The following is a 120650-nucleotide window of genomic DNA, read 5'->3' on the forward strand; positions in this document are numbered from 1 at the left end:
ATTCATTGGTTGCTTCTTATATGTGCTCTGACAGGGGATTGAACCCACAACCCTGGAACATCTGGAGGCTGCTCCAACCAACTAAACTACCCTGCCAGAGCCTAATATTGACACTCATACTGGATGTAAAAGCAGGAAGAATGGAAAGTTGTTAAGAACAAGAGGCCTGAGGGTAAAAATGCCTGGGTTTAATTAAAACTGGTCTCCACCACTTCCCAACTATAAGACCAGTCAATTTACTTCATATCATTAAGGCTGAATTTTCTCATCTGAAAAGGCGGACAAGAATATTATAATATGTATACAGTTCTTTGCACAATATCTTCCATATATTAAGAGTGCAATAAATTTAGCTATTAATTATTAATCATAATAATCTTAGCTATTGCAATAGCTCTTCAAGCTTAAATATAAAAGTGCTAATTACTGAAATGGCATCTTCTTTGACAAGGTGAGATGTAAGGTTTAAATAAAACACAATTAAACTGCAAAAAGATACTAGATTTGAAGTAACTTGGAGGGTATTTTGCTAAAATGGTCATTATGCTAAAAAAGTATTATGTACTCTGTGCCATAAACATTTGATAAAAATCATAATTTACTATTTAGCTCATTGATGGCACTCTTCATGCATAATAATAAACAAAATTATTATATTTAATAATAATCTTCATATTCACAAATAATTTATTTTTAAATCTTAAAAAATTGTTTATCCTACCTAGAATACCAGTCAATTCATACAAAATATAGGAAATTTATAAATATATGAATTTGTATTATAATAGTCAAATAATTTATCTTTAGAAATCCCATTACAATAAATTACATTATGAAACACTTTTAAGATTAGAAATGAGATCTCTAAATATTAAAACATTTGGGCCTGCAAAGGAGAAATTAACTAGGAAATTCTATAATTGTAAGTAACAGCTGCACAGTCAATATTTAATCACTATATTGTGAGACAGTTCAGTAGTGGAAGACAGGATTAACATATTGCTTTAAAACATTCCATTACTTTCTGCATCTGTTTACTGATAATAAAAGACACAGCTGTTCTAAACGAAACACACTAACAGGTGTAAAGTGCCAATTTGGCATTTTACATAAAAGTTACTCTCTTCATTTCCTTTTGGAATACTCTAAAATTATACCCTTAGCACAGCTACCAATAACTTTGAAAACTTTTTATACTAATTTGGATTATTCTAGTCATTCAGAAAAAGATATTCTCTAAGAATTCAAGATTATTTTTAAACAGTACACATCCTGAACTAATTATAATTACCCCAGATGTTTTCCATAAAAATGGTCACACATTTAAACAGGGTTTCTTTAGCAACTGTTCTATATCAAATTTACTGCAAAGAGCACCAAAATTATGAAGTAACACTATATCAGATTCACTGTTTAAACTACAAATGATAATGAAGCTTGAGCTTATAATTTATTTTGACAAATACTCCAGCTACTCATAGCCATATGTATTTAATCCAAGGCCATGCAGAAAGTCAGTATTTTAATAATGAGTTCTCAATCAATCACCTAAAGCATGTCAAAGTAATCAAAATTTGTGAATGCCATAAACAAACTTTATAAATTTGTTTTTTTTTAAATATAACATACCACAATCAACTTAAAATGTTCTGAATAAAAAAGCTGGCCCTATTCTAGTAATCTAATAAGATGAATAATTTTTAAATTTTATACATTATAACACTGACATGCTAAGGCAATTACAAAATGATTGTTTTCTTCAAGGACACAGAACAAAATCTATAAAAGAAACTTCTAATATATTTGACTACAGAAAACCCAAAAACACCTATGTGGCAAAATATACTACCACCAAGGTAAATACCATAATAAACCAGTACGTTTTTTTTACTATATCAAACAAAGTTTCACTCTCTTCAATATAGTTCTTACAAATAATAAGGCTATTGGCATCTGAATAGAAAGAAAATAGTGAAGGACAGAACATGGCATTCACAAGAGAAACAGAATGACCAATGAACACATGATAATATTTTCATACTCACTAGTAATCAGTGAAATGTACATTAATGTAATAGTGAGGTACTTCACTTGCCTGATGAGCAAAGACAGCTGGTGTTTGCAGAGGTGTGGTAAAATCTCCACTGACAATTATTGCTGATGTGAGAGTTAACAACTACCATCTTCTTTGGGGGTAAATGTGCTGACGTATAAAACATCTACTTAAAAATCATATTCTTAGATCCCAATATTTCACATATTATATGTTTATTCTTATCAAATAAACAAATAGTCATACATTTTTGTAACAGTATGTTTATGGAATGCATTGTTAAAATGAGGAAAAATAACTAGAAGCAAATTTGTAAACTGCAACAATTAATGCTGTTTAAATAAGTCCTAGCAAATCTATATGATATACTATACTACGATTAAAGTCATGATTCAAATCTATATTTACTGTTCTGGCTAGGGAGCTCAGTTGGTTAGAGTGTTGTCCCAATACCCCAAATTTGCAGGTTTGATCCCCAGTCAGAGCACATACCAGAATGAACCAATGAATGCATAAATAAGTGGAACAACAAATTGATGTTTCTCTCTCTCTCTCTCTCTCTAAAAAACTATAAATAAAAAGTCTATATTTACTGACATAAAAATACACACAATAATTTATACAAAAAGCAAGATATAGATCAGCATGGGTTAATACAATAATAATTTTATAAATAATGTATATGTGCACAGAAAATACCCTGAAAAGATAGAAACTTAGTCTGCATGGACGTTAGACATTTTTACTTTAAAAATATTTTCCTTACCTTTTGTAAAATACATAGCTAACTTATACAATTCACAAATTAATCTACAAAACTAAACAGGAGGTAAAAAAAGTAAAGAAGGAGATACAGATAATACTTTTAGGATAACAGGTTTAAGGAAGAGGAGAGAAAGATCATAACCAAAGGGAAGGAAAATATATGAAGAGGTAGCAGGCCCATACATAACAAGGATGAGAAAGGACAAAGGTCAAACAAAGGAAAACACACAAACACACATCAGAATGCAGAAAAAAGATTTCAAAATTATTATAGAAACAAGTTTGAATCCATGGTAAAAGATCATCAAAGAGACTATAAATCAAAAAAGAGTGGAGTCTAAAAACCATTTGTTATCCCATTTCGAATAATACAGCCACCAATGACCTCAACGAAAATAATGTTTTCGCGGTTTAGGAAACATGGTTAATATTTTCCAAGAATCTATATGAAGTACAGAAAAATCACATAAAAATGAACATAAAACAGAATGGATTAAGCTGATACATATGAAAGTACTTTGTAAACTGCTCAGAGCCACAACAACTATATTACTAATGTATAAAAATCGAGTCATGGAAGTTAGCTCAGAATGAGAACTGACTTATAAAAAATACTTGAGACAATGTAAGAAACTTTTTAGATATGTTTAGAGCAAGAAGATAAACAAGAGGCCTATTCGTTTAAAATGAGATGCAACTCTCAGGAAGTTGATAGAGACAAATTAATACATTTCAGCTTCTACTTGCTTCCTTTTTCTTGCTATATATTAGAATATTCACATTGGAAAAGGTAAAATAAACATGCAAAAATGACACTGCAGGTATGATGTAGAGACGTTACAAAATTCTTTAAATTCTTTGAATTAGAAGTCTCCAAGTGAAGCCAAGATCATTCTGACATAAAATATATGTGATAATAAAACACTGGCAGCTCAGCCTGATATTTAAACCTCCAGAGGTAAGGTTGATATCTGATAAACCCCAGTTTGCTACAAAGAAAAGGCAATAAATGGTATCACCTAGAGCCACTGTAGGTCTCCGCTTTACAAGTACTTGCACACACCGAATCAGGGAATAATTGAGAAGAATATCCAAATTTCTTGGAACCATACAAGATTAACTTCTAAAAGGAAGGCTCCATTCCTCACATCTAGAGGTAGTTAAAAGGGACTCTAAAGAAACTGGAAAGACAGGAAGAAAATGAGAGAAAGAAGCTGAAATCTGTCTTTCTTCTACTAGCAGTTAAATGTTTCCAACGTAAAAACACTGTAAGATGTACAACATTCTGCAATTAAGCAAAGCTAAGGTATCTACTTGACCTTGGATAGAAAGTGGTCCTTAATACTCCTTTCCCACCACCAGCCCCTATCTTTATTTCCTATCCTGTTGGAGCCCAGCTTGTATTGTATTAATGGTTCTCTCTGTCCTGCACCCTCATCTACTCTTCTCTATGCCTCTTTCCTAATAGATAAACATGTTTAAAGGTTTTTTTTCAAGTTTAAAACAGAAATCTCACTAGGCTTCATATTCCACTTTAGCTAACACTCCATCCTCATGTATGCTTCATGTATCCTCTCCTCTCTTTTCTCATTAACTTTCCAATCCACTATAGTACAGTAACTGTTCTTCCTACTCTACTGAAGAGTAGGAAGCCTCTTCCTCTCCTGCTAAGGTTATCAATGATCTCTAAACTCCTAAAAAGAAAAGATATTTGGCAGTCCTTATTTACTTGACCTCTCAAGAATTTAATACTGTCTTCTCCTTCCTTCCTAAAATTGTCAATTCCCTTGGGTTCTGAGACCACTGTTTCTTTCTTTCCCCTGCCTCTGCATCATATCTTTGGCTGCCCTTTTCCCAGTAATCTTTATGGGCTGATCCTATTCCTTAAAATATGTGTGTTGGCTAGGGTTCCATTATTTATTTTCTAAATAAATTTCTTTTCTTAAAAAATTGTTGCTCAAATACAGTTATCCCCACTTTCTCCCCTCACACCCCACCCATCCTTCACCTCTCCCCCTGTACCTACACCCTTTGGCTTTGTCCATGTGTCCTTTATATATGTTCTTTGATGGCCCTTCCCCTATTTTCCCCCATTATCCCTCTCCCCGCCTCGCCTCTGGTTACTGTCAAATTTATACTCTAATTTTTCTCCCTCTCTATGTATTCTTTAAATAACTTATATACACCCAAAGCCTCACCTATAACAACTGCTATTTCAAGCCTGCATTTTCAGCTCTATCCTCTGTTCCAAGCCATAGATAAATATGGCTTACAAAGACATCTAAGTAAGGATGGTCCCTAGGTACTTTAGGGGGGAAACACCAACAGAGAAACAGAGTATGGCTTTCAAATTAGTACAAAACAAAAACAAACAAATAACAAAACTTTTCCAAAGCTGAACAAGGGAAAAAAGCCCAAAATACTTCAATTAATCCACATGGTCACAGAGAGAGAGAAAAAAAACACAGGAAAAAGGCAGGACCAATAGGAGGCACAAAAATAATATGGGAAAAATAATATGCTCTATAATTTAAATACATTGATAATTACTACAAGTAATAATGGACAAAGCTTTCTGATTAAAAGAAGATTATCAGACTTAACAACAACAAAAATCCAGCTGTACATCTAAACTCTCGAGACATAAAATGGTTGAAAAAAAGATGAAAATCTCCCACAAATGTTAACAAAACCAAACAGAAAGCTGATATGGCTTCACTAATATCAAATAGATCTAAAGACAAAATTTGTTTCTAGTTATAAAGTTATTACATAAGACACTAATCAGCAAGATAAAACAATTCTAAACTTGTATGCAACTAATAACATAGCCTCAACATACATACAGCAAAAATTGACAAAATCAGAAGGAAAAACATCCACAATCACAGTGGAAGATTTTAAATTAGCATCCTCCTTCAATAACATTAATACTCAATAACCGATACAAAATCCATGCATGTATGTGTTAACAATACAATTAAACAAGCTTGCAAGTGTTTGTGTATGTATAACTTGGCACTCAACAACTCTTTTCAAGCACATTTGGAACTGATTTATTTTATAAAGCTATAATAATTAAAAACTGTGTACTAATCCTGAGATAGACAAACAGACCAGTGAAACAAAATAGGAAATTCAGGAATCAGTGGATGGACCTTTGTAACAATAAATGTCATTAACTGAAAACTGACTATCCATACATTAAAAAGAGAATTATTTGAATATATACAAAATAAATTCTAGACCAAATCAATTCTTAAAATGTAATTTTACTTGAGCCCTGTGTCCCCTGACAAGAGTAATTGTTGAGAAATCTATCCACCCTTTTATGCTCCCAGAACTGACTAAATACAAAAGGTCACCCTGGTCTCATATTCCTCTACATGACCTACTCCACCATTCCTCAATGATTATGACTCCGGATTTACCTGCCTTTATAAAACCTCAGACCCCTTCTTTTATTTTGATATGTTGCCAATTAAAGAATGTTGTTCTATTACAATAGCCTGAATAAAATAATCTTTTTAATTGTCTGGTGCCTTGGATAAATATGAAAGCCGAAGTGGTAAAACTGTTAAAAAATGTGAGAGAAAACCTTGGTAATACCGAGACAAGTCAAGATTTCTGGACTAAGATACCAAAACATGCATAAAACTCAAAAACACTGTTCAGTGAAAAAAGATGCAACCCCCACTGCATTTACATAAAGTTTATAAATAGTTTGTGGACATGTATGTATAATTAGGGACACAAACCTCTGGGATAAGAATATGGACAGGAAGGATGTATAAAAATGTTAAGGTAGATATTACTTGTTGTGAGGGAGAGAAGTGAATAGGATGGGAGAGGGCTAACAGGTCGGTCCAGAAAAAGTCCAGCCATTGTTAATATAACAAGAACAGTTTGTGTGACATCAAGGTAACCTGGCAGCCAAGAAGAGTGGACTTGCTTGAACAAGAGAAGCTACATATTTGAACAATGACAATTTCACTGTACTAGTCAGTGAGGGTGGTAGATGCCACTGAGTGAGCATGTGTACTGGGTGGCTGTCACATTCAAAATGACTAAGCAAGGATCCAAGATGGTGGAGGAGTAAGTGGAAGCTATACTATGTCATCCCAGGACCTATCTGGAATTACAACTAAATTGTAGAGAAATCATCCAGAATAAACAACTGAACACTAGCTGGAGAGAAGCCTTACAAGCAAGGACAGACAGAAAACACTTCACCATGAGACGGGTAGGGATTGTGGAGGGGGCATGAAAGAGCTTGCTAGGCTCCCATGGGTACTAGCTGAAGTTTTGGAGGAATTTCCAGCAGCCAGGGGGTTCCCCCTGATACCTGTGGGGACTAACCCCTAAGCTGGGTTCCCCAGACTATAACACCAGAGCTGGAAAGGAACCCAAATAACATCCAACTCTGAAAGCAGTACGATTTCTGTCTGCTACAGAGAGATGGCTTGAGATGCAGAGAACCTCTTAAAGGACCAATGTACAAAATTTTGTTTGCAGTCACTTACCCTGGGCTCCAACATAGGGAGGGAAGAGTGGACTAGAGATGCTTGAGGAGAGTGGGATAAGTGGCTCTAGGGGGAGAAATGAAGGAACAGCCAGTTGCCTGGACTGCTGTGCTGAGGCATCCCCCTACTGCAGAAGCCATCTTTCTCAGGCAGAGCATTCTTCTCCAAGTGGCATCAGCCTGAGGGGGAGCAATAGCCCTACACACAGGAATTACTGCACCCCACCCTATGGGGCTTAAGCCTGGCTGCTGATTATAGTTTAAGGCTATATTATTGATTAGTTTAACAACTAAGGTAGAAAATTCAAAGAAGCAGTTGGAATGGGAAGACAAAGAAACAGATAGCAAATGAAAGAACAAGATAATTAAGCAGAAGAACTAGGTTAAATGGAGGCAAACAATTTATCAGATAGATAATGATTATAAAAATACACAAAGCATGAAAAAAGATATAGAAACCATGAAAAAGGACCAGTCAGAAAAAAATCAATACTGAAATAAGTAATACACTAGAAGGAATAAATAGTAGGTTAGGTGAAACAAAGGATCCAATCAGTGACTTAGAAGACAAAGTAGAAAAAACACCCAGGAAGAGCAGCAAAAAGAAAAAAGAATTTAGAAAAATGAAGAACCAGAATAGAGAGGAAGTCAAAAAATAATTAATTATCATCTGAAACTACTAGAACTGATAAATGAATTCAGCAAAGTAGCAGGATACAAAATTAATATTCAGAAATCAGTTGCATTTTTATATGCCAATAATGACCTAACAGAAAAGGAAATTAAGAAAACAATTCCATTCACAATTACTTAAAAAAAAATACGTAGGAATAAACCTAGCCAAGGATGTAAAAGACCTGTATTTGGAAAATTATAAGACACTGAAGAAAGAAATCGAAGAAGATACAAGTAAGTGGAAGTATATACTGTGTTCATGGATAGGAAGAATTAATATGATTAAAATGTTCATACTACCCAAAGCAATCTATAGATTAAACACAATTCCTATCAAGATTCCAATGACATATTCTAATCACAGAACTACAACAAGTATTTGAAACATTTATATGGAATCACAAAACGTCTCACATAGCAACAGCGATCCTGAGAAAGAAGAACAAAGTTGGAGGAATCCAATACCTAATATCTACAGATTGCTATAGATTGATTAACAGAAATAAACCCACACTTTCATAGTCAATTAAAATTGCTTGCTTCCAACAGAGGAAGCAAGCAAAAACAACGGGCTAAAGACAGTTTATTCAATAAATGGTGTTGGGAAAATAGGACAGATATGTGCAGGAAAATAAAACTAGGCCTCCTCCTTACATGACACACAAGAATAAAGTCAAAATGGACAAAGATTTAAATGTTAGACCTAAAACCATGAAAATTGTAGAAGGAACAGGCAGCAGAATCTCAGACATTGCTTGTAGCAATATTTTACTGGACATATCTCCCCAGGCACCAGAAAGAAAAGAAAAAATAAACAAATGAGACTACATCAAACTAAAAACTTTTTGCACACCAAAGGTAATCATCAACAAAATAAAAAAAAACAACACACAGAATGGGAAAAACGTATTTGCTAATACACCTGATAAGGGGTTAATATCCAAAGTTTATAAAGAACTTATCAAAACTCAACACCAAAACCCCCAAAAAAACAATTAAAAAATGGGCACAGGACACGAATAGACACTTCTCCAAGGAGGACATACAGATGGCCAACAGAAATATGAAAGGATGCTCAATGTCACTGATCATCAGAGCAATGCAAATTAAAATCACAATGAGGTACCACCTCACACCTGTCAGAATGGCCATCATCAATAAATCAACAAACAAGTGCTGGCAAAGATGTGGAGAAAGGGAAACCCTTTTGCACTATTGGTAGGAATGCAAACTGGGGCAGCTATTATGGAAAGCAGTATGGAGATACCTCAGAAAATTAAATATGAATCTGCTTTTTGAACCAGCGATCCCACTTCTGTGAATATATTTGAAATAAGCCAAAATACTAAATCAAAAGAACATAAGCACCCCTATGTTCATTGGAGCATTATTTACAATTGCCAAGATATGGAAGCAGCCCAAGTGTCCATCAGTAGATGAGTGAATAAAACTATGAGACCTTTACAGAATGGAATACTACTCAGCCATAAAAAGAAAATTTTACCCTTTGCCACAGTATGGATGGACCTGGAGAACATTATTATGCTAAGCGAAATAAGGCAATCAGAGGCAAATACCATATGATTTCACTCATACGTGGAATCTAATTAACAAACCGAACTAACAAGGAAATGAGGCCAGACTCATAGATGGAGAGCAGGATGACAGCAAGTGTGGGGTATCTGAGACGATGGAGAGACTGAGCAAAATGGAAAAAGAACTCATGGACATGGACAACAGTATGGTGATTGCTGGGGGCAGAGGGCTATCAGGGAACTAAATGGTAATGAAAAAAATATAATAACGATTAAACAAATATTAAATAAAAATAAATAAAATTAAATAAGTGAAATAAAAAAACTGAGTAGAGCAATGCATCTGCATCAAATTTTGCATTAGGCTTGGACACTCCCCCATGGAAACTACTTGGATGACTGAGAAGGCTTTCATAGACAATGATAATTGGCAGCTTCACAGCATAATGTGTCCACTCATGCATCACATATCATGCAGAGTTCTTTTGCAAAACATCGTTTCAGCCAGGTGACTCAGCCCTGCTACAGCCCAGATTTGGTGCCCTGAAACTTCTGGCTTCTCCCAAAACTAAAGTTACCTTTGAAAGGGAAGAGATTTCAGACCATTGATGAGATTCAGGAAAATATGACAGGGAAGCAGATGGCGACTGGGAGAACTGTGTGAAGTCCCAAGCTGCCTACTTTGAAGGGGACTGTGGAGTCATTGTCGTGTGTACAATGTTTCTTGTATCTTGTGTCTTCATCAATAAATGTCTCTATTTTTCATATACATGGCTGGGTATCTTCTAGACAGACTTCATGTATGTTTCTCTTAAAAATATTTATAGGAAAGTTTCAAGTATCCTAAGAATTTTATTAAAATGCAGATTTGAATTCAATAGGATTGGGGATGGGAAGGTGCTGAAATTCTGCATTTCTAGTAAGTTTCCAGGCTATGCTAAAACTGCTGGGCCATGGACCATACTTTAGATGTTTGGATCTAAAGAAAATATGGGACTTCTGGCAAAGACAGAGGCATAGGTAGACACATTTTGCCTCCTTGCACAACTGTAAGGACAACAACAAATTTAAAAACAAAAAATAATCAGAACTGCCAGAAAATTGAACTGTATGGAATTCTGACCACTAAGGAGTTAAAGAAGAAACACTCATCCAGACTGGTAGGAGGGGTGGAGATGGGCAGCCAGGTGGAGAGGGCTTGCAAGATGGTGGTGGCTGGCAGATCAGGTTTACTCTCACATTTGCATGAGAATAAACTGGGAGGAACAACTGGGGAGTAAGACAGACCATGCAACCAAGGGTTGCAGTGTGGGGAAATAAAGCCTCAAAACCTCTGACTGAAAAAACTGTGGGGACTGAGGCAGCAGGAGAAACTCCCAGCCTCACAGGAGAGTTCATTGGAGAGACCTACAGGGTCCTAGAATGTACACAAAACCATCTGCCTGGGAATCAGCACCTGAAGGGCCCAATTTGCTTGTGGGTAGCGAAGGAAGTGACTGAAAACCCACTGAGCACTGAGCAGGCAGCACTGTTCCCTCTTGGATCCCTCAGCCACATACAGTGCCACAATGCAGTGATGTGGGTTCCCCCACCCTGGTGAATACTTAAGACTCCACCCCTTCCTGTGTAACAGGTGCACTAAGACAAAGAAACATGGCCCAAATAAAAAAACAAACAAACAGATCAAAGCTCCAGGAAAAATACAACTAAGTGATGAAGAGATAGCCAACTTATCATAGCCACAGTTCAAAACATGGGTAATCGGGATGCTCACAGAAATGGTTGAGTATGGTTACAAAACAGAGGGAAAAGTGAGGGCTATGCAAAGTGAAACAAAGGAAAATGTACAGGGAACCAACAGTGAAGGGAAGGAAATTGGGACTCAAATCAACAGTTAGGACCAGTAGGAAGAAATAAATATTCAACCCAAACAGAATGAAGAAACAAGAATTCAAAAAATGAGGAGAGGCTTAGGAACCTCTAGGACAACTTTAAACATTACATATCTGAATCATAGGGGTGCCAGAAGGAGAAGAGGAACAGCAAGATATTGAAAACTTATTTGAAACCATAATGAAGGAGAAATTCCCCAATCTGGCAAAGGAAAGACTTCCAGGAAGTCTGGGAAGCTGAGAAGTCCCAAAAAAGTTAGACCCAAGCAAGCACACACCAAGGCACATCATAATTAAGTAACCTGAAATTAAAGATGAGGAGAGAATCTTAAAAGCAGCAAGAGCAAAGGAGATAGTTACCTACAAAGGAGTTCTCATAAGACTATCAGCTGATTTCTCAAAAGAAACCTTACAGGCCAGAAGGGGCTGGTAAGAAATATTCACAGTCATGAAGCATCACTGGTTCAATTCCCAGTCAGGGCACACGCCTGGGTTGCGGGCCAGGTCCCCAGTAGTGGGGCGTGAGAGGCAACCACACATTGATGTTTCATTCTCTCTCTTCCTCCCTCCTTTCCCTTCTCTCTAAAAATAAATAAAATCTTTAAAAAAAAAAAAGAAACAGTCACAGTCATGAAAGGCAAGGACCTATATCCAAGATTACTCTATCCAACAAAGCTATCATTTAGAATGGAAAGGCAGATAAAGTGCTTCCCAGATAAGGTCAAGCTGAACAAATTCATCATCATCAAGCCCTTATTATATGAAATGTTAAAGGGACTTATCTAAGAAAAAGAAGATCAAAGCTATGAAGGGTAAAATGACAACAAACTCACAACTATCAACAAACAAACCTAAAAAACAAAACCAAAAGCTAAGCAATTAGAACAGGAACAGAATCACAGAAATGGAGATCCCATGAAGGATTATCAGTGGGGTGGGGGAGGGGCAGAATGGGGGAAAAGGTAGAGGGAATAAGAAGCATAATTGGTAGGTATAAAATAGACAGGGGAGGTTAAGAACAGTACAGGAAATGGAGAAGCCAAAGAACTTATATGTACAACCCATGGACATAAACTAAGGGTGGGAGGGGTGGTGCTGGAGGATGGGGGAGTGTAGGGTGGAGGGGGATAAAGGGAAGAAAAAAATTGGGACAACTGTAATAGCATAATCAATAAAATATGCTTAAAAAAGAAAGTTAACTGTAAATTGATGCTATCTAATTATTGTCATTATCTAATCATTAAGATGGTATCTAACTCTTAATATATTGTCATAACGAGTAATTTACCAAAATGATATACAGTACATTTGTTATACTTAGGTGCACTCACAAACTAAGCATTTTTAAAATGCTTTGCTTTTTAACCATACAATTCCCTTGAGCAACAGGTGAAAAGGGGTGAGAGACATGAACTCATATTTGTTAAATATCACTGTGTCCTCCAGGGCTGTCAAACTCATTTTCACCGGCGGCCACATCAGCCTCACTGTTGCCTTCAAAGAGCTGAATATAATTTTAGGACTGTAAAAATGTAACCACTCTGTAACAGTTAAGTGAGAGCTCGGTGCTGCTGCTGGGTAGAAACAAGATGGAGGGCTGGATTTGGCCCGAGGGCCTTGTGTTTGCCACCTATGTCCTAGGCATTGTATTTGTTGCTTTATATTTCCTCTTACTTAGTCTTCCCAAATCTGACAAAGTAAATACTATACACAGAGAACATAAGAGAAGGCACATGAAATTTAAATAATTTATGCTAACAGCTAATAATGGATAGAGCTGGAATTCAATACTGAATCTAACTCCAGGGCCCACAATCTTACATTACTCTATTATTGATTCTATTTTTTAAGGTTTTATTTATTTATTATTAGAGAGAGGGGAAGGGAAGAGAAGGGGAAAGAGAAGGAAAGAACCACTAATGTGAGAAACATTGATCGGTTGCCTCTTGCATGTGCCCCAGTGGGGGACCAAACCTGTAACCCAGGCATGTGCCCTGACCAGGCATTGAACCAGCGATCTGTCACTTTGTGGGATGATGCCCAACCCACTGAACCATACCCATCAGGGCAAATGTACATCTTGATTCTTAAATATAGGCAATATATGACTTAAATTTGAATAAAAGTTTTAAATTTAAAAGACATTTGTATATTTCACTGATATATCCTGTTTCTTTTAAACTACTATCTTGACTTACACATTGTTTCTTCCTCCTTCGAGAAAAAGAAAAATGTAATATAAGAATCAATCTTAACATTTTTATGAGTACATATTTTCCCCTAAAATACATATCCCTAAATTGTCGGAAATTCAATCAATCACAGAGTAAGTCAATGCAAACTGATTCCTTAAATCCTTAAAAATCCAAATATCCCAGTCATTCACATATAGTTTTCCCCCTTTTATGATTGAATGTGTATTTATATCATTAACAATGATATAAATTCCTTTCAATCTAATTCCTTTTGCTTTAACACTTAGCCAAAATTAATTAAACTAAGGAAAAAGGAGGTATAATTGGTGGCTGGGAAAGAGAAAATAAAGAACAGATTATTTGGATATATTTAGGCCCATGTGGAATGTGGGAGAAAGTGCAGGGACAGAAGCACAAGGACTCTACACTCAGTATCTGGCACCTGAACTAGTATGGCTGAATAACTGGGAACCAACCAGCAAACATCTCTTTGTCCACATGGCCTCTTCACCTAGCTATTTTGTACTTCCCTATAGAATGGGAGACTTTGGGTAAATTGACTTATCAGGTAACTGACTTACTCAGAGAAACAGTTTCAAGATAGAAAAGCTGCAAAGCTTCTATGACTTTGCCTTGAAGGGCACATAGAATCCCTTCTGTTATAATCTAATAGTCAAAGTAATCATAAACTAGCCCAGATTCAAGAGAGGGAAGGAACAGACTCCATCTCTTAATGAAGAAATAAATGTGTGTGCATAAGAAGGTAACAACTGATGGTGGCCATTGTGGAGCCAGCTACCTCAATAACATTGAGGCTACGTAAAACAAATTTCTTTTTAAAAAATGAGAAAACCCCCTGGCTGGCGTAGCTCAGTGGATTGAGTGTGGGCTGGGAACCAAAGTGTCCCAGGTTCGACTCCCAGCCAGGGTACATTCCTGGGTTGCAGGTCATAACCCCAGCAACCGCACATTGATATCCCTCTCCCTCTCTCCCCCCGCCCCCAAAAGTAAAAATAAATAAAATCTTTAAAAAAAAATAAAAAAATAAAAAAATGAGAAAACTCATAAAAAACCTAAATCTCATTTCCCAAAGGGAGAACCAGTCAGACTCATATTCTGATTATTTAATTTTTAGAATATGTTTGGGTTAAATATGTATCTGTATTATATCTCATTTAGCCAAAGTGTTGTGTGCGCTCTTGTTAACCAAAATGTTCTTCCTAAATCAGTAGCATAAGCATCACCTGAGAACTTGTTAGAAACACAAAATATTGGACCCTAACCCAGACCTACTGAATTAGATATATATTTTTACCAGATGACCAGGAGATTCATATGCCTAGTAAAGTTTGAGAAGTGCTGCTGACTTAGGCCATACCCATATACCAGTTTACACAGAATATCCTCAAAGTTGTCATCTGAAGAAACCTAGAAAACATGAAGTACTCTTCTTCTAACCTCGGGAGCAGAGAAGAATTGCACATTTTATTTTGGATTGTTGTTTTTTATAAATATTTATTTTTATTGTTCAAGTACAGTTGTCTCCATTTCCGCCCCCCCCCCCCCACTACTCCTCCCTTTCCCACCCCTCCCCACCTCCCACCCTCAATCCTACCCTCCTTTGGCCTTTATTCTGGTTTTAAGTGTGAAAATAGCTAAAACTTGATTGGTCCTATAAGATCTTTGACAAGTTGGAAAATGCATGTGTGGAGGAGAAATCTTGTTTTTATCTGGAACACTAAGGATCATCACTATGTATGTGGGAAAATGTAGGGTCTGTAACAGATTTTTATATCACTAGAGAAGGAGAAAAGACCAAAAACACTGCAAACTTCCAAATAAGTACTAATACCTTATATTACATTTAGCTAATTACATGTAAAGACACATAGAAATGTTTTTGGCTGTTATTATTAGTGAGTTACTTATAATACATAGATGTTCCTCAACATTCAGTGGGGTTGTATTCAGATAAACCCATCATAAGGTGAAAATAGGATTCCTAAGTCAAAAATGCATTTAATATACCTAACCTAATGCATATCACAGCTTAGCCTTGTCTGCCTTAAATGTGTAGAACACATTTTCCAAAAATGGTGGCAACAGAGTACACTGTAAAGTATCAGTTGTTTACCCTCATGATCTTGTGCCTGAGTGGGAGCTGTGGATTGCTGCTGCTGCCCAACATCGTGACAGAGTATCATAGAGCATATCACATATCACTAGCTCAGGAAAAAATCAACATTCAAAATTTGGAAGTACAGTTTCTCTGGAATTTGTACTGCTCTTGCACCATCATAAACAGAAAAAAACATAAGTCAAACCATTATAAGCTGGGGACCTCCTATATTTTGGGGTAGAATAGCATCACTGTTTTACAAGTTAATTTGCTGTAGTTTATCAATGTATTTAGATAAGATGAAAGCAAATTTAAAAATAAAAATGTCCTTTAAAATATTAGTAAGTTAGCTTTAGAAAACATACCATTTTCTTCCAAAAATATGTTCAATCCATTCATAATTTCTTGCCTGTTTCTTGTCATTCATTTCTATGATCTAAATTATAGAACATAATTAAAATGCCTATGAGCAAGTTCTTAAAAATAAAGTAAGTTCAACATTGAAGATAATTCTAAATCTTTCAACCATTAGCTTGTTTTGTTAAGATTCTGAACATAAATGCTGCCTGGAAAACTATATTTGAATATGTAAGTCCTTTATAAGTAAATATACAGGGTCCAGCACAAATAATGCCCTTTTTAAATACAAAATCTTTTATTACAAAATCATAAGCATGTAATTCGGTAACAATATCACACTCAGGCACAGCATATGACATTTTAAGCAAAATGTTCAAATTAAAACTATAAATTATCACACCCATATTACCCTACCAACCACACTCACACAGCCCTTTTTTCTGTTGGACCCTGTATTTCATTTAAGGAACAACTAGAAACTGTAGGTTGGTTTCCAAATGGCCCCAGATACAAGTCTAGGTTAAAATTTAAACACCAGATTTAATCAACTTTTGAAAAGATACTGATTTTTCTAGTCTGTAAGGAACTCAGGGCTGGCTAAAATCAAAGGAAAGGCAAATGACCCTCCATTCTCCCAGTAATCTATTACTACCATGAATTAGCAAAATGGGGAGACATATTATTTCCACTTTACTTCTATTTTGGTGTCATCCCAGAGACTTTAAAGTGAAAACTTATGCAAGGTTATGAGGACCTCAATGTCAGGCAGACTTTGTTACCACAGAGTCTTTCTCTCTGTTCGGATCACTCATGTTTGAATTCTCAAGTAGACTACTCACTTGGCTAAGTGTGTCTTATTGTGTCCTTTCCTGCTTAAAAATTTTAATGGTTTCTATGTTCCTTAGGAGAATATTTCCCAAATCCTTAGAGGCTACTGAGAACCTTTATGATCAAGATACTGCCTATCATTCTAATCCAATCTTCATTTACTCAAAATCTATTGGTATATTGATAGAATTCCTTGCACTTACCAATGCACTGCCACATGCTGTCCTCTCTACCTGTAAGACCCTCCCTTTCTTTGTTCTAGTTTCTTCCCTAGGTTTCTCTAAAGTGGGAGTGGGTACCCCTCTGTTTCCACAAAGATATGTGGTGGTACATGCTACCTACATAATACCCTGCAAGTTTCTGTCCTCTAGAGGGCAAGGGATGTCTTCTCTCTATATTGTGTTCAGCACTAAGTATAACATTCAATAAATGTCATTGAATAAACAAAGGAATAAATATACTTGTACAACTAAACTGGAGATGGAATTTTTTATAGTGATTTCAAGTTCAATTTGAGTAGGGTAGAAGAAATTGACCTTTTCCTCAATTTGTTTAAAAGATTTTACGGAAAAAGTGAGCTAGTCAGAGGCATTTAAATATGGTCAATAGTAATGTAGTGGGTCATTAATGAAAAGAGGTAATTTCATTCCTGCTAAAAAATATTCAAGAGAGAATAGGAAAAAACAAAATTACAGCACCTGAGAAATGATTGTATACCTGGGGGTCAAATTCAACATCTTTATTTCAGAGATGAAGAAATAAATGTCTAGAAGCACAATCAGGGTGAGGGCTTCTAAGTTTTAGTTTTTTTGTTGTTGTTTACTGAGATAACAGATTTTAGTAATAAAAAAATATGGGCTAAAAGAATTGGACTTGAGATTGTCAGGGAAACTCTGACATACAATATGACAATGGTTCTCTAAGTATGCCTCAAATTTTATAACCACTGGGACAGGACTTAAAAAACTAAAGGGATCTTTACATTAATTTGTAGTGGTTTGAGGAGGAATAAAAAGTGATAAAAATAGGCAAGCAGAGAAATGTCAAGGTAGCAGTGGTGAGAGGCCAACTGTGTGTTGCTTCAAACAATGGTTTTGAAGATGAAAAATTTAAAGTTTAGGTTAGATCAACCCAAAGATCTAGAAAAAGGTAACCAAATGATTACTGATGCTTATAAAGGGAAGCAGTTCACAATCTCAACATTTTAAAATTTGTCTTTACAGACACATTTTTCTTTCAGTACTTACCTTCCTTTTAGTTTATGGTAATATCACAATTTAAAGTGGAACTAGTAGAGTACCAACCAGCTGTGGGGAATCAGCTGTGGGCAAATCATTGAATAATTCTGGGTTCTCCTTTCTTGTCTGTAAAATGGTTGGATTAGGTCACCTCACATTCTCTTTAGCAACGATGAATCCATGAACACGAGTTTGTCTGACTCAATCTAGAATGTGCCAATCCAAAGAACAAGTCTAGTTCACTTAAATACTTTAATATAATTAATGGAATTTTAATTTGCTTAGCAACTTTGGGTGCCCAATAGGTCATACTCATATTTTTATGTAAGAAATGTAGACTGTGGTGGGGCAGATTACAATTCCTGCTATTTCAGTCACAAAACTTGGATAAGATCGCAGAGACTCAAATAGCCAATAAAAATCACAAAAACCTGTCCATCTGAATGTGGATCTAACATTTTTCAGTGTGTGAAATATCTAAAACACCATAGGCATCGCTGGACCATATACAGATACTCTCAATGCAAAAGGCCCAGGCAAAAGGGGCGGTCTCACCTCCACACGGTTCGGTGCCAACCCTGTCCTACAGCCTGGGCTAAAATCCCAAGCAAAGCCCTTGGGTCTTAAGAGCACTTTGGTGTATTCACACCTTAAGTCTTCCCTCTCCCCAGCGAAGCCCCCACCTAATGAGGAAAATTGGCAGTTGTTGTGAGGCCGCCTTTCTCCTCCATATATTCCTGCGTCACCTTTACGACCCAGAGCCATTCCTCCAACCTACAGCGGCCATTACCTCCATCCTGTGCCGCAGGCTTTCGCCTTCACTACCGCTCACTCATCTGGTCCCATAGTGCAGGGGATACCGCAAGGGCTTGTGGGAGATGGGGAGGCTCACAGGGGCGGGGCTTCGGCCTTCACCCCAGTGGGAACCCGGAAGAACTGGTCCTGAGCACACCCATCTCGGCTACCCCCGACTCCTGATAGGAAAAAAACCCCCCAGCAGCCTAAAGTTGATCAAGCATTCCTGAATGGCGTCAGGGAATGTTTTATACTTTTCATATTTCCCCCCAAATACTTACATTGTCCCTAAAGGCTCCTCAGGGCCTATACTTCACTGCAGTCAGCATAAAGGTCAAGAACGTGAGTTCTGGGATCTCTCAATAGTACCTATAATCCTGTTGTGAAGATCAAATGAGATCATACAAGTGCAGTGTAACCAGCAAATAGATGGTAAATACCTGCTGTCATTACTACTAACTTGATTTGGCAGAATCCAGAACTGGAAAGAAAAAGGAACACGTTTAAGAGGCCATTTTAGGATCTCTTATTAAACGGTAACAGTATCAGCTGGAAAATGACTCCAAAATTTTGCTTAGGGCTGGTACAAGCGTACGATGCAAATTTCGTCACCCTCTGTATCTCCGTGAGCTTCTCTTTCCTCAATTTACCCAGTAAATTAAAAAGACCTTTCCCAGAAAGGTCTGAGAAGGGCCTCCAATTTTTAAAGGGGTTAATGAGGAAGAAATAGTATTCAGGTTATGGAAAAAACGACAATGTTTATAGAAGAAAGGCCTGGCCACAGGCAGAACTTCCAGGAATCACAACTTGCACCTCCTATATTACAAGGATCTTAAGAACTAAAATATGAAGGTGGTGTGAGCGTGGACACTGTATCCAGTATATTTTACTTTATACAACAAATACGTTTTTTGAAATCATATTTCAATGTTTTTTGTATCTTGATGTACTGTGGGACCTGGTTTTTCAAAGGACATATGAAGAATCAATAATCTTAACCTAAATTTTCTGTTAAACAGAAAATGTAGATCTTCCTAAGCTCTCTGATGAATTTTAACCCCAAAGCCCAATAATTTCCATATGAGACAGCAACTTCTAAACTACTACCCTCCCCAATAAAGGTAAATGGCGGAATTCTTGAAGTTGTTTTTTTCTCCATTTTCTTACTTTCTCCCACTTCCTGTCTCACCATCCTACTCTGAATAAGGATTGGCAACTTCTGTAAAATGTCAGCTGAGTCTGCATGATTTCTACTTGCACGAGACTGACCCAGTATATTAACTCATACTACCATAAAAAATACTAGACTAGTGCTTAAACTACATATATTTTTCTGAGTTCTAGAGGCTAAAAATCCATGATCAAGGTTGGCTCCTGAAGGTCATCTTCTTCCCACATCCTCACATGGGGCAGGGGGAGAACAGAGCAAGCAAACTTTCTGGTGGCTCTTCCTATACGGGCACTAATGCCACCATTATGGCCTCACCCTTATGACTTAATCTAAAACGAATTACCTCCAAAGGTAATTCGTTTTACCATCTTCAAATACCATCACATTGGGGGTTAGGGATTCAACATGAATTTTGGGGACACAATTCAGTCCATAGCACCTAGGACATCAATGACCCAAAAATACTATGTATTTTCCATTTTGGTGTTTACAACCAATTATAATAAAGGCTGGGTCTTCAAAATGAAATGAAGAGTCTATGTTAGTTTTTATTTCAGTTTAAAACTTTTTTTTTTCAATATAGATACAAGCCAGTGAACCCTCATTTATAAAATAACCATTTAATACAGTATAGACATGGTTTAAAAACTAATTCGTATTTATGACCAAATCAATTTCAACAGTAATTTTCTCAAATATGTTTAATCATGTATCTTCTGGAAGATGGGTTAAATGATGAAAAAATGGGCGACCATGAACACACCCTTTAATTTCATTTTGAAATTGGTGCTTCATTCTGCAGACGATGTCTTGGACGTCCTCCTTTGATAAGTACATGGGTAACTGTCTAGATAGGCGGACTGCTTCTCCCTATGAAGAGAAAGCCATACATTTTACCATGATATACCCTGAAGAAGAAATATGTTATTCCTGGTAGGAAGGAAGACAGAAAATTGATTATATTCTTTTTATTATTCATTCACTCAATATTTATTAAGCACAAATTATGTGATAGAGGCTATTGTAGATTCTAGAATACATCAGAGAACAAGACGAATGAGTTCTTGCTCTTGTGAAATTTACATTTTATTCAAAGAAACAGAAAACACAAAAAGACAAAGAAATTTCAGTAAGTAATATGTATAAAATTAAACTGAGCAACATGATGGAAAGTAATTGTGTGGTTAGGAAAGTTCCTGGAGGTGACATTTAAGCTTTAATTTAAATAAGGAACCAGGATGCAAAGATCATGGGTAAAGAAAAGCATTTAGGCAGAAGGAACAGAAAAAATCAAATGATCATGTAAGTGCAGCACAGTTACTAAAGGGAAGAAAGGGAAGAAAGGGACAAGAAAGGTAGTGAAGCAGGAAGCAGATCACCCTTTAAGAGGGGGTAAACAATCTGGATTTTAATCTGAATGCACAGGGTAGTAACCAGGGGATTTTTAAGCAAGAGCCTGACTTGGACTTCACAATTTATATCTGGCTGTTGTATTAAGCATGGTTTGAGACAATCACTGTAGTCCTAGTAAGTGTTTTTGACTAGCATGATAGTGGTGGAGATGGAGGGAGGTGTAAAGACTCCTGATGTGAGTCGGAGGTAGTCAAGACTTGCTGGTAAACTGGTTATGAGGGATGCAGAATCACGGATCGTGTCTCCATTTTTGGTACGGTAGTGCTCTTTTCTGAGATAAAACTAGTTTGAGGGTAAAATAGTATTATTAAAGCTGGCTTCTTTTAAGATTTATTTTTTAAAAATTTGGGGGCTTTGAAGATCTTGAATTCTAACATTCTCTCTACCATACATCCTCTCCCATTAAATTCCCCACCCTCCTACTCTTAGATTTCAACTAGCCTATTCTCTTTCTTCAATTTGACCTTTAATCTCCACAATCCCTCCTTATTCTCCTGGACCACTAGCACCCTTCTGTCATCTTTCTCTACTTAAGATATGAATAATGAGTAAGAAATAAAGGATACTATCTCTAGCTTCTTGCATTCCTTCTACTCCTATTAAAACCTTTATATCCTTCCCACAACTGAAATAGTTCCTTGTATATATAATGTGTTCAAATTTCTTCACGCACCCTTTTGTTCTTCCACCAGTCATGTTGCTATGCACAACCATTGGGTAAATTTACCACTGTTGGGGAATGACAAAACTCCTGGCTGGATCCAACACCAATGTTAGCTCTTAGGAGCCCTCAATGTTAGCTTTTAGGAGCATGTGAAAATCTTATTCTTCTCTAATCAACTTCTCTTAGAGTGCTGACAGCTCTTATTTTCGAATCTTTTCTACTACACCCAAATCCCCAATGTCTCTGCAGCCCCTTCACTCTCAGTAGATAATTGTTCTGGTTCTTTAGCACATGAATCACATGACTTCTGTCAAGTTTACCTCAAAATATTTTTACATTCACTTTCCCTCTCCTCTTTGCCCTTTGATTCAAAGAACAATTTCTTCTTTCTAAAACTTAGATCCCATCTTCCTTCCTGTCATCTTCCTTCCGGTCTCTTTGCAACATCTGCTCTCCAATCTTTTATAGTCAATCTTTTCTACCAAATTCAATACACACATGCTAATACCTCTTTTCTTCCTTTCACTATCATATGACTTGCTGCACCATCATATCACTTTTTTTTACCATGTACCACTCCTTGACCATTGGCAAATAAAAGCCTTTCATCTCTACTGTTTTTCCATTATATGTGTCTTCAAGGTTATTGCTGCCACTTAAGCAGTCACACCTATGGTCTTCTAGCAACTACTACCCTAGAAAAAAATGTGATACTACTTAATTATATTTAAATTTGTTTCCTCCTTGACTTTTTATATCCACCCCTTTCTTGGTTCTCTTTTTAGTCTTTTATCTTTCTCAGTTTCATCTAATTTGACTTGACCTTAAATGAAGCATTCCTGTGGTTCTGACAGTTCTCATTTTTCCTAGACTACCCTCTTTAAGAAGTACATCTATTATTACCTCAACATAATAAGAGGTATATTAGCAAAATATTTATATCTAATTCCAACATCTTGTTTCTGTTATTTCTGAAAACTTACTTCTTCTCAAAGGGTTCTTCAGTACACAAACCACTATACACAACTCCTTCAATCTTTATTTAAATGAATATTAACTTTCACAAAACAAACATTTACTTCTCCAACTCTAGAAACTAGCTATGTTGACCTGCCTCATATAGGCTGGGAGGTTCCACAAGACAAAGCTTCTGAAGGACTCACAAAATGCTACTGAATCCCATCTTCAGAAATGGAAAAAAGTGGACTTCCCTGTTGAGGAAGTCTGACCCTCAGAATGCAATGGGCAGACTACAACTGTAGTCTAAAATGAAAATAGCTCATTTTTTAAAAGGGAGAAAACAAATTTTATTAAAGATCAGGTTTATTTTAAAAATAATACCTTGAGGGATAAAACCTCAAATATGAAGACAATTACTATTGTTTTCTCACCACTATCTTATATTTGGACATTTAAAAGTTTACAATCATCCTCCATCTCTATTACCTTTGAATTAATTTTTTTAACCGACTGGTACATTCCTCATCTGTGGTAGACACTGCTAGAAAACTAAAATTTCCATTTATTTAATAATCTGTATCAGGGGTGTCAAACTCATTCTCACCAGGGGCCACATCAGCCTTGCGGTTGCCTTCAAAGGGCCAAATGTAATTTTAGGACTGTATAAATGTAACTATTCCTTAATAGTTAAGTGAGAGCTCGGCCCTGCTGCTGGGTAGAAACAAGGCGCTGGGTGGGATAAAACAAGGTGGAGGGCTGGATTCAGCTTGTGGGCCTTGTGGTTGCCACCTGTGATCTACATCTTTCATTTTCCCTCTTCTCTTTTGCTCTTGAAAAGATCATGGCTTAAAATCTCATTACAGTTCTTTTTAAACAAGTATTTGGTATAAAGGTGGGGCAATTTCGAATCCCTTCCAAAAATCAAAAACCAGACAACAAAAAGAACTTCACTACAAAATGTCTCACGTGTAAGGCTTTTCCTCAATATGTACTTAAGGGATAATGTTACGGTAAGGATCCACAATAGAGTTTACCATAACCAGTCAGTCTTAAAGGAGTTTTCTTTTTTTAATAGTACTTGCTTCTTGTAAACAATAATAAACCTTATAGGAAATTTACTATTTTGAAACCACTTATTATTTTATTAAGGAACAGGTAAGTATCCCAAAACCTAAGCCAACCTACATAATGGAATAATACATACCTCTAAATAACTTATCACTTTGCGAGGTCTACATTCAAAAACTTCTTTTGCATTTTTGTTGAATATAGAATTAAGAATTTCTTTTAAATCCATCACTCCATAGAATGGAAGACAATTAGCCATCCCTTCTATTTCCAAGTAATTTTCAGCAATGGAAACTCCTAAAAGATAAAAAAACCAAACATATATATATATATATAATGCATATATATATATCATTAGTTTAGTTGTGTTTAAATTACATTCCAGAAAATACCTATTAAAATCAAAACCACTGTTTTATTTAGTGAACCTTCGTTAGAATGTAAGATAGTCAAGACAAAGTTTAGTTTCTTTTTGGGAGGAAAAATAATAGTTTCCCATAGGATTTCATATTCACATTAAGTCATAAGTGTTTGTAGATACCACATGAGCTTTATATCATTGAATCTCAGTGACTGCTGTTCTGTTCCCTACATTTGTTTAGAAGACTTCTTTCTTTGGCGAGAAAATGAAGTCCCATGACATTTATTAAAATAAAACTGCTGTAAGTGTTTTAACAACTGTTGCTGTTCAAATTCCATCCTACTGGTTTAATATCTAACTTAAAGACGTGGATTACTTGAACTTATAAATCATTATAAAAATACTCATACAGGAACTTCTTTCCAGCTTTACTGAGATATAACCAACATTGTGAGTTTCAGATGTACAACGTGGTGATTTGATAGACATATATTGTAAAACTATTACCACCACAGTGAGTTAATTATTAATATATTAGTAATTTGAGGAAATGAAATACTACTGTTTACTAAAAAATATTTTACTAGGACAGTGTTTAAAACTGACATGGTATCTATTATTTAACCTACTCTAAATAAGTTAATGATGAAAATAAAACTAAAAACTAGCTATAGGATTGAATATATAATTAGGTAAAATATTTATAATAGCACACATTCCAAAGCATCAAATTGGGTGCTAGAATGCCTTCTGATTTTGGAAAATAGCAAAGACTTGTTTTCTTTGGCTATATATGTATATATACTGTTCTTAATATTGAAGTCTCTACAATATTACCTTGAAGTTAAGAAAATGAGATAGCCCAATGTTGGAAAGTGGTGTAAATTGTAGGTATAAATGGAGGAATTAAAAAAAAAAGGATTGATGCAGCTTGAAGAGTTTCAGATCCTGGTATGTCAATGATCCTATCCCTAATCTATTTTCAGTTACAGACTCATTCCTTTATGTGATGGTAGATGCAATAGTAGTATACTAAACAGCACAGGCATCCTAATGTTTTTCCCAGAAGGCAATTGGAGACTAGTATAAGTAGATATATAACCACTCATTAAGTGATAAAATATAGAGTTCAGTGAACGGAGACAAAATGAGAGTTTGAGCAAGCAGTGGAACTTGAATGGGGCTTGAAACAAGGTTTAGATAGGCAAAGAGGAAGTAGCAGAATATTCTAGTTCACATCTTTTTACATATGTATCTATATCTATATAGATAGATATGGAAATTTACAAAATACCAATCAAGAACTTGCCACTATTGCTGGTTCTATACCTTATATAACATGATTTGATTGAAAAGTCTAAAACTGACTACATTTGCCCTGGAAAATTGTACACATTTCAAAGAATTACTTGTGAATATGGGTAAAAAGTATTTGGCAACAGATGAGGAAACTGAGCAATATTTTAATTTCTGTCTTGCAAAATTCAGATATGGAAAATTTAAGAGACATTTGGAACCATGTAACAATAAACTTCCAAGAAGTTTCTAAAAAATTCTGTGAAATGCTTCCCAATATTCAGGGAAAATACTTCAATTTAGTAAGTGGTTTGACAAGTTTTCATTTCCTAAAATACAGAACTCTTATTGATGCAGAACAAAAAGCTATGTCCATTAATAAACAAAGTTTTTAGAGTCATAGTCAGAATCTTCTCCTTCAAAGCCAGATGTATTCTTCTTGTCTTTCGTATGTCTTTATCTGTATCCAAAGATGTTTTGTGAAAACTAGCAAAATGTTGACCCAAAGTTAAGTCCAATACAACAAAACTCTCACTAAAAGAGAAAGGGGCTTTAAGAAACATGGCATAAAAATTAATAAAGGAAAAATGACAAAAAAATTAAGAAAGAAAACATGAATGTTTTTCATATGACCTGCTGTTAACAAGAGAAATAATGCTGATGATAATCTAAGTTAAATGCAAACAAACCAAGTAAGTTTGCAGATGACTGTCTTACTCATTTTTACATCTTTGGTACCATGCAAGGTACTGGCATTCAATAAGATTTTAAAAACACTATCTATAAGCTAAGAGCTGAAAGCATCTGTCAGACTGATACTTACTCAAAAAAACAAAACAAAACATGCTCTTGGAATAGATAGTTATCCAAACTTCAAAAAAATCACTGTGATGACATCTTTTAAGAAAAAATGGCACCAGCCACCAACACCAAAGAGTTAATTAGAAAAAAAATATATCTTGCTACACAACACATAACACACACCTTGTTTCACACTGTGAATAAATTTAAAAGATGCTAGCGGCCCCAAAGAAGAAAACTTTCTATGAGGACTAAAAGAAATGATGACAAGTCAGTTTAGATCAGAAGGAAGTGCTGGAAGATGGGAAGAATAATATCTAAATACCTAACATTTTTGAAGACCTATTATTGCTACATGCTATGCTAACTGACTGATATAAACATTTTTTTGTGTAGTTGCCCACTACTTCATGAAATAAGTATCTCAGTTTTAATAGGGAAGCAATATAACCCATTTGTTAACAGCTAGGCTCAAAAGGCAGATTGTGTGGGTTCAAATCCTGGTTTTACAATTAACTGTGCCCCCTTAAGCAAACTTAACTTTCTGTGCCTTGATTTTTCCACGTATAAAATGGGGATGACAACAGCACCTACTTCCTAGGGCTATTAGGAAGATTAATGAATTAATACATTAACATTAAGAACGGTGTCCTATACATAATAATTATTGAATAATTACTAGTTATTGCTGAGGAAACATTTAGGCTAACTCACTTTCCCATAAACACAGTTCTTAAGTGGCAGAGTTGAGATTAAGACGCTCTTTATTCCAAATCTAAATATCCAAGATTGAGGCAGGGGGTAAGACGTTTAGAGTAGGTACCCTTAAAACTGTAAAAGTCAAGTAAAATTAAAGTTGAGAATATCAAAGTATTTTTAGTATATATTTAAATTTCATGGTTTTGTACATCATTATTTATTTTTACTTATTTTCTTTTCTGGTCTCAGTAAAACATTCCTTTAAAAGTCTTTTGGTTAGACTTTGTTTTTATACACTTTGGTAATGACAAGTTTTGAAATGGCTGGGAAGGGGGAAGAGTAGTATCACTCTTCATGGTGCCTTTGTACCCCTTGACACCAATGGAGAAAGCTAAGGCAGAAGGCAGAATGGAAACTATGAAAGAACAGAGAAAGAGCCACCCGGGAAAACTGAGGTCTCCTAACCAGGATTCTTTTTTCTTCACACCCAGTGAATTTCCATAGCAAACATAGTGTTATCACGTAGTCTTTTCAGCAAAGCCATGGAATCAAATCATCCACTCTCCAAATAGTAAGAGTATTGATGTTACACATTTAATTGACAAAACAACTACATGATTTAAAAAAAAGAAGGATGTGTCCTGACTGGTGTGGCTCAGTTGGTTGAGCACTGTCCCTGCAAAGAAAAAGATGTGGCTTAGATTCCTGGTCAGGGCACAAGCCTGGGTTGTGGGTTTGATTCCTGGTTGGGGCATTGTAGGAGAGGCAACTGATTGATTTTCTCTCACATTGATGTCTCTCCCCCTAATTTCCCCTCTCTTTAAAAATAGATAAGTAAAAATTGTAAAAAAAAAAAAAGACGCCCATTTTTGTTAGGTCATTTCAGTAAGCTGCATATTTACTTCTGCTTCATCGTCCAAAGGGATACTAAATAACTTAGCTAAACAAAGGCAGTGTGAATATTGTGACAAAGAATGGCAAAAATTACAATGAAGCTACTTGATTAGTTATGAAAGTGAAAATGCCTTTGCAAAGACAAAAATACACCATGATATCTCTAAATTATGAAACCAAAATGTGTATCTAGGAACATGATTTATTTTTCCAAGTCAGGAAATATTAAACTATATCATCATACCTGGTATTAATTTTATCTTGAAACCATTTGCTGTAAGACGAGGATCAGACAGGTAAGTTGATCCACTGGATCTTTGGTCATCTGCTGTCATTTTATATAAAATCTCTAAATAATGAGATCCACTAAAAAGACTGAAAAAGAAATAATGGCCCTTTAACTTATTAAATATGAAAAGAAAATAAAAAATTTATGAAAAATGTTAATTCAAGGTCCTTTTAAAAATTACTATTACTAACCAAAATACAAAGGTATAAATAGCTGTGTAAGGAACTTTATTTTTTTACATTTTTGTTAATATTTTACAGACCTATTACACACAATTTACGTAAGGAGGAAGAATAGATATGAGAAATCTTTTATCTTCTAGAATGTTACAAATGAGATGTAAAGTAAAAAAATGTGCTCTAATACAAACGAACAGTTTATTTATAAATAATGCCATGTATACCTTTAAACAGACACAATAATACATTGTCAAGTTACTGAAGTGGTTGACCCTACATAATTTTCAATTGTTAGTCAAGGTTTCTTCAATAATAAAAAGATAAACATATTATCTTTTTCTCCCAGGTATTTATAAATTTAGTAATTCAGAGCTTGGGAGAGCTTCCTTTAGTCTATTGTAGATATGGCATGTGTGCCAAAGGTGGCATATGAAATGGTTCTGTGTAGTACAGGCTTTAACCAAAATTCTGAGATAGCCAAAGATTATCTATGGCACAAATTAGCCTTTCATGTTGGTTTTAGGCTTGGTCATAGTGCTCAAACAGGTTTTTACAATCAAGTATCTGTTGGGGTTGACATGTGAGTGGTTACCATTTTCCCATTTAGTCAATGAATATTTGAGTGTCTACCAAGTGATAGATACCGTCTTAGGTATACGAGGTACTGTTCTATGTTCCAGTACAAGATTATAAATTGCTGGCTATTTCTTCATTACAATCCTGTACCCTTGAAAAAGTAAATGCACAGATGTTTTTGCTTATCATCTTTGAAAGGTAGAGGACGCCATGGGCTGTGGGAGCAGACTGTCACAGAAAGGAAAGCTTTGGCTACAGATCATATGTGCTCTTGCTGGTCTAACCAATATTCAGAAAATCAACTTGAGATTCAGTGGTGATGATGATGATATAGTGTAGCAACAAATGGTACAGGCTCTACAGTTGCTGTCTAGATTGGACAACTGAATCCAACTATTCAATAGCTGTGTGAACCTAAGTTACTTAACAGTCCTGTGTTTCAGTTTCCTCATCTGTAAAACAGGGATAATGGTTGTATCTCTCTCATAAGGTGTAAAGATTTCATGATCATGAGAGGTGTAAAGAGCTTAGTAAAGTTCCCATCATAAGTCTCGATAAACATTAACCATTGTTATTATTTTATAAATATCTAAATTATGCTCTTCACATACAAGCTACATAATCCTTATTAGAATTCTAGTGAGAAAACTGAGCTGATTCCATAATTACCGTCTATAGCTCAGTTCCACAAAAGCTTAATATTAAGTGTGATGGGGATGTCACATTTCAGAAAATTCCAGACACACCCTAGTTCTTTTTAAGGGAATAAGGGAAAAGTATCAGCTATTTGGACTGTTTTAATACAGCCCAAGGCTGCATTAATTCTTTCTCTGATTCATTCTTTGAGTGTCCTAAGCCAATCTATAATACAAAAGATGATGAATTTTAATGATTAATGTTGCCTTAATTATAAAGATAACTTCAACAAATGTTTTTCTGTGCTTTGGTCCCCTTTTTTCCCTTTCTTGACAGGGTCTTTAACATGAAGGTTTTAATATATTTTATAAATAATTTTTGATTTATTCTTGGAAGTCTGAAACATAATTATTTAGTGATGTGTCCTGGAGAATAAATTCTAATTATCTTTTTAATTTCAGGTTTTTATCTCCTTTGTTGTTCATGATTCTCTTCTATCTGTGTCAGACTAAAAAAGAAATAGTGAGTATAAGAAAGGGGAATATTAACATTATCAGTTATTCATTTTTACAGACAATAATATTTGCATGGGATATGAAAATGAAATTCCCTATTTTATAATCTATAATAAAATTAGTTCAAGAAATAATAATAAAGGATAAAACCATTAAATGGAAAGGCTGACAGGAAATTGAAGGTGGAGGATCAGGCTATCAGCAGCTGAATCCAGTGATAAGTACCTTTTGATGTGATGAAACATAAAGCACATAGTACCATCTATTAATCAGTTTTACCAGAAAGTAGAACCTAAATCTATTCAATCCTCCTGAGCTAACTTTCATTTAAATACAGGAGAGGGAAAAACAAGTTGACCACCATCACAAGACAGCAAAGAGACAAACTGAGACAAGACATCCCAATGAACAAATATCAGAATCAACAAAAAATTGATGGTGTGGTATTAAAAGAGATTTGTGAGCATTACAAAATGTAGTGATTGACTTTGTTTACATCCGAATTAAAAATTTAAAACCTATAGAATAGACATTTTGAGATAATGAGGAACAATTCCAAGGAATTATTGCATAATTATGACAAAGGCATTGAGGTTAGGTAACAAAATAGCCATTTTTGAGAGATGTACACTGAAAGATGGGTCGAAGTTTTTCTAAAATACTTTAGTGAAGGAAAGAAAATAAGCATACACATACACAAGGGCAGACAAAGTAAATGTGGTATAATTTCGAACATTATTGATAAAGGTATTCACTGTTTAATTCTATTTTGGTGTATTTTTAAATGTTAAAAGATCACCCTATGAAAAAGATTTATGACATCCTAACTTCAAAATTATCCTAGGGAAGCCACTAATATACAGGAGGAGAACTGAACTTCATATTTATGAACTATAAAACTATGTAGAATATTTTCTAATTATTTAAAATAAATTAATTCCACTGAAAATTAGAAATAAAGTTTTTAAAAGGTTTAAGTGAGTTTCACTTTACTAAAAAACACCTTTGACTTTTCAAAAATTCTTATGTATTGATTTGAGAGAGACAGACAGATAGTAACTTTGTTGTTCTGTTCATCCACGCATTTGTTGGTTGATTGTTGTTATGTGCCCTGACCAGGGATTAAACCCGCAACCTTGGTGAATCAGAACAATGTTCTAACCAACGCAGAAACCTAGCCAGAGCAACACTTTTTTGGCTTTTTACCTTCAATTTCTAATCTAGTAATGGATTCACATCTTTAGAGTTAAAAAGATTATATTACTTTACCATACCTCTCTGTTAATATAATTGGTTTTTCCAGTGGTTCTGCAGGAAGTTTATGATTCTCAAGAAGTCTTTTAAATAGCAGGGCTTCTTCCACTCTATATGGATTTAATAACATTACCTCTGTTTTGGATGTAACTAGCCATGCATCAGGAAACTTGAGATGGTGGATCAAGCAAAGTTCGTCATTTTCTTCTAATTCAAAGTTCTTGTGTTTCTCAAAATTTTTTTTAAAGTTTTCCATAGAAAAGGGAATTTGAACTATTTTAATGTTTTGGTTCTTTTTTTTTTCAATTTGGGACTGAAAAAGCTCATCAAGTTTTGGCTGATTAGATAACGACGGTTTCAACTTGTGTTTCTGTGCCAAATTCCATGAGCTGGAGGGTTTTAGCTTTTTCCTGCTATCTTGTAATGGTATTTGTGACTCCTGTTCAGCGGCTCTCTTGATTTGCCTATTGTATCGTTCTAAGTCTTTAGCAGCCCTCTCTTCATATCTACGAATAGAGATAAAAAAGAGTAATGAGGCCATAATCAGAACTATATTAACCATATGAAATAACTTTTATAAAAAATATAGTTGTCATTCCAGGTCTGGTAATGATGAAAGCTTATATTGGACTACCCCTCCCATACATACCATATATATAAAACCCTCCCATATATGAACAAAATATAGTTATCAACCTTTTAAAATAGGCACCAAAGAGTACCCAAAAGCAGGCATAAATTGGAATGGGTTCAACTCTTAAAGAGAACGACATTTATACAGCCTTGGTTCACAGAGCAGTGCTTAGCATTAAGGGAGAATGGCAAGAACTCAATCAGAAAGCTGCACTCTTACTCGCTTGAGTCAGCAGAACACAGAGCTCTTTGCTTCTGAAACAACTGACAACTGAGGGAGAAAATCCCATGTATGGAAATCAAGAGGAAAACAATTGCTAGAAAGCTAAGTGAGCTAAGCTGAGATTTCAATGGCTACTAACTGCAGGAAAAAAAGAGTCTGGAGTTTGAATTCCACAGAATTACATGGTGTAGTAAACACTTTAGACTTTCAATTAAAACTGAAGGAGGACCACATCTTAAGAGTAAGAAAAAAAACCTGTACTAAAACTATGAAAGCTATCCTAGGGCTAAAGGCAAAATTTAGTCTTTCCAACAAGTATAAAACAAAGCCTTCACAAGCTCAAGGTGATCTCTCAATAATTTAAGTGACTGGTAGAACAAAATACAACACGTTTCAGAAGAAAACAGAATCCAGAGTTTCCACAACATATCAGTCACGATGTTGATTATACACAAAGCTATCACTCCAGGAATAAAACAGGAAAATAAGAGTCACGGTCAAAAGAAAAAGTGGTCAGTAGAAATCAACCTGAAGATGACTCAATGTTAAAATTTGCAAAGAAAAAAAAATTAAAAATAGGTTTTTATAAATATTTAAGGACTTAAAGAAAAAGATTATAATGAGAGAATACAAGGGGGAATCTCAACAAAGAAGGGAAATTATTAAAAGGGCCAAATGAAAACTAAAATTTTAGAACTGGAAACACAGTATCCGAAATGAAGAATTCACTGGGTAAGCTTCACAGAAGATCAGAGATGGCAAAACAAAACAAAAAAAAAGGTCAGTGAAATAGAATATAGATCAATAAAAATTATTCAATCTAAACAACAGAGAAAAGTGATTGAAGACAACTGAAAAAACACCTTAGTGACCTATGGCACAACCAGCAACCCAGCATATATGTAACTGAAGTTCCAGATAAAAATAAAAGTGAGGGGGAAAAACATCTGAAGGAATTATGGCTGACACTTAACTATATCTGGAGACATATTTTACACAACCAAGGTCAGTAAACCCCAAGCAGGATAAATGCAAAGAAATCCACAGCTAGGTATATTATAATCCAACTGCTGAAAAACAAAAATAAAATCCTGAAATCAAAGAAAAAAAAGAGATATAACATGCTGCTGAAAACCAAAGGTAAAGATAATATCCTAAAAGCAGTCAGAGAAAAAACACATTACAAAATATAAAACCACTACAAAAATGAAAATAGACATTTTCAGATAAAATAAACCTGAGCATCTGTTTCTATCATCATTGCACATTTAAGGAATGACACCAAATGAATACTGAGAAATAATAAACACCAGAAACGGTAACTATATAGGTAAATAGAAAAAAAATGACCTTTTAAAAATTTTGCTTATTTTTAGAAGATACCTTTAAATTAAAAAACAGTATTTTAAAGTGAGGTTTATATTGTATGTAGATATAAAATATTTATAACCAACTACAGAAAGAACAAGGGTAATAAATGGAATTATACTTGCAAAGTTTTTATACAGGGTGGAGCAAAATTAGATTGACAGTTGTTCATATAAAAAATAAAATAACTCATAAATAATAATATAAAGTGTTTTGCATACTCACAATTGTAAACCTACTTTTGCTCCACCCCTGTATATATGTGAAGTCATATCCTATTAACTCTAAGTAGATAATGATAAATTAAAGTGTATAAAGTATTCCCCAAATCGAAAACTAATGCAAAGACATAAGGGAATTAAAATTAAATTGCATTCTTTTATTTTGTTAAGATAATAGATTTATTTATTTATTTTTAAAGATTTTATTTATTCATTTTTAGACAGACAGGAAGAGAGGGAAAGAAATATCAGTGTATGGTTGCCTCAAGTGCCCCATACTGGAGACCTGGCCCACAACCCAGTCATGTGCCCTGACTGGGAATTGAACTGGTGACCCTTTGGTTTGCAGCCTGTGCTCAATCCACTGAGCCCTACCAGCCAGGGCTAAATTATATTCTTTTAATTTGAAGAAGGTTGCTTCCCCCAAAAAGGAGGAAGAGAGGAACAAAACAGAGATGACATGAACAGAGAAAAAAAATGATAGACCTAAACCCAGCCATGTCAATCAATATAATATGTGCACTAAATAATCCTATTAAAAGGCAGAGACTGTCAGACTGAATTTAAAAAACAAAATCCAGCTATGTGCATCTGTAAGAATTACACTTTATAAAGGCACAGACAGTTTGAAAGTAATAGAATGGAGAAGATACACCATGCAAATGGTAAACATAAAAGAGTAACTATAGTAATGTAAAATAAAGTAAATTTCAAAACACGAAATAATACCACAGATAAAGAGGAACATTTCGTAATGACAAAAAGGACAATCACAAATGCGTGTGCACCTAATAACAGAGCTTCAAATTATATAAATTGAAACTCACAGATCTACAGATAGAAATAAATCTAGAATTACAGTTGGAGATTTTAATACCTCTTCCTCAGTTAACTGACATACTAAACCAAAGAATAAAAATCAGTAAATCTATAGAAAGTTTGAGAAGTATTATCAACTACCTTGACTTAACTGACATTTTGGAACACAACATGTAGCAACTGCAGAATTCAGATTCTCTTTAGGCATACATGTAATGAACATTCATCAAGAAAGATTGCATGCTGGGCTTAATTCTCAACAGATTTCAAAAAATTGGAATCTAACACTGCATCTTCCCTATCCATGACAAAATTATGAGAAATCAGTAACAACAATCAGTAACATTAGAATTAATTAAAACTCAAATATTTGGAAACTAAACAATGTAGCTTTATTTATAATAACCTCAAATTGGAAACAACCCAAAGGCCCATCAACTGAAGACTGAATAAAGAAATTGTGGTACAGTCAGGAGCCACATAATGATGTTTTGGTTAACAAAAGACAGCATACACAACAGTTAAAATGGAGCTGAAAAATTCCTGTGCCTTGTGATGTAGCAGTCACTGTCATGTCATAGTGGCAATGCATTACTCACATGCTTGTGGTGATGCTGGTGTCAACAAACCTACTGTGTTGCCAGTCATATAAAGTACAGCACATACAAATATGTACAGTACATAATACTTGGCAATGATAATAAATAACTGTTACTGATTTATGTATTTACTCTAGTATACCTTTTATCGTTATTTTAGAGTGTACTCTTTATACTTCCAAAAAATGTTTGCTGTAAAACAGTATGCCATGTTAATACTGTCAGCAGCCTCATACGTCTTGTATTTATGAAGTCTCCTGCATCATTTTCTTTTGCGCTTGATTTCATGTCATATTTTATAAATTTAATGTATCCTAAATGCACAGCATTTATAAAGTTTACAGTACTGTCCAGTAATGTCCTAGGCCTCCACATTCACTCATCACTCACTGACTCACCCAGATCTCTATTCATGGTAAATGCCCTAAATAGGTGTACCATTTTTAATCTTTTATACCATATTTTTACTGTATCTTCTTTATGTTTAGATATGTTTAGGAATACAAGTACTTACCATTGTGTTACAATTGCCTAGAGTATTCAGTATAGTGACATGCAATATAGGTTTGTAGCTTAGGAACAACAGGCTATACCATACAGACTAGGTGTGTAGTAGGCTATAGCAACTAGGTCTGTGACACAACAAAATCACCTAACAAATCATTTTTGAGAATACATTCCCATCCTTATCAGTGAATGACTGTATATTTATATAATTGAATATAACTAATTTATTAAAAACATGAACTATATAGATACATTCAACAAATACAATGACAATCACTAAAATATTTTGTTGTGGGAAAAATGCTAGGTATAAAAGTACATATGATTTTATGTATATGAAGTTCAAGCACTAGCAAAAGCTAATGTGATGGAAATCAAGAGAGTGTCTGCATATAGAGATTGGTTGCTAAGTGGCATAAGATAACTTTCTGGGATGATGAAAATGTTCTATATTTTGGGATGGTGGTCACATGGGTGTACACATGTGAAAATGCACTGAACTGTATATGTGGTTAAGATCTATGCACTTCACAGCAGCTATATTTTACCCAATTTTAAAAACCATTTAAGGAAGTACTGAAGGCATAGGCACTAGAAAAACAATAAAAGTCAATTCCAGATCTATAGAGTTCCTTATATTTTTGCTATTCATCAGCATGGAATAAACAATTCTCTGAGCACTACAAAAAATGTACATATATTTAGGGTTGGGAGGGTGGGCTGGATTGGGAGTAAAAGGGAGAAAACTGTACTTGAACAATGATTAAAAAAATGTACACACATTAATTAATACTCCATTTATTAATTACATACTAGTAAAATTAAAGTAAAAGTTACTTTAACATTTTACTAGTAAAAATTACTATAACAACATGCAAAATAAAAATTATGATTAAGTTTATAATAGTTTCAATTTCCAGCCAAGAGGTGTAGGTAAGTACACTTTGCCTCCTTGCACAACCAAAAGAAGGACAACAAATTTAAAAATAAAAAATAACCAGACCTGCCAGAAAATCGAACTGTATGAAAGTCCGATAACCAAGGAGTTAAAGAAGACACATTCATCCAGACTGATAGCTGGGGTGGAGACATGCAGTTGGGGTGGAGAAGACTCCTGGCAAGGTGGCAGCTGGAGGACCTGAGCAGGAGAGGCAGTGGCTGGTGGAGCAGGTGGTCCCACATTTGCATGAGAATAAACTGGGAGTAACAACTGGGGAGCAAGGCAGATCATGCAACCCAGGGTTCCAGCTTAGGAAAACAAAGCCCCCAAACCTCTGATTATAAAATCCTATGGGGGTTGAGGCAGCAGGAGAAACTCCCAGTCTCATAGGAGAGCGTGTTGGAGAAACCCATAGGGTCCCAGAATGTACACAAACCTACCCACCTGGGAATTAGCACCAAAAAGGCCCAATTTGCCTGGGGGTAGCAGGGCTAGTGACTGAAAGCCAACTGAGAGCTGAGCAAGCAGCACTGTTCCCTCTCAGATACTCCCTCACATACAGCACCACAATGCAGTGACCTGGGTTGCCCCACCCTGGCAAATACCTAAGGTTCTACCCCTTATTTCGTAACAGGCGTGTTGAGACAAAAAAAAAAATAGTGCCCAAATGAAAGAACAGATCAAAACTCTAAAAATAGAAGTAAGCTATGAAGAGATAGCCAATCTATCAGATGCACAGTTCAAAACACTAGTAATTAGGATGTTAATAAAAAATGGTTGAGTATGGTCATAAAAGAGAGGAAAAATTGAGGGCTATGCAAAGTGAAATAAAAATATACTGGGAACCAACAGTGAGAGGAAGGAAACCAGGACTCAAATCAATCATTAGGACCAGAAGGAAGAAATAAATATTCAACCAGAACAGAATGAAGAAACAAGAATTCAAAAAAATGAGGAGAGGCTTAGGAACCTCCAGGACTTTAAACATTACAACATCCGAATCACAGGGGTGCCAGAAGGAGAAGAGGAACAGCAAGATATTGAAAACTTATCTGAAAACATAATAAAGGAGAACTTCCCCAATTTGTCAAAGGAAATAGACTTCCAGAGAATCTAGGAAGCTCAGAGAGTCCTAAACAAATTGGACAGAAGCAGGAACACACCAAGACACACCAAGATTAAAAATAAGGAGAGAATCTTAAAAGCAGCAAGAGCAAAGGAGATAGTTACCTACAAAGAAGTTCCCATAAGACCATCAGCTGATTTCTCAAAAGAAACTTTACAGGCAAGAAGGGGCTGGTAAGAAATATTCACAGTCATGAAACGCAAGGACCTACATCCAAGATTACTCTATCCAACAAAGCTATCATTTAGAATGGAAGTGCAGATAAAGTGCTTCCCAGATAAGGTCAACTTAAAGGAGTGCATCATCATCAAGCCCTTATTATATGAAATATTAAAGGGACTTATCTAAGAAAAAGAAGATCAAAGCTATGAAGAGTAAAATGACAACAAACTCACAACTATCAACAAACAAACCTAAAAAACAAAAACAAACTAAGCAAACAACTAAAACGGGAAAAGAATCACGGAAATGGAGATCACATGGAGGGTTAGCAGAGGGGAGAGGGAGGAAGAGAATAGAGGAAAAGGTAGAGGGAATAAGAAGCATAAATGGTAGGTATAAAATAGACAGGGGTTCTTGAGGTTAAGAATAGTATGGGAAATGGAGAAGTCGAAGAACTTAAATATACTACCCATGGACATGAACTAAAGAGGGGGAATGGTAGTGGAAGGGGGCGTGTAGGGTGGAAGGGAGTAAAGGGAAGAAAAAAATGGGACAACTGTAATAGTATAATAGAAAATATATTTGAAAAATAAAAAATTTATAATGGTTTTACAGCTGAATGAAAAAAATTACCTAAATAAACTGAACAAATCCAAACCATGTAATTTAATTCAAAGGTACAAAGTAATGAACATTTTAAAATTATACTGAGTTCTAGCACAACTGTTATCTCAGTCCTTTTCTTAAAAATTGAGATGCCTATGCCCAATGCTGTTTCTAATGCTCCAGGCCTAGGCTGAAGTCAGGCAGTACTGGTTTTAGAGTTCCATGGCTGATTCTAATGCATATCCAGAATTGAAAACTACTATTATTGTGTTCAGCAAAGTGTAGTGGCTAAGAGCACAGACCCTCGAGACAGACTCCCTGGCCTGGCTTTGCCCTGCCACTTAACTACCTCTACAAACCTTGGCAAATCATTTAATTTTTCTGTGCCTCAGTATGGATAATCTATAGCTACTTCATAGTTTCCATGTGAAGAATAAAATGTGTTAAAATATGTCAAGTACTTAGAATAGTACTTAGCACATAGTAAATGGTAATGTTTGCTACCATTATTTTCTATCAAGAAACATATAACAAAAAGGGAACACAATCTGACTAATAGTTAATGATTATTTAAGCAATCTTGCTAAATTGTTTTTAAAAATCAGTTTTAAATTTCAGACTTGAGACTATTATCTGTTGTTTTAAGAAACTTAAGAAACTGGCTAAATTCTAAACATTTTTAAAAGAGAAATTTGAACAGATTTGTGTTAGAAATGATATTATTGGAAAAACAGTATTAAATGTTAAGTGAAACTAAAAGACAAAAGACCACAGCATGTTGTGTACTTTGTACTTACTTAGTGCATGTTTGTTTAATAAAAAAATGTTAGGGGATAAGAATGTAAAAAAGACCTTGTCTCTGTAAAACTAGATTAAAAAAATGCCTCTTTTGGTTATTCACCATGTCACATTGATAATCTCTCACACTATTTTCTCTCGTTTCTACTTAGAATCTGAACTTCTGAATTAGCTATATAAAACACATGATTAGTTTACTTTCAATATTACTACAATTAAGTATTTTTAGCTCCTGGACATTCAAATTCAAGATTTCCTGTACAGAGGAAAATGAGTTCAAGATGAAGGTCACCATTTGTAATTAATTATAAAGTGCAAATTTTCACATATGGTACTAATCTTTTGATTAACTCAAGAACTCAATGTCATTTGTTCCTTGAAAAATATAAAAAGTTATGTCCAAAGGAACATTACGTGAATGTTAAGTAAAAACAGCTGCTACCTTTGACTTAATGTCATTAAGGGATTTAGTAACTTGAATGGTAAATACTAATTCTAATTTGACAAGCAATCAATTAAAATGATATTTTTATGACTAAAGATTACATGTAATTATAAAGTTTATTTACCATTTTCAATGAATATCCCAATTAGAATTTATTCTTAGTTATTTTGAGTAGCAATATGTTCATACCTACTTCAAATTAAAGTTCAAGTTAACATTAACTGACTGATACCCCCGTGGCAGTGCACATCTTAATCTGGTTTCTAACCCACTACAGGAGAGAAAAACAAGGTTGGGGAGGGGGGGGCACCCAGAAAGGAAGAAATGAAAAATGAAGATACCCCTACTTTACAGTCTGTCCAAAGTTCTCAGCAGAAATGATTCTTTCAAACTTTTTTTCAAACTTTTTGTTATGGTTTCAGAATCCTTCCACGACCTGGCCAGCCTTCCCCATCTTCCTTTACCACACTCCCTTATATTCAGTTCCTATCATAGAGGGCATCTTTCAGTTCCTGAATATTGGCATTCTACTTCTAGTTTCTGGGACCTCTTACATACTGTTCCTTCCACCTAGAAAATTCCCTACAGCTTTCTGACCAACTTCTATTCAGGAAAGCATTTTCTGTCTCATAGGTGAGACTAAGACCAACTACTAGGTATTTTCATGATTCCCTATATACATTTTTTTTTACTTTAAAACTCATCACATTCTATTATTACTATTTTTTAATTGTCTTCCTACCTAGACTGAACCATTTATAAATAGAAAATGTTTACAGTTATTTACAACTGTATCTGAAGTGAGTAGCCAGAGTATATAGGGCCTTGTAAAAGAACGCCTTCAATATACGCTCCCTAGTTTAAGGAAGGAAAGAGAAAAGAAAAGGAGGGAAAGGACTGGTAAAGGAGGAAAGGAAGAAAGAAAAAAGAGAGGGAAGAAGGAAGGGAAAGAAACATTAAGATTATAAGATAGAAGAGAAGTGGTAGTATTATCAATGTGATATTTTTGTTTCACCATCTCACTAATTAAGATTTTGGACATAGCTGATCATGGTCTCAACACCTTTAACTCTGGAAGATTCTAACACAGTAATCTGTGATACAGAGGAAGCTCTGTGCTTTTAAGATACCTATATTTTCTTCATAGGCTTCTATTTCTGGTCTGCAGATTTTAACATTGACACAGCAAATGAAAAATAATTTCAATCACAACAGAGAAAATTTCTTTTTCACAGATTAAAAATCTGACTGACATCACTGATATCTGGCACATTCACTATGTGCCAGTCATTTATCTTGTATCATAACACAATATCTTATTTAAACCTCACAACTATGGGAGATACAGTTCACACATTTTTACAAAAAGCTAGCAGAGAGAACTGGGTTAGAATGTAAGTACAGTTTCAGAGGTCTGCTTTTGACCAATACTGGCTCTTCGTCTGCCTTATAGTAGTAAGATAGAGAAAATTTTGGATTCCAGAATATTGCCTGATGACAAACTTTCAGATGAAGCCTATTAACTATAACCCTTATACCCTAACACCTTGGGACCTACAAGGAGAAATAATGCTGACATTCCCCAAAACTAGAACAATATTTGCTATTGTGAGGCTGCATGGTAATAGCTATCTTAGGCTGTTACACTGTCTCTAGTTCCATGAAACCCAGAAATATCTATGCTTTCATTTTTGTATGCTCAGACAGCTATCAATTCACTACCCCCCACCCCCAGGCCAATGCAACTCAATGTTTGGGTTTGCTGTACAGGTTAAGTGCACTAATCTTTGAAGATAATCACTTGTGACCCTTATTTGCATCTTAATTCAAGTAGAGAAACTTTAAAAATTTTTGATATTTAAGAAATTAGAAATCTAAACACTGAATATTTGATATTAAGGAATTCCTGTTTTTAAAAGTTATGACAATTATATTATGGCTATATTTAAAAGAGAGTATATTTTTTACAGATACATGCTAAAACATTTATGAAATATGCATTATCCTAGAATTTCCTTCAAAATAATGATGGTAAAGAAGGGGAAGTGAAATGAGTGAAGGTATGGAAGCAGGACTGACTATGATATCATGGGCTCATTATGTTGTTTTGCCTACTTTAGTGTATGTTTGAGAAAAGAAAACATGACAACCATTCCCACCAAAAAAAAGTGTGAAAAGAGAAGTTAATTTATGTTAACAGAATCCCAGCTGATAGGAAGTTTGGAAGGCAAAGTGTGCAGAGGATGCTTAAAACAGGTGGTAAGGAGATTTCATAGGCCACTGGGAAGGTCCCTGGGCTGTGGGCCAGAGACAGAGGCTTCCCTGGGAGCACTGGGGGAGAGCAGGGTTAGTGAGAGACATCGGGTGGCTCCCTCCCCTCCCAGAGCAAGGAAGTCTCAGACCTGAACCAGCAGAGACCTAGATGCGTAATGTTGCTACAGGGATAAAAAGGTAGTAAGTGACACAGAGCCTGTGGTGTACCCAGCTGGGGCAGTGGTCACTGGCTGGGGATAGTATCAGAAAATGGAGAGCTGGGTGACACATGAAGCTGGGAGAAGAGATGGGCTGTGACCCAGATAGACTGGGCTGGTCAGAGAGGTGGACTGTGTGGAAAGCCCAGCACTTGTTAGGAGTGGCAGGCAGCACCTCTCAAAAAAAGAACTGAGCAGCTATGCAGGGACCTCACATGAGTGCAGTGCAGGGCCAGTGAGGAGGGAGGAGTGGGGGTGCGATTTGCTCCCACTCAGGGCACCTCCTGGACTGATTGAAGGGTTGAAAAATGAGGTGGACTATCAGCGCCGGCCTGGTGTAAATGTGCAGAGTGGACAGTGTGGGCCACACAGTGTTTTGAGAGCATTGGCTGGAAACTGGGCACCTGTGATTATTTGCAGCCCAGACTAAGCTCCAACCCTTGCGGAACCACAGGAAAGGGAAAAAACTGAGCCTAGACCCCCTCTGTCTGCAAGACCAGGGAAGCAAAACTACCTTAGTAGGTTTAAAATCAGCAGGAAGCTTTTTTTTTTTCTTTTACTAAGACCTGGAGCTGCGAGAAAACCAGAGACAGATCCAGAAAGAAGTCAGACTATGAACACCAACAGATGAGACAAATTTCACTTTGCTATCTGTCAGAACTTGCATGATTTTTCTCTCTTCTTTCTGTTTATTTAGCTTTTCTGTTTTGTTTATTTCCTCATCTTGGTTCTATTGCAATTCATAAATTCTCCTCCCTCTTACCACAAAACAACAGTTTCCCTTCTTTTAGTTATCTCATATTCCCTTTGTCAAATAATATCCACAATCTCTCTCCACCTTTATTAATTTTAGTTCAATTGCGGCTGAAACTGTTGATATGGTAGGGGGATTCTTTTTGCTGCCATAGGTTTGGTTGTCTGGTAATACTTCTTTGTTAAGCAATGCCTGTACAACAGCATACAAGACAAGGTGGGAGTTGTGAATACCAGTAAACCCACTGGAGGGGAGAACCCACTAACAAATGAGACACCAATAGGTAAAGCCCAAGTACAACAAGAAAGCCCACACAAATGGAAGACAGGGCAACCCTAGAGCATCCAGACAAGGAGATCAAAGAGACCATACCACTAAGTCCCACAGATACCCTACCCCAGAAGTTCACCCTACTGCAGAAGTTCACCCTATGAACACAGCTGGCAAAGAAGAACATTTGGAATCATGGAAACAAACAAAAAGAGTCACCTAAAATAGGGAGATGAAGAAGGAACCCATAATTGAAAGGAATGAAAGATTCCTCAGTAAAAGAGCTAAATGAAATGGAGGAAAACAAACTATCAGGTACAGAATTCAAAATGCTCAAGGAACTCACTGAAAACTAAAAGGAACTACAGTATGAATAGTTCTAGTGTGGAACTACAACAGTATGAAAAAAGAAATAGAAACTATAAACAAGAACCAGGAAGAAATGAAGAATACAATATCTGAAATAAAAAAATACACTAGAAGAAATTACAAAAAGGCTGGATGAAGCAATACCCAGGAGGAGAAAGCAATACCCAGGCATAGCAGCTGCACAAAAAAAGACTCAAAAAATATGAAGACAGCTTAAGGCAACTGCAGGACAACATGAAATATAGCAACATCCAAATCATAGGAATGCCAGAAGGAGAAGAAAAGGAGCAAGGGATAGAAAATTTGTTTGAAACAATAATGACAGAAAACTTTCCTAACCCAGAGAGGGGAAAAGCCACTTAAGTTCAGGGAGCACAGAGGGTCCAAATAAGGATAAACCCAAAGAGGCCTACTCCAGTACACATCACAATTAAAATTCCAAGTTTTAAAGACAAAGAGAGACATGCAAAGGAGTTCCAATAAGGCTAGCAGCTGATTTCTCAACAGAAACACTATAACCTAGAAGGGAATGGCAAGAAATATTCCAAGTAATGAAAAATACGGGCCTGCAACCAAGACTACTCTACCCAGCAAGGCTCTCAATTAAAATAGAAGGTGAAAGAAGGAGCTTCCTGAACAAAAGAAGGCTAAAAGAGTACCCCTCCACCAAACTAGCACTGCAAGAGATGCTAAAGGGACTGCTTTAAAAAGTGGAAGAATAAAAAAAAAAAAAGAAGTGGAAGAAAAAGGGTAAGAGAGAGAGGAACACAGGTACAAAGGAGGAAAAATGAGTAAGTACCTATCAATAATTACCTTAAATATAAATAGATTAAATGTTCCAATCAAAAGACATAGGGTAGCTGAATGGTTAAGAAAACATGATCCTCACATATGCTGCCTATAAGAGACTCATCTCAGAACAAAAGACCTACACAGACTGAAAGTGAAGGGTTGAAAAAAAATATTCCACACAAATGGACAGGAAAAAAAAGCCGAGGTAGCAATACTTATATCTGACAAAACAGACTTCAAAACAAAGGCCATAAAAAGAGACACAGAAGGATACTTCATACTACTCAAGGGAAGAATCCATCAAGAAGACATAAACATTATAAACACATATACGCCCAACATAGGAGCACCCAAATAAGTAGGGAAACTCTTGGAGAACTTCAAGAAAGACAGACAACAATACAGTTATAATGGGGGATTTCAACACCCCACTGTCAACAATGGATGGATCTTCCAAACAAAATATCAACAAGGATATTATGTCACTGAACAATGCCCTAGACCAAATGGACTTAACTAATATATAAAGAATCTTTCATCCCAAAGAAGCAAAATACACATTCTCTTCAAATGCACATGGAATATTTTCAAAGATACATACACCACATGACAGGACACAAAACAAGACTCAACAAATTCAAGAAAACTGAAATTATATCAAGCATTTTCTCAGACCACAAGGGCTTGAAATTAGAAACCAACCCCAAGAAAAAAACTCAAAAACATTCATATTTATGAAAATTGAATAGCATGTCATTAAACAATGAATAGATTAACAATGAGCTCAAGGAACGAATAAAAAAGTAAACAAATGAAAATGAACATACAACAGTTCTAAACTTATGGGACACAGCGAAGGCAGTCCCAAAAGGGAAGTTCATAGTGATACAGGCCTACCTAAAAAAGAAACATTTCAAATAAACAACTTAACCTTATATCTACAAGAACTAGAGGAACAACAACAAACAAAGCCCAGAAGGAGTAGAAGAAAGGAAATAACCAAGATCAGAGCAGAATTAAAAGATAAAGAGAATAAAAGAACAATTCAAAGGATCAATAAATCCAGGAACTGGCTCTTTGAATAGTTAAACAAAATAAACAGGCCTTTAAAGAGACTCATCAAGAAAGAGAGAGAACCCCCCAAAATAACATCAGAAATGAAAGAGGAGAGATTACAACTGATACCACAGAAATACAAAGAATTGTAAGAATTATGAACTATATGCCAAGAAATTTGGAAACCTGGATGAAATGGACAAATTTCTAGAAAAATATATTCTTCCAAAACTGAATGAAGAAGAAGCAGAAAGCCTAAACAGAGCGATGACAGCTGGTGAAACTGAGGCAAAAAACTCCTGGCACACAAAAGCCCTAGACTGGATTGTTTTACAGGAGAATTTTATAAAACATTTCAGGAAGAGCTAACCCCTATCATTCGAGGCCTATTACAAAAAATCCAAAAAGAGGAAAGACTCCCAAACTCTTTTTATGAGGCATCATCCTAATCCCCAAACCAGATAAAGATACAACAAGGAAGGAAAACTATAGGCCAATATTGCAGATGAACATAGAGGCCTAAATTCTCAACAAAATATTGGCAAACCACATCCAGCAACACATTAAAAAGAGTATACACCATGATCAAATGGGATTCATCCCAAGGATGTGAGGATGGTATAATATTCGCAAATAATAAATGTAATACATCACATAAATAAAAGGAAAGACAAAAATCACACAATCATATCAATAGATGTGGAAAAAGCATTTGATAAGGTACAACACTCATTTATAATATAAACACTCACGTCCACTCTCATCACTTTTATTCAACATAATACTGGAAGTCCTAGTGACAACGATCAGACAAGATAAAGAAATAAAAGGTGTCCAAAGTAGAAGAAGTAAATACTGTCATTGTTTGCAGATATGGTAGTGTACATGGAAAACCCTATAGACTCCACCAAAAACACTACTCAACCTAATAAGTGAATTTGGCAAAAGAGCGGGACACAAAGTCAGTATTAGGAAACCAAAGGCATTTTTGTACACCAACAATGAAATATCAGAAACAGAAATCAGGAAAAAAAATCCCATTTGCTATAGCAACAAGAAAAATAAAGTACCTAGAATAAACCTAACCAAGCAGGTAAAAGACCTATACTCAGAAAACTACACAACAATGAATAAAGAAATTAAAGAGACACCAATAAGTGGAAGCATATACCATATTCATGGACTGGGAGAATTAACATCATCATCAACTTGATGACTTCTGGCCAAGATGGAGGAGTAGGTAGACACACTTTTGCCTCCTCACACAACCAAAAGAAGGATAACAACAAATTTAAAAACAAAAAGTAACCAGAACTCCCAGAAAATTGATCTGTATGGAAGTACAACAACCAAGGAGTTAAAGAAGACACATTCATCTAGACCAATAGGAGGGGTGGACGGTTGGCCAGGGTGGAAAGGACTTGTGGCAAGGTGGTGGCTGGTGGACAAGGCAAGGCAGCGGCTGGAGGAATGGGTGTCCCCACATTTGCATGTGGATAAACCAGGAGGAAAAACTGCGGAGACAGACCATACAACCCAGGATTCCAGCACAGGGAAATAAGGCCTCAAAATCTCTAACTGTAAAAATCTGTGGGGGTTGAGGGGGGAGGAGAAACTCCCAGCCTCACAGGAGAGTTTATTGGAGAGACCCACAGGGTCCTAGAATGTACACAAAACCACCCACCCAGGAATCAGCACCAGAAGGGCCCAATTTGCTTGTGGGTAGTGGAGGAAGGCTCTTAAAGACGATGGAGAGGTGAACAAGTGGCACTGTTTCCTTTCAGACCCCTCCCCCACATAGAGTACCACAATGTAGTAATGTGGGTTGTCCCACCCTGGTGAACACCTAAGGCTCTGCCCCTTACTATGTTAACAGGTGCACCAAGACAAAAAAATATGGCCCAGATGAAAAAAACAGATCAAAGCTCCAGAAAAGATACATAAGTGATGGAGAGATAGCCAACCTATCAGATGCAGAGTTCAAAGCACTGGTAATCTGGATGGTCACAGAAATGGTTGAGTATAGTTGGAAAATAGAGGAAGAAGTGAAGGCTATGCAAACTGAAATAAAAGGAAATGTACAGGAAACCAACAGTGAAGGGGAAGAAACTGAGACTCACATTAACAATTTGTAACAAAAGGAAGAAACAAGCATCCAATTGAAGCAGAATGAAGAAACAAGAACACACACAAAAAATGAGGCGATGCTTAGGAACCTCCGGAGCAACTAAGTATTGCAACATCTGAATCATAAGGGTGCTGGAAGGAGAACAGGAAGAGCAAGATATTGAAAATTTATTTGAAAACATAATGAAGGAGAACTTCCCCAATCTGGCAAAGGAAATAGACTTCCAGGGAGTCCAGGAAGCTCAGAGAGTCCCAAAGAAACTGGATGTAAGGAGGAACACACCAAGACACACCAAAATTAAAGACAAGGAGAGAATCCTAAAAGCAGCAAGAGGAAAGGAGAGTAGCCTACAAAGGAGTTCCCATACAACTATCAGCTGATTTCTTGAAAGAAACTTTAGAGGCAAGAAGGGGCTGGAAAGAAGTAGTCAAAGTTATGAAAGGCAAGGACCTACATCCTAGACTACTCTATCCAATGAAGCTATCATTTAGAATGGAAGGGCAAATAAAGTGCTTCCCAGATAAGGTCAACTTAAAGGAGTGCATCATCACCAAGCCATTATTATATGAAATGTTCAAGGGACTTATCTAAGAAAAAGAAGAAGATAAAAAATATAACAGTAAATGGGGGAAAAGGTACAGGGAACAAGCAGCATAAATGGTAGATACAAAATAGACAGGGGAGGTTAAGAATAGTTACGGGAAATGTAGAAGCCATAGAACTGAAATCTATTACCCATGGACATGAACTATGGGGTGTAAATGATGGTGGGAGGGTGGTACAGGCAGGAGGGGAGTAAATGGGAGACAAAAATGGGACAGCTGTAATAGCATAATCAATAAAATATATTAAAAACAAAAAACTAACATCATCAAAATGTCCATGCTACCCAAAGCAATTTATAGATTCCACACAATGCTTATTAAAATACCAATGACATATTTCAGATATAAAAATACATTTCAGAAATTTATATAGAATCATACACGACTCTGAATATCTGCAGCAATTCTGAGAAAGAATAACAAACTAGGAGGAGGGATCACAATAACTGATATCAAACTGCATCACAAATCCACAGTAATCAAAACAGTCTGGTACTGGAATAAGAACACATACACAGATCGATGGAACAGAATAGAGAGCCCAGAAATAAGCCCATGTCTCCACAGTCAATTAATATTCAACAAAGGGGAGAGAAGCATAAAATGGAGTAAAAATAGCCTCTTCAACAAATGGTGTAGGGAGACCTGGAAAGCTACATGCAAACAAAATGAAACTTGACCACCAACTTACACCATACACAAAATAAACTCAAGATGGATAAAAGACTTAAATGTAAGTCGAGACACCACAAAAGTCCTAGAGAAGAACATAGGCAGGAAAATCTCAGATAGTCCAAGCGGCGATATTTTCACCAATATGTCCCCTAGAGCTAAGGACATAAAGGAAAAGAACAAACAAATGGGACTTCATCAAAATAAAAAGCTTCTGCATGGCTAAAGAAAACATCAGCAAAATGAAAAGGGAACCAACTGTTCGGAAAATATATGGGAAAACATATTTGCCAATGATACCTTGGACAAGGGTCTAACCTTCAAAATATATAAAGAACTCACACGACTCCACTCCAGGAAGACCAAGAAAAAAAACAAATGAAAAAATGGGCAAAGGACCTGAACAGACACTTCTCTGAGGAGGGCATACAGAGGGCCCAGAGATATATGAAAGGATGCATATCATGACTAGCCATCAGAGAGATGCAAATTAAAACCACAACTGGTATTAACCAAATTAACACCACAAGTGGTGAGATACCACTTCACACCAGTCAGAACGACCATCATAAACAAATCAAGTGCTGGCAAGGTTGTAGAGAAAAGGGAACCATAGTGCACTGTTGGTGGGAATGCATACTGGTGCTGCCACTGTGGAAAACAATATGGAATTTCCTCAAAAAACTAAAAATGAAACTACCTTTTGACCTGGCAATTCCACTGCTGGGATTATACTCTAAGAATCCTGAATCACCGATTCAAAAGAACCTCTGCACTCCAATGTTCATAGCAACACAATTTACAATAGCCAAGTGCTGGAAGCAACCTCTGTGCCCATCTGTAAATGAATTGATCAAAAAACTATGGTACATTTACACAATGGAATACTACACAACAGAAAGAAAGAAGGAGCTCCACCCTTTGGGACAGCATGGATGGAACTGGAGAGCAATATGGTAAGTGAAATGAGCCAGGAGGTGAGAGACAAATACCATATGATCTCACCTATAAGTGGAACCTAATCAACAAAATAATCAAGCAAGCAAAATATAGCCAGAGACAATGAAATAAATAACAAAGTAACAGTAACCAGAGGGGAGAAGGGAGGGCAATAATGGGGAAAAGGGGAATGGTTGTCAAGGAACATGTATAAAGGATCCATGGACAAACCAAAGGGGGATAGGACTGAGGGTGGGGTTGGTGTGGTAGAGGAGAGTGGTGTGGGGGGGCGGGGTGAATGGAGACAATTGTACCTAAATAATAAAAAAGAAAGAAAGAGACTTTTGAAGAGAGACTTGCTACTGAATAAGGGACAGCTTTAACAGCACTGAATTAAATCTGCAAAAATGTTGAAAATTTTAAATAAATAGTTAAGGCTTCTACCAAAACAAGAAACAAAACTAAAAACCTCTAACCAAAAAAGTGATGCCAAAACGGTACTCTGGCCAAGTCAAAAGGCATTTTCCATTCTGTTTTTCCATAAATAAGAAGTTAAAAAAGTTTTTGTTAACCCAGTAGATGGAAATATCTGAACATTCAGGTCACATGAAAACTCTGGAAACTTACTTCAGTTTTTCCTCTTCACTCAATGTCTTCCACAGTTCTTCAATTTGTCGTGTTGCATCCTCCAAACTGGTCTTAGAATTTTCTTTGAGAAACTGAACACGATGATCTTGAACAAAAAGGGCACTTGCTGACATGGGTTTCTTGATTACATGACTGCTAATTAAATCGTAAGCTGTAAGCTGTCCAGATTTGTCATCTACCACATTTGATTTTTTGTTATAGGAAACTTCACTGAGATTCTTTTGTTTAGGGCTTGGATTATTATTATTACTTTCTTTACATGCTGAGTTTTCTTGAGGCACTAAAAATTTCACAGGTTCAATGTTCTCTCCCATTGAATTTTTTATTGCATTTCCCTTGCTCCAGTCATCTGCAGAAATTTCCAAAGACTTTGCAGGAACTGGTTCTTCCTCATTTTTCCCACTCTCATTTATATGGCCGTTATTGCCAATTTCTGATTGGGCATGTTTAACAGAAGGTACAAAACAAGTTTCACTGTATTTCTTCTGGTTGTCATCACATAATAAATTATTCATTGCGATCTCCTGAGATGTATTTTTAGTATTCTTATCAATGTTAGAATTTCCACTAATAAAATGATCATCACAATGGTCACCAATGTATACATCATGATTTAAACAATTAGTGTTTTCTATAGATTCATCATTATGCATATCATTTTGGAAAGAAATGCTTGATGTATCAACATCTGAATAATTACTACCAGATGATTCCACCTTATTAAAAATCACATCTGTTTCTGCTGTGTTACTAACAACCATGTCAGCTGAGGAAACATCTGTTTTCTTATTTTCATAAGAATTTGTACTAGGTAGTGATCCGTAACAAGTCGTCATCAGATTTTCAAGAGCAATTAAAACAGATTCCTAAAAATACAGATGAAAATGTTAAGATAAATTATAAAAATAATAGACAAGATTTAAAATAATATGTAAAAATACGTATAAACAAGTAAATCTCCTTTGTCACACAAAAATTGTTATGACCGTTTAAGTTTATAAATAGCATAAATTCAAAAAATTATCTGAAACAGGTACCTTATTCTGTAACAATACTTGACTTTTATCCGGTGTTAAATTGACATCCACATTAGCTGTAGGAACATCAATTTTCAGAACAAAAATGGGATACAAGCGAGTAGATTCCTTCAGGCACTTCAGATTGTAATAATGTCGAATTAACTAGAAATACGTGTAACGAAAAAAAAAAGAAAAAACTCACATAAATATATATTGCCATCCTCAAAATACTACCAGGAGTATAGTCAACTGAGTGGATATAACTGCTTATTAGGAAAAGTAGTATCTAAATAGTAATACTCACTTAGAGGCCTTGATCCTCCATGAAAGAAGTACAAGCATTCATCAAGAAGTACAAAGTCCCATGGAACTGGCTTCATAGTTAAAGATCATAATGTCAAAGTCCTGAGTTCAAATCCTAACTCTAACTTCCTGGCTATATGGTCAAAAAAGTCACTAACATTCCAGTTTTTCATCATAAATAAGGAAAGTACTTTATCACATAGTTGAGAAGAGTTAATCAGACACCATAAGGTACCTACAACAATGCTTAATAAATGTTACTGTATTTCTTTTTCTCCTTTTCCTTATTTTAGAGCAAAGTCTTAGAAGTGATCCTTATAATACGTTAACAAACAACAGAGCTAGTTTTTATTTCTGATACAAATGGTAACTTTTTTTCTAAAACAGATTACCTTTAATATGTCTTTTTGGTGTACTGGTCGATTGTTTATAAAAATAAAACTCCTTTCTGGGGTTGAAAGACTTGTGAGAGAGTGGTCTGCATCACACTTTGGAAGAAATCCACTTAGGTGAATCTGTAATTGTAATTACAGAATTAATATGCATTGACAACAATAAATGTGGTTCAATGGGTCTAGCTATATACAGTATGATAAAAGTTATTAAAAAATAAAAAAATAGATTTTCATCTTATGGCCTAAAGAGCCATATACTCTCTGATAACCATGCCTTAAGAATTAACCTTAAATAAAATATTGAAGTATGTTACATTCATGTTTTCTGCCTCTAACTCTTCCTTTCTGCAATTCTACTTTAAGGAAAAATTGGCATTCATATAAGCTTCATGAATGGGCATACAGCTTACTGCCACAAGACATAAATACTGCCCTCTGCTCAACTTTAAATTCTGTCTTGTAAATTTTTCTTTCCTCATATTGTGACTTTCCTCTGGCTATTTTTCCTTTTCTTTTTAGCCACCTTTTCTTGTAAAGAAGCGGCTGTTCTTATAGTTATTCTGAGTATGTTGTGAAGCCAATCTTATTGGGTTTTCATTTCTGAGTTAAAAATCTCTTGCTCTTTGACACTGATTGTAGTGTTGTACTTTACCTTATTTTTTTGTTTAGAGAACTTTTCTACAAACAAGCCAATTATTTTTATGCATTCTTTCTTTTTACAAATGTATGAAGAGAAGGAAAAAAATGGAAAGAAGATCCCAGAAACAAATACCAAAGGAGAGACATTGAGGGAACAGGAGACAAGGAAAATGCTCCTACTTTTACCTTTAAAGATAATGTAATCATTAAGAATACAGTTTAGAGCCAGGGTGACATGATTTAAATCCTGGCTCCATTACCAGCTATGTGATCTTGGTCAATTTATTTAAAATACAGGCCTATAGTGGGCTGGGCTGGCTCAGAAAAACCACGGAGAGGCTGTGGACCATGCAGACGAGGCCAGCTCAGAAAAACTGAGGCGAGGCAGCGGACCATGGGTGCAGGGATGGCTGAAAGTGAAACTGAGACTCAGAGCTTACCATGGACTATAGTGGGGGTTGCCACAGTGGGAGGAACTCCCAGACTCACACAGGGGTTTGTTGGGAAAGTGGGCTAGAGATGAGTGGGCAAGCTGCATTGTTCCTTCTCTGGACCCTCCCCAAAAGACAGTGTGCAACACAGCAAGGAGGGTTGCTCTGCCCAGGTAAATACCTAAGGCCCTGCTCCCTTACAACTTAACAGGTGCTCCAAGACAAAGAAATATGGCCCAAATGAGAGAACAGAGCAAAACTTCAAAAAGAGAGCTAAGCAACGAGGAGATAGCCAACCTATCTGATGGAGAATTTAAAGCCCTGATAATCAAAATGCTCACAGAGCTGACTGAGCTTGGTTGAAAAATGAAAAAAAGAAATGAAAGATACCCAAAAGGAAATTAACCAAAATATTCAGGGAACCAACAGTGACAGGAAGGAAACCAGGAGTCAAAGCAACGATTTAGAACAAAAGGGAAAAATAAACATCCAATCAGAACGGAATGAAAAAACAAGAATTCAAAAAAGTGAAGACAGACTTACCTTTGGAACAACCTGAAATGTTCCAATATCCAAATTATAGGGGTGCCAGAAGGAGAACAATAGTGAGAAATTGAAAACTTATTTGAACAAATAATGAAGGAGAACTCCCCCAATCTGGCAAAGGAAATAGACTTCCAGGAAGTCCAGGAAGCTCAAAGAGTCCCAAAGAGGAACACACCAAGGCACATAATAATTACATTAGTCAAGATTAAAGACAAGGAGAGAATCTTAAAAGCAGCAAGAGAAAAGGAGAGTAACCTACAAAGGAGTTCCCAAAAGGCTATAAGCTGATTTCTCAAAAGAAACCTTGTAGGGAAGAAGGGGCTTGAAAGAAGTATTCAAAGTTATGAAAGGCAAGGACCTACATCCAAGATTACTCCATCCAGCCAAGCTATCATTTAGAATGGAAGGGCAGATAAAGTGCTTCCCAGATAAGGACAAGTTAAAGGAGTACATCATCACCAAGCCATTATTATATGAAATGTTAAAGTGACTTACCTAAGAAAAGAAGATAAAAATATGAACAATAAAATGACAACAAATTTACAACTATCAACAAACGAACCTAAAATAAAAGAAAAACAACAAAATTAAAAACTAAGCAAACAATTAGAACAGGAACAGAATCAGAGAAACGGACATCACATGGAGGGATTTCATTGGGGAGGGGGAAGGGAGGACTGGGGGAAAAGGTACAGGGAAGATGAAGCATAATTGGTAGGCATAAAATAGAGAGAGGTCAAGAGTGGTATAGAAAACAGAATTCAAAGAACTTATATGTACAACCCATGGACATGAACTAAGGGTGGGGAATGCTGGAAGGTTAGTGGGGCGGGGCAGAGGGAGGATAAAGGGGGGAAAATTGGAAAAACTAATAGCATAATCAATTAAAAATACTTAAAAATATAAAAGAAACCTTACAGGCAAGAAGGGGGTAGGGAAAAAAGTAAAAGTAAAATACAGGCCTATAATTTCTTGCCTGAAACAAGTGGAACCAGATGTGCTATTAATCTGTGAGAAAACTAATAGTAAAGTTTCAGCTTTGGTTCAGAAAAGTAGAGAATCAATGGGGCGCTATTTTTAGTTAAGCAGAAACCATAAGGCTCCTTAACACAGCCTGTAGGCTGCCACCTATGTCTACAGCTATTACTGGGCTTGGAAATAAGTGTTTAAGGAAGACATAGTACCAATTTTAGAACGCTAAGTGCATTATTGTCACAGTGCCAAATTGTGTCAATCTTAAAAAGTAAATAAAGCTGGATAATCCATTACAAAATGATACTACTTAATTAACTGTAAAACTTCACAGCACTTATAAATGGTTGTATAATTAACCAGGTAACATGAGACTCTTCTTAAAACACCTGCTGAGCATCACGAAGAGCCTATGTGGTCTCTAAAAAACTTACTGGGCTTGTAAATTTTAAAAAAAGTCTGCTCCAAATAGGTAATTATGAAGAACAAAATAAAGAAGTAATTGTTAATACTGCTAGTGTTTTCCTTTGATACCACCTTGGTTGGCCACTGAATAATTACTATTACTTCCAAAATACTGAGCTTTTAAAAATGGGTTAGGATAATGTTAAGAACTAACAAATTATATTTTAGTTATATGAAAAAGTAAAATCAAACAGCACAATCTTATAAAATGCTATAAAAAGTGAACATAAGGCTTTGTTCATGGAAAAGAATGTCTATAAGAGATCAAATCAGTACAACAAAATAAAAAATTAGATAAAGAGACTTGCTACTTACCGAATCGGTCAAACCCATCTCCTCTCTTCTACACTGATTCTGTTGAAGTAACCCTGACTGGTCTGCTAACACTAGTTTTTCACATATTTCAGTAAACCTCTAGTACACCATGGAGTTATCTTTCTAAAGTAATAATTTAAATACTTTGGTCAGGATTATGGAATAAGTCATGTAGAAACTTCATTCTTCCCCATCCCAACTGCAAATAGTTAGCACTGAGAGATAAAATAGGTTTTTACAATAATTTTGAAAGACCGAACCAGTTTTTAAAATGACAAACATAAAGATGTTATGTTTGCGAAATATAACAGGGCATGATGGCTGAAGTAAAAATGTAACAGGGCATGATGGCTTTGTGCTCTAGCATTGTAACAGGTCTGGAACAAAGTCCAGAACTTGGGGTGTCCAGGATACAGGTTATTCCCCATAAACTTGGCTGGGGGATGGGAGACATGAAGCAGGACCATTGAGAGTTACTTTGCATTATCAATAACAGCAGTCTAGCTTCATAGTAATGCTGAATACTTTGCCTGGGCCAGGGAGATGGGTGTGACTTTGACCTATGATATAGCTGGGAGGCAGCTCCCCAGGTTATAGCAACTTTGTGAGAGCTTGGAAATGGTTTGCTCAACCCCAAGGGGCCACACCTGCTGGGACTAACAATGGCAGCCCAGCGGGATGATGAAAAATGCAGGAGTGCTAGCAGATATTGCTGATTGTGGGAAGAGTCAGAAATGGGGTAAAGGAGGAGGATGCCAGGCCAGCATTTAAACAAAAGGCTTGGCAGCCATGTGCCACAGGACCTTGCTAGACTGTGTGGCTCAAAACGGGATGGAAAGACCCTCGCCGGGTGGCCAGAACAAATGCCACACAATTTTGGATTAAGAACAGGAGATCGTGGCAACAAGGCTGGTAATGCTAGTAACTGTGGGAGGCCTATGCAGCCCAGCATGGCTTACTAGGAGGAACAGGGAGAAGTGAGCTGTGGATTTCTGTTTTTTGTTTTTTTTTTTTTTTTTAAACTTCCTGAAAGGTGGTACCTCTGACTGGCATGCTCTTAGCCAGGTGGGGAGTTGGGGGTGGGATAGCGGGGGAGGCAGGACTGTATGTATTTGTGGGCATTCAAAGAAGAGTGGGACTTAATGGAAAATTCCACCATTACTCTAAACCTGGATAACTTTAAATTAAATAATTCCTTTCCTTTTTACCAAACTCTGGCACTAAGAGCCACAGTTCTTATTGGTGGCAAGCAAAAGAACCCAAAGCAACAGATCCATAAGAGGTTTCTGTTAGAGCATCAGAAACTGGCTATGTCAGCTGGAAATGAAATTCTGGTATGGAAACAGATAGAAAACACCTCCATAAAAAGCAGGAAAATGAAACCAGTCTTTCCATTTGATATGGGTGACTCAGATGCCCTTTCTCCATTCCATCTCCTCAAAATGCTTAATAAACCCTGTGACCACTGTTTGGAGCTGCTTGCAAGAGTCACAAGAAAAGAACATATACAACTCCAAAACAAAGAATAAGGCTAAGTCAAGTCAGTTAGGAAAAGGACTCCCTAAAATCTTGGCAGAATGAAAGGCATAAACTACTAATATAGAACACCTGATTTTGAACTGGGGCTGAGAAAGGGGGGGTTATCTGCCAAATTATGGGGAGGGAAAAGCAGGAAGGGAAAAAATAAAAAAAAGATAAACCTGCATTCAAGGTGATTTTTGGAAATTAAAATTTCATAGCACATAAAATGGCAGAGAATGAGAATATTTTCTCAGGAAAGTAGAAATGATAAAGCAACATGAAATTAGTATGTGTACCATGATCCATTTAAAAATAAGCCAGAAGATAAAGAAATAAAAACTAATAGCTATAAATCAAATTAAGGAGAGGAAATGAATAAATTTTGAATCCTAGAAATAACATATAATTATGGGAATAAAAATTAGGGAGTACTAAGGAATTCACCCAGACTTAGCATGGAGTAATGCAGAGAAAAAAATATCAAAGAGAGGACAGATGTCAAAAAAATCTCAAAACAAAACTGGAGGAGCTTCATCAAGACAACAAAGCCACACTGGGAAACACCTAGTAAGTGCTACCACAGCAGTGGTACAGCTAAGGCCACCATTCATAATTAGGAGATTCTTCTCAAGATAAGTTCCTGTAGACAGAAAACTGACCTTTAACATTATGGGAAGAGCTATATCAAGATTCTTTACACCCAAAGTTTCCTATGGCCCATGAATCTACCATCCCAGTCCAGTGAAGGGGCCTTGGTGACTAAGTTTCACAACTGAATGCGGTGAGATGGGTAACCATTAGCAGCTAGCAAACAACTTAAGGTTACTTTTGGCCAGAAATGAGAAGAGGTCAAAGAAACTCTGATATAAAACAACTCTCCTTCCAAGCCCAGAAAGCATAGAATGGTGATGGGTGGCTGGTAACAACACAAAATAACATTCATTTACACATACAGCGCACAACAGAAGAAGCTATTTGATTAGATAATTACTCTCACCAGAGAGACACTAAAAAAATCTATCATTCTGATAGCCCATGGAATTGGAGCCACTCAGCAACACATTCCAAACTCTCCCATTCCTCCATGCAAAAATAACCACATGACAGTGCACCAAAACTTTTGGTATCTATCATATATCACCAACAGCCCTCATGCAATTCTAATTCAAGAAAAGATTTTTTTAAAAAAGTCAATGGGCAAACATAGATCTTGCAACACATCTCAACCAATAAAGATCAGAGAAGTAATTCCCAACTGCAGGACTGGCTTACAAGATAGTCCTGCCAGCACACAGAACCATAGTTGACCAAGGTCTAAATGAGTATTTTCCATACTTCAGTGTGTACCTGGAGATCTTGTTAAAATTCAGATTCTGATTCAATGTGTCTGGGATGAGGCCTGAGATTCTTCATTTCTATAACAATTAGCTTCCAGGTGATGCTAATGCTCCTGATCGTCAGGCCAAACCATGGCATTCAGAATTTCTAGAGCATGATTCCACAGACATCAAGCATGGATTTCTTGTCACAAGCTTCCTGAGTTACTGGTGTAGGCAATAAGGTCCCATGAAGCCACAGGGAACCCATGGGAATTTAGACAATACCCTTACTGTCCCAAGTCAGCTATCATAACCAGTCTAAGGTGGCATTTGGGTAGGTCAAAACTATGAAGCTACTAAACACATTCTGAAAAAAACAGGATCCATGTCAGATTATGGCCATGCTCCAGGCACTACAACTGACCACTAAGGCTGTTCTGAATTGTTCGTAGGGCAGAGAGAACTCTTAAGACATTAATTTAGCATAAGATCCCATCCCAGACTCTACTAAAATGATAATAGTGAAGAGAGAACAGGAGGGGAACCAGAAGTAGAACAGAGATTCAACAAATTAAGAAAAAAGGGAAAAGTACAACAGAGAGCTTTCAGGCCTAAAGTAAGGAGACACCCAAGAAGAACATACAAAAGGGTTCTTCTATAAAGAAAATGAAAAGGGGCAATATTCCATTAGCCAATGACACTTTAATTTAGTGTTTGGGTGGGGGGGAAGAAAAGGGAAGGAAGGGAGGGGAAGGAGAGAGATAAAAATGAATTTCCCAGGGCACTTAGTATGGTTGCAGAGTAAACCTTAACTCCAAAATGGCACTTGTGACTCCCCCAGACTCCAGGAACAGGACCAGGATCTTGATTACTTAATATATAAGTGGAGTTTGACAGTAAGTCCAGCCACAAATGCTGAGTTCCCAATTAGACTAGCTATTTAGAGGAAAAGATCGCAAGAGAAGGAGAAGCTTGGAAGAAAGAGACCTGATAAGCAAAACAAAACTGACCTCCTAAGAAAAAGAAATTATTCAAGGGAAAAATAATTAAAAAACAGAAACAAACAAAGACTTTATATCCCTAAAACAATAAAAATAAAAAAGCAATACAACCTTAAAATGCTCTTTGAAATTAAACATAAAACTTCCAGAATAAAAAAACCAGTAAGATCTCCAAAAGCTTACAGAAAAAAGAAGGAAAACTTAAAACAACAACAACAACAACAAAACAACCCAAGAGAAAAATAAGAGGTCCTAATCAACAATAGGAAGGCTTTCAATAAAAAACAAAGAAATTATGAAAGTGATGACAGATCAAAGTACATAACCCAGAACTGAAAGTTCAGATTCAGAAGGTCTCACACCAAGGGCTAAGCATAATAAGTAAATGTATAATAAAAGACATACACCTACATACATTCTTGTAAAATTTAAGAACCAAGATGAAGAGCTGAAGTACTTTCAGGTAGGAAAAAAACATTGCCTAGAAAGAAAGAACTGGAATTTATTAATCTTCCATTAGCAACAATGGATGGTCAAAGATACTCAGTGTCTTCAAAATTCTGAAAAACATTATTTTTAATCTAGAATTGTATGTCTACCATAATATCCAGAACAGAAAATGAAAAATAAAGTCATTCATACATGAAAGTTTACCTCTCATGTTCTCTTTCTGTGGAAGTTACACTGTAACTGAACAATGAAAAAAAAAGAGAATTAATATCAAAAAAGAGGAAGGCATGGGATACAGAAACAGTAGAAACAACCGGTACTTCTATGAAAAGAAAGCCCTAAATGAGAATTGTGCAGAATGCATTACACACACTCTAAATGCAAAATGAGTGGGTTCTAGGAACAATGTGTTCAAAAAGAATGGGTTGAAATGGGTTACCAGTTATAGCTAGAGTAACTAAAAGAGCTGGATTTTATTGCTGACATGATGAAGATAGTTTCTTCACTTAATAAAAGAAAAACTTTTGGAAAACCCAGAAAAAACAATGGTAGAAAAACAGAGATTCCATTTAATTGGGACAACAGAAATATTCTCATTTTTATGGCATACAGACATAAAAATGGATCCTTACAGAGGAAATGTAATTTTAGCACATATTTGGGTTTGCACTGAAGGTTACTGATGTAGTAATGTATACTCCAATATAAACTTTTAACTTTTAGAATAAATCTTCAAATAAAAGATGGGAGATTTAAAATGAATATATAAGAAAATATAAGCTTGATAACATAAAAATAGAGCTGACATGACTGAGAAGAAAAGGCAAAATAAGAGTGAAAATAAGAGTGAGGGTTTTAATTACCACATCCAGTATTACAGGGACTCGAGAAACACTGTCTGAAGGTGATAGATTTTTAAAAAAAATGTTGTAGTATATATTTAGAACAAGAAAGGGAAAACAAAGGTAAGAGCTCAGTTCTTTTTCTTTCATAGTGGAAAGTAAGCAGATAAGATCCTAAGTTGGAAATCATTTAAAAAAATTAATGTAAGCACAGTAGTTAAAACTAAAAATAACAAAGAGAATATACAAAAAGGAGAAATGAAGTAAGAAGTTTCATATAAAGCTTTGTAACTACCTGGCTGGTGTGGCTCAGTGAGTGGATGGAGCACCAGCCTGCGAACCAAAGGGTCGCTAGTTTGATTCTCAGTCCGAGCATGTGCCCAGGTTGCGAGCCAGGTCCCCAGTGGGAGACACGTGAGAGGCAACCACACATTGATGTTCTCTCCCTCTCTTTCTGTCCTAACACTTCTCCTCTCTAACAATAAATACATAAATAAATAAAATCTAAAAAAATGGAAGATTTATTTTTTAAAAAAGCGTTCTGCATCTATCTTGTGTTTTACCTTATATACATATCTGATAAAAATGTTAAAAACAAAACACTAAACCCTCTTGCCACTCCAAACCCCCGACAGGGAAATACGTTAACAGTTTCATTGGTAAATTCAAATTTTTAAAGAACATTTTTGTTGTATACCTGAGATTCTTCAGAGTGGTACTGAAAGGAGTCCATGTTGCCCATAACAGCAGTCCCCAGAACAGACATGAGAGCCATCTTATGATCTGATACTCTAGTTTTCTGCCAAATAACTGCCTTGGAACAAAAGACACAGATAATTTTCAACACAATTTAGATTTACCATACTCAAGTACTTATACCATCAATATTTAGTCTTCATCCTAGTTTATATTTTCAGTATCATTTAGAAGAGATGTATACAAAGTCTGACCAGAGTGCTGGTTCTGAACCTGTGTACGATGAAGTGTACAATCTACTTTATTTCCCTTAGCTTCAGTTTTCTCTTCTCTACAAGACCACCAAGAACATTAATCTCCCAGAGTTGCTGAAAGATGAAAATATATAATAGTGGCAGACACATAAACCAGTGCCTGGCATAAAACAGTTTCATTAAATATTGATTTTCTTTTTCTTCTAAAATTCAGATATAAATTTCATACTATATATAAATTAAATTGTTACTCCAAGGTATTATTTTATTAAAGATGGAGAGCTATACTATGAGATTTATATAAATAGTCAAAGTGGTATAAAAATTTGTGACAATGCATGCTCTTTAAAATTATCTTTGTAATTACCTTTTATATAGAGAGAACTTACAAAAAACTACCTGAACCTCATAAACTCAAACGTTGAATAATGAGCTTGCATTTTTTTTTCTTTCACTGCAAGTATGTAGTAGGGTAGTTTAAGAGAAACATGGACCAAAGTTTGGCAGTGAAGAGCATGATCAGGTATGATATATTGCAATTTCTTCAGTTAACAAGGTCCAATTACAGTTAAATCTCTTGAGAAACCATCAATTCGTTCATTCAACAAATACTCATTTAGCACCTAAATCCAGAGGAAAATGTGTAAAAGGCCTAAGAGAAAACACCAACATCAACATTCAAGGGGCAGTCAGAGGAAGAAGACTGAAAAGGAGTGGCCACAGAGGCAGGAAAAGCCACAGGATATGATAGTACAAAAACAATTATGTTTTTAAGGGGAAAGAAATAGAGACCAAGGTTAGAACAGAGATGTGGCCACAGGATTTAGCAATCATAGACTAAAGAATATGAAATCAACTTGATGTGACATGGTGACTGCATGTGAAGGTGAAGAAAAGAATCAGGAATGTAAACGAGTCCCTGGTACCAAGAACACTGTCAGATAACCAGCAGGGCCCAATAAACACTAATTTGTTGAAATAATAAGGAAAATAATACATTTTTCTAGAGGAAAGTCAGTCAATTGGAGTTGAAAACTAGTTTTTTGTTTTTAAAGATTCAGACTGCTGGTTGATATACTATATACACATTAGAAATTATGTTTTTACTACTTTGCTTTAGGAAATTCAAAGCAACCTTTGCTTTTCTTTCTTTTTTTAAAAAATATAAGTTTTATTGAGATATAATTCATACACAATTACAATTCACCCATTTTAAGTGTATGATTCAATGGTTTTTAGTATATTTACAGAGTTGTGTAATTACCACTATACTCTAATTTTAGAACAATTTTATCACTCCAAAAGAAACCCTGTATCCATTATCAGTCATTCCCATTTCCCCCACTTTCACCCCAAATAATCACACTAAATTATGTTCTGCCTCTATAAATTTGTCTACCTTGGGTATTTCATATAAATGCAATCATACATTCAATAATCACAAATCTTTTGTGAGTGGCTTCTTTCACTTAGCACCATGTTTTCAAGGTATACACCCATGTTGTATCAGTATTTCGTTCCTTTTTAATGGCTAAATACAGTTTCATTGTATGGATATACAGTAAAATTACCTTTCATTGGATGATGGACATTTGCATTGTTTACACTTCTTGGCTATTATAAGTGATGATGCTACTAGGAATATTTATGTACAAGTTTTTGTGTGGACATGTTTTCACTTCTCTTGGATATATACCAAGAAGTGGAACTGTTAAGTAATGCAGTAACAGTTTATTTTTGAGGAACTGCCAGACTGTAATCTTTGTGCTTCCTGTGTGTGTGTTTGTGTAAAAAGACAAATAAGTGCTGGCTTCTGCTATTATTTTAAGCTAGCCAGCAGATGGTGCATTAAGGGGCACTATTCAACATAACAGAAAGTAGGTAAAGTTCTAAATAATCTGCAATTATATTGAAGAGAGATGCCACTGCTTCATGCTTTCCATTTCAAAGGTTACTTTTAACTAAAAATAGTTGAGCAATAAATACTTATTCACAGCCCTGACAGGGTGGCTCAGTTGGTTGGAGTGTCATCCTGTACACCAGAGGTTGCGGGTTCAGTCCCCAGTCAGGGCACATACCTAGGCTATGGATACGTTTCGATGCTGGGTTGGTATGTGTATGGCAGGTACCCAACCAATCCATGTTTCTTTCTTACACTGATATTTCCCTCTCTTTCTCTCTCCCTTCTTCTCTTTCTCTAAAACCAATAAAATATACCTCTGGGTGAGGATTAAAAAAATATTCACAGAAAATTTATCTCTTCAAAGTTACTCTAGCTGATGCTGACATACATATACATAAAATATACTTTAGAAATAAAGTAGTAAAGCAAGTATTTCAAGAAAACTTATGTTTTAAAATTCCTGCATACCGAATACATCTATAAAGTCTGGCATACTTCTAATGTAAACATCATATTGTTTAATTTATATTAGAGTGATGACTCATGTGGTGCCTATTATATAAATCTTTGTTGATTATTCAGGAAGTAGGTTCTAAAAAGCTACGACACATGAGAACCACTAAATGTAAACAAAATTGTTTTGAGCCATCACTGTTGGAAGCTCTAGAACATTATTTCACATCAGGCAGTTACTGCATCAAAGGGGCTAAATTTAGAAGCATTTTTAAAACTAGTTATAGTTGTCCTAGTAATAAATGATAAAAGAAGTTTACCAACAAAGTCAATCTTCACAATTAGGCAATTAAGATTCATTTTCACAACATTATTAAAGAACTGAACCAAAAAAATGTGATAATTAAAAGTGAAGGATCTAGAAGAAACTAAACTTTTAAAAACATTTTCTTCAGCAAATAGTATTTAGTTTATCATTTAATCAATCCTATATTATTTTCTAAAACAGAAATTTTATTGTCACTTCCTGAAGTTTTTCATATATTTTGCTGTTAGGCTGAAAGGTTAATATGTGCTAAAAATACACACACATGCCCCCATATATTTTCTATCTAGGTCACACAAAGTTGAAGCATCTGGATGTGCCAAGTAAGAATCTGACTCTAGTCAGTATGATGACAGTGCAAAAAACACCTCAATCAAAAATATATTATTACATGCACACCATGCAGTTAATTGAAGATAATATGTAAACATATCTTGCCACTATTCCTACTTGACATATACTATTTGAAGGAAATAAAATTAGATGAAAATACTCAACATTTAATTAGCAAACCTCAATTGTGAAGGCAATTTGTGATAATGGGGAAAAAGAGGTTGTACACAAATGATACATAATTAACTAAAAAAGGCAATGCCAATAAGACTGCCTGAGCAAAGGAAACTCCTTCATTAACACAAAATAAAAAGTGTACATATTGGCCTAGAGTGCAAACAAACTTTTAGTGCAAATTATGTGCAGAGATGTATTAAGAAGTTTTTACACTTTTTAAAAAAGATTTTACTTATTTATTTTTAGACACAGGGGAAGGGAGAGAAAAAGAGAGGGAAAGAAACATCAGTGTGTGGTTGCCTCTCGAGTGCTCCCCACTGAGGACCTGGCCAGCAATCCAGGCATATGCCCTGACTGACAATCGAACTGCTGACCCTTTGGTTCGCAGGCCGCACTCAATCCACTGAGCCACACCAGCCAGGGCCTAAGAAGTTTTAACTACTTCCAAGGTCTTAGAAGTTGATATAACTCATCTGCATCTACTGCTATCTACTCCAGGATATGTATTTGTACTCACCCTGGTTCAGAAAAGGGCAGGGGCACAAAAAATTATAGGAAACAGGAGTTTTTTTTCCCCACACTGACAATATGAAATGATACTACCTACAGAAGCTTATTGCTAAGAGAGCACTAAACATTCTGAATTCAGTACAAAATTATGTATTATTCCATCACAATATCAATACAATTGTTAAAGACTATCACATTCTATTAACATAATAAACTATGATTTTATTCTTGCTAAGTAGCCTCAGACTTTTAAGGAGAATTCTATCTTAGTAAAGTATATTCAACATAATTTTGAATTTAAAATCTCTTATCACTACTTTTACTCTGCTTAAATGTTTCTTATTTTATATTCATTTTTGGAATAGAGTATGCATTGTTACTTCCCCTGAAAGTTACAAAGAAGTTGGTAACTTTACCATTTTTGGGAGGGGAGGGCGATGGTTGCTTATAAGAGATAAAGACACAGATGACAGACAAAGATAAGTAATCTTTTTACTCTACCTTTTCATACATTTTGGTTTTAGAATCATGTAAAGATACATTTTAAAAGCAAATAAAAATTTAAAAACATAATCTTAGCATAACTTTCAAAAGGAGACTGTAGACACTCATTCTTTGAAGTTTCTAAAATAAGAAAGATTATTTCCAATTGCACATTAAATTTTATTGTGTCTACATCAGAAATGTGTTTCTTGTTAGACACTCTTCTCTGTGCGATGCTCTGTGCAACTAACTACCTTGAATGCTAAACCAGCTTCTTCGGTTACACAACTATTAAACATAATTTGGTCTGTCCTCCAACTGCCATGAGAATTATTTTATTAGTTTACTACTGAAACTCCTTACTTTATTCCCTTTTAGCCACCTAGCAAGAAGTCCAAATTCCCATGTAAGGTACACAAGGTCCTTTAGATTAGAATGTAGACCCAAACAACTTTTCCAGACTCATCTCCTATTTTCTAACACCATGTAATTTAAGCAGGATAAGGAGAGAACTGAGGACAACAGGGATAAGAAACAGTTAAAAGGCAGAAGATCAAGAATAACAGATCCAACACAGTCAAAAGATTTTTTGACTCTATTGAGTCAAAAATAGAGTCTAAAATAGAGACAAAAATTTGACTCTATTTGACTCAATAGAGTCAGAGCTGGAGAGACAGGAGGTGGTGGTCAGGGACTAAAACACTTAACACTGAAATGATGGGGGAGGTACAGTTTTTGGCAATGACTAGGACTACAGTTTAGCCACAGGAATTAATGGCTGACGCATGGAACGGAATAAAATCATTGGAGGAGAGGGGTAAAAGATCTGAGAATCTACAAAAGACTACATATGGGGATACTAAATTCACCAGAGTGATAGCAATCTAAAAGTCTAAAAAGTAAAATTCAAAGCTGATTGATATTTTTTGATGGAGAGGAGAAAGAAGGGTCTTAAGTTGCAATGAGGCAGAATGATGTGAGATAGAGGTGTGAGAACACTGCTGGTGGGAATGCAGACTGCTGCAGCCACTGTGGAAAACAGTATGGAATTTCCTCAAAAAACTAAAGATAGAACTGCCTTTCGATGATCCAGTGATCCCACGGCTGGGACTATACCCCAAGAATCCTGAAACACCAATTCAAAAGAACCTATGCACCCCAGTATTCATAGCTGCGTTATTTACAACAGCCAAGTGCTGGGAACAGCCTAAGTGCTCATCAGTAAATGAGTGGATCGCAAAACTGTGATCCACTTACACAATGGAATACTATGCAGCAGAAAGAAAGAAGGAACTCCTACCCTTCGAGATGGTATGGATGGAATTTGAGAGTATTATGCTAAGTGAAATAAGCCAGGCCGTGAAAGACAAATACCATTTGATCTCACCTATAAGTGGAATCTAATCAACAAAACAAAGAAATGAGCCAAAAAGAAACAGAGACATGGAAATAAAGAAGAAAGTGACCTGGATGGAGGTGGGGGGCATGATGGGAAAAAGAAGGAGAATATGTACAAAGGACCCATAGACAAGGACAATGGGGAGGGGATTATCTTTGGGAGCAGGAGTTGGACGGGGCAGGGGAGAGCAATAGGGAGAAAAACAGAGACAACTGTAACTAAACAATATAAAAATTAAAAAAATAAAAAAGACAAAAAAGAAATAGGTGTGAGAAATCAGTCATCATTTGAAAAGGCTGCAGGGGATATGATGCTCTCAGGAAGAGCTAGATTTCAGTTAGAGCAAGAATGTAATCAAAGAAAAGGCTAAGGACACAGGTGATTTTACTTGACTTACGATGAATGGGACATATTAGGAGATAGGGATGTGTGAGAGACAGTTAGAAAAAGTAATGCTTTGTACGAGAGTAAAAGTCCAGGGTGATAAGGAATTATTTGAGAGACCAAAAGTTTCTTGTGTTGATTGACATAAATAGGAATAAACAACATGATGAGATTAGGAATTAAAAAGCAGTTAACAGCTGCAAGGTTCTGACTTTTTAAGTTCTTGCCATGATAGTAAGAGTTCTCAGAATCCCATTTAACACCTACAGATGGAAGCATGGGAGAGAAATTGTCTTTTTCCATATATCCACAATGAAGCCTTCCCTGACTATTCTAGCCTGAAGTAAATGTTCCCTCCTCTCAATTTCTATAGTATTATCAATACCATTTAATAGATTAAACTAGTTTTCATCTATTTAAATGTTGATACACTTTCACATTTACTTTCTCACTTACACTGTGAGCTCTTTCAGAGTGTAGGCCATATCATAACTGTTCCAGGGCACCTACTCAAGCTGTGTCTAGATGCTGTGAAGAAGCCAAAGGAGAATGAACGTTGCATTAAAATTAACACATGTGAAATTTAGGTCATCCTCTACTGTATTCAACATTTAAGTTATTGGACAATCCACTCAAACTTGTGGGTGATCACATGAAGATAAAATGAGAAGGGACAGAAATAAAAATACTCGATGTGCTAAAAGATTTGCGCATGACAAAAAATGGTTTTCAGTGGTCCTCCCCAGCTGTAAAGATCTAGAAATTCTTATACTTTCTACTATTTTATGATTTGATATATGACTCATCTCATTAAATCTCTAAGTGAGGGAAATGTGGAACTGCTCAAGATATAAGCATATATTCTTATGGCCTTAGAGATTAGTTTACCAACTTTTATTGGGCTAAGCTCAAAAAGATAGATTTGTGCAGAGTTCTCTGGGTATTGCTGATCAGAAGAGAAATCTACCATTTTGAAGTGTTAGAATAAACTGTAAGTATATAAAATGTATTTAGTTAGAGAATCTGTAAAGGAATAATCATATGGTTCTAGTTAACTAAGTCAGTAGAAATAATACATATTAAATTGATGGCTATTAGAGGCTGTGCCACTGTTAAATGTTTCCCCCCATTGTGCCAAAGTCTTTATATGTTGTATTTTCTGACTAAATGTAATGAAGACATTATTGGTGACTCGGATGTTAGAAAAGAATAATAAACTAGAATAATATCTGTGGATACAAGTGAGAATATACTCTGTAAAAATCTAAGAGGTCATTGGGGAATCTGAAAAAATGAATCCTCAAAAAAAGACTCATTTTACAAATTAAAAGCATGACAAAGGTTTAAAAGAGGCCAGAGTGTTCAATATATAGCCAGTGTTCACTGGTGCTATATAAATTTATGTATTTTGATTTCAGCACTACCTAATTCATTTAGTATTCTATTCTGCACTATGCATGAGTAAAGGAAATACAGATTAGATGCATCTCTCCCTTCCAAAAGAGGTTGTTGAGAAAGGGAGACAATGCAATTCATTGCCAACAAATTAAAAATGACAAAATAGAAATATGCAGAAAATGCTATGGAAAAAGTCAAGAAGTAACTAGGTTTTGCTGGGAACAGAGGAAGACTCCAGGGACTCCTTTAACAGTGTGTATAAACATCAAACTTAGAAATAAAATACACTAAAATCAGATTTATGTATATCTTCCATCTCTACTATATCCAGGGTGGGGCCAAAGTAGGTTTACAGTTGTTCAGATGGAAAATAATACAATAATTAATAAATAATAGAAGAATAAACTATTTTGTGTACTCACAACTATAAACCTACTTTGGCCCCAAACAGAATAGAACACAAGAACCACTTTAAAAAATTTTAGTTATCACTAATTTACAAGCAGCAAAATAAATAAAAACAAAAACAAACGAACCCAAAGCAAAAACAAAAACCTACCAACCAAACAAACATGATTAATAATCAGCCCCAAGCTAACTTTAAAATATATCTAGAGACACCTGCCTTCATCAATTAAAAAACAAACAAACCCAACAAAACCCACTCAAACTTTCAAAGTTGGAACTGAAAGAATACTTTCTACATAAGGAAGGAACATTTAAATGACAGTTCATCTAAATTGGAACTTCTCTTTGACTATACTGCTTCCACAACCCCGGCTGGGACAGGGAAAGACGGTGTGCCCCTTTGACAATGGTCTAATTGTGGGCAAAAGACTTTTCCTCGATTCCTCATAGCACAGCTGAAACAAAAGTGGGACATTAAAAAATAGTGGAATAAAAGCTAAAAGATGTAAAGAAAAGTAAAAAAGATGCAAAGAGAATAAACGTATTCCATAAACGTATACCATAAACGTAGGGGACACAGATTATAATAAGCTACCACTGATCTTTAATTTATAATTCAATAAATGTGTCACTTCCTTCTCACTCTTGGCTACCACCCCCTCCAAAATCTATGGCCACCACCACAAAAGAGTACCTTCCTAGAGACTCAAAAACCATGTCAAGAGAGGGAGCCACTATACTCACTACCAAATCTCCATTGCCAGTTTTCTGAGTTTCTGTTACTGAGTAAGGCCCTGCCTCTTCCCAGATTGATGGAAACATAGCTCATTAGAGCTGTTGTTACCAATTCTTCCAAACCTCAAAGACATATGAAGTGATCCCAATAAGCCTTAGCACTCATGTTCCACGAAGGTGGGAAATGTGGGAAGTCATTCCTTCAATTCTCTTTTGTACCAATTAAAACCTTCTTATATAAATGATAACCAATTCAGCTTTTGCAGTATCAGTGGGCTTCTAATTATTAAGACAAAATTCAATTCAAAACAATTTTTAAAACTACAAACAATATTTTTTGCAAAAGAAAATATTCACAAAAGCCAACAAATATCTTTTATCTGAAATCATACATTAAACATTATGTTCTGAACTCATGACCTATAGATTTACTCATGTAAATATGAAACAGCTAAGAATACTAAGTTGGTTTCAGATATTATCAGACTGAGAAAAACTTCTAATTTTGGAAAATAACTGATTTATAAATGAAAATGTATGTAACAGGACTTCACAGGATTTCAGTTATTACAACTAAAGCTGAAAAACTGCAGTGCTCATCCGAAGGAACGTTCTAACATTTCTCCAGATAATATCTACTTTAAATAAAGCCATTGAATCCACTTGTAAATTATTTCCCTTTGGCTGTCACATTATTCAATATGCTTTCAAGGAACATGATGATGAAAGAAGAAAAACACCTCTTTCTAACATAACCATACTGGCAAGAACATCAACATTATCAGTATTCAAAGAATGTCTTGGCAGGTTAAACCTTCATAAAAAGAAGGAACACTATCTAATCCAAGATGTCAAAATAGCAATAGTACTTCTCATATTATGTGTAATGTGATTGTTTGTTGCTAATGCAAAAGAAATTTCAAAAGAGAAAGAAAGAAAAAATGCCAATAGTTATATTTGAATTTTAAGCAAAAAATATTCTTCAGAAAGCACATAAAATATGATAAAAGTTAGCATGTTTAAAAGAAAAAGACTAAGATCAGAATTGTATTCACTGTTCAAAAAGATTTAATAAAATATGGCAATGTAATTTTTGGGAAGTTTGATAATATATTTTAAATTTTCAGGCACAACAGCCTTATTAAAAAATAAAAAAGTAGAAGAACAATTTGTACTAAGAGAAAAAAAACTTGAAGACTGCTTGATGTAATTTAGTCTGTGACTTCATTGTGTAATAACAGCTAATACCTAATTTTACTGTAAGACTTTTGATAATCTTATATTACTTTCATGGTATAACACTCTCTAGGACTTCAAATTACTGAAGGCCATTGAGGGACTTACATTGCTCAATATACCGTAAGTTCAGATACACTGTCCTCCAAAAATAATAAAATGCAGTACATTATAAAATCCTTCTTTTCATTCCCAAAAGAAAATACCTATACTGATGATCTTATAGTAGCTGGGAAAATAATACAAACTTATCCAAAGCTTATGAGATATATATGTGTGTATATATATAAATATATTGTAAACTTTATATATATATGATATATATACTTGACTTTAAGTATTCATTTCCATTACATGAAGCAATAATCTGGTTTTATTTTAGTTTTCTCTCACTCAACTTTTCTCTTTAGTTGTACTCACTTTTATAAGTACATAGTTTCTATCTTAATATTTTAGTTTTCCATCTCTTTTCCTGATCATTGTTTCTTCTGTCTTGGAGCTTTTCTTAATTGGGTACATTGAACTTTTAGTTACTAACTGTCCTCTGGATCAAGAGGTCATAGGGTTATTTATATTAGCAGGATGAGCCTCCATCCATCAACATCTTGAGGAATCATAGCATGGTAGAGCTGGAAGGGACCCTAAGGTATCATTTGGTTGAGCTCTATGCCAGAAGAAACAGGTGGTTGACTATTCTTTATGCTTTTTTCTTTTTAACATTTTTATGACCATTTATTTTATCATAAATATTTCACAGGAGCTTGGTTCAATACAAAATCTTCTTAATAACAAGTAAAAACACATGGAGTAGAAAAAAACCTGGATGAAAATGGTTCTGACCTAAGTACTCTTACTTACTGGAAAATATAAAATGATTCCTTTGATTACTCTGGGAGAACAATTCCTTTGATCACTCTGAACTTCAAGTTCCCACACAAATACAAATAATGCTGTCTAATTCACAAAGTTATTTTAAGTGCTCTGAAACCTGGAAAAGAACTATACAAATAAAGACCTGCGATCCTGTAGGAATGTTAGTTTAAAATCCCATCACAATAATTTACTAGCTGTGCAACACAAAGAAAAGTATTGAACCTCTCTGAGTGCATTTCAGAGGACAATTGCAAAACAGGTATGTCTACCTTACTTGATTGTTCCTGTGGACTATAGGTATTTAATGCACCTACATAGGTCCTGGCATTATGTAGGTCCTTAATCAATGTTAATTCCTTACTACCCATCAGACTTTCACACTTCTGCTATGGTTCTGCTCTTCTTCTGTTAATTATTTCAAAAAACTCATATAGAATTTTATGAAAAACAATCAGAAATTATGTGAACCTTTCTTTCCTCTGAGATTCATCAATCAACAAGAGTTCCTCATCAACCCTGCTTTGAAAAATGGAAAAAATGAGTAGTGATTCCTTTAAAATACAAACTCTTCCAAAGAAGAAACAGTTTAGAATAGATGACTAAAAGTGTCACTTAAGTGTGAACTTTTAGAGGAAAAGAACAAATCTTCATTTGTCTTCATATTTATGAAGCACTCAAATATTTCTTGGATGGAAAAGTTTATTGGTGGAATGCAGATCTTAGAAATTAAGAACTATAGATTCAATCAGATTGTATATAAATATTAGGTAAATAGTTTTTATTTACTAAGATTAAACTAAACAAATGCAGAAAAAATTTTGAAGATTATATACCTGATTTAGATAAAAATACACTGTCCCTTTATTACATATACCAAAAAAAAAAATCCTATAGAAGAACAATAACACTTACCTTGTTATGAATAAAGAGAATCCTTAAGTCAGGTTTAAGTATTCCATAGCTTATGAGGAGATCCAGGACCTTTTTTATTTCATCTTTACATTTTTTAGCAGTTGCGTAAAATTGCTTTCTAACAGGTAGATTCTTAAACAATTTTAAAGCAGTTACAGTTGTACCTATTGGCAGATAAGAAGAAAACATATTTAGATGTGCAAGGAACTCCAGATCTTCAAATCCATACACAACCAGTAATTAACAACCCCTTCTGTCACTGAAGGCCAGTCCTCTTCCAACTTCAGCAACCCAAGGGAGACTTAACTTCCCAAGCTATTCTGATCCTGTGCTAGATAAACTCAAGATAAGACTCTTCTATTTGTAACAGGGCTGACCTACTAAGAATGATCTCTTCTATATGGTATAAACAAGAATAATCTTATTTCTACCATTGCAGAGAAACACAGGCTCAACAGCATGTAGTATCTTAAAAATTCTGTTGGTATTCAAACCACCTGGGGATGCTTATTCTACACTATAAAATATAACATATAGGTGTCTATATAGCATACATGATAACCTTAATTATTTCACAAAAAATTCTTAAAAAAAAGATTTATCTATTTTTTAGAGAGGGGTAAGGGAGGGAGAAAGAAACATCAGTGTGTGGTTGCCTCTCACACGTCTCCCACTGGGGACCTGGCCCGCAACCCAGGCATGTGTCCTGACTGGGAACTGAACCAACGACCCTTTGGTTCACAAGCTGGTGCTCCATCCACTGAACCACACCAGCCATGGCTCACAAAAAATTATATGAAATATCTAACTGCCTGGCTTAATTTATGATTGTCATCTTCTAAACAAGTGTTCAAAACAGGGAATTTTTTTAAACTGTGAATTTATTTAACTAAACATTGAATAACTAAAAGTTGAATAAAAGCTTAAACTAAAAGGTTTAAAAATTATACAACTTAAATATCAAGTTAATAATTAGCTTTTGTTTAAAAAAAAAACATGAAATCAGGACCATCTTTTCCTCTAAATTCTTTAGCATAACAGATGTTCTAAAAGTTATTATCTGCTAATTCAAATATCTGGATGATCTGTGAGTTTGGTTATATGAACTATTTTTTCTCTTGACTATGAATCCCATTTTCCTTTCTTTCATGGCTCTCAATGTTCTTATTTTTTCCAGACATTGTATATAAAAGAACATTAGATAATGAAGTTGATAATACTTTCCTCCAGAGAAGGCACTTCGATTGTCAAGCAGCTAGAATGAAGAGCTGATCTTTTCAATATAATCAGGAGTTTATCGTGTTAGAGCTGAATTGCCTCTTCACTTACTTCCAGTTCACTTCCAGTTTCAAATATCCTGAAGATGTGAATATGAAAACAGGTCTCTTCCTCTAGCAAGGCTCTGGGACCTCAGCACTGAAAGACTTTAAGAGCTTTCTTTCTGTCTTTAGCTCAGTCTCAACTTTCTTCATCACTTGCTTACTCAGTAAAAGTCCTGAGATTTGGCATCTGGGGTGAACTAGCTGTGTTTGAGGATCCCATCTTCTAATCTGCCAAATCAACTCACATGTGGCTATGAAAAGTTCAAGTGGCTACTCCTAGGGCCATAAAAGGTCCCTTGCCTATAGAAGGCCTGCTCTTTTGCCTGCTGTGCCTCCAGACTCAGTTAATGTTTCCAGAGATGCCAAGTGGCCACCAGTTTCTAGTCATAGAATAAGCCATCTTTCTTTTCAACTTAATTCACTTAAACTTCTTTGTGACATAATTCTTCAATGGGTTTTTAAAAATACAAAATTTAAAAGTTGTTTTCTTGCTACACAGAGAGCAAAGGTCTCTTGATATCTACATCCATCAGTCTTCTCTTGCTGAAAATGTATACTCCCATCTCTTCTGAACTATCGTTTTCAAACTCAAATGTTCTTTTCTGCAAATTTTGCTAACTTTCCTCTTGGCAGCTAGTGGCTACCTTTTACTATCATTACCTATTTACTCATCTGTGGTCTCTAGTAGTGAGTTCCTTTACTCATCTGGGTTCTCCACTAGCCTGTGACAAATATAATGGTGTACACTGAGGCTATGAACAGATGGTGTGTAGGAGGGCAGGGAGAAATCAGCAGCACAAAATATAAATGTGTTTATTAAAGGAAAATATATGTTATATATTAAAGACTACACTATACATAATCCATATATTAACTGATAATTGCTTTAGCAGCTAAAAATATCCTCAGAGTAAACTGAAAATTACCAATAAGCCAAGAATTATATGTTGAAATGAAACTTAATGATGGAAAATTTTGCTGATTCCAAATAAAATATATGGCCTTAAAAAAAAAAGTACCAAGTGATACTGACCTATAGGGAGGAGGCTCTGATATACTATCATATTTTACAAGAGAACTGCTCAGCTCTCTAACTTTAGCACATTCTACAAACATCAGAATTAAACGGCAGTCCTGTGATATGCTCCCTGTTATATTTTTACATGATACCTATGTTATGCAATTAATATAGGCAGCTATTTATATTCCTAATGTAAAGACTTATGATTGCTTGAATATATCAGAGTTTCCTTAAACTATTTAATAAAGTCCCTTTCTCAAGATTAAAAAATCTTTCAATACATGTACAATCACACATAACAGGGATTTACAAAGAACATGATGCTCTACTCTAGTAACAGGGTAGGGAAAGGAAATAGCCTCATCAGAGTACTTTAAATATACTACTTTTGACATCTGAGAAATTCCTAAGGCAGAAGAAGTACTAGGAGGTGTTAAAAGAATTTTTCCAGGATGATAAATCAATTTAGAAAGCTTAATACTGATTATCTAGGGTAAAGGGAATAGAAATGATGACAAAAAATAAATGACTAAAACAAATAATTTAGTCAGAGTACTTGGTAAAAGAATTTAAAAGCTGAAGACTTATTTTTATATCTTTTATTTTTTTTAAATGTGTTAAAATAAAAGTGAACAGAAGTTACCTTACCCAAAGGGTAATTTTAAATGACATACTATTAAACACATAAATCACTCTAAATGGCCAAATTAACCCATGAAACAAATACTTATACCAGCATTGGAATCTCCAGTAAACTATTTTTAGACATTTTAAAATATGTTTTTTAAAGGAGTAACAAACTTTCCAATGCTTAAAAAAGATTCTCTTGCAAGTTGTCCCTGCATCTGCAGTTAGGCTATCTACAGGTGTCATGCTATCAGATGATACGAGGAGTAACTGCTAAGTAAGGATATTTACATGACAGCAGAAATTAATCTACAAGAACTCTAAATGTACAGGTATTAATTAAGATGGCTGAACTGTAGTTTTATCTTACACAGAAAATATTTAAATGGAAGCTGAATGACAGCTGGTGGTGAAATGTGAGTCCGTGATTCAATCACTCAAAAACTATCAGCAGTAAGGCAATATAAATGTAAAATGCTTTTGAAAGTGTTTGTGGATTTCTATAATATGTCCGCCTTGAGCAATATGAAACTAAGAGCTTGATTTTTTGTTGTTGTTGTTTTCTCAGCCAATCAACTGTAATTGGGAGGAAAAAGTGGGCTATGAAAGGCAATTACTGCTAGTTTAGCTACTACTGGATTTCCAAGCATGCTGTTTCTTAAGGCGAAAGAAACATTGCTAAAGAAAATATGGGTCATTTATTGACTGTGGAAATCCCTTAATATGCATACCTGATCTCTCTAAAAATAGGAGACTTAAGTCAGAAGAAAAATCAATCAGAAAACAGGCAAAGAGTGGGATTCCATATTTAAGAATTGTTACTTCATAGTTCTCATGGAGATGAATACAGGAAAGCATGAGAAGTATGAGTGATGCAAAGCCACTGGCCATCCAGATTAGACTGGCTACTATTAAGATAAAAATAAATACATTTAAGTTTTATAAGGTGACTAGATTATTTCAAAGTACTCTACTTGATAGCCACTCAAATATCTTCTAATGGTTTCCTAATTTGAACCCCTAAGAACTGGGTCAGAGTATTTCTGGAGAGGAACCATATTTTAAAATGCCTCGCTTTGTCCTAATCTTCCATATATATAAAGAAAAAGAATCACAATGTTATTCTTAAATAAAATGTGTACATTATTATACATCAAATTAATCTGTAATTAGATGACATTTCTTTGAATTGAATTAGAAAAAATTTTATTGTGTTTTCTTAGGAGTTTCATTAACTCTTTCCCCCATGAGAATACAAAAATGTTATTTCTTAATGGAAAAAACTAATCAATAACTAATTGGAGGTTTATAAAAAAAGAATGAGAATTAGATATCAGTGTGAAGATACAAGAAAATAAATTTCAATGAAGAAAGACAAGTCATTTGAAAAGTAAATCTAATAATTTAACATTAAAACTGGAGGGAAGAAACCATGAAAAAAATATAGTACTTTGATAAATTACAGGGAGGCACCACAAAATTAAAAATGAATTTACAATACAAACTGGAGGAGAAGGATAAATGAGAACAAAAACACAGGTCCCTTTTCAGATCTAACAATTCTTTTGGACATGACTCCAGAGAGGTCATGTCTTTAATACTCTTTCAGCTTTAAACACCCTATTACCAAAAGTTAGCAGTATGAAGAAGATTAAAGGAGACGTGTGAAATGCAAGCCTGAAGAGATTTCCCCCTCAGAGGTACTTAGAAACATGAAATGTCAACTAAAATACTACAAAATTACTTAAACTTATAAAACACTAAAAATCTAAATGACCAACAGCAATAATAATTAATATATTTATTTGCTTTAAATAATACAGCAAGGGAGAAAGTAGATGTGGGTATTACATGAAACATTAGCAATTGGTTAATAATTGTTTAAACTGAGTGATGGGTACACTATCCAAACTACTTATACACATGTTTGAAGTTTTCTGTAAATATACTTTAAATTATTTAATCACAGTATCTTGAGGGTATGGATTTATTACCATAATCACCAAGTCAATAATGTTCTAGGCATTTCAATAAAGTATTATCCTTCATATATAAAGAAGACATATCCTTCATATCCAGAAAGAGTAAAGTAACTGCTCTTACAGTTTTTACAGAAGCCTAAAAATCCATGTTGTTGTCCAAAGTCTTTCACACAGTTCCTCTTGAGACCAACTCTAAGTATTCAGGAGACTGGTGGCTAAAGTACAGGCTGAATGTTCACTTGGAAGTTAGCTAGCTATTATCAAGCCCGAAGCAATACATCTGAATTTATAGAGTGAGAATTTTTAAAAATAAACCATTAGAACAGAAAAGGCAAAGAATGCTATAAAGCTACTCTCTTACCTTGACCAAGATGTGAAGGTTTTTGAGAAATTATTTGGCCACTGCCATCTAAAACATACTGGGTGCTAAAATTATCAGCAGCTGTCCTCGTTGTAATTAAAACCTGGAATTAAAAAAAAAACAACCCTCTAATAAAAGTATAATTTTTGCTGAGAGCTCATTATCAAACCAGACTTAAAATAATTACCATATATTTACTTAATATTGAAGAGTTTCAGTCAGTAAGTTCTTATGACCACTTTTTTGTAATATTGCTTCGAGTTACACTAAGAAGCAATATATTTTTAGGCTAAGTAACTGATTTTTATTTTTAAATACTTTAATTAAAATACTCATCTATAAACCAGTATATCTGAAATGGCTATTTTTATTAAATATATTGTGTTACTCATTTGCAAAAGCAAATACCTCAAATGCATTAGATAAATTTGCTTTTTAACAGACTATTCACATAAATTTATTAGTAAAGTAAATAATCCTTTTGCAAAGTGATCATCCCCTCCTTTTATAATTTGCATAAAACTGCATCTCTGTATTTCAAGTTAATGGTTCAAAGGAATAAAAACATATAAATCAACACATATGTATGCCCATTTTTTTCCCTTAAACCCAACCTTTGAATTCATTGTTTAAATGTAAAACTTTTTATTAATTAAAATGTAAAGTTTTTTATTAATTAAAAAACTTTAGCACTGAAGCATGTAAGTAAGTGTAAGAAAGAATTTCTCTCAGTCTGAGGCATTTCCTAAGATTTTTACAGTCACAGAAATATAAACTTAAGAAGGCTGCACTCTCCCCCAGCTTTCTGCTTACATGTATCCTGAGATTTGTAGGGGAGTATAACAACAATAAACCATATCCTTGCCAGAAAATACCATAGGTAGGGAGTGGGGATGCTGGCAAGGAGAGCAGGGTAGATTCAGAAACGGGAAGCCTCCTCACACTTCTGGTGAACAATGATGACCCCAAATTGGAAGCAATCTTTCTTGGTCTTCCTTAGTCTGAGTAGAGGTGATTATCTTAAATCTATATAGCCCTGAATGGTGTGGCTTAGGTGGTTGAGCATCATCCTGCAAAGCGAAAGGTTGTCAGTTCAATTCCGGTCAGGGCACAAGCCTGGACTGCAAGTTGGTATGAGAGGCAACTAATTGATGTTTCTCTTCCTTTCTTTATCCCTCCCTTCCCCTCTCTCTAAAAACAAATAAATAAAATATTTAGAAATATCTATATAATTTAGAAAGAAGCTGCAAAGATCCAGCTCCACTGCTAGAACTTAACTAGGTCCAGTTGACTCTACATCTGATGGTTCTGTCACCCTGTCCTAACCATGCACCGATTTACTGTAGGCCATATGGCTCTGTGGAACGTGTGGGTACCATGCAGGGAACTGCAAAGCCACCAGGGAAAAGTATGGCTTCTCTAGGGGACAGTACTAGTATAGTCTATTAGATTTTCTCTGAGGGTGATATCCACAAAATCCTTACTAGGGGCATTACTTCAAGCTGCTATTTCTGTAATAACTGTTCTCTAATAATCTTAAGTGATTATTTTACTTCTTCCAAAAATATAATCCATGTTTCAAAACTGTATAATTCATTTTTTTCCCAATAATTAATCTTCTCTGCTACATCACAACTCCACTGTGTCCAACAGTGATTTCTTCTAATGAAGTCTGTCAAAATAAAGAAAACAGATTGCTAGAAATTTTGTCTCTAATCACTTTATGATTGTCCCTTTAAAAACAATTCTACATTTAACCAACCACTTCTCCAAAATGCTAAGGTCAATTGAATTCTATTTCTATTCTCTAAAGAGCTAGCCACCTGACCTAAAGCTGGTGTCACTAAGCAAAAGCGGCCCTGGAACTCTGAGTTCTAGCACTAACTCTGCCAGTGGCTTGCTAGATGGTCCTCAATAAATTACACTATCATCTTTAAGGGGAGGGTGATGATAAGATGATGTTAATACTTTATAAGGTTACATGGGTTTTGCTTTAACTACATCAAAGCGCTTTACAGATATTAACTTGTTCATCCTTTAAAAACATTAGTGAGCAGTAAATATACTCTAGCCTAGATGAATAAATTGAAGTACTAAAAAGCAAAATAGGACTTATAGGGCATAATGTAACACTTACGTTAAGTAAAAGAAAATATAACACAATATTGTTTTCCAACATTAAACTTTTTAAAAATTAGAATGTGTAGAATACTATGAAAATTTACTTAGATAGGAAATGCTTTGCAATTCACTACTAAAGTCAATGAAGGATAAAACACATATGCATGTTTCACAAATTCATGAAATACAACAGTGTGTTCCTCAGAGAAAGGAATTGTATTTCAAGACTTCATTTCATCATATGACCCTGTGTCCAAGGCAGGAAACCTTTTTTTGGACCAGGCACAGGTTCAGAATGTGTAAGCAGTCCAGTAGCTAGCACATGAATTTGCAGTAACTCCACCTCATAAGTATCTCTAATATTACATATTATTACCAATGCCTCTTAATGGAGACACTGAGGAATTGTGGCAGTGAATGATTCTAGTGGTGTTAATAAAAGAAATAAAAAAAATTATTTAAAGAATTTTAAAAGGAGGTTTATTTTAAAAGAAGTTTTAGAGTTTCTTAGAGGACCTTAGAGGTTATATTAGTTCTTACTTATTAAAAACCGACTCTGGTTTGGTTACTGCATTTCAAGAAATTATACTACTATTACAAAGCTCAAGTTACACAAATGCATTTGAAATTTAGATAAGCACATTTTTCCTCAATGTTTTAGATAAAAAGTAAATTATAAACTTAGGCTATATCCTGGTAATTCATACAAAAAGTTTTCCCTTGACAAAAATTCATTTTAGATAATTATGTTACAGTTTTGTTTATTTTTATTGACTTTTGGAAGAACGCTTCAAACAAACATGAGTGTGAAAACTAAAGTAAATAAATGGTTCTCCTGATTCAACTGAAATAAGGATTTTGCCTGGACGACTGAAATGTCTTTTTCTTACTGTGTATAAGTATGCCTGCCTGCCTGCGCATAGGTATACACTAATATAAGCATTCTGACATCGGAACCTTCTCCCAGATATTCCACTGGAGGAAACCAGCAACACAGAGATCTTGGCTCTGTCTTTTTCCCTTTTCAACAGAGTTCTCTTACTTGTGAGGAAGTTGTATTTAGGAAGCAGAATCTTCAAAAATTCCTGTGCTTATTCTAACTAAAACTCTACCTTCGTGGCTCTAAAAGACAGAAAGTACTCTACACCGTGCAACAAGAGGCAGAAGCCATCAGAATTATATTAGGGGCTTCCTCCTACCTTTTTACAGCTAAATGGGCCCACTAAGAAGGGAGTCTCAACTTCACCTTCAAAACAGAATGACTCAGCTTCTCATTCTACCCCCTTGAAGCCAAGGAGGTTTAATGTAATGTAAAACAATAACAAACATGCATGTCCCTTATTAGCTCACCACTCAATTAAGTACAGTGAACTTGATAGATCAGAATACCCAGTGCACTGTAACCACTTCTAGAAATGCTGGATGAATAAATCAATAAACATGAGGATTACACAGAGGATGGCTAGCAATTCTAATTCTTGTGAGGGAAAACCAAAAGGAAAAACAGTCTTATGAAACACAATAAAGACCTTTGGTGAAAATTAGAAGGAATTTACCTAAAAATGGCCGTAAAATTTTAAAAGGGTTTCCCCAAAATACTGAGGAGTTTGCATAAATTTTGAAAGTTGAGGCAAAATACTGCTTCCCAACAAGGTGATGAGCAAAGCTGATGATATTACCACCTATATGATACAGCTGCACACCACTTTCCATCTTCAAGTCCAGGGTAAAAATAACTTTCACTGTATGGCACATGACAATATTCAAGATACTCGAATATGTATTATTTCCTTTGATCTTAAAATCATTATACTTACTTTATAAATTAAAAAAGAAAAAGCTCTCAGAAAAGTTAACCTGTTCTATGCCTTTGGTCAAGTCTCTTATGCAAACACTTGGGAATGAGAATTAGGTGTCTGACTCCTAGTTCAGAATTTGTTCTGATTTTCAGAAAACAAAACAAAAAGGTTCTGCATTCCTCCTAAAACTGAGATATAAATTAGCCTCCATTTAAAATCCAGTTCAAAAAACTTGTATGAGCTTTTTAAACATATCTTTGGAGGAAAAATATTATTTTTAATATAATGTATATAAATTATCTACTTATAAAGAAATAAAACATTTTTACTGTTTCATTATGTGACAGGAACAATATACACAGTATTCATAAAAGAATTTAATGAATAGGTTAAAACAGAATTTTCACTCGAGTTCATTCTACTCAGTATGCTTAATAATTAGTACTACAAATTTAGTACTAAGAGGAATGACAAACATAGCAAAATTACTTTACAAACAACAATAAATTTCAAGAGAAGTTATGCTTGATGATATCATTTAAAGAAAACCACATCAGTGAGTTTCTGCCAGTCACTGTACATTCATCATAGATTATGAAATCAGTAATTCCATTTTAAAATACCAATAGGATACCCTGTAGATATAAAGACAGTGTTTTACACTTTTGGACTGTTTGATTCTAAGATTGAAAGTCATTTTATTATTGACAAACTAGAAAACTGCCCATTCTTTTAAAGTGTATAAAGAGTAAAGAATTAGATGCATTTTAAATTTCTGTGGCCAATTTTGCTGAAAGTCTAAATTTTTATTTTTACAACTAAAATTATTAACACCTTTAGAATGATCTGACAAAAAGTAATTTCAACAATCGGAGTTTTTGGTAATAGCGGGTTAATATTGTACAAAACAGTACCCCAATTACAGACACATCGGGGCAAAATTATGTTTACCGCTGTTTGTATGGACAATGTTAACAGTTATTAATAGATGATAATACAACAATAAACTGTGTTTCCTGCTCACAACCATAAACCTACTTTTGCCCCACCCTGTATTATCAATCTGATGAGCCTGAGATGATTTACATCTGTATGACTTTAATATTATCAGCATCAGTTAGTCTGGCAGATAAAATAACCAGATCATTAATTTGTATTATGTAATTGTAATCTCTATTAAAAAATTTTCAAAATAAATTGGAGCCTTAAAATAAATATGCAACTTCTTTAAATGAAACTTCACTGGAGTGATGAAGACTATTCACTAAGTTTAAAAGGTGAATTTTTCCCCCAAAAAGTACTCAGTAAGTCCTCCTGAGTAACAATAGTATTTATTTTTAAATGTAATTGACCTTAACTAGTGTATATTGCTTTCTGAAACACTATTCAGAATCCTTCCCATATAAGTTATTAGGAGAAATCAAGTTGGAACTTATCTATTGAGCTTACCATCGCAGGCCTGGGATATTTATTATTTAAAATATGAGGTACTTTAAATTTAGGAATATCTTTCTAACACTAATAAGAAGGCAGCATGACCCATTCTAGAAAACTCAGCACTGGGAAGCATGAAATTAGGACTGAATTCTCAGTTTCACCATCAACACACTATTTATCCCAAAATAAGTCACAATTTCTTCCTCTCCTCTCCCTCCCCCTCCCCTCCCCTCCCTTCCCTTCCTTTCCCTCCCTCTCTCCCTTCTTTCTCTCTCTTTTTTTTTTGAATGTTTATAGGCACTTTATTCAGGTGGTCAGAAATCTGAGAAGATAGCAACTTTGTACCCCAACAGACCGTCTTACAATTTTCATATTCCATTTTTACTTCACTGTACACAGTTCCTCTGAGGTAAACGTCTTAGCACAGCACCCTGCATACAACGAAATATTAGCCAACTGATTATGAGACTGTTTTAAAGCTGGTCTGAGAAGAATTGGCATTTGGTCTTCAGAAGACCTCAGTCTCCTTATCAATATTATGAGACCAAACCATAAAACCTCATTGTAGAATGGCTTACACATGAAGTAGACCGAGATGGAGACTAGTGTGGGCAGTTACTGGGGAGTGCTCCTAGGATGACCTCCCATGGGGACACAGTAGAAGGAGAAGTGAGACTGTGCCACAGTCAAAAGGTCTTGGCCGACCCCAGGGGGATGCTCTTGAGCACAGATAGTATGGCAGAGTTGTGAACTGGAAAGGGGCCTTTACAATCCCTTATCAACCGTTCACTGGATGTGGGTGCCCTCTATGCCATGAGTAAGGTAACTCTCTTTAGCTGAGGTAAGGGCAAACTCCAGAGGGAAACTCAGCTGTGGGCATTCAGTCGCCAATACTCTTAGTAGCTGGGAAAATGAGTGCTCACTCCTGAAATGAGGTTCTGGGCAGTGACTAGGGTCCATTACTACTACCATCGAAGTTCTGTATTTCCTTTGGCTTTCAAACCTAAATTATCATAAAAAATTTTGTCTGGGACAAAAATAATACATATAGTAAGATTCCATTCAGATCCAGTTCAAAAACAGGTAGACCTAATCTATGTTGATTAGGCCAGAGAATCTATATAGAATCTACAAGAATCTATATAGGCCAGAACAGCAACTACTTTGAGGACTACTGACTGGGAGTGGGCATGAGAGAACCTTCAGGGGTGCTGACAAGAGTCTGTATCTGAGCCCTGGCTGGCGTAGCTCAGTGGATTGAGCGCGGGCTGGGAACCAAAGTGTCCCAGGTTCGATTCCCAGCCAGGGTACATGCCTGGGTTGCAGGCCATAACCCCCAGCAACTGCACATTGATGTTTCTCTCTCTCTCTCTCTCCCTCTCTCTCCCTCCCTCCCTCTCTCTCTCTCTCTCTCCCCCTCCCTTCCCTCTAAAAATAAATAAATAAAATCCTAAAAAATTAAAAAAAAAGAGTCTGTATCTGGATCCAGATTATACATTTATAAAAACTCACAACACATGTATCTGTATGTGGTTCCCCCAAAGATTTGAGGTATAGAGATTCCACAAAATGGTAATATTTTCTATAAGCATTTAACATTGCAATGTGAAAACTGAACATAATTTTTAAAATTTATAGTTTCCTACTATTGTGATACTTTGACAATTCTTTTATTCCTTTTGTAATTTTGATGACCAAACATTATTTTAAGTATTTATATTCAAGGCATTCAAATGCTTCAAAAATGAAACAAAAGACAAAATGATAAAAATAGGTATCAAGTGGGTTCAAGTAATCAAATAAAGAAACAAAACAGAGAGTACCACTGGATTAGGACTTGCAAGACAGCCTTCTAAAACCAGAACTACAGTGTGGATTTGGATAAATCACACGGCCTATGTGCAATATACTTTAAAAGACTAAGTGTAGTGCTGCCACCTAGCAGACAAAGCCAATAATGACTAATTTCAGTTGAAAGGTTCTTAGAAAATACAGACATGCTAAATTATATACACCAAAGTAAAGTTTAAAGGCAACCTACCAAATTTGGACAACAGTTAAAAAAAATCAAATATTATGTTACCAAACAAATGATATGATTTCTAAAACAGTTACCAAGAGCTTCAACAATAGTAGTAGTACTGGGAGCTTCAGAGTACTAGTACCTGTACAAATTCTACCCCACTTTTAAAACAGGCTCTTTCTCCAAGATCCCAGAACTACAGGTTCCCATATACTGTCTCTTGGGAGAATGACAGGCAATACCCAATGTACCCTTTACTCCCTCTTCCCTAAAATCTCTTTGGAGGCTCAGGGAAGTTTAAATAAATCAAGTGCTAAGAAACATAACGGAAACACAGGGTATGCTAGTTTTGGGATAAAAGTTTCAAGAAAAGTGCACTTAAGGAACAACAAAGTCTTTCCTCCTTTAGCGATGTCTGAACACCTTGCTTCTAAGCAAGGGCCTACTATGCTCTGCTAGAACAGCAAAATAGGCTACTTTAAACTCCACCTCCTCTCCCACCCACCATTTTTCTTTCTTATTTAGGCATCACCTTACAGAACCCACTGTCGAAGAGTAAATGAATACCTAGCTGGGACCCTATCCACAAAAAGTGGAGAAAATCTACCCTATGACAACATTCTACAGACAGAAGGGCAGAGAGATCACAATAAGCCTGGAGAATATATCAGTGCTGGGGAGACTAGGCTACCAAACAGATGTCCAGAGACCAGATAAGGAGACAGAAACAATGTCTCCTGTCCATGACACTTTTCACAGACAACAGGTATAAAATCCTACCATTTTATTGCACCTGAAAATTCTCACCTAAATAGGGTGTGCCAGCCTAAGCACAAATGAAGGCTTACACGACCTCTGAACAAACTTGGGTACTTAAAAAGACCCTCACAATCACCATGTCTCTCACTAGCACACATACACTATCAATCTATAAAACAGGCAAATAGTACAGCACAAAGAGTAATGTGACAAAACATAATGGAAGTACATGCAAATGAAGAAAACAAGGCTCTAGATGAGCTTTGCCACACACTAGTTGAACAATCTACTGCAGGGGCAGGCACTGTACAACTGGTACTCGGCAATCAAGTGGGTTAGGCACTGAACTCAGGGTTTTGTAAACATTGAAATCCCCTAACCATCAGTCAGGAGAGGAAAATTCTAGGATCCAAGTTGACTCTAACTGGGGGTTAAGCCAACTCAATCACATCTCTAGGATACAATCTAATCTCTACTGAGTAGACTGGTATTTCCAGAGTGTATTCCACAGAATAACAACAGAAATAGTGCTATGCTTCTCAATAAAAGGGTATCATAGCCAAGTAGATGGCATGGAAATGTACTTATTGTAAACCACCAACCTTAGACAGTCACAATACACTTCAATATAGTTAAGGCTCTGAAAAGTACTTATTGTTAAGATATGTTTAATTTTATGAAATACATTTTTTTTCAAGCCAATGGGTCACTGAAACACTTTCTCCTCTTCTAAATAAAAACACTGCAACACATACTTTGCCATTCCTCAAAAAATTAAGCAGAAATACCACATGACCCAGCAATTTCACCTTTGGGTATACGAGGTCTGTCCGGAAAAAGCTCAGCCATTGTTAATATAAGAACGTTTTGCACAACATCAATGTAACCTGCCAGCCAAGAAGAGTGGACTGGAATGTGCATACATGAAAAATGATGACTCTGCTGTACTAGTCAGTAGGGGCAGTAGATGCCATGGAGTGTGCATGTGTACTGTGTGGCTGATGCATCCAAAATGACTGAGTGAGTTGAGCAACAAATCTGCATGAAATTTTGCATTAACAGCTTGAACAGTCATCTACGGAAACTATTCAGATGATTCAAAAGGCTGCAGCTATGCGCAACTGGTGATTGGCAGCTTCATCACAACAATGTGCCCACGCGTGCATCCCGTCTCATGCAGTTTTCTGGTAAAACATCAAATCACCCAGGTGACTCAGCCTCCCTACAGCCCAGATTTGGTGTCCCGTGACCTCTGGTTTTTCCCAAAACTACAATCACCTTTGAGAGGAAAAAGATTTGACTGTTGATGAGATTCAGGAAAATACAACAGGGCAGCTGATGGCTATTGGGAGCACTGTGTGAGGTCCCAAGGTACCTACTGTGACGGGGACTGAGGTGTCATTGTCCCATGTACAGTGTTACTTGTATCTTGTTATTTTTTTCAGTAAATATCTCTACTTTTCATGTTACATGGCTGGATACCTTCTGGACATACTTTGTATACTCAACAGAAGTGAAAGCAGGAACTCAAACAGATCTTACTTAGTACACCAATATTCATAGTAGTATTATCCACAATAGTAGCTGAAAGGTGGACAACCCCAATGTCCATCAACAGATGAATGGATAAACAAAACGTGATTTAAGCATACAATGAAATATTATCAGGTTTAAGAAAAGATGAAATTTTGATATATGTTATATGTACAAACTTTGAAGATATTAAACTAAGTGAAATAAGCCAAACATAAAAGGACAAATATTGCATAATTCCACTTATGTGAAGTACCTAGAATGGTCAAATTCAGAGAGAGAGAATTATAGTTGTTGTGAGAGGATAGGCTGAAAGAGACAGGCAGAGAATGGAGGAGGCAGAGTTTAGGTGGAGATGATGAAAAAGTTCTGGATTTGGATGGTGGTGACAGCTGCAAGCAATGTGAATGTATGTACTTACTGCCACTCAATTGTATACTATAAAATGGTTAAAATAATGATGGAAGAAGACTGGAATTCAGGTGGTTAGCACATAATAGAATACTCAGATGTTCTAAAATTGAACACCTGACATTTGTATGTTACCAACCAATGTTATCCCAATAAATTTAATTTAAAAAATGGCTGAAATGGTAAGTTTTATGTTATATATATTCACTTAAAAAAGTCTTTGCCAAATACTGGTTTAGTTTTTCTTAATTCTAATATTCTGTGATTATAAAATCATTAAGAGTCAATATAAATTACTTTACCTCAGCTACACAACATATTGATCCCAAGGCTTCACCACGAAAACCGTAAGTTGTCAAATTTTCAAGATCTTCATGACTACTTATTTTTGAGGTATAGTACTTCACTGCCATTACAGGTGCATCAGTGGCCTTGATACCTTCACCATTGTCTCGCACTTCAATTTTATCAAATCCATAATTCTCCTGTACAAAGTTAAAAAAGCACTTTTAGTATATAGACATTAAACTGTTAATATTTAGAAACAGAAGCACAAGTGGAATAACTTCATCATTTTTTTTATGGAAACCTAATTTTAAGAAAGTAGGAGTTTAATTTCTTACTATTTCCTAGTTATGGTACTATGGGCAAGTTCCTCTTTTTCCTAGGACTCAGATTCAACTATAAAATAAGAAAAATCAGTCTAATCTTTAAAGTTCCCTTGAATTGTCTCAGTATCATAGGTATCATGTTTAAATTCATACTGAAACTTGACCAAAAGATTCCTCTAAATTATAAATACCTCTGTATATACAATCTCTCAAATACAACAACACTATAACCAACAAAAATAACACCCACCAAGAGTCTAGCACTTATCATTCTTCAACCTGGGTTTTTAATACTTTCTCCCTTGAACCACTGACTGTTTTCATAAGAAATTTAAATACTTACATTAAAATTTAATTTTCTTTCTGCATAGTGGCCTAACAGGAAACTGCTAAGAAAATATATCTAATTTGGCAATTTCAGTGAGTTTTTAATTTTAAAAAAATCAAGTAAAAAACCCTCAATTCATAGCTTAGTATTTGTTTTCTAATACTAAAAATATGTATATACAACATAAACAAAATCTAAATTCCTATAGTGATCACACTTTCTATAGATACTATATTCTAAATTTGATACTAAACTTCTATCATAAACTTGATTTCACAAAGTTTTATGACCATAGATGCAAATTTTAAAGGTAATAAAATCTTCCCACAATTATAATGACTCTGGTTATTTAATAACCTATAATTATTTAATACTGTTTATGTCAGTACTTTTTAGATAAAATAGATATACAAGGTGTTGAGGGAAAGCACCCAAGATTTAGTTCCTCATCTCTCTTCAATCTAAAATCATTAACTACAGAAATGAAAATCTTTCAATACAAATAAGAACTCCAGTTATCTGAGAAACACAAAGATCAGTTTCAAATGTTTTAAAAAATGTCAACCTGATTAACTAATTAGGAAAACATTCCTAGCCAGGATAATTATTACTGTATAAAATCGTAATAAAACAGGCCTTATTTTGTATAGCAACACAACTGTTTATTTTAAAACTCTACAAAGCAGAGAAAGAGAAACTGATAAAAGTCAAGGGAATAAAATACATAGCCAGATAAAAATTTGTACTTCCATTTACTTTTTTAAGAGGACTTCTGTTTGTTGGCTTTGTACCATGATTTTTAAAAACTGTTTTTCTGCCAGAGAACTTTAAGAACAAGATATGTTTGTGTCTTAAGTGAGATGACAGACATAATTATCTAATCCTATTTAATTGCTATCAATTGTATTAGAATCAGACTAAAGTGAATGTAGCAAATTTAAAAAAATTTTCCTTCTTTGGGTTTAATAAATTTTTTCATGTTAATAAAGCTTATTATATTTAAAAACAAAATACAGGTTTGATATGTTATAGAATAGTTCTCAGCAATCACTAGAAATCTGTTAGAAATGCAAATTAGTGGGCCTCACCTAGAATCTGAAATTCTGGGGCCAAGTAATGGACTTCTCTAAACTAGTATGATGCACCCAAACATTGTGAGAACCACTGGCATACAGGAAAGATCTTGAATGGGTTTCAGAGTCAGAAAGATCTGAATTCCAATCTCAGCTCCCCTGCTTACAAATTGACTTTGAGCAAGTTCTCAGAACCTGGAACAAATTTAAAGGTCACATGGACAAAAACTAGGGGGAGGGTGGTAATGGGAGGGAAGAGGGGAGGGTTGGGTAGGTGGGCTGGATTGGGAGTAAAAGGGAGAAAACTGTACTTGAACAATGATTAAAAAAAAAGTTCTCAGAACCTTAATTATTTGTAAAATGGGTATAGTAGTAGCTAATTCAGAGTTTTTATAAGGATTTTATAAGACATAAATGTATATATGAAAAGGGTAGTCTCTTCCTACAAAGATTTGTATCAGTATTATTTCTAATACTATAACATTAGAAATAATGTAAATAAATATTTGATAATTAGATTACAAAAATGTATTCTTACATTACCTCAAACAAATTTATTCATCACCTATGCACTATTTATATACCATTTACATAGCAGGTACTGGGCAGATATAGTAGACACAAAAATGAAAAATATATAGACCTTGCCTCTGTAGGCTAGTAATTTACAATTGGGGAGGTAAACATGCCAAACAACTGTAATAAATCACGAGTGTCATGCCATATTAACTCAAATTATTTAATATATAGCACTTAAATTGAAAAGTGGAAAAACTATGAAGCAACAAAGAAATCAACTTTGAAATAAGATTAGGCAGAAAAAATTAAATGCAAATAAGAATATATAAATAACTATATGCTAATAACCTAGGATAAATATTGGTAGAAAATACAGACACATTAAATTCATGTAATGGAGTCCTAAATATGAAGTTTTCTTTTATAATTTAGGGTTACTAATGTTGATTTAAATTTAAGTTTACTTTTAAGAACTTACTATTAAGACAAAAGGTCCAATGCCCTCCAAATAATTTACTGGTACATATAAAGATAAGAAAGGTAATAGATGTAAGGAGAAAATATCTGTCCAGCCTTTTTTTTTTTGCTTCAAAGATATTTGGTTTCTAGGAGACACTCACCAGTTTAACATCTATGCTTGTGGCTCCTGCGTCCAAGGAATTTTCAATGAGCTCTTTTACAACACTGACCACTGAAGTGATTGTCTGGGAACTTGAAAGGAGGCGAACTGTTGCTGCAGATAACTGTTTCATTCTAGCTTTTAGCAGAGTAGAGGAAGATAAATATAAGTTGTAAAAATAAAAACTATTATATATTCCTAAAAGAACTAAAACACAATAATAATAGCAGCTCGCATTTATAGAGACGCACTGTATGCCTAGCTCTACCGTAAACACACACAGTATTATATCATTTATTTCTTAAAAATACTCTTTGAAACAGATGTCATTATCATCTCCATTTTATAAGACAAAGGCACAGAAAAGTTAGTTGGTAGATCACGTTATGGTAATAAATGAAGGAGGATAAGCACAACTGTGCTATAATGAGTGTGTTATGTGATCTGCCTGGCCAGGAATGACCAATGGTACTGTCACTTTGGGATGCAGATGTCAGTCCTGTGCTTTCCTGGGAGTCTTGCTGAAACAGCATTAGTCATCCATACATTTGATGAGTTACAATGTCTTGTTCTACTATGGAGCTCTTTTGGAGTCAGGATATCTGGACCCTAGAATTACTGTTACTTTGAATTAGTCATATCCCAGACATAACATGTAACTCTACACTACTCTGCCTAAAACATTCTAATCATGTGGCTCCCCAAAGCCAAAATATGATAAAGCTCAAATCTCTGTGCTGGTATTCAAGTTCCTTTACATGCCAATCCAACTCTTACATTCAAAGTCTCTCTGCCAGTAATTGTTTTAGCTATGAAACCCTTTCAAACAAAGAACAACAACAAAAAATCTCATATGAAAATCCCACATGTAAAATATACAGGGTGCCCTGGCTGGTGTGGCTCAGTGGACTAAGTGCCAGCCTGCAAATCCAAGGGTTGCTGGTTTGATTCCCAGTCAAGGCACATGCCTGAGTTTTGGGCCAGGTCCCCAGTAAGGGGCACAGGAGAGGCAACCACACATTGATGATGTTTCCTCTTTTTCCTTCCCTTCCCCTCTCTAAAAAGAAATACATAACAACTTTTTAAACAATATGCAGGAAGTTGGGTTTGCATCCGTCTTGATGCCTAACTTCAGAAAAGATTTCAGGAAAATATAAAATATCAGCTTGACAACATGCAATTCTGCCAGGGTCAAGGTTTTCTTTGACAAAAAATGTAAGGTAGAAACTAGGTACATCCTTAATCTACCATGACTAGTTGCATGCTCACATGATAAGTTGATCTTATGGAATCTATGTCCAAACAAAACAGCAATGCCCAAAACAAACCTAACAAAAAGGTGTCATTTTAGGATTCTTTCTCAGGCAACATAAGATTAGCAGAGTCACATAAAATAAGAGTCAGTAACTAGCAAGAAATGCAATATAGTCACCATGACAATTACAAAGGATTTTAAAGGATACATTTCTGGGTGGCCAACATACTGTGGTGTTAGCTGGCCACAATGAATAAATATAAAGATATTTTGTTTTGTATAAGGCAAAGACGATTAGCACAGTAGAAAAATATACCAGACCAGAGTTTAAAAATACAGGTTTGGGGGGTTCATCTTTATTACACACAAACTGAAGCAAATCACTTAAATCCCTCTATAAAATCAATTCATCATCTGTATAAGTGGAGATAATGCCTCACTGGTCTGTTATAAGGATCAAATAAAAAAGCATATATAACATGTTCTGTAAATGATAAGGCCATATAAAATGTACCTTATTATGATGGTGACGGTTGATTATGTACACAAATACTAGGAATTCTTTTTTAATCCTAACAATTACCTTCTAATTATATATTTGCCTTAGTTTGATGGATACCCATTTTTAAGGAAAATAGCTGTGAACTACCACCTCTCAAAGGTTTTCAAGGGTTGGGAGAGTTTCCCAATAACTCAGGGAAACAGTGGATAGTCAGGTCACTCTGTTACCTTAACAGTCATACAAAGTAAGGCTATCATAAGCAAAAGGCACCCTCTGCACTCTCCCCAAGCTTCAGACTGGCCTCGGGTCTAAGGGTATAGAGCTGCACTGTCCAATATGGTAGCCATTAGCCACATGAGCCCTTGAAATGTGACTACTCCAAATTGAGACATGTTAACACAGTCTGGATTTCAAAATCAGTATAAAAATAATTTATTATTTTTTACATTGATTATAGGATGAAATAATACTCTGGATATACTGAGTTATGATAAACATTAAAAATAATTTTACTTTATTTTTTTTAAATTTTAATGTGTCTACTAGTAAATTTAAAATTATATGTGTGGCTTATAGTACAGTTCTATTGGACAGTGCTGGGTAAGGTACTTAAGAGAGCAGGTTCTGAAATTATATTGCTTTTGATTCTATCCTAGCCCTTATACTAACAGCTACATAACGCTGAGGGGATTAAAATCCAAAACTCATCTAATCTACAAAATGGAGGTAATGATGATTATCATATGGTGTGGTAAGAAGTAAATAAGATACTTATTATAATGTTTGGCATATATATGTTAAAAGATCCCAGTATACCTGAACTAAATTGAGTTCCTCATAACATCTAAATGAATTTCTTCTCCCTGCCCTGAAGGGGACCAACATTAGGTTAAGCTTATGTTCAAGAAGATATCTTAGTTTGAGAATCCCAAGGATCTGAGAAAAATACTGATCAATCAAGCTTTGGGGTATAAACCTAGCCTCACTTCAACCCTCACTCTTTCCGGGCAATCTCTTCATTAATCTCACCATCACTGTCTCATTCTCTACAACCCTTCTTCAAAGTCTTCTATCACCTCCTGTCCCCCCTACCTAGCTTCTAATTTGATTCTAATCTTCCTGATTCTTCTAGTTTACTGAGATCAAGGTAGCATGAACTCTATCTTCAAACACACCCTCTTTCCTCTACCCCACTGTTTTCTGGTTTCTTAAAATGCCTGCACCTGTACCCGTACTCTTCCTCCCTCAGTATGAGGTCAATGTCTCTTCCTCCTAAGCTAACACTTATACTTACCTTCTTTATCTAGCCCTCCCACAGACATCTTGGCCTTGATAGCAAAAATAGAGGACTTCCAGTCAAGATGGAGGTGTAGGTAAACACAGCTCACCGCCTCAAACAACCACATTAAAATTACAACTAAAATATAGAACAACCATCACTCAGAACCATCAGAAATAGAGTTTAATGGAAGTCTGACAACTACAGAATTAAAAAAACCACATCCATTCAGACTGGTAGAAGGGGAGGAGAAGCTAAACTGGCTGGTCCCACATCCACATTTGGTGGATAAAAATTTGGGAGGTGAGGAGTCCCAACTCCACACCAGGCCCCCCAGCCCAGGAAGGTAAGTCTCCAGGCAAAACCCAGCGGGGGTTGAGTCAATGAAGAAACTTCTGGAGTCCCAAGCAGTTCCCCTTCAAGAACCCAAACTGGATTTACTCACACTCACTCCCCCTGAGCTCTAGTACTGGGATAGCAGCTTGAAAGGCACCAATGGCATACAGGGAGGAACTGGAGTTATCTAGCATCAAGGTGGGAGCTAGGGGACACCTTTTTCCCAGACAGAAAGGTGGGCAGAGGCACTGTCCTATTTCTGAGCCCTCCCCCCAGAGAGCCAGAGCCAGCAGGTTAGGGCCATATCTGAGACTCCATCAACCTGGCTAACATTCTTTGCCCTGCCCTGGAGATCCGCAGAGACTCTGTCCCACCCAATTCATAGGCCCACCCAAGCTGTTAACCATGACTTTTCCATTTGAATGGCTGGCCTGAACTCATCCTTCACAACTTCCTAAATCCTATCAGATAAGCAACAGATCAAATAAGCAACGGCCAGCCTCAGTGACCCCACTGTCCCTGTACTTCTTGCTAAGTAGCCCCAGACCCGGCATTAGGAGCAACCAGCCTAGATTCACAGCTTGGGAATCTTGAAGCCCAGCACATGTAGCAGCCATCTCAGACTGCTTTATAGCTGAGAGAGGGTGGCCCCAGGCAAAACACAGGTAGGGGCTGACCTTGGCCTGCACCATCTGGAAAACCTCAGAGCATCTGTACCAGTGGCCAGCTTTAGGCCTGTCAAAACACCGCCACCCTATCCCTGCACAACTAATCCTCCACAAAGGGCAGAGGTCACACCCAGACCTTGCAACTAACTGGCTTATATAAATCTCTCCCATTGACCAGCCAACAGCAATCAAGGCTCAACTACAAGAGGACAGTGTACTCAACCCACACAAAGGGCGCACCTCGAGTACCCAGCTTGGGTGATAGGGGACGTTGTGCCACTGGACCCTACAGGACACCTACTAAATTAGGCCAAGCTACCAAGACAGGAAGTCACAGCAGCTCTACCTAATACAAAGAAACAAACTCAGGGAGGCTGCCAAAATGAGGAGACAAAGAAACATGGCTCAAATGAAAGAAGAGATCAAAACTCCAGAAAAAGAGCTAAACAAAATAGAGATAAGCAATCTATCAGATGCAGATTGTAAGGTAATAGGATGCTCAAGAAACTTAGTGAGAACCTCAACAGCATGAAACAGATCCAGTCAGAGAAGAATGATACACAAATTGAAATAAAAAACAATTTACAGGGAAACAAGAGAGTGTTTCCCTGTAAACACTGAAGCTGAGAATCAAAATCAGTGACTTGGAACATGAAGCAGCAAAAACAACCAAGAAGAAAGAAGAAGGAAGATAAAGGAGAAGGAAGAAGAAGAAAGAGGAAGAAGGAGAAGGAGAAGAAAGAATCCTTCAAGATGAGGATAATGTAAGCAGCCTCTGGGACAACTTCAAGAGGTCCAACGTTTGCATCATAGGGGTGCCAAAAGAAGAACACAAAAAGCAAGAAATTGGAAATCTGTTTGAAAAAATAATGAAAGAATACTTCCTTAATTTGGTGAAGGAAAATAGACATACAAGTCCAGGAAGCACAGAGAGTCCCAAACATGATAGATGCAAAGAGGCCCACTCCAAGACACATCATAATTACAATGCCAAAGGTTAAAGATAAAGAGAATCTTAAAAGCAGCAAAAGAAAAGAAGTTACTTAACTACAGAAGAGTTTTCATAAGACTGTCAGCTAGTTTCTGAAAAGAAACTTAGCATTCTAGAAGGGACTGGGAAGAAATATTTCAAGTCATGAAAAGCAGGGACCTACAGCCAAAATTGCTATACCCAGCGAAGATATCATTTAGAATCAAAGGGGCAGATAAATAGCTTCCCGGACAAGAAAAAACTAAAGGACTTTATTATCACCAGACCATTATTATATGAAATGTGAAAGGGACCTACTTAAGAAAAAGATCAAAACTATGAATAAAATGGCAATAAATATATATCTTCAACAACTGAATCTAAAAAAACAAACTAAGCAAACAAGAGGAAGAGAGACAGAATCATGGATACAGAGAGTGTTTTGATGGTTGCCAGATGGGAGGCGGGTATGGAAGGGGAAGAGGTAAGGGGATTAGGAAATACAAACAGGTAGTTACAGAATAGCCATGTGGATATGAAGCACAGTATAGGAAATGGAGTAGCCAAAGAATCTATACAATGACCCATGGACATGAACAATGGTGTGGGGATTGCCTGAAGGAGTGGGGGGTGCAGAGTGGAGGGGGACAAAAAGGGAAAAACTGGGACAACTGTAATAGCACAATCAATAAAATAAAAAAACAAAAATGCTTTCGATACTTTTATTCCAATAATTACCACTCTCCCTTCCTTTCTGAAGCCAAAATTTGAATAAGTAACCTGTATTCCCTATCACCAAGTCCTTTCTGAAACTCTTGCAAAATGGCTCATACTACAACCACTGTCAGGATTCTCTTCAAGTTTCCAATGACTTTCCAAAGCACAACATTGATGATGCTCCCAAATTCTCAAGGATGTTTCCATCTATACCTCTTTGATCTCTTCATGTTTTCTTCACTCTCCTCCCAGAAATATGAGCATATCCCAGTCCCTCTCTTCTCTTCTTAGACATCTTAAAACTCAAAGCCTCAGTTACAGATACCTAAATCTATATCACCAAAAGAAATCTCTCTCCCCAAGTTAAGACAGGCATTTCTATCAGCGTCACTGCCACTTCAAAATAAATATTTCTAGAAGAGGATTTATCTTCCTGCTCCCCTCCCCATGCTTTCCACTAAATTTTGTTATTCCTCTTAATAATACACTGATTTTAGCGACCAAGATCAAAAAATCTCATTCTTTCTTTGCCAGCAGTCCCACCCTATTTGCACCTCCATTTCCTTCTAATGTAATCCTGTTATTATTATAGAACCAGTTCCAGGAACATCCATAACATGATCCTTTTGATCACCCAACCAGTAATGACCCTTCCCTTCCACTACATTCCTCAAAAACTTGGCTTGCATCACTCACTAGATGTTCCTCACACCCCTGCCCTAACCTATACAACTTTTGAATGCGGAGTTCTGGATGCAACACAGAATCATCACAGTATTTCACTCATGGTAAGCACTTCATTAATACTAATGAAGGGTCATAAAAAATTTTATCAGCACCTTCCTGATGCCAGTGTAAACATTAGGAAGACTGTCTTTCTTCCCAGCAAGTCACCACTGTCTTAACTCCTTCCCTTTACATATTTGTTGGGAACTGCCCAGCCTGGTTTTGGGAGCTGTAACCCTCTCTCCATGGCTAAGGCTGAGTGAGTGACCATTGGGCCATAAGCCACTAAGGAGACAAAGCTTATCTCCCTGGCAAGGGCATTGCCTCTACTCCTTTTACTTCACCCTGCCTGGCCCCCAATGCTTGATGGGTTAGCCAATGATGCGTAAGATTCCTCAAGGGAGGGATGACCTAAGACAGGCACAATCACAAGGGCTCCCAGGGAAGGACTTGGGGGCTACAGAAGAGGGGTGATGGACCCTCACCCCTTGGCTTTGACATAGCCTGAGTCCTTAAACTATTGGCTGCCTTACTTCCCCTGATTGACTTGAACCTGAAACAATGCCGGTGGTGGGTGCAGCCCTGTATTGGAAAGGGTGGGTTCCCTGGGCGATCAGGCCTAAGAAAGAATATGTACAATCCTGTGAAACCTGCTTTGTTTAGAACATTCTCAATTAAATAAGGGTCCACGCAGGAAGTAAGTTTGTTCCCCAAAGTTTTATGGCCATTTAGCTACCTGACCCTGACTCAAAATAGGCCCTCAGAGTTCTTTGTATGTTATCTGTTGTTTGATCCTTACTGCCTGATAATGATTAATGAGCTTTACATATACGCCTTGTATTCCTATGCAAATTGAATCCAATAAAAGCCTCTCAAGGCAGGAGCGGGGGCACTCTCCTCTTGAGAGGGTGGCCGAGGCACTTGGAGGCTTGCTCTCCCCTTGAGAGAGAAGTCATGCCATCCCTTTTCCTCCACAGGACTTGGTAGTCCATATGAATTTATTTTGTCTCATCCATAATGCTGCAGACACTGCAGGCCAGTGTCCACGTCAAGTATTCATTCTATTCTAACTGGCCTCCATATCATCCCTCAACTGTATCACCTAACCAGGCTTTTTTCTAAACTCCAGGACAGGGCCTGATTTTCAAGTACCTTCAAAATATCATTATTTAGATGACTTGGAGGCATAATAAATTTAACATGTCTCAAACTGGTCTCAGAATTTTTTTCTAATTAACCTGTGTCCTATATTTCTTTTTGATAAAATTTATAGCTAACATAAGCAACTTTATATGAGGAGGGACCCAGAAGAAAACCAAAATTATCCTCTAGAGTGAAGTACAGGCTTCCCTCACTAAGTGAGTGTTCTAGGAACCCACCTGTATCAGTGTACCAACTGGTCTTGTTGTGAGAGGCTGCATTAGGTTTCACTAAATTTCTTTTGAAGACTCTTTCAACATGCTTGCCTGTTGAATTGTGGGTGGTTTATAAGCATTCCTGCGACACCACACAAAGTGTTCAGCAGTTTTTGATAAAAAACAGCATGAGCCCCCACCGCTGCCCAGAGTCCCATCCTCCCTATTTGCCCTATCTCACCCAGAGAGACTATTTTTTGTTTTCCTGGATGAAAAAAGTCTTCAAAGGGAACTGTTTTGCTGATCTGGAAGAGGTGAAACAAAAATCAGCAGAAGCATACTAAAAGGCATTGAAACTGACAAGTTCAAAAACTGTTTTGAACAGTGGAAAAAACATCTCAGTAGGTGTACTGCATCATATGGACAGTACTTTGAAGGTGACTGAAGTTTAAACATGACAGAATGAGTACATAAGTCTTTATAAATAAATTCTGGTTTTGGGGGTCCCTCGTATATATAATCCTATTTAGTCCTTATAACACCCCTACGAATATTATCATTCCTCTATCACAAATGGAATTTAAAAGCTTAATAACTTGTTTAAGACACTCGCACACTATGGTATGTCTGACTCCAAACGCCATGCTCATTTTGTCTCACAAGGCAAAATTAGAAACCTTAAAGTCATTCTACAAATTCTCCTTACTCTCTACATCCTGCCACCAAATTTTACCTATCTTTACTACCTAAATATTTCTCCAACTAGTTCTCTCCTTTCTATACCTACAGCTACCTCCTCTGTTCAGCTCAACATTTCCCCCTATACTTTGCAATAACCTCCTAATAGATATTTTGCCTCAAATCTCAACCACCTATAGGGTTCTGTCTATAAGTTTTATCCTGTTGCTACACTACTTAAAATTTTATAAAGATTTTCAACTACTAATAAGACAAAGTCTAAAGTCCTTAACAAATAGACCTCTTTCTAATCTCCACCATTATTCTCCAAATGTGCAGTAGGAAAGTCATACTATACAATGTCTCTCTCTTAATGTGGTAGTACTCATTGTTCCTTAGCTCACAAGGTTCCCTTCCTTCTCAAGGAAGACTTTTTCATGGCCCTCCACCTGCACCCCCAACAGATTAAGCATCTTTTCCGCTGTATTCCTACAGCACCTTTTCCTTATTTCTAACCCAAAACTTACCATAGGTTATTCTAACTATTATTCTTCTGTCCCTTCCTTCTGGTTCAGAGTTCTTTGAGGACAGAGATTTTATATTAATCTTATATCCCTAGCATAACTTCTGGAACACAGCCAGCCTTCTACTGTATGTGCAACAAACTGCATATTTGGAAAAGTTGAAGGATTGATATCAGACTTAAAAGTTACAGCACGCAGGGGTGTCCAACCTGCGGCCCCACACACTGCATACAGCCCAGGATGGCTATGAATGTGGCCCAACACAAAACTGTAAATTTACTTAGAACATTTATGAGATTATTTTTGTGATTACGTGTTGCAATGTATTTAATGTGTGGCCCAAGACAACTGTTCTTCTTCCAATGTGGCCCAAAGACACCAAGTTTGGACACCCCTGCATGCTGTCAAGAATGCAGGATGTCTTGACATGGATGTCAAGAATCAGTGTTCCATAGTTGCTGAGATGGAAATCAAAACACTACTGAAAGAGTGCTGATGACCAGGAAAAGTGATTAAGGACAGCACTGTACCTAAAAAAGCAGCAGAAATCACAGAACACAATGAAATAATTTAAATAACTGTTTCACAGGTCCAACAGAAATGCAAGATATATACATATAGTCAACATTCTCTTACACCAATTTTGAAACTTTGAAAGGTATTTCGACAATACAAATGACAAACTGTGCACTTCCAAGTATGTAATCCGATTTCATATATGACTCCAAATAATCTTATTTTTCCTCTCCATTCTCAAATAAAATCAATTTTGGTACCCACATTTGCTCAGCATGTACCCTAATACAGATGCATAACTTCAGCGTGTGGAGAAGCCCAGAAAGACACCAATAAAAATTATTAACTGAAAAGAGTTTGCTTGCACCGTTTGTGTGTCACAACATACAGCATTATAAAACACCACACACAAGACAAGTTATGGCTGTCAAGGGTTGGAGTTTATGCCTAGCAAACAACATTAAGTCTTGAACCCAGCAGGATCTGAGTAACTGGCTGCAACAGAAGCCTAAACACCACTGAGTCAGTGAAAGCTGACTGACTGTCTCAGAGACCGCTCTCCAAGTGTGCGCGCCGCGGGTCCAGCTACGCCCGCTTCCCGCCCCGTGGTGGGGGGGAGGGGCGCCCACAGAGGCCAGTGGCGCTCTGTTCCAGACTAGGAGAAGCTGGAAGGGGGCCCCCCGAGCCTATGAGAACACACGAATGAATGCCCCTTAGCCACACGACACTACCTTCTTGCTCGCGCGAGGTGGGTAATTATCATCCACTAGCCGACCAGCCAGCGTCCCGCCCGCAGCCCAAGCCCGGCTCCGCGGACGCCGAATCGCTCCTCAGCGCGCGCGCAGCCGAGCAGGCACCGGCGCGCTGCATTTAGTCCCGCCCCGCTCGGGGAACGTGGGATTGGCACTGCAAGCAGCCAATCCACTGACAGCGCTGTCGGCTCCGAAGGCTTCCGCAAACTAAGCCAAGCTGCGTTTCGAGCTGACCACTCTCAGTCGGTCTTGAGGAGACGCCGTGACTACCGAGCTGGTCTTCCTCTGAGTCGGCAGCCGGGATTGGGGGCGGTGGGTGAGTGGGTGCGAATGGCTGCGGGGACGTGCTGCTGTCTGTGGCGGCTGCGATCTGCTGGCTGACTGGAGTTGGCCTAAGGGAGAAGAATGGGCTCCAGCTGCATCCGTGCGCCCTGTCTGGCGGTGCTGGCCAAGTGGCCCCTGAGGCTTGCACCCCAAATGTTTGTCGTGATGCCTCGGCACTGACCGATGTGCGGCTCCGGGAAGGGAGGGGCAGTGGGGTAGGTGCTGCAGGGGTAGCAGCAGGAGCTTTTGCTAAATTCCGTGATCTGGAGAGCTCCGACAGTCAGGGAAGGCTGCTGGTGGCTAGCTGGCAGGCAAGGGACCCCTCCTTGTCACCCACAAGGAACCGTTAGGGTCTGAGCCAAGAGACTTTTCTCTGTCTGAAATCATTGTTTAAGGGTGTCGCGGGAGACTCCTCGGAAAGGTTTTGTGAACTGGGGGGGTAGGGTTAGTACCACACCACCTTTGCCTTCCAGCTCTTTGGAACATTTCCCCCCCCATATGGAAAGTGGGAAAAGTAATCTCGAGTGATTGTGTGTTCTGAGTATAATTTACTATATAAAAATAGTGTATGCTATATGGTGGGTATTTAGATAAAAAATACGAATATAAATTTGAGATTTTAGCTTCGTTTTAATGTAACCAACTGTCGTCACTGTGAGCCTTGATGCCTTGAGTTCTATAGATATTTTTTGGAAAGGGAAGGGGACATGTATTCCGAAAACACTTGTTGGATGGGGTTATGAGAAATTCCTCTCTCATACTCTGTAATAGAGTATGAGAAATTCCTCTCCTCTGGAGAGAGGAATAGAGAAATTCCTCTCTCCAACTCTGTAATAGAAAGGGTTTATATATTTTAAAATCAGATCTGTTCTAAATATAATTTACTCTCTTTTCCCCCTCGAATCTCACTGGTCAGTGTTTTGCCGGGATGGATGGGTATTCTTCAGGACAGTTTTATTTTGCTTAAGGTATTCTTAGACCCAAGCAAGCATCATCATTAAGATAACTGGGAACTATTACCAGTTCTTCGTTTGTTGTTCATCTGAACGCAAAAGGGGAGAGGAGAACCTAAAAAAAGAGAAGAAAAAAAAAACCCTGAGTTGATTAGAGTTAAAATATTCAGAAGAAAGGCTATTGTTTTGACTTAATTTTATCAGGAGACTGAGAAAAAACTGTAAATTTTCCAGCACCTTGTGTTCCTGCCAGTTTCAGTATTCAAAAGGAGTGATTTGAACTCTGACTACTCCTTGAGAACATTACATTAGCTATGAGTCTGGCTACTTAAAACAGACTGGCTGGGTCAGCTCTACTTTGTTTATGTTACTTTATTCTGTTGATAAATTTAGCTCTTGAGTTTTCACTTTGCTCTCCTTATATAAGAAAATATAGGTTTTCTCTTTCAGTTTGAGTATTCTTGCCCGTTACTTCATTTAGTAAATCCAACATGCTAGAAGACAAATTTTAGGAAAGAGATTTTAACTCTTTGAGAACCATAAAATAAGTCTTGTTGGTCTTATTGTAAAATCAGATGTTAAGAATTCTTTACTGCCTTTGTCAGCATCTGCAAGTAGCATATTTTGGAGGGTGTGTTTGTTCTATTTCAGAACTAGGAAAAATAATCTTAGTTAACACACTTATTTCATCATGTCAGAATTAGGAGTATATAAGTTTCTAGTTATGTCAGGGTTGATTCATTTCATTGCTTTCCTACAGAGCAAACATGAATGTTGGAGTTGCCCACAGCGAGGTGAATCCAAATACCCGGGTAATGAACAGCCGGGGTATGTGGCTGACATATGCACTGGGAGTTGGCTTGCTTCATATTGTCTTACTCAGTATTCCCTTCTTCAGTGTTCCTGTTGCTTGGACCTTAACAAATGTTATACATAATCTGGTAAGAATTTCACCTTATACAAAACACTTGAAAACTTAAGGTTTAATTGTTAGGGACTGGGGGAGGAATGGATGGGGCATTTTTGTTTAAGGGTACAGTTTCAATTTTGTAAGATGCAAAGAGTTCTGGAAATGAATGGTGGTGATGGTTGCATAACAATGCTAATGTACTTTATGCTACTCAACTGGACTTGTACAAATGGTTAATATGGTACATTTAAGTGTATTTAAACACAATTTTTTAAAAAGCTTAAAAGTTTTCTTATAAAGAAGAAAAACATGACTTTTTAACAGTTTTATGAGATATAATTTACATAATATAACATTCACCCATTGAAAACATTCAGTTCAGTGATTTTTAATATATATGACAATATATATTAAATTATATTTTGAAGAATTTAAGTCTAGAATGGGATTGTATTTTTCTGTGACACTTTGTATTTAAACATTGGGCCCTTTTTCTAAGTAAGACTTTTTTTTCCTTTTACTGGTTTTATAGAATCTAGAAAACAATAGGTCATTTTAGCAAATATGTTGACACTAATTAACCAACTACATTATATTGATAAATCAGAATACTTCGGAAGTAGTAGTTACTTTTTTTGGTTAAAAATAAATTGTATAAGTATACTTTCCTACTTCTGTATAGAGCTTAATCATATTTTATATGATTCAGCATCTTATGGTACCATAGCCTCTTCCTGTTGGTTATCACTCTTTTGTATTATATGACAACTTTACAAAGTACCAGAAGTTTGAGCAACTCTACTGACCATATTATGCAGCCTTGGGAATTGTATGTTGAAAAAATAAACCTGATAGTGACTTTTCTTGTCTTTAACAGCTTATTTTTTTTAAACAATCTTTTTTTTTAAGATTTTATTTGTTTATTTTTAGAGGGGAAGGGAGGGAGATAGACAGAGAGAGAGAGAAACATCAATGTGCGGTTGCTGGGGGTTATGGCCTGCAACCCAGGCATGTAGCCTGGCTGGGAATCTAACCTGGGACACTTTTAACAGCTTATTACATTGGAATGAAAGAAGAGAAATCCAGTTAATTGAGACTTTTAATTGAATCCAGATTAACTACATATTTGTTTAAAGATATCTAAAAAGTTAAGAACTTAGAATTAAGACAGAAAAATTTAAGAGAAATAGATTTCTTAATATTTATTTTATTTCTTCTGGAGAGCATTTAAAGTTGGCTGTAGGAGGACAAGGGTGATGTGGTAGAAATATGAGAATGTGCACTTAGTCTGTTTTCAGTAATAGACTTTGAATAGGGCAAACACTGTTTTTAAATGATAATTTCTCTGAAATATTTGTCATTAATCAGATCCTTTTATTGGAATTCTTTTCCTTTGGTTTCCATGTTATTGCTTTTTCCTATATATATTTCTGATCTTTTCAGTTTCCTCTTGCACTTCCTGCCTTCTCTTTTCCTAAGGTTCTTTTCTTCATCTCTTCTTCTATATATTCTAAGTTATTCCATATTTTCAGTTTCTACCTGTAGAAGAATGATGCCCATATTAATATTACTAGATCACCTTGCGCATTAAACCAAACAAGTGTAAATTGAACCCACTCCTTATTTATTCCTTTCTACCCACAATCTGTTCCTCTGACTTTGTTCCTAATCTAATTTAAAGGCACTACTTTGTGCCCAGTAAACCAAGCCAGATAGCTGAATGTCAAAGGAAAAGTGATTAATACAGTGTAGCATCCAAACTGAGACTGTATTAGAGTAAAAGGGATCTCTAGTAATAACTACTCCAACAGAATAGGTGTAAATCAGGGTTGTCTATGCAAACTAGTAGATATGGTCACCCTAGCCTTAGGGTAACTCCTTTTTCTATATTTTCTTATTCATTTAGGCAAATCCCTGTCTGTTCTGCTTTACTGTTTCTCAATTTGATCCCCACTGGCATTGCTGTAATTCATACATTTATTTTTCTGTCAGTTCCTCCAGTAGTTTGGCAATTTTCAACCAGTGTGGTGCAAGAATTATTAAAACATGCTATACCCAACTATTTAGTCAGGAGCATTGACGTCTTTTCCCTTAGATTGTCAAATTAAAAAAATGACAACAGCCAACACAACAATAGCTGTGGTGTGAAAGAATCAAAATTGTACCTATTTTTTGTCAGATCAAAAAATATAATAAGTGTTTTGGTGGGCTGAAGAATTTTAGTAATTACTTTATATGTAACATGAGATGAAAAAGTTTGAAAATTGCTGCAATAGATAAATGGTCTCCTTGGTGCTCCTCTACTCTCTTCCATTCCAGCTTGTTCGAGTGATAGTTTTAAAATGCATGTCTGCTCAAGTCACACTGTTTAAATTCTTCAGTGATTCCCTGTTACATTCATAGTAAAATGCCAAGTTCCTTGTGTGGAATACAAGACCAGTTGGTAAGTGGTAAGAGGCAAGAAAGGGACCTAATGTTATCTCAGCCCATCTCCAAATACAAGCTATGTTCTTAAAATATTGAAAATCGTCTTGCCCTCATCTCTTTCTTGTACTTAGGCTCTCGTATTTTAATATTCCCTTCCTCCTGCTCTGCCTGACTAATTTCTATTTGTTCAAGAAAACTCTATTCAAGTATCACCTTATCCAAGATGCCAGAAAACTCACATGCTGTATTCTTATATCATATATTTATGATAGTTTTATAATTAGTAGTTGATCTCTTTTGTTTTTAATTGTTATATCTCCAAATACCCATTTAAATTTATGTTGAATAAATTAGTCCTCCAATGACATATTTATTAAATATACTTTAGAACTCATTTCACCTCCTTATGTTTTCAGTTTGGTTGACTGAAATTGAGGCACAATATATGGTAATGGACAAAGGGTAGGAAATAGACAACATGTAGGGAAGCAAACTGCTGACTTCACCACACTAAAAAGCTAACTAACCAGACATAGCTGTAGCAATTATATGGCTCCAAATTTAAATTTCTTTTGAAGACAGCCTACATTAAACCAATTAAAAATGTGAAATACATGCCAAATGCTTTTTAAATATGGGAAAGTAGACCTAATTGTTATTTCTGGTTAGAAAAAAAATATAGTCTCTACCTTTCTAAAACCATACAGTAAGTAGAAACCTGTAGTGAATGTTTTTCTTTGGTGCTACAATTCACCTTAGATGCATTAATACTCTGCTGAGTGTTTTACCTACCTTTTAAAATGAATGAGAATTCTTTTCATTTTGAGTCAGTAAATATTTGTCAAGGGCTAACTATGAGCTACATACTTTTTTCCTAATTCTTTTGATGTGGATATAAATCATCATCACTAAAATTTCATAGAAAAACTATTAAAAATAAAAATAATGGAGTAGAATATATATGGTCAGATAAGGTTTTATTGTTTCTCATTGAGAAGGATATATAAAATAAACAGAACATTATATATATTCTGAATACTGTGAGTCCATGTGGTTTGAAAGAAATAACAAGAGAATTGTTCTCTTTGAAATTCTAACACGTTATAATTCTAAGTCTAGAATATAGACTTAGCTTTTTTGGCCACACCCTCTTGGGAATTTGAAAGCATATAGTTTCTGTTTATAGTTTCCTTTGAAGCCCATGTGAAAATGTTTTCCTTGTGCTTATGGAATAGACATTCCTTGGCTTATGTTATCTTGTCTTAATATCTAATACTTGCTGTATACCAGCCCTTGTTCCTGAGGTATTCAGGCTAATGGGAAAACAAACATAAACTACTCCAGTACAATATATGTATAGTGCTATGGTAAAAGTATTACCAATAAAATTCAACCATGCAGTTAGGAGGTATTACTAGGAAGGAAGGCATCACTAAACAGTTGTCTTTTGAGTTGAACCTTCAAGAATGAGATAGTTGACAAGGTAGCATCAAGCTTCTGCCTCAGCGACAAGGAACCTATTCCTCCTCTGCATTTCCCAAGTACCTTGGTTTTAATTTTCATAGCAATTCTGCCCTACATTCTAGCTGTTTATGCATCGTTTTTTTCCTTTGCCAGAGGATTGAACATTTTTAAGGCTGTGTTTTTGTTCAATTTCATATATGTATGCATGTCCTGTGTCCTGTACATTTGAACAACTTATTAAATGTATGTTGAGTTAAACCCAGTTGAATGTTAGTCCATTTCTATATAGCTTAGCTGTTATTGAAGCTAAAACAACTTCTGAATTGCCTAATGGAATAACGAAGTAGACTAAGCTTTGAAAGTAAGAGTTCTCTTAACCTTTACGAATAATGTGAAATTTCAAATCACTAATTTTTCTCATTTTCCCCCATATATTTGTTAAAAGTGGTAGTAGAAAAAAATGACATCATATCATGATTTCTAGTGGGAAATACTGTTTCATGATAATATGTAGGCTTTATTGTTGTTACCAGTTCCTCAGGCAGTGATCCTGTGATGAAGCACTACCTATCAATTTAATTGGGTATCATATCATAATCTCAAGGAAACCAAATCTAGTATACATTGTTTTTTTTTTCCTACTTAACCACAAAACAAGATGTTTAAAGATACCACTGAACAGATTGACTTCTGGTAAACTTTTTTTTTAATTTTTAAAAACTACAATGGAAACACTGTTGAGGCACAGTAGTGACTGTAAAAGCAAATTGAGTTGAACATTATGCCTATTACATCAAACCATCTTTGTTGCTTTGGAAGAAAAGTATTGAGACAGACATAGTCCTAATATTAAATATTTTCAGAGCCATTTCCTGATAAAGAGCTTTTATTTGCTTATTTACCAATTTGTATTTTTAAAATCATTTTATAAATATCATATTTACTAATATGACATTCTAAACTATCCTGCACATTGGGGGCAAGGCAACCCTATATCCTAATAGGAAAGGTGCTAAAAAATCTAAATGTGGTAATATAAGGTTACTCTGATGTTATTTTTTCTTTATTTTCAATTTAATAAAAGGTGAAAGCAGGTTATTTTTGGTTGACCTTTTACTGGTTTTCAACAAATAACACTTATATACCCCTGGAAATTTTATTTTACTGTGAAGAAACTGCCCACAGCTTTTTAAAAGAATATGAAAGCTTAAAACTTGACCTGTAAGTTAAATCACATACCTTGTTACAAATAGTCTGGAACTATCTTCATGCTTACTGATAGATACCAATTTTGTATTAGATGTTAATTATATATTCCCTTATTTGTTTTTCAGGGGATGTATGTGTTTTTGCATGCTGTAAAAGGAACACCTTTTGAGACTCCTGATCAGGGAAAAGCAAGGCTCCTAACTCATTGGGAACAACTGGACTATGGAGTGCAGTTTACATCCTCACGGAAGTTTTTCACAATTTCTCCAATAATTTTGTAAGTGGTGGAAATTTGTAGTTATGAGGAGGATTAGATGAGAGGAAGCTAGTGTTTTATTAAATTGAATTTGAATTAGAAATAATAGTTTGTTAAAAACCTCTGTCAATAAATAGCTACAGATAGAGTACAGACTACAGGCAAAATCTTTAACAAGCTGTTGATAAATGGGTTTTCACTCTAGCCAGTAACATATGGAGACAACATTACATGTCCATCAGTATGCCTAGACTGATCTAGGATATGCAGATCAAATACATTTCGGTTCATTGTTGGAAATTGCTTACAAGAAAACTAAACAAGGAACCTTTTATATTTCACTATCAGATTAATCTCTCTAAACAAGGATTTGGATGTATTCAGACAAATTTCATTGACTACCTGCCCTATTTGGATATTCAAACTGCTTTGGAGGGAAAGAATAGTTTAGAGCAGCAATTTTCAACCTTTTTCATCTTATGGCACACATAAACTAATTACTCAAATTCTGTGGCAAAAAAATATTTTTTTTGCTGATTTAACAACAAAAAAAGTATAATTTTGATTTATTCACACCAGGCAGCTATTGTTGTTTTGGCTGATGTCATTTTTTATTTGACATTCTAAGAGAAAAGAGGTCAGTACTCCTGACTACATAGTCAGGTATTGCATATTTTAAAAATTCTTCTTGCTAGTTAAGGGAAAAGAAAAGTTACCCTTTTATTATTTATAGGTCAGATCTGGCTTGAATCCTCTACCACTTAGCCAGTTTGATATGCTCATAAATAAAAATCTAGCCCCTGACACCTACCTCATTCTGATGCTATAAGAAATAAATGATACAACACTTATATGTAAAGCATTTAACCTTGTGTCTGGCATCTAATTTTCTATTATCTGACATTCAGGGCCCTCCACGAAATGAATCCTACCTTATTTTTTAATGTTCATATTTTAAGCCCCACCAAACTCCCACTGTGTCAAGCTCTTCTAAGCAGCATTTCTTGAATACTTTGTGTGTAGTTCTATTTCTATGCCTTTGTACAAATCAATTCTCTTACCTGAAATGACTCCTCCTTTCTTAATTTATGTCATAGTGTTCTTTAAGATTTGAATTCTAGATCTTCAGTGAGGTCTTTTTCTGAGCACCCAACATTTAGTGATAATGCTCTTCTTTGAATTTCCATAGCAGTTGTTATATATTTCTTGTTTATGGACTTTATATTATTTGTTTGTTAATGTTTTATTTCTGCAAAGAATTTGCCAGTACATAGATTGCTTTGAATTTCACACTTAGTACATTTGCTTACACATAATATATGTTTCACATATATTTTAATCAAAGTCTGTATACCACATAGCTTATATATAATGAATAGAGTCAATGCAATGTACAGTAGCTGGAAAGACTTCTTGGGGGTGTTAGAATTCCTGAAACTGAAATTTAATGGAGGTTAGGTTTTGGATAGATGTTTAAGTAAGGGAAGGCATTTTCAAATGAAAAGAAGAAACTCATCATAAAGTGGTAGGTTTGTTTTTTGTATATTTATAGCACTTTGAGGAAGTTTTAAAATTTTAATTGTTTTATACAATTAAAACAATTGTCAAAAGAAAAATAATTTCTACAGTCTAACAAAGTGAAATACAATAACAAGAATAATGGTTATTCAAATGGCTTTAATTTTGGATATTAGCTATACTGCTTTCTAGCTATGTCACTCGACTGTTTTCTTGAAAGCCTGTTTCCTCATTTCTAAAATGTTGAGGATTTAATTATAATACATGCATTAAAGCCTGATATGATGAATTTTCAGTAAGTGCTATCACAAAAGTGGTCAACTGAGATGTACCTGTGTACAACATTGATATTTCTATTTTTTCTTTTTATTTTTTATTGAATTTATTGGGGTGATATTGGTTAATAAAATTATTTAGGTTTCAGGTATACAATTCTAGAAACATCATCTATATATCATATTGTGTGTTCACCACCTAAAGTCAAGTCTCTTTCCATCACCATTTATCTCCCCTACACATTGTTCTACTTCCCTCAGCCCCTTTCCTCTCTGGTAATTACCATGCTGTTGTCTGCATCTATGAGGGTTTTTTGTTGTTGTTTTTGTTTCTTGTTTTTTTATTTTTTGCTTATCCCTTTACTTTTTTTTTGCATAAACTAGGGAACAAGATCTCAAATACAACCTAAAAATCTGTTTCATTAGCTAATCCTTCCTTCCTTCTATCCTTCCTTCCTTCCTTATTGTTCTGTTCTGTTACAGTTGTCCCGCCTTTTTCCCCATTGTTCTCCCCTTACTGTTTTTACCCAGCCCCACAACCTCTCTCCCCTCTGACAGCTGTCAGCCTGTTCTCTATCTTTGAATTTATTTTTTTTGTTAGTTTACTTTGTTCATTAGATTCCACATATGAGTGAAATCATATGGTACTTGTCTTTCTTTTACTGGTTTATTTCACTTAGCATAACACTCTCTAGGTCCACACATGCTGTCACAAAGGATAAGAATTCCCTTTTTTTATGGCAGAGTAGTAGTCTATTGTTTATATGTACCACAGCTTTTTAATCCACTCATCTGCTAATGGGCATTTGGACTACTTCCAACTCTTGGCTATTGTAAATAATGCTACAAAGATCATAGGGAGTGCATATATTCTTTAGAATTAGTGTCTTGGGTTTCATTGTATATATTCCTTGAAGTGGAATCACTAGATCATAAAGCAGTTCCATTTTTAATTGTCTGAGGTAATTACATACTGCTTTCCAGAGAGGCTGCGCCAATCTGCATTCCTGCCAACAATATGTTCCCTTTTCTCCACATACTTGCCAGCACTTGTTGTTTGTTGTTTTATTCATGATAGCCATTCTGACAGGTGAGGTAATATCTCATTGTGGTTTTAATTTTTATTTCTCTGTTGATTTGTGACTTTGAGTATCTTTTCATATGTCTGTTGACCATCTGTGTGTCCTCTTTGGAGAAATGTCTATTTAGGTTCTTTGTCCACTTTTTAATTGGATGGTTTGCTTTCTTTGTATTGAGTTTTAGTAAGTTCTTTATAAATTTTTGATATTAACCCTTTATGAGATACATCATTGGAAATATGTTCTCCCGTTTATTGGGCTATTTTGTTGATTGTTTCCTGTGCAAAAACCTTTTAGTTCAATGTAGTCCTAATTGTTTGTCTTTTGTTTCCCTTGCCCAAGGAGATATATCAGAAAAAAATATTGCTATGAGAAATGTCTGAGATTTTACTGCCTGTGGTTTCTTCTAGGATTTTTATGGTTTTGAATCTAACATTTAATTCTTTAATCCATATTTCTAAAAATATATTTTGACCCATAGGTATGATGATTTCAAGTATTCTTTGATTAAATTCCTTACATAAATGAAGAAACAGCATTAAAACCATATAGCATTGATACTTTTCAGAGTGCTTTCACATTTTCCTGTTTGATCATTATTTGTAGGTAGGTGGGATGTATAATATTATCCCAGATTTTTAGATAAAGAAACAGTCCCAGGTGCATTTTTTGCTCCAGACCTTGCAGCTATTTGGAGTCAATAGCCCTGACGAATCTGTAAACTTCTAGCTTCTACTACAGTCTCTTTCCAGTATACGCTTTGGCAGATGAACACTATTATACTGATTCCCACTTAGTTTTGCATCTTCTTAAAAGCTTGTCCAGTGTTTTTAAGAGTCAAGTCGTTTTCATATAATCTACACACACAGTTTTCATTAGAAGACATAAAGGGAATATATGCTACTGTATGATAAAGAGAAGCCATTTTGAGAATGTTGTTTTCAACATATCAGATTATAGAGTAAATCCATGATAATGGTGGGAAATTAAATAAGCTTACTAAATACAAGTGGTATCCAATTTTGTTCATTGAAGTATATGAAAGCAGGAAGAAAGGGTTTAGAGTAAAGATTAAGGAATGTGGATTATTCTCAAGAAAGAATTTTCTGACTATATCATTAGTGAAGTGGAAGATTATAGAATTTCTCAGTTTAGATGGTTTGTATACAGCTCTCTGATTTATTTTTTTATTTTTAAAGATTTTACTTATTTACTTTTAGAGAGAGGGGAAGGAAGGGAGAAAGAGAGGGAGAGAAATATCAATGTGTGGTTACCTGGACCTGGCCCGCAACCCAAGCATGTGCCCTGACTGGGAATCAAACTGGTGACCCTTTGGTTCTCAGCCCATGATCAGTCCATTGAGCTACACAAGCCAGGGCTGATATTTTTCATGAGGCTTGAAAATAACTTTTGTTTTTTAACTATATCTAAACACTTACTTCCCCTTATGAGAACCTAATGATGGTACTTAGCAGAAAAGCTGTAAGAATACTTTCCTGTGTACTGTAAACATGCAAATTAGACAAACAACCATATACAAACTTAACTTCTTAGTTATAATGTTTTATTTTTTTTAATTCTATCTATATTAGGGGCCAGATGATGTGTCTGTACTTTGATGTACCCCTTGGGTAAAACTAGACATTCTGACTCAATGATTTATGGTCTTAGAGATGGCTCAGGCTTGTTAAAACAAATTCTCAGATGTTGAGTGCCTTTGAGTATGTATGTATGTTTAGTTATAGCAAAACAACTGGAATTTTACAACAGTGTCTTTCAAGTTTCCAGTTAAACTGGTTATAGACCTGTTAATCAACAGAATGGAAATGAGACCATTAAAACGGCGATTAAGTATTTGTTTTCTTTCAAAGATACTAATTGTACTAGTGCACTAACCCCATTTTCCACAGTTTTACATTTCTTAATCCTTTGCTGGATCACAAAACCCTCAAGAGAATATGATATATCCTTTTGATCTTGGATCTTTTCTTCAAAAACATACACTTAAATACAAAACTATACCTGAGATTTCAGGGAGCATATGAATCCTAGTTTGAAAGCCTGCTCTAAAGGATGCTAAGTAGCAAACATATTCTTTTAAATGCATTTAACATAATTGCAGAAGTGCAAAGTGTGCATATATGGCTCCATTAAAAAATACTTAAATTCTAAATAAAATTAAGTTGGGTCCTTAAACTAAGTGTTTCCCTGTGTTTTAGTGTTCAAAAATGGTTGTGCCTTTAGGTATTTATGTTTCAGTGGCCTTTTTTCTACTTTTAAGTTTTTTAAAAATTCTAGTTTTGTTTTTAGATGTTACATATACTCTTAACTTATATTTCTACAGATATTTTCTGGCAAGTTTCTATACGAAGTATGATCCAACTCACTTCATCCTAAACACAGCTTCTCTCCTGAGTGTGCTAATCCCCAAAATGCCACAGCTACATGGTGTTCGGATCTTTGGAATTAACAAGTATTGAAAGGTTTTGAAACTGAAGAAAAACTTTTACAGCTACTGAGTTGCCTGTAATGAAGGAGTGGTTAGTAAACTGCACTGTTTCTATGATGGTTTGAAATGAGAGGTATTTACAGTGGAGAGCCTATTGTTGTTTCTTCATAAGCTGTTTTGAAGTGCAGATTTTTACTAGAGGATGCCTGTGTTTAATGCATCTGGTATAATTCTGATGAGAGTCTTTATAGGCAGACTGTGAAGGCTCAGCTTATAAGTTAAATGGCTATAAAATGAGGGTGAAGTAGATAAATCCAAGAAAATAGGAGATTTATAAGAAATTAAGACCAGCTTAGCTTATAATGAATGGGCATTATGTTCAGAGAAGAAACTTTCCAATCACTCAGTCATGTTAGTTTAAGCTGACTTATATGTAAATTGAAATCATCTCTTTACAAGTTTATTGTAGATCACTTTTATTACATACGTATTCCTCTTGTGTTATATAAGAGGATATAGGTACCCTCTTGTTTTATACAAACCAATTTCTACCTTATGAGTGTACTTTGTTTTGTTGATTCAACATTGTGTGTTGATGGATAAGATCATTTTTACATTTATAAAGTTACTGAGTTTATGAAGGTCCACTTTCATGACTGCTTGGTGATAGAAGATAACTAGGCATCTTACAAACAGCCTCTGAGTCAGCCTTCTAATTTTGAAACAAAGTGGGTTTTACTGCCTTTTCAGACACAAGGCTGCTAACCATTTCAGAAAATAATTTATTTCACACAGTTAAAGTATATGGTAATTTAAAAGTCTCTGCTTTTTTGATTGAGCAATCTAATTATTAAAGTCTACCATTCTTTAGAAAAGTAAATATAAAATGGACAACTATATAGGCAACCTGTGGTCTGGCAGCAACTGCTTCTCTAGCAATAGTACCAAAGTAAATAATGGAGGCATTTTTTAGCAGACCTGCAGTAAAAGATAACAGCATCTTTTCTTAGCCTTCCTGCTCTCAATCTTCATACTTCATCCAATAGCATTTTGACTTTCAATACATGAGTCTTTGTGTAGATAATCCAACTATTTCCAAAGCAGCAACCATACTGAATTCTTGTGACTTAGAGAAACTTCCTGTAGTTGCTGCAGTTAATTACAAGAAATAAATATATATACAATTTCGAGAAGTAAATACATCCAAAAACCAAAATTCTGATCTTTGGGGTAAAACTGAAAAAACCCAGTAACATTTGTAAACCAAATTGAGTGAAAAGAGTTATAGACCAGTTTATTAAAACAATAAACTGACTTTTGTGGGTAATGATCATTGTTTTGTATTTCAAGAGTATTGACTTTAGAAATCAGTTGTATGATAATTTCTGTGTATTTTTGTCTTTTCCCATGTATTTTTAAATAACCAGTAATCTATACTTCAATAAAATTTCTTTTGGTGTAGGATTATTGCAAAGTCTTTCCAAATTTGGTCATCAATGTTGCACTTTTAGTTTTCAAGAGTTTTTTTTTAAGCAACAGAATTTGTGAAAAATTAAGGTAGTTAAAAATACTCCTTTGTTTTCACTTTAAAGTTATCTCAGAAGGCTTACATTTTTTACACATATTTCAGAGATAGAAATCTGGCTCCAGCCTAGACCTTCTGCTACTTTTCCTACTTTTGCCCTTCCACATTTTAAAAATATTATTCAATAGATATTTGAGAGCCCACTTTGGTTTAGGTATAATAGGTACAGTGTGTAAATAAGACAAAACAATCTCTTTCCTTTATTTACATTCAAGTTGGAGAATAGATAATACATGAGTAAGTAAATACACATCACTTCATGAAGTAATAAATGCCGTGGGGGTGGGGGAGGATTAAGCTAGTGAAAGGCAGGGGAGTCTGCTTCAGAAAGGATTTCCTTATAGATCCTAACTAAGGTGACATTACTGATGGACATAGATGTGGGAAAAGAGGCCTCCTAGTACAATGAAGGTGGTATGCTTGAGAATAAACAAGCCCAGCACTGTACTAGAAAGGAGTAATAAGGAGGATGAGAATGGTAGCAAATGACGTCAGAGAATTAGGAAGGAGTCAGATCATACAGGGCTTTAATAGACCAAGGTAATGAGCAAATTTTATGCTAGCTTGACAAAGCCATTGGAGAGTTTTACACAGATTATAGGGATCTGATTTTTTTTAAGGTTAGGGCTAATATTGAGGATAAACTGTAAAGGATTAAGAAGCAGGAAGAATAGTTGGGACACTACTACAGGCAGAATGTACAATAGTTCAGACTAGGGAAATAGCTGATAAAGTGGTGAATAGTAGTCAGATTTGGGCTGTATTTTGCAAGTACAGCTCAAAAGACACAGATGTATTGAATTCATGATGCAGGGAGGAAAATACATAACCCCTAGTTTTGGGGTCTTAACACCTAGGTGAATGATTTTGTTAAATATGGAAACTGTTTTCATTTTCATAAGTTGGTACAGTTTAACGTAAAAAAAAAAACTTTAACAGTCTATAATGACTATTATTTGGAACAAAATCATTGTCCCAAATAACTGTTATGCTATAATTGCTCCTAATTTAAAGTCAGGAGCTACAAGGACAATTTCTAAATAGGCATGAGCTCAGAAATGCCACTAATTTTAGCATTCATTGGTGAATCATTCCTGCAGCAATTGTTAATGTGAAGTTCCAATACCAGCTTTCTATTTTCCTGATCCTTCTACATTTATTTATTGGAATTCTTCTGTAAGAAGATTTTTCCCTTTTATTTATTTAATTTATTATATTATTGCAGATTCATGGATATTTTATTCTTTGGTTTATAATCTGTTATCATTATTAATTTGTTACCTCAAACTGTCTTCCAGCTTTGGCCTTGGGAGCCAAAGTTCCCAAAAGAACTTTCCAAGTTGGCTACTGTGTCCTTTTGACCCACCCATTCTTCTTTCTTTCTTTCAACATCGAACTATATTTTTTAGGTTTGTGGCACTATTATCTATCATACTGTGAAGATCCGGAGGGGCATAACAATATCTCCTTAACTAATATCTGGGTTACTTAGCTTTATAGAGCTGTATGCTGCTACGAGTTTAAAAACAGGTTAGAGGCTATGTAATTCAACCCCCTACCACGCCACCATTCAGTTCTGGGTTAGTGCTGCTAAAGTGGGACTTACAACTTACAACTTAAGAAGTTACAACTTACAAGGCTATATATTTGTAATGGAATTTACAACAACGTTTACACTGAACAATAATCTAATCCTTATTTTATATATAACTATATATTCTATGTAACTCAACTATTTGACTTTTAAATGCTTAACAATAGCACTGAATAAACATTAGCTGAGCCTTCACCATTTTCCATATTACATGGTTTCAAATTTCTCCCACCATCCTGGTAATTTTGCTGTAAGTTCATTACTAAGCACTAGAGCTAACTACAAGAAGTGATAAGATGTGATGTTGCTACAATAGTACCACTTCCCTTGTTTTTGTAAAAATTTTTATTGTATTTTTTCCATTACCATTTAATCTCCTTATATTCCCCTCCCCCAGCAATCGCCACACTGAGTCCATGTGTCCCTTTTCCTTTTTGCTCAATCCTTCCACCTCCTAACCTCCCCTTAACTGTCATCTTGTTCTTTATGAGTCTCTCTCTGTTTTGCTTGTTAGCTCAGTTTGTTCATTAGATTTCACATATGAGTAAAATTATATGGCATTTGTCTTTCTCTGACTGGTTTGTATCACTTAGTGTTTTGTTCTCCAGGTCCATCCATACGTTTTTAAAATGCAGTCTAATATCATTTTAGCTATTTTGAAAGCTACTTTCGCTGATTCGCTTTATAGTCACTAAAACCTCAAGTCTTCAACATGTAGTGCTGTTAAATGATGGTTTTCCTTTCATGTATTTATTTAATGGAGTTATTAAACCAAAGTCTAAGGTTTTTTAACTATAGAACCTCATCTTGTTAGATTTTAGCCCATTGATTCATCTTGTCTAGGTCTTGATTGTCATGCAATATATTTCTCCTACATTATGTCCCTTCTGTTAATATATGTCATCAGTAAATATGACCCCAAATACTGTCATGCTAATTTGAAGAAGATTAATGCAGTGACCCTATATACACCAATGCAATTTAATAATCTTTCTAACAGGACAGATGAGTGATTCCTGAAACAATTACATAGGTATTACATGTTGATGTGATAGATGTAAACATGTTCAGTGCTGGGAAGACTGCTCTAGGTAAAATATCTAAAAGGAAGTTTGAAGTAGCATTGGGCAGGGAAGGGAGGTAGGCAAGACTATAGCAAAGATTAACTCCCTTTTATTTTGTTGTCAAAAGCAAAGTAGTGAGATGTATCTGATTTTTATTTTACTCTCTAGTCTCAGTTTGAGTTAAAAAATGACTCAATAGATAGTTTGCTATGTGGCATTTAATTTTCTCTCATTTAGCTACAAATGAACACACGAGAATATAAACATCAAATTTAGAATACTGAATATCTTGGGTATACAGCACATAATTCAACTGTATTTAGTTATGTTTAAACTCTTGTTGGATTCACAGTTGATTATTTTATTCTTAATACTTATTCATATTCTAGAATAGTTCATAATTTAAAAATAGTTTAGTAAAAATGTTTGAATTTTATGTTTAGCATAGCAGTGTAATTTATTCCATTTATTGGTTCATTCAAGCTCATGATATGCAGCTAATAGTTGTGGAAGTGACTCAACTGTAACTCTAAAGATTTATATAATTTTAAGTTTAGCAGATAAGCTGAGTTTATCACTGTTTCCTTTTACTCTAACTGCATAATTAAGTTGTAAAAGATACATTCTTCTTAGATACAAGAATGAGTGTAAAGAAACATCATTAACACTGTAGAATGAACTCATTTTAAAATATAAAATAAGAGGAATTTTATAGTATATACATTTTCTGACTTTCCAATTATAATTATATAGCTATAAATTTTTATCAATAACACATTTTGAAAAGCCTCCAGGTTTTGCAAAAATTATGTATTTATGTTAACTATATTATCAGAAAGATAAGCATGCATTACTTTCTTTACTTTATAATTTTTTAAAATGGGAACAGAGAAGCCAGATGGTTTATTAGCTATTGCCCAAGAAGATACCAGTATACCACCACTGCATGAACACCTCATACAGTAATCCTGCTTTGAAACATTTGCCCCTTCAATGAATTATCAAACTATATGCTTTTATCCTGGCACCTAAGAACCATAGGAAGTATATGAGAGTAACAAAGAGATTCACCCTCTCCCTCCTGTGCCAAAGACACATAGACCCTACACACTTGAAAA

The 120650-nt window shown here is 35.6% G+C and overlaps 2 protein-coding genes across 7 annotated transcripts; one reads left to right on the forward strand and one right to left on the reverse strand.

Annotated features, from left to right (window-relative positions):
- Positions 1 to 16512: 16512 nt before the first annotated feature.
- Positions 16513 to 102531, reverse strand: PMS1 (PMS1 homolog 1, mismatch repair system component). 4 transcript variants are annotated; one of them, XM_036023182.1, is made up of 14 exons: positions 102405 to 102531; positions 92149 to 92300; positions 89300 to 89482; positions 78915 to 79017; positions 73602 to 73765; positions 61820 to 61936; positions 52619 to 52741; positions 51942 to 52085; positions 50884 to 51770; positions 31774 to 32259; positions 28549 to 28679; positions 24390 to 24550; positions 20912 to 21018; positions 16513 to 19458 (listed from the first exon to the last, which is right to left on the reverse strand). In XM_036023182.1, exons 2-14 carry the CDS (start codon positions 92278 to 92280, stop codon positions 19377 to 19379), a joined length of 2820 nt encoding a protein of 939 aa, XP_035879075.1. In that variant the 5' UTR covers positions 92281 to 92300; positions 102405 to 102531; the 3' UTR covers positions 16513 to 19376. The 4 variants fall into 4 exon arrangements, with proteins under 4 accessions (XP_035879075.1, XP_035879072.1, XP_035879073.1 ...); XM_036023179.1 differs by lacking the exon at positions 16513 to 19458 and having other exon boundaries at positions 20677 to 21018; XM_036023180.1 differs by lacking the exons at positions 16513 to 19458; positions 61820 to 61936 and having other exon boundaries at positions 20677 to 21018.
- Positions 102532 to 102575: 44 nt separating this feature from the next.
- ORMDL1 (ORMDL sphingolipid biosynthesis regulator 1) lies at positions 102576 to 116857 on the forward strand. 3 transcript variants are annotated; one of them, XM_028509722.2, is made up of 4 exons: positions 102576 to 102737; positions 104463 to 104643; positions 109838 to 109989; positions 115185 to 116857. In XM_028509722.2, exons 2-4 carry the CDS (start codon positions 104470 to 104472, stop codon positions 115318 to 115320), a joined length of 462 nt encoding a protein of 153 aa, XP_028365523.1. In that variant the 5' UTR covers positions 102576 to 102737; positions 104463 to 104469; the 3' UTR covers positions 115321 to 116857. The 3 variants fall into 3 exon arrangements, with proteins under 3 accessions (XP_028365523.1, XP_028365522.1, XP_035879079.1); XM_028509721.2 differs by having other exon boundaries at positions 102602 to 102741; XM_036023186.1 differs by lacking the exon at positions 115185 to 116857 and adding an exon at positions 114751 to 115141 and having other exon boundaries at positions 102618 to 102741.
- Positions 116858 to 120650: the final 3793 nt, after the last annotated feature.

The sequence above is a fragment of the Phyllostomus discolor genome, chromosome 4 (genome assembly GCF_004126475.2).
Source record: "Phyllostomus discolor isolate MPI-MPIP mPhyDis1 chromosome 4, mPhyDis1.pri.v3, whole genome shotgun sequence".
Lineage (NCBI taxonomy): Eukaryota > Metazoa > Chordata > Mammalia > Chiroptera > Phyllostomidae > Phyllostomus > Phyllostomus discolor.

Bases quoted from the DNA above. Each gene is read 5' to 3' on its own strand.
- ORMDL1 (XM_028509722.2), top strand. From the start codon at position 104,470: ATGAATGTTGGAGTTGCCCACAGCGAGGTGAATCCAAATACCCGGGTA. The intron at 104,644-109,837 runs GTAAGAATTTCA...TTTGTTTTTCAG, and splicing joins CAAATGTTATACATAATCTG to GGGATGTATGTGTTTTTGCA. The intron at 109,990-115,184 runs GTAAGTGGTGGA...ATATTTCTACAG, and splicing joins ACAATTTCTCCAATAATTTT to ATATTTTCTGGCAAGTTTCT.
- PMS1 (XM_036023182.1), bottom strand. From the start codon at position 92,280: ATGAAACAGTTATCTGCAGCAACAGTTCGCCTCCTTTCAAGTTCCCAG. The intron at 79,018-89,299 runs GTAAAGTAATTT...TTTTAATTCCAG, and splicing joins CAATATGTTGTGTAGCTGAG to GTTTTAATTACAACGAGGAC. The intron at 52,742-61,819 runs GTATACAACAAA...TTACAATTACAG, and splicing joins ACCACTCTGAAGAATCTCAG to ATTCACCTAAGTGGATTTCT.